The following is a 144,179-nucleotide window of genomic DNA, read 5'->3' on the forward strand; positions in this document are numbered from 1 at the left end:
TGAGAATGCAGGGGGAGACTTTTAGCAGAGATAATAAATCTCAAATTTATTAAACACTTCTGTTTTACTTGATCAAAAACATACATGGATATCCCATTAGCATGGTAGCGATTATTATGTATTTAACCAACAGTGCCTCCCTTACATAATCTGTGGACCACAGCATCAGTTAACATAACATAGGAGAGACATGTGCTTTACATGGTTCTCTCTGCAGAGAGAGGGAGACAGAGATGGGTGTGTCCAAATGCAAGTCATTACTGGGTTTTTAAATTAAAAGATGTGTGCAGGAATGTTAAATTCAAAACCTTGAAACTGTGATGTTTTTTTTAAAACACGATATTAATGTGATGCTTGGTACCTCTGCCAAAACTAGAGTAAAACAACTGTATTTCAGCCATTTTCGTTCTCCCAGACATAACAAAGAAATCCTCCCCAAGGTGTACAAAGATGATGTGAGGTGAATGATAATTTAGTGAATGTCTCCATCTGCTGCACACCAAGAGGAACTGCTGCATTATGTAACAGGCAGGTGCCAATATACTTGAAGGAAAAAAATAAGTGCTTGTGCACACTTTAATTGATCCACACATGCCCTTATTTTAATAATAATGGATTGCATTTATATAGCGCTTTTCAAGGCATCCAAAGCGCTTTACAATTCCACTATTCATTCACTCTCACATTCACACACTGGTGGAGGCAGCTACGGTTGTAGCCACAGCTGCCCTGGGGCAGACTGACAGAAGTGAGGCTGCCATATCGCGCCATCGGCCCCTCTGGCCAACACCAGTAGGGCAGAGTGTCTTGCCCAAGGACACAACGACCAGAACAGAGAGCCCAGGGATCAAGCCGGCGACCTTCTGGTTACAGATGCGCTTCCCAACCCCCTGAGCCACGGTCATCCTGTTTTACAGATGTAGAGAGCGATTTTCACAACTTCAGCTGTCTTTAGTTATTATGGCTATTTAGGATTCTGTCTAATCTAGTCTTCTTTTGCCTTTGAACATCAACTAGCTGTCTAATCAGAGGTTTACTTGTCTTTATCAGTTTGCAGTTGACCCCACATCTTTTACATTAGAACTTTCAATCACATGCTGTGGGACTGTTGCATGTAATGACTAACCAAGTGACAAGTGAAAAAAGGGAGCTGTGGGGCTCACTAAACTACCTTCAATAATTAGTTACTCCAAACGATGAAATGTGTCTGTTAGACTCCATTCCTAACAGACACATTTCAAAGACGTCCTGCCAGTAATTAATGCTTCCATTTTAAACATGACCTCTTTATCTCTGTTAGCACAGGCTTTCAAGGTGGCTGTAATTAAACCACTGCTTAAAAAATCCAGACTTAATCCAGCTGTCTTAGGTCATTATAGACTGATTTTTTTTTAACCTTTCTCTTATTTAATTCTTTTTTTAAAAAATTTGCAGAGGAATTTCCTGTTTGAAGAGTTTCAGTCAGGATTCAGAGATCATCATAACACAGAAACTGAACTAGTGAGAATTCCAAGAGTCAGCTCCGTGTTTGTCTTGTTTGACTCATGCATTCGATACAGCTGATCACAATATTTTAACTCTAGAATGCAGATTTCAGGTTGTGCATGTCTTCTCAAAGGTTGGTTACAGTTCCAGAGGCTTCTGTGCTGGAACCATTGATCCTTAATCAGCTCCAAATACTACAGAGTCATCACTCGCACCGAGTCTAATGACACTATTACCCCTATTCTCATCCAGCTTCATTGTTGCCCCATTCCTCAATGGATCCAGTATAAGATTTTGAATTTCACTTTTAAAGCTCACAGTGACTTGTTACCCCAATATTTTTCAGACCTCAGCCCTGCACTCAGTTTCAGCTGGTCTTCTAAGTGTTCCTTAATTCAAATTTAACACCATGGGTGCCAGAGCCTTTAGCTCTACTCGCCTCATCTCAGGGGCTATTAGCACTTCAGCATCATCAGCTAGACTCTTTGACACAATTCAAATACCAGTTTACACCCGTTTACATCTGCAAGTTAGCAATAATTATTATTATACTTTTTACACTGCGTATATTTTCATTGTTATGCAGATGATACCCAGCTATATTCATCTATAAAGCCAGACGGCACAAATTACCTAGTCAAATCATAGGCATGTGTTAAAAAGATAAAGGACTGGATGAACTCTAATGGATGAACTAATTTGCTGTTTTTCTACATTCAGACTAAAAGAAAGTAGAAACTGAGGTTATAGTACTTGACTCAGAAATATGCTGTCTCAGAGTGATGAGTCAAGGCTAGTTCATGCATTCAATACTTCTAAGCTGGACGATTGTAATACATTATCAGCGGGTGCAACGACAAGGATGAGAAAGAGAGATCATGTTTCCTCTGTATTGGATTCTCTTCACTGGCTCCCTGTTAAAGCTAGAATTGAATTTAACACTTGAACTTGTAGTATAAAGTGTCTCCAGGCAACTGTTGTTGTAATTTGGCGCTAAAGGAATAAACTTGAATTAAATCAAAATGAATTGAATTGAACTGAATGTCACTGTTACTTTCTGGAGACATAAGTTAGCATATTTAGAGACTGGAGATTGAAGTTGTCAGCCAACATTAGCAAATAGGTAGCAAGCCACACCCTTGAATATTATCTGTCAGATAAATATGTGTGTCAGATAAATTCATTAAAAACTGTTTTAAAATGCAACAAATTGTGAATACAGTTCAGAGATTCAATACAATAACTTAACTGAGGTGAGGCCGAGCACACGGTGATGGGCTAAAGCTCCTGTGTCAGCACACTTTCAAACTGGCCTAACATTAAGCTTCAACTCAAATGTAATCTGCTATTTGTTTATCCACTGAGACATTACTTACTAAAACAGATACTAAAGTATTTTTGTACCAGCTGGACCTCACAAAGCTATTTGAGCAACTGTAAGTGTTTTTGGTTTTAGCCATCAAACTTCCTGCTTGGTTACATGGTGACACTTTTGGCCTGTCAGTTGAGCTTGCTAATTTGGCATTTTCTTTGAAGGTGTTGTCAAGTAATAGTAGGACTGAAATGGATGCAGCATTTCACATGCTTCGTTTCTGTTACCGAGGTCCAGCACAGGGAGAAGAGGCTGAAGCAGGTCATCAACAAGGATGTCCTTGTGCACTGCTGCATTTATCTTTCCATCTACCCTGACTACTCTCTCAGTTCCTGCTGCCAAAAACCATCCCTATAGCATGACACTTCCACCACCATGCCCCACTGTAAGAAAAGGTATTCGCCAGGTGACGAGCAGTGCCTGTTTTTTTCCCCAAACATGATGATTCAGGTGGAAGAGTTCAATCTTTGTTTCATCAGACCAGACAATTGTGTTTCTCATGATCTGGTCCTTCAGGTGCCTTTTGCCAAATTCCAGGCAGGCTTGCTTTTAGGCTTCCATCTTGCCACTCTACCATACAGGCCTGAGTGCTGCAGAAATGGTTGTCCTTCAGGAAGGTTCTCCTCTCACCACAGAGCTCTTGTTTGTGTTAAATAAATAAAAAGGGGAATGGCTATGTGTTACTCTTCATCTGAGGTCAGAGTTATTTTAAATAATTAAATAATTTGAATCCGGCTGAACCTGATAAGGTCCAGATTTTTTTTTTTTTATCATGTCCTCAAAACCTTGGTGCTGAAAGAGAGTTTACTGTCTTTTTCAAATTACTATACCGAATTGTGTCCATAGATCCATACCTTCCCTTTTGCCTTACAACTGGCAATAGCACTTCTGGAGGAAATTTACAAAAAGCAGACTGAGCTTTTAGGCGTCAAACACAACACCGTTTTTCTTCTGTTCTAAAACAGCATGATCTGAATATTGCAAATCCATCAATGCGACTTTACATGCTATCGGAGAGCTACTTATCAGACTTGTCACAACCCACCCTGGAGGCAAAAAAGCTTTATGCAACTTTACTCACATATGCAGCATTGTGAAATCTGTAAACACATTTAACCTGGTGGTTCCCCTTCATGCCAGGCATCTGTTGTTTAGACTTTCTGCAAATACAGCAAATTAAGTTTATAATAGAGATATAATTAATTTGACAAAAATGGTCAGCATTTAGGGTTTTCAGTCAGGGGTTCAGTTATTCATGTTAGTGTATATGATTAGTGGTGGCTCCATAGTGTAGTGGTTCACATGCTCAGCTGGCAAGTAAAAAGGCTACTGCTCACCTCCTAGCAGGATAAACAAATCCCTGTTGGGGTTGCGTCAGGAAGGGCATCACAGCGTGTGTTGCTACCTGTTGTAGTGCTACTTTGTGACAAGGGAGAAGCTGAAAGTAGCTACAGTATTTACATGCTAACTATGAAAGGTAAACAACTCCTTTAACAGCTATTAGTGATTAAATATTTTGAAAATACGTCAATACGGGCCACATGTCAGACTCGTATAGCCAGTCTTGAATCAAAAATTCTAGCAAATATTAGAATAAGCAAATTAGTAAAAAGTATTCAACACACTGCAGTATAGGTAAAGCTTGGAGATTTAATATGGCAATTTTCACCACCAGATAGAATCAACATAAAGGATTCAATCCAGTTAAGTAAAATATATGCACCAGGACACTACAACATACACCTCTGATTCATCGGTCTCTTAAAATGTGTTGATCAGCGTCAGACAGACCACAGACACTTTATCAGTACAGCATAAAAAACGAAACAAAAAAAGGAATAAAGACAGACTGGGCAGCAGCACGTCAGGTTTTCCTTGTTGCATTTGTGAAACACATCCACATAAAGACAGGCCACCAGTCAACACATCTTCAAATAGAGACAATTACAAAACACCTTTTGTTTGTGGGTACAGTCCAGTAATCATACAGGCAGCATGTATGACACACATGGATTTTACTACAATATAGTATATGTACAGTAGCAGAGAGGGGATAGCTGGCAAAGTGTGAACTCTTGCTGTTGTTTCTCACTCTCCAGCTCGCGTCCTATTCACAGTTCTGCTCATGTGTTGATGAGCGCGAACAGACTTTTCTCCGTGCGAGTGAGACAGAAGGGGAACTGCTGCCATTTTCAGCACTAGAAACACATTGTGGAGGTTGCAGCATTTGTTAACGCTTGCTCCCGCGCCCAAGCGTATGCTGCTGTCACCGCAGACAAAATGGATTTTACGGCCAGTGTTTTCTTCTTTCATCCACAGTCCAAGTAGTTCAGATGGGGTTTTTTTTAACGATACCTCCTATTAAAACTGAGGAAGTATCAAGAGCCCCGGAATTTGCAATAACAGTACCTCACACAAAAAGAACACAACACCCACTTTTAGTTGTAAACTGCCACTAGGCACATTTTCAGATATTTGGAAAATGAAGAGACTTTGAAAAGCAAAACAATGAAACAAAAACAAAATGAAATCTTAATTTTTCTCTCGGTATTACAATGAAGTAGTGTTGGCAGTGGGAAACTATTCTCTAAAGGAATGTTTCAAGATATGGACTACACTTTATTTGGTTGCCATATCATCACGTTGCACCAAATCATCCCTAAAAAGTGCAAAGAGTCCCTGGTTGCTGTTATGGTTAAAACAGTCTGGTGATGAAGGATACAAACTGTACAACTGCAGTGTAGTTATAGACTCATTTGAAAATGCACACTAGATCATACATATTTAGTGTAAAAAGCATAAATGAGCCGGATAACACAGTTCCCAGTTTTCTTAAGTCGTGTAATGAGTTAAAAAGGAGCCACTACAGGCTGCAGTTAAACTACTGTCAAAGAACACACAGAGCTACAAAACAGAGATCTGCAGGAAATGCAAGGAAAATGGTGCGTTACATTTTGACTCACAAGTTCCTTTTTTCTTTCGTTTTAAATAAATCATAGAAAAATAGTAATAAAGAGTGTACAGGACACAATCGGTCATTGTCCTTTTTATTCCTAATGTAGCGTATCCGCGTTTATGCATATATGCACACGTGCACACACTATGTGGTTCAGAACTAGGTGACGTCTGACTCTTTTTAGAAAGTACCAAAACAGTCCTAAGCTCTTGGCTCCAGTCCTTTGGGAGTGGGTCCATCACCCTCCCTCCGTGGCTCAGCTTCCTCGCAAACGGTGTGACTCTCCACAGATCATCACTCATTCTCCCATAGGCCGCCCTCTGCCTCGTTCCTCATCCTCTCTCAGGTTATCTCTGTAGGCCTCCGGGGAGGTAAATAAACGAGTCCCTATGATCCCTCTTTCCCATTTGAGCTTTCTGGCGGTGCTGGTGGCTCCTCCGCCGTGGGTGACTGAGCCCCTCCCGGACCATCTGCACACAAAACTCAAAAATGACTTCTAAAGGCACAAATGTGGAACTTCTTTCCAAAGCTATTGTTCATAAATGACTGTGACAGTGCGTGCTTGGCATTTTTTGGTTTTGCTTTCATTTTAAGGCTGCTATTTTTTTCAGAAACCCCAATGCAGGCAAACAAAGTGTCTCTCTGCCACTGCTGGAGGAATTCCAAAAGATCCGAGTTCATGTGAGCAAACCTGTATTTTCATTTTTGGGGTCTGTAAGATGAATTGCAGGACCATGTTGTGTTATGTTAGATGCTAATTTGTTTTCTACACATGCAGCCAAAGATGCTCAGTGGCCCAAATTTGGCACTCCTGGTAGCTACACACTTTTAGCAATTGTGATGCATGACAGGGAAATGGGCAGCATTTCCCTAGTGTCATTCCTAGCCTAAAGCTCACCCATCTGCTACTAAATGGAGATGTATTTAGACAAGGACAACCTTTCCTAAATCTCAAAAACTTTGCCATAGCTTCAAGCCATAGATGAGCCACAGAAAGGCTTCCGGGGATCAAATATCTCAGTCAAGTTCACAAAAACATCTCTCAAAGTGTCCTTAATTTACATTATACTGTTTCTAAATAATCAAATATATTGCTTCACATGCTAAAGTACTAAGTTTAAAAAAAAAACCCACACATTTAAAAGGAAATATCACCTTTTAGGGATAGCTCAGCCAGTTTTAGAGGTAAGTCACCGGGGTTTACACCTGCTGGAGAGCCCAGGATATCAGGCAGGGCATTTCTCCTCCCTGAGCGCCCCGAGGAGGCAAAGTCCAGCACTGGCTCCACTTCGGTCATTTCAGGAACTCTTCAGGAAAAAAAGAAGGTACAATGTTACGATTTTACCCATGTATCATGTATCATACCTTATATCAGGGGTGTCAAACTCAAATACACAGTGGGCCAAAATTCAAAACTGGAACAAAGTCGCGGGCTAACGTTAATATTTATTGAAATATATTTATTCCTCCAGATATAAGAATGAATCTTTTCTTATGGACTAAAACACGTTTTGCTGAAAAACTGAATATGGAACAAGCAAAGCTTAATACTAAACAATATATATATTAGCTGTGTAATACCAGTAGGCCAGCTCTAATAGTAATTTGGTATGGCTTCACGGGCCAAATGTAATTAGGCTACGGACCAAATTTGGCCCACGGGCCAGAGTTTGACACCTATGCCTTATATGATTAGGTATGATACATGATTTTAACTCACCTGAGCAGTATTTCTGCTTTGTTCGTGAGTTACCTAAATCACAACAACAGTTGCCTCAAAGCGCTTTACATTGTGAGGTAAATACCCTACAAGAGATTCTATGAGAAAACCCTAACAATCAGATCAACGTATTATGAGCAAGCATTTGGCAAGAGTGGGAAGGAAAAACTCCTTTTTAACAAGAAGAAAGCTCAGGGAGAACCAGACTCAGGGAAGGGTAGTCATCTGCTTCAACCGGTGGAGGCAGAGGGGCATAGCTCTCTGTAAAATACATCTATAAGGTATAAAAGGACAAAAACCTGTGAATGTCAAATTGGCCTCTGAAACCTATAAATATAATCATTAAAAAATATTGAGAATGTCGATGTGACATGTTTAACATCTAAAAACAAAGCTTATATTTGGTTTGTGGTTCTAATTTTTTTACTTGTAACTTTTAGTTCCTTTTCTCATCTTGTTTTTCAGAGTTTGATATTACGGTAAATGGTCAACCATTTGCTTAGTTCGTTAGTTAGCTAGCAACGACCAAGAAGTTTGTTGAACAAATGAAGGGCTTTACATGCTGAGCAGGCTGCAACTGTTTTCAATGCAGTGTCATAGGAAGGCCTGAATATCACAGTCATTCAAGTTGTGTTTCCATCACTGCCTTGTCCCTTGCACACAGAGACTTCTGCAGATTCTCTGTTTGTTTGAATATTGTGACATTTTTAGCAGTTTCACGCTGAAAAACATTATTAAAATATTGGGCTGCTCGCCTCTCAATCTTTACTTCTGGAACACTCGACCTTTCTTTGATGCAAGCAGTTAGTTGTAACATGTTCCAACTCTGTTCCCTGTTACATTTTTTTGCGGTGTTGCTGGCACCAAATTTAAATTAGAATATATTTTTCAAAGAAAAAAGTCTTAGTACAACATATCAAATGTTTAAAAGCATGGATACAGATGTAAAATGGCATGCCATTTTTGAAGAGAGGACGTTCCAGGTCTTATTTTGTAACAATTCACTCAATCAGTTCACAGTGTGCTGTTTCTGTTTGGTGTGTACTGCATGGGGAAAAGCTGTGTGGGGTACATCTTTAATGATATAGCTAGCCTGCTAATCATCCCTATATCTACCCTAGTAGTTTTAATCCCAACACTTTTAAAAAGTTGACACTACATTTTATGTTATACATAGTCTAGCAGTGGATATTAATTTTGACATTTCTCAGAAAACAAAATGTACTTAATGTGATTTGAACATCCAGAGAAAAGATTCATCACTGAAAAGGAGGATGTGTCTGTCTGGTCTCATGGCAACCAGCAGCTGGGGAGTCAGCTCCAGGCTACACTGGTGACAGGCAGAATTACATCCCTTGTCTCACAGACTCGCAGCACACACACACACATACAGCGAGCCGTTGTTGCCATGGCAACAGTACAGAAAAAGCACCACTGGCAGGTAAACATATGACTGGAATCCATTCGCTCACTATCTCACTCTCTCTTCCCAGTCTCCCCCTTTTGTTGTGTTGCCTCCCTTTAAATAGCCATACCATTCTGTGGAGCAAAATCTCAGTTCCCATTGCTCTCTCTCAACAAAGGGCTGACGTGTGAGTTAATGCATATGTGCAGCTATAAACTCGCACACACACCATCCTCAAAAAGAGGGCCATAAGTTGACCATCTGTTAGCCTCGAGCACAGTTGAAGCCTTGCTACTGAGCTCATCTAAGCTTTAAATGTCTCCACAGAGAAAGGCACTTTGCTTCCAACATGTTTACATTATTGCATGCTGGCAGCTAAAACTGTGGCTGCAGGTAGGAATCATGGCTATGACTGAGATACTTTAAAACATGTACGTACCTTTGGTTTTAAAATATGTAGCATTTATCAAGCTCAATACATAATTCTGAAAAATCTACCTACGATTAACATAAATGTTTTATATATTTAATCAGTACAAATGTGTAATCACACTTTCCACAAAGCCTGTGTCCACCCTCCTCCATACCACACAGGATGTACACACAGCAGGTTGCTAATAATTCATGCAGCTTTGATTAATTGATGTCAAAATGCTGTTGCACAGTTACCATTACCAATACTCTGTCCGGGGCCCATTCAAACAATTCATTTTCATACTTTATTTATTTAGTTGATTGCATTTATTTCCAATTCAACTGTATGTTTGATTTTTTTTCTTCCTTTTATTTAATATGCCCAAAAAAATCCATTATTTTTCTCATTCTTAATAGTCAAACCTAAATATACAAAGTCAATAAAAATACAGCTGATCAGTGGGTAGACAATTACATCAAGGCTGGGTAGGATTCAAACAAATGCACAGGAAAACAAAATGTTGTATTTTGAGATCAACCTGAAAATACTACCAGAATTTAAGGACTTAGAGATATAAAAGAAAATAAGCTCTGACATGACAAAAATACTATATATATTTAAAATTCTTCACTGCACTTCTTCTAGGTCAGCAGTCGAAATAAAACAGCTTACTGGCCATGTCAACTTCCATCAGTTGTATCCGCCAATTGATGCAGCACTCAGATGGGACTGGATCTAGTTTTCTGCCACTGGTCACCTGTGTATATGATTGGATATCATGATATAAACCAAATCACTATTTCTGTCAAGCTTAAAGGTTCCTTTTTATTCCCAGGTGAAGATCAGGTTCCTTTTCATTGAAACATTATTTATATTCTGTCAGAAGGTGACCACGACAGACAGAACATTATGGAACTTCAAACAAATAACGAAAGAAATGCACAATGAAAAAATCATACCCAATTGTTGTTCACTTTTGCTCCTAGACAATAAATAAATAAAATAAGATTTAAAATAGAGAGAGCAGTGGACAGTGAGGCCTGACTACTATCTCTCTGCACTCTGTGTAGAGCTGCCTGAGAGAACTTTTTGTGGCCAGGGAGTTGGTAGCGAGGGCCAATTACTTTAATCAGCATCAGCTTCCTGGCAACACGTCTTTTAAAAACTAGGCTACAATATTACTGTCTCTTTGTTTCTAAGAAAAATTCTTGCATTGTTCAATGCATCGCACTGTACTGATAAACAGGCAACTGTACACTATGAGGATGCCACCGCTGCAGAGGGTGAAAACAATTTGTGGTGTAGCTGGCCTTTGTGGGAACAAGTATGTAGTGTATGCTATACTGAATTCCTCTGACTCTTCCTTTTAACAATGTCCTCGTCTTTTGCACTTTAACCTGTCATATTCAGAAACTCGACCACCCGAGTTTTCTGTTTTCATTTTGTCTTTGATGATGCTCACTCCCTTTCATGTGGTCTATCAAAACAAGGAAGTAATGGGATTTACTGACTTTATATTGACCCTATCCCATGTATCTCTAGTGAAGAAAGGTTATTGTGCACCACATATCTTTATTGCTTTAGTGTCTTGCCCTAGCTGTGTGTACGAAAACACTTTTCTCCACACCTAAGATATCAAAAGTAGTTATCTGAGTTACTGTTGGCTTCCTATCAGCTTGAAGAAGACTGACTATTCTCCTCTGACCTGTGATGTCAAACAAGATATTTTCACCTGCAGAAGCTCAGCTGACTGGGTAGCTTCTCTTTTTTGGAGCACTCTTTGTAAACCCTAAAGATTTCACCAGTTTCTGAAATACTCAGAGCAGCCCATGTGGCACAAACAACAATGCCACATTCAAAGTTACTTAAGTCACCTTGTTTCCCCAATTCTGATTCTTAATTTAAACGGCAGTCTACATGCCTCCATGTCATTAGCTGATTAGACTCAGTGTATATATAAAACAAACGTAAATATATAGAATGAAATATAATGACAGCTCTTTCGGAGTACTGAATACTGGGAGTCTGTGATCCACGTGCACATCTTCGACTTTTCATAATAATAGTACTTGATTAAACCGGAAAAGTGTATTTTTCTTAGAAAATGTTAAAAAAAAACAAAAAACACGGAAACTGGCTTCAGACAGAAGATGAAGCAGGTGGTATGTTCAGAAATTTTGCATCTGAAGGAAAAGAAGCAGAAGCCTGTTGACGATTACACAATAATCGGACGCACACTACTTCTAGTTGAGGTGTCAGATGTCAGACTATTCGTCCAAAGAGAGTAAAGGTTTTTTGTGTTTTCCCCCTTGAGGTCCCGTGCTGAGCTTTTACGGTAGCTGCCTTCACTTGCTGCTTCCTTATGGGTCTGTCTGTCTTCAGTTTTCTATTTAATAACTTAAAAAGGTCCTCTATTGGCTTTAGTTTAAAGTGCCTGACTTGACAATTGAAGCGTATCCAATTTCTTTGCTCTTGAGAAACTCTTGCGTTTGTAGTGTGCTTTGGGAAATTATCCATTTGCATCATTTGGTGAGTCTCAGCAGAGTACAGGTCTGTTCACTTCAGGATTCATCCTGCTACTTCTATCAGTCACATCATCAATAAACACTAGTGACCTGGTTCCACTGGCAGCCATGTGATAACACTGCCTCCACCTCTTTGATGATATCGCATGCTTCATATCACGAGCTGTTCCTTTCCTTCTGGAAACTTTTCCTTTCCCATCGTTCTGGTACAAATTAATCTTAGATGTTTAGTCTAATCCAGCCCTCTTGCTCTCGAGTGTAACCAGTGGTTTGCGCCTTGTTGTAAACCCTCTTCATTTCCATTTATGAAGGGACCTCGACACTGATACGCCTCCCTCCCTAATAATGTTCTTGACTTCTTTAGATGTTGTGAGGCTGTTTTTCTTAACCATGGAAATGTCATCATGCACTTTGTCTTTTGATGTTTTTCTAGACCCTATTGATGGTGAGCTGGCCCGTACATTGCTTTTTGTAAAGAATATACCAGATTGTGGATTTGGTCACTTCAAGGCTTTGCTCTCTCTGAAAGCTTTATCTTTGGTTTTGGTTTTTTCAACATAACTGTGGCCTTCTTCACTTAAACTGACAACACTTTGGGATTCAACACTAAAACTATAAAAACAACAAAACACATATTCAACATTTCTTGAATCAACTTCGGATGTTTGCTTCATTTCATAAAATAACACAGAAACCATCAGCTAGCCATGAAACTGCTTGTTAGTCAATTGTCCAATTATTTTCGAGGCTACAAATGGAGGAGTGTGCATTTAAAACAGAAAACTTTCTATATGTAATTTCCAAACAGTTGATGCAAAATTTCATCCGCTAGAGCAGAAAGTCTGAATTTGAATCACATATTGATTGATTTCAAGTCTGTTGTGGTGGTTTATAGAAGCAAAACTACAAAAATTCTGTCTTTGTCCAACAAATTACAGACCTAAGTGTAAAGCCGTCATATTTACCAGTTGGTTTTAAATATTAGATGATTATTTGGCACTCTTAATTACAGTGTTTTGTTGCAATATTAACTGAGACTCAACGTGCAAGTCAAAGGGGTCAACTGAACAACATCAGCTGTCCTCATGTTTCTCAAATCACTACCATTAAATTCAAATATAAATACAAAAAATGAGCCATCTGTGTTCACATGACCACGTCACACCTGCAACTTTAAGTGATTTCAAGTGAATTACTTTGTGGGTGCAGTACTAAATTTAGCCATTCAGTAAGTTTATACTGTAGGCGAATCCAGAATATTGTTCCAAATTTCACCTCCAGGGCCACGTGTCAAAGCTTCTCTTTGTTCAGCTTGGAGTCTAACAATAGGCGTTTGGGTCACGCAGTCGGACGGATAGCTTGTCTCTCTGTGAAGTTTCAGTCTGGCTCAGAGGCTTCTCAAGCTGAGAAACTGATTATCACTGAAAAGCTCAGCTTTGACTGTTAATCCTGCTAATTAAAACCAAACTTTGGCTCTTACACTGACTTGCTATAACAACTTTTCATTTAATACCAGGTGGTGGCCACAGTCAGTCACTGCTGATCTGACAGCTTTCCAGGATGATTCAGCTCTGGGGTTTTTACACTGTCAGACTGAAGTGGAAGCTGAGAGGTTAAGAAGTTGTTTAGCCAGATAAAATCACTGGCTTTCAGTGGCTTCACTGCTGAAATATCAGAATCAGTAATAGCTATTGTTATTCCGGTCCTAATTAGAACACATGGTAACTTTCATTGAGCTACTGGATTAAGCACTGAACAGGCAGTGACCCATCATGTGAACAGTTTAATTTTAGCTGATAATCCAACAACAGTTTAGATGGGATTATCTTGTCAAGTAAACTGACCTACATAAGGTATCTGTGCCAGCTCAGGCAGACACAGGAACAAGCTGCAGGTGAATTATGCAAAAGGTTTATGTTATACAAGTCTTTTCATAAAAAAAAAAAACAGAGGTTGAAGCTGGCTTACAATAAAAAAAAACTGAGGAAAGGTAAAGTCTATTTTCTCCTCTTCTTCTTTCAAACTCGTCATAGCTCTGCAATTACATAAAAACTCATTAATGTTGCAAATTGCTATCCAGGCTATTCCTAAACACAGCCACCGCTATTATTTTGTACCATATTATACACCATGTACTAAAGACATCCTGTCATGGGGCTACTGTGTAAATAATCATGCAGCTAAAATTATCCACTTACATTTGCCATGTGGGTATGTGCAAATGGAGTAAAAGCACTTTCACATGTCTGCTTCTCAAGCTTTAAAAGGGAAGGCTTTAAACAGCACTAAACACATTTGATGTTGGAGGTTAGTTTCGACAACAACAGCACAGGGCATTGTCTCCAACCAACCTCACAGGCTCTCGGTGCCAAGGAGAAAGGGTCTTTTCAGAAGAAGCCTTGTTGGCTTTTACAATGGCGCGCCTGCTATTCTCAATGGAAATGCAAGAGGAAGGAGGCTAAGCAAGAAAGCTCTCAGTCCTAACAGAAAGAAACCACGAGTAGCAAAAAGAAAGCAACGCTGAGAGCTCGATATCTTAGACTGTGCATCCACACAACTGATGTCAACATAATTTCCCTTCTGTCGTGTGGAGAAAATGCCAAACTTGAAAGTCGATCCAACAAACCTTTACCAACAAATCACAATATGATGCATGTGATTTACTGAAGCTTTTGGTAGCGTCTCTGCTAACATTTACAATATAAAATGCAACGAACAGACATGGTCCTGACTCTGATGACTCAGTATTTTTTCATTAATTAATATTATATTACGTTTTGGTTTAATCTGGTTATGTCTTTGACTAAGATTTCTAGTTTTTAGGTTTTGGTTCCCATGTTCTCTCTGTTTCCAAGTCAGTCATGTCTCTGTGTAAAGCCCGTGTCTCTGAATCTGTGTCGTGTTTCCTGTTTTACTGAAGGTTTGTGTCTTATGTCCTCCATGTCTCATCATGTTGATTCGGTTCAGCTGTGTCTCCCTCCTCTGTGCCATTTCCTTGTTTCCCTCTATATATATTTAGTGTGTGTTATCCTTTGTTCTTCATCGGTCCGTCTGCCTGTCATCCCCCGTGTTACCTCTGCTCTCAGTCAGCGGTTCAGGTTTTCTAGTTTGGTTTCTTGTTTCTTGTTTTCCCCAGTTTAGGTTTTGGATTAGTTTTCTCGGTTCCACATGTTTGTAGCAATGCTCAGCCATCAATAAAGGCTCGCCTTTTGTTATCCTTCACCACTGTCTGCGGTTGCCTACATTTGGGTCCACTTCTCTCGCGCGCGTGCGCCGCACAATTTGCCTCTGCAAATTGTGACACCAACTCAATATACTTTAGTTTGGTTCTAGAATTCCCTTTGCATTCATCTGGAATATCCAAAAAGATTTAATTTAAATAATTATGTTGTAAAATTTAGGGAGCAGAACTAAAGTCTGGCTCTAAACATATAGGTATATAATTAATTTTTTTAATTACTGTATGTTTAATTTTGTAATGTTTCACAACTTCAGAGTGTTTAGTGTTCAATTCATATCCGGTAAAAGACTAATAATGCATATTAATTTTAAAAGAAAACAGTTGGTACAAATCTCTCTTTTTTTTCATTAAATAGAACAGACACCATTTCTCTAAATGGAACCATATAAACCACCGAGGACAACATAACCTCATAACCACATAATCATTCCTCTGTGCAATGACTGAAGACACTCGAGGGGAACTAGAAATTGATTCTAAATAAGGACACTGTCCCCAAATTACATACATACATACAGCAACTGTAAAAACACTCCATTAAACGTTACTTAACTCAAAGCAATTCAAAGCCACCCAAAATTGAATTGACCATATTTAACCGGATGATGTCCATGAATGGAAATTATAGCCAGAGCTGTAAAATGGTTAACGATTGTGATGTGAAAATTATTCTCCAAGCTCATATCTAGCACACATATAGGTCTGGTTCCAATCTAAATGCTGGATGGTTAAGTAAGTTTATGTGACTAATAAGCTGTGAGAGCAATGCTTTCTATGACAGTTTCTCTCACTCCCTCTTATTACATGCAGGATAACAACTGCTGAAGAGATTTTATTGCACTTACGGTAACATAACGAATGAAAGTCCTGAATGCAGCTGATTAATTTAACACTGGTAACAGATGGTACTGAATATCTGCAGATACCTGGAGCAAGGGTGGCATTGACTCAGGAGGTAGAATGGGTTGCCAGTTATTCACAAGGTTGATTATTTGATCCATGGCTTCTTCAGACCATAAGACCAAGTGTCCTTGGCAGTTAGAAAAGCACTTATAAAAACAACGTATGAAGGCTTGAAAGTGGGTTGTATTAAAAAGCTCTTAAGTGTTTAATTACAGTAAAGAAGCACTATGCCCCCTTCCTGAATTCTTTCTCTTTATTTTGTTTGCCACTATAAATGTTTGCATGCTGACACAAACAAATGTCAGGCTACAAATTGGATAAAAGTCATTTTTTGAGACAAAATTATCATTATAGTCAAGATTTTCATAGTTTTATTGTATATTAAAGTATTTTGGTTCTGCAATGTTGCTCAGAGAAGTTAAAAAAACCAAAACAACACACTTTGGACTTTTGATTATACCAGTTGGAACATCAGCGATAACCAATGACATGTGCTGTTAACATAAAGGGCTAAGAACATGAAATTGGACTTACACATTGATAATCTGAGTGCAAAGGTTGTTAAAATGTTTTTCACATTCCTGATCGATGTGCATCCATATAGTGCTGTGTAAAAGTATTTGCCCCTATCCTGATTTCTTACTTTTTTTGCCTAAGGGAAATACTTTTTCACAACATTGCGGGTGCCAATCTAATTACTCGTTATCAAGAAAAGACGTCGGAGCTGGAAAACAATGGAATTGTCCTAACTAATAACTTACGTAGTCAGATAAAGACAGATATTCACATGAAGTGCTTCAAATTTGAGTTCAAGTAGATGGACTCCCTAAACTCACTTGATGATATTCTTCACTGCAAAATCCATTTAATCAACCGGCAAATTCAGTGTAGTAACTTTGCAAAGTCACATCCATCAAAGCATTCATCTCGCTAAACAAGAGACAATAATAGATTTCTCTTCCCCGTGCACAGCAATCTGGCCATGCCTGCTGCCTGAGGCTGACCTCTGCTCAGCTACAACACACTCTCATTCTCGCAGTGTGACAGGCAGACCTACTGCACACTCTACAGCTTCTTACCAAGTATAGCATATGAGCTGGCAATGATTAAATGTAACATTATAAGGCTGTTTTATCGCCATTTGCAGCAACATCAAGAGAAATATTTAATTACACATCAGCCAGCTGTCAGTACGGATGTTTTTCATAGTTACGTGCACCGCTACGCTGACTCTCATGCTCGCTCAGGAAGGAGGAACAGTAAAATATTAATCCTGAGCAGTTTTTAAGCAGTTTCCCTCAACAGACTGTGTCACCATACTAAATCCAACCCCTATATGTCCATCCCTCTTCTCCTATAGTCAGCGTATTAGTCAGTAAGACTGTGGGGGTTTAGGCTGGAAAACAGCCCGCCTGAAGAGGAGCTACAAAAGAAGTGATGTTTACACAGCCGGCACAGACACGAGAAGTTTTAGATGAATAAATAATGCCTGGGATTAAGTCCCTCGCTATTTTTAGTTCCTCATACCCTGTGATTAGACCCCGTTCTTCTCCTGACTTTTTTTTGAACTGTTATCCTAAAGCTTAACATGCTGTAGCTGCCATGGAAACTGCACCATTGTTATGAAGGCAGCTACAGTATATAGTGGAGGAGGGGAACCGAGGAGGAAACATTCAACTGCAGTTGTATGTTTGTTTTTTTCTGATAAAAATAAAAATGTGATTACATGACATGTAGTCTTAAGATTGAGACAATCAAAAGTGATGAAATATAAAGACGTGCAGTATTACGCAGTGCAAAACTATCAAGGTATACGAATAAATCACAACTAAGCAAAGCAATGATGGAAATAGCCCTCATCATCTCAGTCACATTAAACCAGGTGCACAGAAGGTCATGCATTTATGAGCGTAGACGAGGTGAAGCATGACACTGATATCAGCAGTTGGTTTTCAAAAAGCTACAATATTTATTTTTCTTCCTAAGCAGCAGCAGTGAAGAGAGAGACAGAGAGAGAAATGGAGGAAAAAGGGAGAGGTGAGACTGATCTAACGAGACACTGTGATCACAGCCTCCTTTCAGATCTCACAAACATCCCAGGCAAATCTTCCGTCTTTCCCGCTGATCCGAGCGCCCCGTCTTCTCACCAAGGCTTCCTGCTTTTATGTTTCACAAACCAGACGGAAAATTCACCAGCGTAGGCTTTTACTTTGTAGATAATTTGCTTTTTTTTGGGGGGGGGGGGTGAGCGTGTACATAAAAACCAGGATGACTTGGATGGTGCACAAAATCTCTTAAAAATGTTACAATCTGGGGGGTTTCTGGCTTCCAGAAACCCATCTTATCCCTTTATTCAAAAAAGAAAATGTACGAATGATTTACTAAACATAAATCACATTTAAGGCCCTATATTAATGGTAATTGTTATTTCAGAGGGTAATCTTTCTGAAGGTGAAGTGAAACAGTTCAAAGTGAAACAGTCAGCTTTGAATTTTTACACATGCCACAGATCTGTGCATTGTACTCTAGTCATGGTACAGATTTTGCAGTGTGCTTCTCTATTTTTAACCTTTCCAAAAGTGAAATAAGTAGATTACTTCGTTAAGTAGTAACCTAGTGTTACATTCAAGGCCAAGGAGTATTGTGTAACAGATCTGGCAGATGATTATGAATGCCGTCTTAAAGCCCTAGAGTCAAATTTTCAGTTGGAAAAGCTCTTTGTTTCTACATAGTACTGTTAGAAATACAACAAAATAAATCTGCTGCTGGCTCTTCACTGTATATTTTATAAGGCTACAGAAGTAGGGGGTCCACTGGGTCATCAAGGCTTACTTAGACTCTTTTCCCTAACATCATAATTTAGGAATTCCATATTTTCTGGTACTTGGAAAAGAATTCCATTATCACGTGTTTCAGGTGACACGAGAAAAGGCCCCTTTCCCACTGGGAGCCAGTGGGGATATGTTTAAGCTAACATGAGAGGCCCACCACTCTAACGACAGTTGGTTTACTGGTGCATCCTCAGTGTTAAATGAAACTCATCATTTAGAATTGTACAAAGCACACATGTGTTTGTTCGTTCTTTGTAATCACCTAAGCAGGATTATGATGAGTCTCAAGCCGATAAACTCAGCATGGACCAATATATCATCCAAATGTTGGATCGGTCATAAGAAACTTCATATGTGACATCAAAGACTGGAAAGTTGAGATGGCAGGATGAGAAAGGTGCATATCCTTCACGAGGAAAAACAAGGATTTCAGTATCCCAATCATTCAGCCCTAACAGAGTTTCAGAAAGTATCCACAACATAACAAGGATTTTTATATCATTCAGCTATACTGTTACTGGTAAAGTCCAAGTAGTACTTCACATCAAAGCCCTTTTAAGCAAACCGCCTTCTCTGTTATTAACCATGTTGAATGTGCACTGGCAACAAAAACAAGCCTTTCTATAAAACGAGGCCCATAAAATGGGCTCCACTTTGCCAAATATGAGACAGATTGAGCAGCTTTTCAGAAGGGTCAATCACAACAACAGAACACCCAGCTATTTACAGCAATTAGCGCACTTGACAGAAAGCTGTAGAGAATGGCTGGCAGGCAGTGCTGGCAAAAGCTTTGGGGATGATCTGAAGAACAGACTGTTTTGGGGGAAGTACGACTTTTGGACGTCACGTTCTAATTAAGAACTGATCTCGACTGTGCGTAAATAAGCTCCGCAATTTGATCCATTGGAAAGGTCAAATATTAGAAAATCACATTGTCAAACCCTACACAATGACCTATTTTTTGTATTTCACCATTCATTACCCAACTGTTGCTATTGATCTCTGTGGTGTTTCTAATTAGACTAAGTGAAGGTGAGAATGGATTGGTGGCTTCGGTGCATGATCTTTACTTGCCCTTTACAGGTCAACACACACATTATCTAACTTCTAAGTAGGAATTCTACTCAGGTTGTGAAAAGTGTTTCATCTTCTTGATTTCTTGTAACAGAAGAGGGAGATTGCTTTGTAATCGGAAGGTTGCTGGTTCGAGCCCCGGCTCGGACAGTCTCGGTCGTTGTGTCCTTGGGCAAGACACTTCACCCGTTGCCTACTGGTGGTGGTCAGAGGGCCCGGTGGTGCCAGTGTCCGGCAGCCTCGCCTCTGTCAGTGCGCCCCAGGGTGGCTGTGGCTACAACGTAGCTTGCCATCACCAGTGTGTGAATGTGTGGATGACTGGATGTGTAAAGCGCTTTGGGGTCCTTAGGGACTAGTAAAGCACTATACAAATACAGGCCATTTAATAATTCTGATGATGTCAGGGTTACTGTGCAACTTTTAATGAAAAGCCTTCATTGTAAATATTAATTTAAGGGTATCCGCATTTTGTATTTAGTGACAAATGTCAGGTTCAACACTGGAGCTTGACCCATACCATCAACTAAAAGTAAGGATGTCCCCATCTTTACTGCATTTTTCTGTATACATGGCTTACAAAATCACAATGCTTCCTTTAATGAACCACCAAATTTTCTTAAGTTATCAACCACTTAGACCTGAGGTCTCAAACTCGCAGCCCAGGACCACTAGCAGCCCACATCACCGCTACTTGTGGCCCATATATTGATGTAAAGACATATAAAGTAATTTGGCCCTTGACGTTACTTTCTCTGTTAGGGAGGATTTATTTGTTGTTGAGTTCAATGTTAAAATAAGTTCTTTAAAAAGAAAAAAATATTTAACATGAAGACAATATGAGCAGAGAGTACAAACATGTTGAGGGATTGGCTGTGTTAGTTCAGTGAGAGAGTTATTTGTAAAGAAAACTATTTTCACTGGGAGTCAAAAACTAATGGTTACCATTATGTCTGCATTTTATTTTTTAAATACAAACTAAATGATAGCAGAAGTGCTGTCACAAATTGGCCAGAAAGCGAGCGTCAATTTGTTTATTTGGTAGTTCAATGAAAGGCTTCAACATCGAAATGGATAATCGATTAATTAAATGAAAGACAGCTATAAAAAAAAGAAATAAAGAAAAAAGAAAACTAAACTTACAACTACACTAATATAGATGTCTTTGAACTTAATGTTACAACTTATAATACTTATCTTATTTGAGTTACGTCATTAAAAAAAACATTAATTTTAAGAGTTTGATCCAACTTCGAGAGGAGTCCTCCAGGAATAACATGGTAAAAAATAAACATGTAAAAACCCATGCAAACAGATTAACAAAGGAAACATACAGTACTGTGAAAAATATTCGCCCTTTCCTAATTTCTCACTTATTTCACAATCTAAAGAAACTTAACAGATGAGAGACAACGTTACTGTCATCCATCTATCTGGATTCAAAACAAAAGAAAACTACTTCCAAGGCTTCGGGACTTCAGCAAACAACACTGAGAACCATTATCCAAAACTGGAGAAAACTTAGCAGTGTTACCCCTCCTAAGGATGGCCAGCCTAGCAAAAACTACTCTAAGAGTGCATCAAGCACTCACCTAGGAGGTCACAAAAGAACCCAGAACAACATCTAAAAAACTACAAGCCTAGCTTTCTATTGGTTAAGGTGAGTGTTCATGACTCGACAATAAGGAAGAGACTGGGCAAAAAATGGCATCTACAATTTAGTTCCAAGACTAAAACTATTGATTAAGAAAAAGAATACAAACACATTTGCCAAAAAACCTTTTTGATGATCCCCAGGAATTCGGACAAAATATTCTCTGCATTGACACGACATTTCACAAACGAACATCACACCAACAGTCAAAGTCAAAGTAAACTTTATTGTCATCTCTGCTATATACAGTACAGTATATAGAGAGACGAGACAAATATGGTGGTGGTAGCGTGATGGTCAGGAGTTGCTTTGTTGCTTCAGGACCCGGACAACTTGCTATAACTGATGGAACCATGAGTTTTGCTCTCTTCCTAAAGGAGAATGTCTGGCCATGAGTTTCATGAGTTTTACACTTCAGATGACAATGATCTGAAACACACTTACAAGTCTACCTCTGATTTGGCCGTTCAACCACCTTTATTTTAGAGCCATTAAAAGTCCAGGCTCAAAAACTCAAGAAATATCCAATGTGGCTAAATTATATAAAATTCTGCAACTAAGTAAGTTGCAAGTTATCACAAATGTTTGACTACAGTTTCTTCTGCCCACAGTGGCACAATCAGTTATTAGTTTTAGAGGCCAATTACTTTTTACATAGGGCCAGGTAGGTTTGGAATCTAATGAAAACATATAAAAACTGTATTTTGTATTTATTCAAGTTATCCTTGTTAAAAAAAAAAATTAATATTTTTTTTTAAATCAGAAACAGAGCACATGCTTTTTTTCCCCACAGCAAACTAAGGTGCACATGGATCAGAAAGAATTAGAAAACATTTTAAACCTTTGGACTCAGATTAGGAATCTATGAGTTCTATTTCATGACCTTTGCCCTATATATTAACGATTCATCCGAATAACTAGCATACTCATGATACATGATAGGTTTTTGTTTATCATTTATAATCCCACTGGTGATATTAAGAGTCCAAAAAGCTATTTGCTAACTATTTTCTAAACAAGAGTCCAAAACCAATGTTGATACACAATAAATCTGAGAAATCTTGACAATAAAGAACATTTTGCATTAATAAATTGATTTTTATCCAAATTTTGGCATGATAATTATTATAGTATGTATACAGTCTTAAATTAGTAATATCCATTGCTACACAGCACATGCATGATGCAAGAAGGACAGTGCATACTGCTGTCATATCAATATATTGGCATAAAACCTGTTGTTTTGCAAAGTGCAACCAAGGCCATCATCCACCCTGAGGCATCCTCTGAAGAGAGTGTTGTGTCAGCAGCGATGTGGCACAGGCGGATGCAGCTACATGTGCTGCCCGGGCAATTGGGGCATTGGTCCACACAAACACACATGCGCACACAGAGCTGTCACCCTATGTCAGCAGAGGCATCTCACTTTTGTGTTGGGTTTGTTTGTGACTAAAGCTGCACTGACCTCCTAATTCTAACCTAACAGTGATAGAGGAGGATATTAGAGCCAATTCTATACTGAAGTTTAAACTTATCAGCAAAGAGCATTTTCCCAGCATTTCCTTTAGCTTCTCCTGACAAAAACAACAACAACTATATCTCAGTGACCAGACATGAAATAGGGCTAACATATAACCTGTTTACCTACATCAGGAATCCACAACATTGAAAAGTGCAAGGACGGATGTCATTGGCTGTATATGTGTTCTATAGTTTAAATAGAGGAACAATGGTCAGCATTTTCAAACCGTCTCTCCAGAAAAAAGCCCTCACAGCTAGAGCAGGGCGATATGACCAAAAATATTTATCACGATATGCATTTGAAAATTTGCGATAACGATATAACTGACGATATAATTGACACTAGACAAAATACTTTACAACTCCACAACTTTATTAGTGCAAAAAGAAAAACCCATCAATGTATTTTCACTTAAACAAGCAGCTGTTTTTATGTGCATTAAAGTTATATAAAAATTTAACAGTGCAAATACAAATTCCTTGCTGACAGTTTAACCAAAAGGCATTTCAAGTGGAAATTGGCCGACATATCCTCAGCATAACCACGTATAATATCCACAAAACTTAAAAAGAGGTTATACACACACACAACACGGTAATATTATGTTGAAGCACAGTATGTATCACTCCGCGAGGCTCCTGCCTACGATAGCTGTAATGCTCCGACACTCCATCAAGCGGTGCGGGTTCGTAGCTTAGTCGTACTAAAACAGTTGACAGATTTTCGAGCGCCGTGTACGACATAAAATTGTTTCGAGGTCAGTAAACACAACCAGAATTCATACATAAGTGCCTTATGTACGGGATTATAAGGGGCACTGTCGATTTTCAGAAAAATCAAAGGATTGAAAAACAAAGGCACTGCGCATGCGTGTTTTACCCATATTTTAATCGCGATATTTCATTTTCTTATTGTTGCCCAACATTATACCGGTGTTACCGTGAATGGTATGATATGGCCCAGCCCTACTCACAGCAAAAGAGAAAAATAACATCCATGGCACAGCTGCACATCTCCAGTTTTCAAAGTGCCAGAAATGAACAGATTAGAGCCTAATCTGACACCAGAAGGATGAGAGTGTGTGGATTTTTCTCTTTTTGAAAACAGCTATTAGCTACAAATAACAATATGAGGGAGGTGAGGGTGAACCACAATACCAAACAGTGTACTATAAAGCCCCACAAAGGCAAGGAGAGCAGCAGATTAAGAGAATAAAGTATTTTCATCATTAGTAAGGATACACTGATCAACAGTTCTGACTACAACAAAAAAGGGCAATCTAAGCAGCTGAATTTATTCAGTTCAATTCTGTGTCTGCAGCAGAGCAACATTTGTTGCTAACCCCTTGGCACCCCCCATTTGCAAGGGATAAATGTGTATTCCTAGAATGGTTGGCATCTGGTTGCTGGAACTTGGTCACATGATCGCAAAGAGTACTGCACCAAAAACCTCCTTATAATCATCTTGGTTGCTAGGAGATGGCAAATAACCACCAAGTGGTCATGAAAGCTGAAAATCTGCAATGATACCCAGGAACAATGTTTTGTGCTGCACCACAAACCTCTTTGTGATCTATTTTGCCTAGCACCTGAGCAAATTTCCTAGTTACCAAAGCAATCCCAAGCAGGACTTCCATACAGTACTATATAGCTTTGTAACCACTTTCACATAGTGACAACAAGCAACCTCCAGCAGTTGGCAGTTGCCAACTACCAATAACAATGGAAGTATTCAATAAAGACTCTCACATTGAAATAGTAGTAGTCTAAAAACCTTTTGAGTTCTTGAAGGTTCAATGAATATTTGTTCAAGAACATTAGTTGTATAATGGATGTCAAAGCTCTTCTCTTTCCCTTTGAGAATCGGGACAGATCACAAATCTACAGTGGGTTTAACTGTTAAAAATCAGAATGTTTTAATTGAACATTTAAGATTTTCTAATATTTCCACCTTGCTGCCATACGTAGATGCAAATGTGCCAAGTTGCCAGGTACAGCCACAGCGAGGCCTCCTCAACCAAACCCTTCTCAATGGTGCCCACTGAAACACTGAAACTGAAACATCTGAACCTTTCACTCTTTGACAGCCTCTTCATTTACCAATCAGCAGAATGAATTCGTCACATGGTTGATGTCTGACAAACTGTTTTGAGATGCTGTGCCCGTTTCTGGGGCAGTAAGCATCTCACGCTATAATTACAGAGAAAAACGAAGCAGCGGATTCTATTGTATGGTCTGATACACTGATAGGGTCATTGACCTGTGGATTTGATGGATGCCTTGGGAATTACAAAAAAGCCTTTGTCTCCATAGCAAACCATCCATCTCATCGACTGTTCCCTTCCCATCTAATCAGTATGGATAAGCTGGCAGCAGGAGAGATGACACTGATGAACCCCCGTCCTTTCCCATAGAGTCAGGCAGTGGCATGCTATGAAGTTTTGTTGCCACCCCACTGCCTTGCATCAGGCAGGGCTGCTGTGAAAACAGGCATGAAGAGGTTGAGGTCAGAACAGTCTAACACAACCCTCTGTTCCTATTATCATCTGCTGTCCTCTGCATCTCAGCAAAACATCCCTGCCATTTCATATGCCCTCCACAGCCAGGTGGGAAAAGAACAGACTGACATGTTTTAATGGCAGAAAGATAAAAGTAGCAGCAGCTAAATGGCAGCAAGCCATAGGTCACAGTAAAGGGCAACAGGCTTTACAGAAGTAGCGGCTTGGACTACACTCTTATAGGTCACTGGTCAATACATAGGAATAATGAATGACTTGCATTTTGCACAGAAAATTACTGCTTCCAACCTCAAATAGGCAAACCCCATAATCAATGGGAATTGCATTCAGCACCTGGTGGTAAAACTGTTAGCGACAGGCGACAGTTAGCTGTTGCCGTCTCTCTCTTGCAGCAGAGAGTCGAAATTCCAACTTTAAAAGTGGGCCCATCTTCATCAAAACTTCATCCATCTTCGAGCACAAATTTAAGGCAGACAGCAGATGTGTTCACACATCGCAGCTTCAAAACAACATGTGGTCCTTTACTTTCAGTCTTAAGCTATGAAATTGTAGAAGGGCCAGAGCATAAGTCTCACTGAAACATTCTGAGCATTCCCCTTTACGAATTTCTGATAGAGAGCAGAACTCGTGGTTCCATCAATTATGGCAAGTTGTCCAGGTCATGAAGCAGCAAAGTATCCCTAGATCACACTACCACCACCATGTTTAACTGTTGGTGTGATGTTATTTTTTATAAAATTCTTTGTTAGTTTCATGTCAGATGTAACAGAAAGCTTCCAAAAAATGAAACAGACCTCAACAGTCTGCAGAATATTTTCCCAAAATTCTTGGGGATCATCAAGGCGGATTTATTTTGGCAAATGTAAACCCTAATAGATTTGTAATCCTTTCCAAACTGAGGGGGGGGGTGCTATTGAATTTTTTTTTCCAAATTTAGTTTTTTCCATCTCCAAAACATAGGGTTGGGGTTATTGAATCTCAAAGGGCTAAAAGAAGTTAACAAAGTGCCTCCAGCAGGATAACTATCACTTGTCATGGCTGCCCTTCTCTGAGTCAAGTTCTGCTAGAGGTTTCTTCCTATTAAAAGGGAGGTTTTTCTTCCCGCCATTGCCAAAAGGTTTGTCATAAAGGAATGTCTGATTGTTGGTGTTTTCTCTTTAAGGTTGTAGGTTCTTTATCTTCCCATATAAAATGCTTTAAAGCAACTATATAAATAAAAATAGACTGAAATTGAAACAAGCTGATCATTTTCAAAATTAGATTCATCAGCTTTGTGGATACGGTCATTTCTAAATGCATTGATTTTTTTTGTCAAGATTTTGTCAGTTACTTATAACACTCTGAGCAGAGTTGATTTCTTTGCAAAGTGCTGCATAAATAAAGTCTGATTGATCATTAGCGTACTTAATATTCTGATGAACATGTCATTTGTGAGTGTGTATATGTGTTTTTTATCATAAACATTTTTATAACAATTATCATTTAAATGTATTTGTGGCTGGTGTGGTTTGTGGCTCAGCTGCAGGGAAGGAGTGGAGCAGCGGGCTCAGAATGTGGTGTCAGGGAAGGTTGGTTTTCGCAGCCGGCAAGCATCATCTAATCATGCCTTCCCTATTTCAGTAGCGGCCAGGCCGCAGAGGAGGAGAGAACTGCTGGAGCAAAGAGCCGGTGCAAAGTCGGAGCAGTGAGCACTGCAAAGTGTTGAAGCGCACAGTGAAAAGCCACAGAAACACTGTGAATATAATAAAAAGCAAAACGTGAGCTTCTGAGTCGCGTCGGGTCCTTTCGGTTACAGTATTGTTACTTACATATTAAAATATCTGTATAACCCAATAAGAAAACAATATCTCCAAAAAGTCAAAGAGCCATGATGTCATTACTCCATTATGGTATTGGTGTGTGTGTCTATCGTTATCATTCAGTTTTAATAATGCATCAGATTAGTTTAGTGGCTCCGTTGTTAGCTTTCTCCTGCTGTTTGCCATTTACAACCTCTGAGTTTCTTCTTCTTTACTGCAAGATGATAAATGCCACCACTATAAGTTATTAAATAGTGACTCTAGTGCAGGGGTGGGTAACTCCAGGCCTCGAGGGCCGGTGTCCCTGCAGGTTTTAGATGTGTCCTTGAACCAACACAGCTGATTTAAATGGCTAAATTAGGTCCTCAACATGTCCTGAAGTTCTCCAGAGGCCTGGTAACGAACTAATCATGTGATTCAGGTGTGTTGACCCAAGGTGAGATCTAAAACCTGCAGGACACCGGCCCTCGGGGCCTGGAATTGCCCACCCCTGCTCTAGTGGGTTAAATTGGTGGATGAACCTTTTAGAATAACAGCAATTTTTAATCTAACTTTTAATATCATAAAAGTATTGCAATACTTTAGCAGTATGGCTAAGTATGACATTTTCTCCCACCTCTAAAACAATCTGTGGTATTAGCAGCAGGACTACCTCGTTAGACTACCTAATTACATTTAAAAAAAAACTAAACACTAGAACTACCGACAATGGTGTATTTTAGCTGGATAAATGGCTTATAGCTAACCTCCATACTGTAAATTTGTTATGCGTAATCTATAATAAATTAGTCATTAAAGTTGCTGTTGAGAATCAATCTAAAGTGTGTTTTTAGTGCTCAAGTAGAAAATCGCTATATAAAAACCAGTCCATTTATCATATATTGTAAACTAATCCCTCCAATCTTTTTGCCAACGAAATGTTCAAGTTTTGAGAATTATTACAGAATTTTGCTCAACACAACACATCAGCTTTTAATATCTTTGGTCTAAAGATCATCAGTGTTGCTTAAACTTCGATACACGCTAGTTCTTACTCAGTCTTGGCTTTTAATGAGAGGAACTGTTAGATAAGAGCTGAAGATAAGCTGCTCAGCAATGTGGAGGCCACTGAAGATTAAACAGTTTTATAGGTAGAGCAGTCACCTGATTGCTGATAACATTGGCATGCTTGGTTCTTGTAAAAGATAAAATTATGCTGACTGGAACCGTTTTCAGGAGGTTACTGATAAAGGACTGAGCAACGAACCACATCTGGCACTTCTGGGACTGCGAAATCACAACGGGTGGGAGGAGAGCATGGTGTGATGCCATCATCTGTCGGCCATCATCAATGTTAAAACAAAGTGACGTGAAGACTGATTCTCAAGAAAGACCAGGATGCAGTACAATCCTTCCACTCCTGCATCGTATAATGCTTACACAAGTACATTTGAAAAGCTTCGAAACTTTTATGTTTTTGTATTTTACCAACATCAGAACTGGTATGATCACTGTTTAAGAAAGATTTGTTTTAATGTAACAAAATGGTCAATTCATTTAAAGCTAAATGTAAGCCAACAACATATGTTAAAAGCGACACCTCTTATGTAAGCAGCTTTACAAAGCTTTTGAACCTATTTTAGCTACTTGTTTTGGTTTCGCTGTTCATTTGTTTTGGTTTATTCGCACTGCTCTCATTGAGACCGTTTAGCAAAAAGTAGAGCCTGACTGATTTATTGGCAGTCCGATATTATTGGGTGATCTTAGCTATTTGGTGATCTATTGGCACCAGCATTCAACAAATTACCAGAGGGTATTCTGCAACTTTCTAGGTGGCAACACGTTTGGAATATCACAAGCACAATAACTATCTGCTCCGACCAGAGTTGGCAGAGCATGAACAAGAATAAAAGTTTCTTGTTTAGGCCAAGTTACTAGTAGCTCATAACCTAAGATAGATGCTGTTCATTACCCAGGCTTCTGTCATAAAATGGAACTCATTTGCCATTTTGGTTAAAGCCCAATGTATATAGGATTATATGTATATAGGAGTTTTAAGATCAATGTCAGTAACAATATTTGGTGATTTTAAAAATCCAAAATATTCTAATATATCAGCCAGGTTTTGTTTTTTTTGCTCTTTTAGACACACGAAGCATAAACAGATTTCCCTAACATTTGTTATGTGTACTATACTCTTTGACGCTCTCCATTTAGCTGGTTGTTGTGTTTATGTATGGGGTTGCAAACGTATGCTTTCCTAATACTGCTGAGTGCCCTCTGGTGGAAAACTGTACAACGTAAAATAATGTACAATGTTAAATTTTCCCTTATTAGCAAAAAGATCAGCAAATAGTTAACATCGGTCAATAATACTGGCCTACCAATAAAAATCAGATCGGCTCTATTTTTTGTTTTAAACCGAGAATTACGCAACTGTTACCCACTTCCAAATTCCTGGTATCATACTGGGAGTTGAATGAAACCTAAACAGCCCCACTAAGTAATGACAATATTCTTCAAATAGCTAGAAACACAACTTTAGATCAATGCTAATCTTGCTGAGGCAGTTGTTTGCCAACACTGCTGTGACTATACAGTATAAAAGGTTACAATAGGTATTTTTTTTTAAACATCAAAAGGATTCCTTTTGTAGAAGAACGAATAAGTTACAATAAACACGACCAAAACTCAAAAATAAATGAATAAAAAATAATAACAACATGGGCAGGGTTTGGTAATCTTTACAAAAGCGCTATTTTACAACAATTTCTGACATAAAAAACAAAAAGGTACGGAGCCTTGAGACATAATGGAGCGTTATAATACCTGCTTATTAAGCCATGTCTATTGTCTAAAAAAAAATTTAACTGCTGTAACAAATTTTCCGATGTTGGAATAAATAAAGTACATGCTGTCTAATTCAATTCAGTTTTATTTATACAGTGTCAAATGACAACAACAGTTGCCTCAAGGAGCTTTATACTCTAAGGTCTAATCTTATCTTAATGAAGTCGCCACCGCCTATTAAGTATAAATTAACCTATCGATATATGTTAATATTCTACCACATGTGACTATTCTGCAGTTGGCTGGTCTGGTTAGGAGGATTATTTAACACTTTATAAAATTATTAACTATAATCACTGCAATATTTGATTATTTTAAATACTAGAAAAACAGAACAACAGTGAAAAAGAAAAAATGTGTAGGCTCACATTGAAATAGAGTAACTAGAAAGCTCTGCGGGCCACTTTGAGCCTTACCTGTCCAAGAACAAATAAAATTAAAAGTATTCCATTTCATAACAAATAGCAGCCCAACAGCTTTGAATATAGTCAATTTTAATTTAATGAAGACAAACTATATATGTGTCTACATCCACTGCTATTGAGGTTCAGCAAAATCAAGAGTTTAATTTTCACATTCCTTTAGTGGTTTTTTCAAAAACAAAGGGAGCCACTGGTTTGAGACCCCATTGCCCACACAGCGTGATTGACAGGTATCACTGCATCACAGAGGCCAAAAAAAAAAAGCCCCACTGGTGCCAGCTACTGATCAGAACTGAGGCTGATTCTCAAACATGACCTCATGGTGATGTAATTAACACAGGGTGAAATCATAAATTGAAACCAAGTGCCTCGGAGCTAAAATGACTATGAAAAATAGGAAGGCTCTGCTAACACCCAGGCCGACCCCGGACTGCAATTTCTTTACCTGACATTGTACAACTATGATTCACTACAGAGCTCGTGCAAGACGATGCAACACAGAGAGGCAGGCAGACAGGGTTTTAAATCCTGAGCTGTTTTTGGGAACATGTTTAGCTTCACCAAAGCATAAAGACTGAGGCTTGTTCAAGGCCCTTTGCTCACTAGGGGGTCTGAAACTCATATGAATGTGAAATGACGGTGTGCTGAGGATAAGGACAAACATAGCAAGGCTATTAAGAGTTTAGTAGATTAAAGGGTTTAACAGTGTCACCTGTTAATATATAACAGGCAGGTATGAAGCATTATAAAAGATTAATTTTAGTGAAGGTTTAGAGTTTCCAGCCTCTTGTAGTGATGTTTGTGGTAGATTATGTATCTGTATCCTTATGAAAAAAAGGTCTCCTTTAAAATGAAACCAAAAGCCTGTTCTCCTGCGAACATTCATCCATGTTTTCAATCATTTTAAACGCAGCCTGAGAATTATCTCAACACTTCATGCCTGAAGGTCACAGTTTACCCACCTTTTAATAAAGCAGATAATCCAGCTACCATCAACCTCGCTGCTGGGAGCCTGTGGCATTTTTATGTGAACAGCTGATGCGCTCAGTGCTACCAGCTCATACGGAGTTGACAGGTAGGCTGCTGGAGTTGACACCTGTCAACGTTTACAATAAGGTGCTGTTCGGTTTGAACGAGCCTTCAGCTGGTGCCAGATGTGAGTGCTGCTGGCAGATAAGTCGATGCTCCTGTTGCTTTCTCTCTCTCTTTTTTAATCACTTTGGGTGCACATAATGGCTCCAGCATGCCACAATAATCCACCCGCCTTTAATCTATGGAACCAGCAGCTCTCCTGCAGTCTGCCTCGGAGGCACATGAGCAGGCAACAGTCTGCTGTCCTACCTGTAGAGCAGAACAAGTGTAGGTATATGTGCGCAACGACGAACACTCACCAACTGATTTCAGTGCGCTTCAGGCGAGGGGGGGCATAAGGGACCTCCAAGGAGTAAGAAGTTGGAATTAGCCGCCAGCCACCATCTTCCGCAGGGACGAAGAAGAGAATGTGCGCAGTGTCAAGGAGTCCGTCCGATACGACACACCACACCGCCTCATTCCAGATGACAGCGCCGGACCCGCGGCACGGTGGACTAAATGATGAGCGGTGACAGCACACGGACAGAGGAACGCTTCACTGCGCGCTCAGCAGCGGCAACAAGGAGGCGGGTCAAGACGCACGCGCTTAGGCCGGGAGATACAGGAAGAGAGGGTAACTCGGCCTTCAAAATAAGAGCAACAGCAAGCGTTAGGAAAAGTAGGCAAGATGACAGAAACAGAAAGATTCATTGAATATATGGATTAAAAAAAATAAAGCAGTACTTAGTTGTAATGTCAAGTCATTTTACAATGACAGCAAATCCGCTTTGTATTTAGTGGACGACAGTGACAGCCATAAAAAGTTAAAAACAAGCAGGAGGGATTTGGAAAGCTTGAAGAGTGTGACTAAATAAAATAGAAAATGTGAAAACAATCAATTAAAAATATGCAAATAGCATATAGATGATTTATTATTATTATTATTGATAACAACAACAACAACAACAACAACAACAATAATAATAATAACATAAGTTAAAGGGCAGACTTGTGCAGCTGAGTGTAAGGAGGTGCAAAGTGCAAACCAAAACACAAGTGTACAAGAATGGCAACCTTACATAATAATCTTTGTAAGCCTTTGGCTACTGTATCATTTTCTACTTACCAAATAGATATTGACCCTCTTCTCTTCCTTAATTTTTGAAAACCCTTCATGACAAAATTATTGCAGATGTTTAACAATCATGAAATCAATACAAACCAATTATCGTGATCAAAACAGATTCCACCTCTTAATATTATTGATTTTGCCTTCTGTAATCTGTTTTCTACAGTCATTGATCGGAATAGCTTTATTTTATTTTGAAGGTAATTTGCTACAATTTCCGTTGTTACTTTTCTTTTCTGGGCTTAGTCTTGTGGCTCAAAGGTTTGTACCATTGTTTTATGAGTGAGGGGTGCGCCTTTTTTATACGTTCAGATGATCAGAAGCAGTATCGCTTGTTTACATGCCCTTTGACTAAATCAGATAAGTCCACCATATGTCTTTAGTCCTAAATACCACAAATATTTCAATCCTTCCTACTGCAGAGATTGCAGTGAGACTGCAATATGCATGCCAAGGCTGTTTAAGGCTTCCACCTTAAAACATTAAGAGAAGAAGAGCGATGCTGTAATGGCAAAGCGCTTTCTGAGGTTGTTTTAGTCAACAGGCAATTTTACACTCTAAATACTTTGTTCAGTGGACCTCTTATTATCAAATGGCATCTAGAACAAGTCTAATGACAGGACATTATAGTCATGATTTTATGTATCAAAGGGTTTGATTTGAACATCTTTTTATCTGGTAGAGAAAGCAAGTGTGAAGAGGCGGAAAATAGATCCTTGCACCGTAACAAATTACTCACAGCTGAACACCTTCACCGCGTCCCTGAAGGTCAGACACACAAACAGATGGAGGTTTGCACCCTACTGCTTTAAACTCACCTTCAGTTTTTTTTTATTTACTTTTACTTTTTCTTTTTTTTTTATTTGTGCTGTAAGCTGTAATAAATCAAATAAACATGTATTTAACATTTCTTTACCACAAAGACATTAAATGTTAAGGCATTTAAAGGAACGCTATAAAATGATCACTAGAATTAAAATGTCAATAAAATGGATGACGACACAACACCCTATGGTTTTAGAGAACACTCATTAAAACAGATACGCTATACAACATAATAGGAAACATCCATCCATCCGCTTCCGCTTATCCTTTTCAGGGTTGCGGGGGGCGCTGGAGCCTATCCCAGCTGTCATAGGGCGAGAGGCAGGGTACACCCTGGACAGGTCGCCAGTCTGTCGCAGGGACAACACACAAGGACAGACAACCATTCACACTCACATTCACACCTATGGGCAATTTGTATTATCCAATTAACCTATCCCCACAAGATGCATGTCTTTGGACGGTGGGAGGAAGCCGGAGTACCCGGAGAGAACCCACGCAGACACGGGGAGAACATGCAAACTCCACACAGAAAGACCCCGGCCTGATGGTGGAATTGAACTCAGGACCTTCTTGCTGTGAGGCAACAGTGCTAACCACCGTGCCACCGTGCTGTTTTTCATATAATAAAATCATTGTTAATAATGTCTGTGAAGGTTCTCAGTCATCCAGGTCATCGTAGTCAAAGGAGCTTGCAAAGAAAAGCGTCTGGACTTCTTTAAGTTACTTGAAGACGTTTCACCTCTCATCCGAGAAGCTTCTTCAGTTCTAAGGTCAAATGGTGGAGAGTCCCAGATATAAACCTAGTGGGAGTATCCCCCCACAGAGGGACAAAAGGACCCCCTGATGATCCTCTAGTCGCCTGAGTCAAGGTGTGAAACTGGGCGTGGGTCCAAATCAGCCAGAGTTTCGGGTGTGTTCATTGTGAAACCTGGCCCCACCTAATCATGCGAATTCCTGAGGTCAGATGGCCCAGGATGTGAGTGGGCGTTAAGGCGTCTGGGAAGGGATCTCAAAACTGGATTATAGATGGCAGAGAGTTGGTGTCGTAAACCCCCGCCTCTGTTCAAAGATGGTCGCTCACAGTGGACATAGATGGCTTCTTTCACTCCTCTTTCAAACCATCTGTCCTCTCTGTCCAAAATGTGAACATTGGCATCCTCGAAAGAGTGTCCTTTATCCTTAAGATGCAGATGGACTGCTGAGTCTTGTCCTGTGGAGGTGGCTCTTCTGTGTTGTGCCATGCGCTTGTGAAGTGGCTGTTTGGTCTCTCCAATGTAGAGGTCTGAGCATTCCTCACTGCACTGTACAGCATACACCACATTGTTAAGTTTGTGTCTTGGCGTTTTGTCTTTCGGGTGAACCAGTTTCTGTCTGAGCGTGTTGCTGGGTCTGAATAATAATGATAATACTATTTAATATTGTCTTTCTGCTTTTTTAATGACTATTCTTTTTACTTGACCATAGTTCACTGAGAAATTTAGTAGGGAATTCTAAGAAAACATGATGTACGTTTCGGTTTAGGTGTTTGAAGGCCTGTAAAAGAAGGGCGTTTTCGCTATTGCGCATTAGCACATAATTGGCCACATTTCTGGAGGGACAACTCACGGATCCAATCACAATAGGTTTTGGATGGCCAACAGCCAAATATCTGATCATTAACAGTAACGCCCCAGAGAAAACTTTCAAGCGCGCAGTTTTACCCAATTTAGCCAAGCAGTGCCGGAAGTACAGTCGATTAGGCGTCAAAGTAAAACAGAGCAGCCACAGTTTTAACAGCAACAGAACGTTCCGCGGATTATTTGTATTTCATATGAGGGTGTAAACTAATGCAAACATGTATGATTAACTGAAATATTTGTGTTTTCAGTTATGGATTATCCCTGAATTGTGTACGTGCAGACAAAGAATTTTTCAATTTGAAAATCTCGTGCGGACGCCTGTCACTGTGTTCCGTGTAATTAACCTGACTCCATTGTTTTGCGTCAGTTTCTTCCTGAACTTTTCGAGCTTTGAGGACTTTTACCGAGACTTTTACGGAATTAAAACATCATGGGTGCTTGTTTGGCTCTGGGTTCACTCGGAAGTTGTGTAAGTATACATTTGCCGGTTGTCGTGTTGGCAAATGAAATACGTAGTAGTTTTTAAACGTCTTTATTTCTTTGTTTTTATCTAATTCTTTTGCCTTGCTTTACTAGGCAGGCCGACATTAGGCAAGGGAAATGACACAACTTCAAGTGAAACTGCTAAAATTAGATTCGTTTCCTTTAGCCTACTGACAAACTTAACACTACACATGTCCTGTGACATTTACTTTGATCTTATACTTTCTTTAATGTTCTAAAGAAATCAGTGCTGGATAGTTGGATTCGAGGGACGTCGGAATTATCAACTTTCTGAAGCGTTTTAGCAGATAAAGTGAGTAACTTGGTTTAGTGTTTTAGAGTGACGATGAATGGTGAGTTTAGACACGTGGAGAAAGGTTTGCGGCTACGACCCACATCATTTCAGTCAGTACATCAGTAGACGACGCAGCTAGCTGTCCAAGGTGGAGTTTCCGGAGTTTCCCCAGATATAAAGTCACGTGCCACATTAAAAAACAGCATCACTGTTTGTGCTGTCCATGTGCAAATGATGATCTAGTTTTTGAGACTTCTGACACAACATATTGTGATGAAAACCAACGTTTTTAATGACTTGTTCAAACTGAAATCAAACGTAAGTGAAGACGTCATTCAGTGGGAGCTGATTAGATTACCTCTCGGCAATTTGAAGATTGTGATCCGTGTTTCAAAGCATATACAAAACCTCCAAGACAACGTCATTTTGAGTTTTTCAAGCCCTACATTAACATTTTATCTGTTTATTTTAACTGCCATATTCAAATATCGGATCCAGGGTCGGTAGCTAACATTAAATCCTGTCACATGTTGGAACATTTAAAGTATGAAAGATGGTTCTGCAAGGAAAATGTAGCGAACGAATGTCCTAAAACAAAATCCAAGGTCGCAGCTTTTGAACTTTTGACTTTTTAACACACTCAGATGTCGTCACTTCCTCATCGCGGTGTCATCTAAAGTAACAGTGGTGTGTTTTGGGCGCAGGAATACGTTGTGATGGTGGGCCATAGATCAGGTCAACCAAAACCGAAACTTTTTTTCTCATTCTGATGACCACATTTGCCAAGAAGAGGAAATCGTTCATGCTGTTAAGGACAGAGTCTGAGATTTATTGCAGTTTCTAAGAGCTGGAAATGTGGAAATGACTACAGTGTGAAATATAGTGCAGTATTCTGATTTCAAGAAGCCAGACATTGCTTTTTCACTCTCTTTGTTAGTCCAGTCGTTGTACCTGTTTATTTAATGGGGAGTGGTTTTTTTTTTTTTGTTTTGCTTATCTTTTTGTTTGTTGACACAGTAACGCTGACCTAAAAATTATTAAGCATAAAAAGGCACCTTAGTCAGAGAGTTGAACCATTTTTGTGTCTACACATAACAGATACATTAGCAACGAAAACAACTGCCGATTCCTGGTGTTCCTGGATAAAAACAGAACACACTACCAGTCATGGATTGGCCTCCGCAGAGCTCAGACCTCAACATTAGTGAAGCAGCAGCAGTGGGATCATCCTGACAGGAAACAAAGTAAAAGGCTGGTAACATCCAAAGAAGAGCTTTCAATGACCTTCAGTAAGCCTGGAGAACTATTCCTGCAGATGAAGGAAATGACAAGAAAGCCTGCCTAAGAGTGATGAGGCTGTGTTAAAGAATGAAGGTGGTCATACCAAATACTGCCGTTCAAGCGGTTTCTCTCTAAATGTGGCACTAAATCCACCTTCTGGAAGAGATTCTAGGTGTGCTGAAGTTTGCCATTCACCTTTTCTCATGTTGTACAGTAAAACCAAAATATTTAATTAGCTGACATATGCATGGCAATCACAGCCGGTTTCTTCTGGCAGTCTTGGAGAAACTTCACGATTGGGTTTAATACATGTGTCCCTGACTTGGTCAGCTGTTCAGTTCATGCTGTTTGTTGCCAGCACTCTGTGGCACAGGCCCGGCTCAGCCGTAGAAACCGAATGCTTTTCAGCGCAGCTGCAGTGTTTACACCCTGGGCTCGTGTCCTCTGGAGCATGCTTATATTTAGTGAAGGATGGCTGCTCTCAGCTACAGTCTCCGCCTCGGTGCTTCATACACCTCTCAGCAGCAAGCGCGTGAATCATGCAGAAGTCCTGCGTGATCCGGTTTGCAGCGCCGGATCAGAAACGGACAGGAGGAGAGATTTGTTATGGTGGCATCTCTAATCACAGACTTGATTAGTACCACAGGAAGGAAAGAATGGCTTGTCATTGCTCTCCTGAAAACATGCAGAAGAAAGAGAAAGATGGTTGCCCCTGACAGCAGCAGCAGTATCTTTTTTTGTTGTTTTTGTTTCCCCCCCCCTCCCCTCCTAACCACAGTGTTTGCAAGCCATGCATGCATTATCCTGATTATCCTACACCCCCCGAGTCTTATCCCTGAGTTGCATAAAATATGAAGCTGTCCTGATATGTCTCTCTTTCGTCCTTCTCCAGGCATCCTGTTTGTGCGGCTCGGCCTCCTGCCTGCTGTCATCATGTTGCCCTTCCACATACAACTCCACCATCAGCCGGCTGGCCTTCTCCTTCCTGCTGCTGCTGGGCACGCTGGTGTCCATCATCATGATTCTGCCAGGCATGGAGGAAAATCTTAAAAAGGTTGAATGAGATTTAATGGCTATGAAAACAGTTTATTAACCGCTGTAATCCATCAACACAGATATTTCAAAGTGACCTAACTGGATGTTTGAATTGGGTTATTTTATCCCAGAGCTTCCTGATAAATCTAGATGAATCAGTTGTACCCCACCGTTGCCCTTTCACCCTTTAATTTCCTATTTGCGTTCACGTCAGATTCCAGGGTTCTGCGTCGGCGGTTCGCACATAATTGGCATAGAGAACAAGGTGAACTGTGACATCATCGTGGGCTACAAGTCTGTGTACCGCATGTGCTTTGCCATGGCCTGCTTCTTCTTCCTCTTCTCCATCATCATGATCCGAGTGCGCAGCAGCAAGGATCCCCGAGCAGCCATCCAGAACGGGTTAGTGCTGCAGCTTTGTTTTCTCTGCTCCACGTTGCCACAGCATGCTGCCCTCTGGTGGCCAAACGTGGACACTGCACCTTTTAAGAATGCATTTACACAAACACTGCTAAACCGGTTTGCTGTGTGTACATAGATGGAATAACATTGATTTTTTTTCCCTCAGTTTCTGGTTCTTCAAGTTTCTGGTGCTGGTTGGTATAACTGTGGGAGCGTTCTTCATTCCAGATGGAGACTTTAATACAGGTATGGTTTTAGCCACAGTGAGGACAGTTCTGATAAAATTCGAGCTTGAATCTTAATGCCCGTAGTTAAACTTTTTGAAATTCTGTGAAAATGGAAACTTAAAGTGGGGACTTATATTAGTATTCAGTTACATACCATTGTATTGTTTAGTGTATTAGCCCATAACTGATGTAGAGTATGACATTCAGTAGTATCTACATTTTTTTTTTTGATATGTCTAAAACTTGGTATGAACCCAGTAGTCTTGGCATAAATTTCCCACAATGCTATGCAGCATTGACAGATTCCTGGACAGCGACAGAGAAGAGAGCTGAGCTCTAACGTCAGTAACTCATAAAATTAAGTCTTTCAGTATAAAAGTTTTAGCTTTGTTGTGATAGATCTTTCAGAGTTGTTTATCAGTACAGGGCTTATCTCACATGAATTTGCATTACCATGGAAACGTGTCTTATCTGTTAGGCCTGATCAGATTTTAATGACGATGCTCCTGATCCAGATTCATGTTGTTGTAAACAAATGTCTGTAACACCACACAGAGAGCAAACTTGTGGAAACTTAACCGATCTCATTCTGTCTGCTACAAGTGTGGTATTACTTCGGCATGGTGGGCTCCTTCATCTTCATCATCATCCAGCTCATCCTACTGATTGACTTTGCCCATTCCTGGAACCAGTCCTGGCTCGAGAAGGCGGAGGAAGGAAACACCAAGTGCTGGTTTGCAGGTATAATACTACCAGATCTTCAAGTGATAGTTCTGTGGAGAAGCTGGAGTTTCCCAGATAAGGGATAGTACGGGATATTATGTAAGATTAGGCTATGTATATACTACATGTACTACTTTTTTTTCCTTAATCATTATATAGATAATTTATCTGCATAAAAGCCACTGAACTAACTTTGAGGTTGTGCTGTAAAAGTCTAGGATTTTGATCAAGAAGCTGGTACTTCAGTGAGTCAGTGTTACTATACGACCCAGCGATGTGTCACTTTAAAACGATTGTCTCTGATTCTGTTCTTGTGTTGTCCCCACAGCTCTCCTCTCCGTCACCTTCATCAACTACGCTTTGGCGTTTACAGCCGTTGTGCTCTTCTATATCTTTTACACCCAACTTGACGACTGCACAGAGCACAAAGTCTTCATCAGCCTCAACCTCATATTCTGCATCATTGTGTCCATTGTGTCCATTCTGCCCAAAGTCCAGGTGATGTAGAAACTTGAGGAGATAGACTTCTATAATTTACAGAAAAAGCTGCTGCCACATTAATGTGGTGGCCCTGAGAGGTCAGACGGATTGGAACTTAAGAAAAAACTTGTAAAACACGACGGCAGTGATTCTGGGGTCGCAATAACACCACGGACCAGCTGCAGAAATCACAGAAAGGATTGCACTGAGATACACTTAGAAGAAACTGAGGGTTCATCAGTGTTGTAGGGAGAAAAAGATGCAAGTTTTAAACACATGATTCATATAACACCGTAGATACATTTGCTATTAGCTGTTCACTGTTAGCTTGTCACTTCCACAGCTGTTCTGTCAAGTTACTGTCTCTCCAGAAACGTTGAACACAGAAACGCTGTTGTGTTTTGTAATTATTTTTTTGTAGCTTTTGCATCATTTTTTCTCTCTCTTTGCAGTGTGTTTTATTCAATTCAATTGTGTTTTGTGTGCTTTTGGAGCGCTTTTCTGTTTGCGGTGCATTTGACCTCTCAGGGCCACCGTATGTTAAAGCCCCGACAACTTCACTGGAGCATTGTCTGCCGCTCACTGTGCCGTAGCAAAGAAAGTGAGAAAGAAATCACTGAAAAGACTTTTCTCATGAGAAAAGATCAGTAATCAGGTGACTAATTCAGGCTATTACAGCTGTCCAGTGTAATGTTAAATTACATTTGTTTGAGTTCACTTCTAACTTCAGTTACTTGCACTTGATGTGATTTTATTTGATAATCAGGTTTGTGTTAATGATAAAAGGACTTTGTGGGCTGGTACTATGATGGTGCTTCACTCAAACTGCATTTCTACAAAAACAATATTCACTAACTGCTTTGTACACACTCACTCAGATGGATGTAGCAGGGGCAAGCTCAGTATCATGTCCAAAGACACAGACATGCAGACTGCAGGAGCAGGGCCACACCTTTGATTAACAGACGCTGCCTTCTTTTCTAACGTTTGGCTTTCTCCACGTCTCCACAGGAGGCACAGCCCACCTCAGGTCTGCTTCAGGCCTCCCTCATCTCCCTTTACACCATGTATGTCACCTGGTCAGCCATGACCAACAACCCCAGTAAGTCCAATAATTGAGCCACTGTATGGCTGCAGTGTATTCAAAGCTAAAGAAAACAAGTACACGTGTTTTTAGAGCTACATGCTGTTGTGGTCTTAATGGAGACAATTCTCATCGCTAACTGTTAGTGCTCACCCGACTTCCTGCTTTCCCACCTCAGACCGGAAGTGTAACCCCAGCCTGTTGAGCTTGGTCCAATCCAGCAGCCCAACTCCAGCACCAGGACCCACCTCAGCCCCCGGCACCACCCAGTGGTGGGATGCGCAAGGCATCGTGGGATTGATCATTTTCCTGTTCTGCACTCTTTACGCCAGGTATTTTACTGCTGCTGCTGGAAGAAAAGAAGTGTTTGATGTATTATCAAGCTCTGTCTGTCAGTGGGGTCATAAAATATCAAAAATGCTTCAGATTGAAGCAAATCAACATGGTTAAACACACGATTGTGTTGATTAAGCAGCGGAAGTGTAAAAAAGGAACCCTGCTGTTCATCCAAATGACTATACTGGATTGTTGTAGTACATAAATGCTACTAGCTTTTAAAAAAGGACAATAAAACATATATGGAAGCATAGAGGATGTTTAAGTTGTGCTGCTGTTGATAGAGATTTTCAAGCGAGGTCATTGAGTCAGTGCAGGAAGAGAGATGAGCAGTAGCAGTAAAGAGGATTCAGACTCTCAGAATGTAAAACTTTAAGTAAGTAAGTTTACCTGCAATCTGGACTAAAACTGATTAGTCAAGTACTCGCAGAGTGTTCATATTTACTTATCAGACAGGTTGAGTGTTGTAAGCCCCAACCACCAAATTTCAGAAAGTATCACCTCCATGAACAGAAAACTTTTACGGGGTTAAAAGTTCATGTGACAACTGAGAGAGAGACAACTGCAGGATACATTTCTTCTTCGGTAGATACAAAAAGACCCATCAAACATGCTGGTGAATAATGGAGTGGCCAAAAATATAATTATTTGTTTGCATGTGGCATTGAATTGTTGCTGTAAAAAATCTACTTTGTAATAAACACGCCACAAACTCCACACAGAGAAACGTAGAAAAAAAATACATAAGAAATCTAAATATTCACTTAGTTCAAAATGGAAACCAGTTCAAAACCAGTTCGTCTGCATCCACAATAAGAAGCTGCTGAAATTTGCTGCTGTCTGTGAAAAGTGAGTTTTTCATGCTGTTCCCCATCACAGCATCCGCTCATCCAACAATGCTCAAGTGAACAGACTGATGCAGACTGAGGAAGGTCAGGGTCTGACCGCCAGCGAAGAGGCCCCCGCGGAGGAGGACGGAGTCCGACGGGCTGTGGACAATGAGGAAGATGGAGTGACCTACAGCTACTCCTTCTTCCACTTCAGTCTCTTTCTGGCCTCGCTCTACATCATGATGACGCTCACAAACTGGTACAAGTAAGTATGTCCTGTTTGCTGCCACTACACCTTAAAGAGGTTCGCTTCTCTCCCAGTGCTGACTGTCTCTTGTGATTCTCTAGGCCTGACACTGACTACCACGCCATGCAGTCCAGCATGCCAGCCGTCTGGGTGAAGATCAGCTCCAGCTGGATCGGCTTGGGCCTCTATCTCTGGACTCTGGTGGCTCCGCTGGTGCTCCCTGACAGGGATTTCAGTTAAAAGCCGCCATCTGCACTTTTGCCATTTGTATCTTAAGTAAAGAAAGCTTTTGCTTAAACTTGTTCTGCTTGGATGTTGTACAGAAACAGAGCTTAAGAGCTTTAATCACATTCCAGTTTGTCACCTCAGGTAATTTTTCCTCATTCTCCACTGTTGCAAATATAATTGAAAGCACTATATGCCTTTTATAGGTCATTACCAAATGAATGCTGATTTCTATGGGGAATGGTGTTTCACTACATTTACATCATACTTTTTTTAATCATTGACTCTGTTTCAGTTTGATGGGAACATGTTTAGGTTTCTAAGATGTATTTGAGTTACCCTTTGTTTTTTTTCACACTTTTGTCCACTTCACATATTGTGCCCTTTAAATGTTTTGCACACATTTGATATCTGTAAAAAAATTTTGACATGTAGCTTTTACTCAATATAAGTAATAAAGCTGACATTCTTTTAAACCTGTATGCAGTAATATTACTGTCCTGCAGATGGTACTGTTCTCCCTTTAACTCCAGCATGATTAGCAACATTGTTTGATTTTAATTATTGCAAAGTCTATAAAGATGTGTTGTACTTTTATATATAGACTTTTTCAAATTTATTTATTAGGCTTCAAACACTTTATGCTGCCTGCTGAACTCTTGACTGGCAGACATTTCCAAATGCTTCACTGTTCGCTCTCCATTGATCACATGGTGCTGTGACGATGTTGTTCACTGTGTTCCTTCTATGCGGAATTCTCTTGTCTAGCACAAACACAACCATTTGGCAAGTAGTGGTGGGGGAATGTGCTTTTTCCCATCACAACATCAGCCTGAACAAGCTGCTTACACACAACTGGTTATTCAAGCTATCTTTTGGGGATGAGCAGCAAGTGACTGGCCTATAAAGTTTTGCCTGGAGACTGAACAGCATATTTTCTCTTCAATGTTCTCATGACATTTTTGAATATTTTTCCAACCACACAAAAATAAGATTTTCTTGCACTCTGGGTTACTCACCCCCCGGCTACATACACTCCCTGTCCTACCTCTCTCCTGACCTCTTCCCCACATACTGACAAGGTTTGGAACCAAAAATTTCAAATATGGATTCATCACGCCATAAGATCTGTTGCCACTGATTATCAATCCAGTTCTTATGAAAACAAATTTGTGCAAACTGCACCATTCTATAGCAGGTTAAGTTTTTAATAGTTACATAATACCAAAACACATGTAAACAACATTTATTTAGGGCAAAACAAATTGATATTTTAAACTCTTAGCATAATTTGTTAAAAAACAAACCAAAAAAAAAAAATCACAACATGACACAATAACATTAAGCCAGTGTTCCCATAAGGCTGACAGGTAACAGCTTTGTGGACATAGGTCACTAAACAGGTTAATTTGCTGCAATGACTGGTTATGGGAGTAATCTGGCGCTAGTACAGTTGCACACATTAAAAACCACAAAATGCAGAATTTCTGGTCAAAGTTGTGATTTTGTGAATTGACCCATATTGATGTGGGTGACTGCCACTGCATCCACAGCTCAGCTATGAGCAGCAGGTCAACCTAATGCTGTTATATAATGCAGAATGAGGCGCTGATCAGTTGCATAAGCCAGTTATAGGATCATGCTGTCATTGGGGACTCGCTGCTCTCCTCTCCCGGTAGTCCTTTGGTATTCTCAGCATTTCCCTAGGAGACCCTTCTCATCATCGTCATCACCATTGTCAACAGTGACTGCACCTCTAGTCTTTGGAGGGTTTGAAGAACCTGGCAACCCATGTGGAAATAAACAAAAAGTACCGCCCTGGAGCCCTGTGACATATTTTAATAGGCAGCCCCAGTAGTCTTCATTACACTCATGTAGGACTTTCATCACAGATCCAAGCATATGAGGACTAAACATCAAGATAAAGGAAGCCAAAATCCTGGAGTAAAAACATATTTAAAAGTTTCACATATTAAATTTCAGTATTCAAATCATCCATCCATTCGCTTCCGCTTATCCTTTTCAGGGTCGCGGGGGGCGCTGGAGCCTATCCCAGCTGTCATAGGGCGAGAGGCGGGGTACACCCTGGACAGGTCGCCAGTCTGCCGCAGGGCCAACACACAGGGACAGACAACCATTCGCACTCACTCGCACATTCACACCTAGTGGCAATTTGGATTATCCAATTAACCTATCCCCACAAGCTGCATGTCTTTGGACGGTGGGAGGAAGCCGGAGTACCCGGAGAGAACCCACGCAGACACGGGGAGAACATGCAAACTCCACACAGAAAGACCCCAGCCTGATGGTGGAATTGAACTCAGGACCTTCTTGCTGTGCGGCAACAGTGCTAACCACCGTGCCGCGCATTCAAATCAATAAAGTCAAATATGTTTTTGCATAATTAATGACTGCATCTCTCCTGCTAATGAGACTGCATTAAGAATGAGATCATTCTGCTGTCAACCCGTTTCAGCGATTCATTCTCTAAATCTTATTTTGTCATTTCACTATTTTGTTTTATTTTGCGCTGTAAATGCAGTGCGAGCCACTCAAAACGGAAAAAGTCCACATTCTTTGATTAAAGAAAACACAATGACGAATATAATATTCATGCCACAAATACAAATATATATATATATATATACAAATATATATATATATATATATATATATATATAAACTCTCACGCGTCAGGAAAGAAATTATGTAGTTTAACATGAACGTAGTTTGTTTGTCTAATGTTGTTGGGCTGTAACATTACTGTAAGGTGACGGGTCTCCTGGTAGCGCGCCTAGGTTTGTGTCTCGCGCTCCAGCGGTGGCATGACGTAGCCCTCAGTTAAGCTCGTCTTAATAATAAACACGCAAAGCGGAAATTAAGCGACTAGACCACCAGAATAACTGCACAGAAACGTCGGCACGTTCGGATTTTATTGCTGTTTATTAGCAAAACCTGTTTTACTGGTCCACGTATACTTCTTAATAAGTTACAAATGATTTTGTGTTGAGGTGACTGGTGTTGCCTTAATTTTTGCTTCACTTCAGAAATATTATTACTGAAGGCTATTGAAGCTGTTCCTGCTTTCTTGTGCTTGTTTGTTTGAAAAGCAATGGCCGGAAATACTTCATTTTTAATTTACCGGACATTGACAGCAATGATGCTAGCGCGATGGCAAATTACAGCGTACACTTTTGGGGGAATTCGCTTCGTCCCGCTACAACTACCGCATCTGGACTGGACTAATTACGTTAGCTGGTAACAACTACGCTTCTTCTCCGCCTGGTGTGACACAGAAAGCTTCTGTCCGAGTCCACAGGATAGGGAGCCGGAATTCGGCAGCTGGAGGTGTTACGATAAATTAGCATAAATACTATTATCTGATGCGCTGTATGAGGTGTTACTGAATTATGCTAGTAACAAGCTAGCTAGAATGGCATGTGGCGATTCCGGTTTTAAATGTGACATTTGGCTGTCATGAGTGAAGCTTTAACCTAAGCCCATTGATTTTGGTTTATTTATTTGTTTTCAAACAAACGTTAAAGCTATAGTTTGTAAATAAAATAAGCGACGATTTATTTTCGTCCCGTCAACGCCACAAGACTAATGGCATGGGTTTTTTTCGCTTTTAGTTTGAACGCAAATCTGGTCATTTCCTGTCTCCTCTCGGACAACCTCGGTTGACTTAACGCAGCTGGTGAAGCAGTGGACGCACCGCAGGGAAGTGAAGTTGAGCATCCTGCAGGTAATGTAAGCTCATATATGGTGTCAAGGGGGCGTTGTTTGAAATATTACTATTTGTTGTGCTATTTGTTGTGCTATTTTAGTGTATTTGTAGCATTGTACACGCCGTTGCTGAATAGTTGTAATCCAGCGTGTTTTTTCTAGTCGCTATTTGTTATGAATGGTAAAATAAAAATATAGTCAACATATGGTGACTAGCACGGGCAGAGCAGTCGGAGGACGCTTTCATGCGTTTGTAATATTTCCTGCTCGCACGATAGAAATGTACGGGGCTACCTGAGCTGCTGGTGGGCTTGCCCATTCCCAAAACTGGCTTCATTCATTGTCTGCGAGAGGGAGGAGGTGATGGTGGTGAGCTGCGGCAAGTCGGTCAGAAGTGAACATAAAGGGACAGGAAGTGCATTGATTTCAGCCTAAATAAACGCCTTGTGCCGTAGAATACGTGGGTAAAAGCAGCTGGGTGGTGTTAAAATTGTGTGTGACGTGAACAGTGCGGAGCTGTGGTTGAGAGAAAAAAAAAAACCACAGGAGGAGAAGTGTTTGGGATTTTTTTACGACGCCGTTTTATTTTGAAATCACGTGGATGGTGGGGGGTTTTTTCAGTAAACTTGACGCCGAACGTAGTAGCTCACCTTGGCTCTGTGTGTGGCATTATGTGGAAAAATTGGAGTGGTCTGCCTCTGCGTGTCCTGGGTGTTTTGCTAAATCTGTATTTCCTTCTTGTGACAGGGCTGCGGCTTGAAAACGCTGCTGTGCGAGTATTCAGTGCCTTAAATCGCAACAGCTATCTCCTTTCACCCAGTCACTCCGTTTAAAAGCCCCCAAACTTGCTGTTTTACACAGGTGTGAATCACTGCTCGTGGTTTGTTATTGATTAGTCAGTGTTTGAGTCGGCAGCGCGTGATGTTGCTCGGGGCTTCAGCAGCTCTTTGTAGCAAACTAGCCTCCATTCAAAAAAATCTGGCACTTCAATATTTATTAATTCTTCTGAAAGTGCGCATGCTCAAGAACACTGTTTCTTTCTCACTTTTTTGTGGTCAGTGTAGCATCCACCTACGAGCACTTTTATAACCATTTTTGTGTAGAAAGACAACCCTGTATGTTCAGGACCACCACCACCCCTCTCCCCCCATTTAAAAAAAAAAAATAAAATAAAATAATGATTTTCGTCATACCGTTGTGAGCAACATGGAGTAAAATGCGAGTTTTTCTGAACGGACTCACGCTACACGCAACGGGAAAAGGCAGCTACGCTGTCTGCATTACGCCTTCCCCTTGCTCGGACATTTCTGCATAACCTGCTTGGCAAAGAATCCAATATGACATCATGCGTGAGAAGAATCCCCCCCCCCCCTTCAAAAAAAGAAAAAAAAAACAAACAAAATCAAAGCACTGATAATGTTACATAATCACAACTGAGCTTAAATTGGTGGGCTTGATTTGTATGTCAGTGTGGTTGCCAAATGGATAAACTTTACTGTCCCTGTGTTGTATGTTTGGATTTCTGTAGCACCAGTTGCTAATTACTAGTTGAGATGAAAATGGTGTGTACCTACAAAAGGGCAAGATTTATCGTACTGCTCAGAGCTAAAAATGATCCTGGATTCCAGGGCATCTGGGGACAGCTGTGGCTGCTGACTTTGCTACAAAAACAACAGTGTTGTTAGTTAATCCTTCCAAGACAGCATTTCTGGAAGCAAACTGGAGCTTGGGAGTTCAGTATTATTTTTTTTTTTCTTTTTTCGGGGGGGGATAGTCACTGATGATCTAAATCCACTTGTTCCTTCAAACGTTTCATGTTATTTCCTTTTACTAAATGACTGCATTGGGGTTCAGTTTTTGGTTGTTTCCTTTTGTAACCTCATTGTAAACATGTATTTCTGCTCCTGCTGATGTGAAACATGTTTCTAGGAAATACTAATGGATCACAGTCATAAATTAATGCTCATCATGAGTCAAGCTGGGTAAAGCAGTTTGCTTCATAGTTTCGTTTTTACACGTCTCATATGGTCATGTCTCGCTTTGTAGTGAAAGGGTCAGATTTTTGGCATTCCCTGGAAAGGCTTCATGTTAAAGCCTTGGGGCTGTGACTGTGGTTGTTTATTATAATCTTCTCTTCCCCCTGTGCTTCACCTTGTGAAGGGTGCGCAGGGGACACAACAGTGCAGCACTGGGTCTTCCAGCAGTTTTCTGGTGTTCTCCGTGCCTGCATCAATCACTCACTCACTCCCAAGAGGAGCAGAGGCAGCTCCTGTCAGTTATAGGATAAATAAATGAAAGCACAGCTTAATATTTTTGAAGCATAAAGCTGTTTGTGTTGCTGTAAATATTAACTAAAGCCTCCTTTTGAAAGGATTCCCATTAATCTCATGTAGTTTAACGTGTGTCATGATCAGGGCTTAAAGTAGACTTTGGAACCTAAGATCCATGTTGTGCTGGAGCAGAGGAAAATGACTGAGTTCTGGTGTTCTTGTTTCATTTGTCGATTGTCCATTTAATAGCTGCACCTCTGACGTTTACTTCTCAAGCGACCAGCAGATGATTCATAAAGGTATCGCACAAATGATGGAAAAATAATTATTGTTTCATATCTGTTGCTTTGTTGTTCACATAATTATTTAGTTTTAGTTAATTTAGTCAATTCTGTTCAAGTGCAATCTTGAGTCAGTCCATATCTCCTTCCAATGAGCAAATTTTTTTTTGTAATATTTTTTTTTGTAATTTTTTTTTTTTTAAAAGGTGGCTTTAAGCAATTGTTCTCCTGGCTTTACAGAATTAGTATACTCCCAGTATCTCAATCTAACTATTTTCTGAGCAGCGTGTTGTTGTTTTGTTTTGGGGTTTTTTTGGTTTGTTTTTTTGCCTTCTTGTTTGTTAATTTATAAAGGGTTGAACATGTTTAGTGTATACACATAATGAACAATTTACGCACTTTGTTACTAGCAGCATTTTGGAAAAACACATGAAAATGACAAAGATAACAGTTTGGCATATCTTCGCATGGTGTCCAGTGTCTTCTTAAAAAAAATTGAGGAATCTGGACAAGTGCAGGACAAAAGAAGTAGCAGAAAGTACAGCAGTATCTAAAAATTGCGATTAAGAAATCAGAGAAAGTCCAGCAACGACCTGAGACACGCCCTGAGAAATGCATTTGTGCCTTCAGTTGACCCCTCTGTTCACCAAAGCTTATCAGAAATGGTCTACAAGGCACATTGTGGAACATTCAGTCATGGACTGGCCTCCTCAGAGCCCAGACCTCAACGTTACTGAAGCAGTGTCCTAGCAAACATTACCCGTTGAATAACTGTTAGTATTTCTATGTTTATTCATGGTTGGAAAACAGTTCCAAAATGAAACTTGAGTTCAGTGTTGCCTAGATGTTATTTGACTTTCTAGTAAGAGAAAATTTCTGTTCGCTAATTATTTTCTGCTATCTTTGTATTAATTAGAATAAAATGAAATGTGAAAAAAAAGTTTCTCAGTAGATTGAATTTAAAAAATAGAAAAGTAGTCTATAATGCTTTCATAAATGTGGAGGAGATCATTTTAAGAGTCTGTGTCAGCATACCACAAATTAAATACAATTTAAATGTAGCTAATACTAGTCTGTATGCTTTCTTCCTTTTTTTAACCTAATAACACAAAATCATATGTGATCAACTCCTGTAAATACAGTGTATAATAGATATGAATATGCTTAGAAATCGTAATGTCACATTTTTAAAAATTCAAATTTTCATGTCAGTAAACTCTGTTTTAAATTCTAATGGTTTAGGAGGTCATGCTCTTGGTAACACCCACATGCTCAGTAAGGATGCGGTAATCAATACTGCAAATCCTAATTTTGAATTTTGAACAGCTTTGACAAAAATCAATAGGAACACTTCAGATTAACAACAATTTCCAGAGAGCCCTGACGGTGCTCAGGACACCCGATAACTAGCTGAGAGCAGCACCTGTTGAAACTCAGCCTCAGTGTGTGTGTGTGTTTGTGTCAGTTCACCTCTCCCAGTTGTACAAAGTAGATTTTACTCTTGGTCTTGAATAAACCTTTGATTATGAATAATTCATTACCTTAATGTGTAATTCTCCTGCAGTGGCAACAAACAAACAAAAGAAAAGGGTGGAGTGCCCACTACGGGTCAGGGACGAGTTCCTGCCCCAAGTGGAGTTTAAGTATCTCAGAGTGTTTTTCACGAGTGACAGGAGAAGGGAGTGGGAGATCGACAGTCGGATTGGTGCTGCAGCTGTAGTGATGCGGACGCTGTACTGGTTTGTCGTGGTGAAGAGAGAGCTGAGTGTAAAAGCATTGTACCGGTCGATCTACGTCCCTACCCTCACCTATGGTCACGAGCTGTGGGTAGTGACTGAGATCGCAGAAATGGACTTCCTCCGAAGAGTGGCTAGCCTCTCCCTTACTGATGGGGTGATAAGTTCAGCCATCCGCAGGGCCCTCAGAGTAGAGTTGCTGCTCCTCCACATCGAAAGGAGCCAGTTTAGGTGGTTCGGACATCTGATAAGGATGGGTGAAGTGTTCCGGGCATGTCTCACCGGGAGGAGGCCTCGGGGCAGACCGAGGACACCCTGGAGAGATTATATCTCGCAGCTGGCCTGGGAACGCCTTGGTGTTCCTCCGGACAAGCTGGAGGGGGTGGCTGGTAAGAGGGAGGTCTGGGCTTCTCTGCTAAAACTGCTGCCACTTGCAACGCGGCCCCAGATAAGCGGAAGAAGATGGATGGATGGATTGGGGGGGGTAATTTCACTGGATTAATGATACAGCAACACAAACCCACAATCATTGTACACAACGACACAAACCCAGAAACGTATCTGAGAATCAGAGAAGCGCGTCAGCCTTGGATGGTGAGTTTGTCCCTGAAAAGGGAGTTGCTTTAATACCCTTCAACGCACAATACTTGATGATTTTCTTGCATATTTTGTAAAGTCAAAAGACTAAACTTTTTTTGGTTTTACCACTTAAAGCGAAAAAACCCCAAAGCAAAACACTTTTAGATCTCACCAGGCTATGAAGGCTTGTGAGGAGATACTAGCAAGTAGTGACGTGAGGCTCAAAAGTAATGACTCATGCATGTACATGCATTAAAGCATGTAAAAGGATGAGCGCATTTCTGAAAGAAATTAACAAATAATACTGCACATTGGGGTGGCACAGTGACCTGTTACCTCACAGCAAGAAAGGTTCACTGCTTGAATCCAGTTGTCTCTGGGTGCTCCAGCCTCTTCTCACAATCCAAAGACATTGAATTGTCAGTTTCTCTGTGTTAGCCCCGAGAAAGCCTTTCCAGAGTGTAAGCTTCCTTTTGCTTTATGAAAGCTGGAACAGTTCTACACACTCAGTTTTTTGTTTGTTTCTTTAGAGTGATTAAACTGAAATGAACCAGGATTATACAGTGGATTTCTTTCAAAGTCAAAAGACCTCATCTCACATTGGAAGATTTGCCATCATATATGATTTTAAAAAAAATTGTACACTCACATCACCATGAACTCAAAAATTATGTTGAACCTTTTTTTTCCTGAGAGTACAGGGGAAAAAAATGTTGGAAAAAAGTATAAAAAAAAAATATTGATTTAAAATACAGCCCTACATGGTTCATTGAAATATTACTGTATGTTTCAGCCCTGTTGATTCAGTTTTCATTTCCTAGAGATGATCTGCTGATAAATTCATTTTCTTGGATGCTCTGTTGCCTAAAGGTAGTGTGTGTGTGTGTGTGTGTGTGTGTGTGTGTGTGTGTTGTATATATATATATATATATATATATATATATATATATATATATATATATATATATATATATATATATATATATATATTTTTTTTTTTTTTTTTTATATTCTGGACCTCACAGAAGACAGAAGGGCCAGCGTGTCTAAAACAGCCATTAGAGAAGCATTGTGGGAAGTAGCTGTAGGTTCACTTATTATTGTCATATTATTAAGCGATGACAAGCAATGAAGTCGAAACACATGTTCAGGAACATTATTGTTGACTACAGCTGTAATGCAGTTTTATCCAGAACAACTTACCAAGCTCCTGATGTCTGCCAGTGTATCAAGCATAAACAAAACCATCATTATCACCATTATGTTGTAATTCCTGTTAGTTTGTAATGGATCCCTGTAGATTAGCATCACTCCTATCGGGCCTGATGTTCAAGCAGGAGCATAATGGCCTCACTGTGGCATTGATAGGCACTAAGCCCAAATAGCTTTCACTGGCTTTGCCACGGGAGAGGGAGAGAACATGTTGAGTGGAGCTCAAAAGGCAAGGCACCTGGTTCTTAACACGTACAGTAAACATTTATGCAGCATGCAGAGTCTCAGTGGGTGTTATGAAGTCCCACGTTGTGCTGCTATGTTATAAAATGGCATAGTTTTTGCTACGTCCTTTTCACAGGTTCCTCTGTTCAGCAAGGGCAGTGAAGCCAGCGAGGACAACATTGATATTCATGCTTCCTGTTCTTAAGGGAGTCACCAGTGAGCACCTTGTCACTCAGGTGCCAGTCACTAGTGTCCTTGGTAGCAGGTGAAGTGTTCCAGGTTAAGAAGTCAAAATGTATTTAAACAAGTGTAGAATTCTTCATCAGGCTGGACCTTTTTGAGTTTAAATGGAAATCTTTTTAAAAATAGTATGTTAATCATGTAAGCATTACATCTATTTGTCAGTAAGTTACACGACTGAAACTCTGACTCTCTTCCAGTGTTTCCTCGACTGGTTGGGGATGAGAGACACTCACCCCCAACCAGTCAAGGTAAATGGTGGCCTCTTGCTGAGGCTTTTTCTGCTGGAGGTTTCTTCCTGTTAAAAGCGAGTTTTTCCTTCCCACTGTTGCCAAAAGCTTGCTCGTTGGGGTTTTCTCTGTATTATTGTACGATCCTTACCTTACAATATTTAAGCGCTCTTTTGCTTGGTGCAAAATAACTAAATCATTGAATTAATATATGCCTTCTAAGCATTCATTAGGCTTTGTTTAAATTATTATTATTTTTTAATTATTATCATGAATTTGCTTTGGTGTACTTTGGTAAAACACTCAGTGATGATAGGTGTTTGAACTCATCTTAGAGTGTAACTGTTTAGGAGCAAAAGCCCACACATGGTCACTTGACAAGATCAGCCATACAAAAACCCTTGTTGAATTGAAAAAGTAGCAAAATGTTGGTTGGTATCAAACTGACTGGCGAGAAATAACCAGTGCTCCTTACATGTCCACAGAATTTTGCAGAGCTCTGAACAGCCTGTAAACCCATTCATATCTACTGGTTTTGCCAGTGATCTTAACTGGATGAGTGATTTTTGTTTATTCCAGTTTTCTGCAAGTGGGCTGTGCATTTTATTTATTTTTTTATTTTTTTTAAACTAACTTTTAAACTACCATGGAAAAGAAGGATTACATATTAAGGCTCACTTAAAAAATGCAGTCACAACTAATAAACAAATACCATGCAGATAGCAAAAGGACATTTGTTACTTGAGATGTAAACCAAGAAGATATTTTCTGGTAGAGTTTTTTGGTAATCAGAGTTGTGATTTGCGCAATTTCAAACTGGGCAGTAGCACTCTAAATAAAGATGACATCTGACATACCACTAGAGCTGGGAGTCCCCAGACACCCCACAATAATATGATATTGTGATATTTATTTATTATTTTTAAACATTTTGCTTCTTGCTGACTATTGCAGTAAAATATATTGCAATTTACTATCTTTTTTTGTAACTGCAAATTATGAAGTTTGAAACTTAACTTTTACCAAGACCTGTGTTATCCTGTGCAATAGGTTTATTTCAAATTTACTGCAAAATGAGCTTTTCAACTGTATCAAAACTGTTACTAAAACCTGCTGTAAATATTGATATAAGACCGAGTCAGTCTGTGATTGCATGTGGTGAAGTTGATAGTTATTGGCAGTCTGTTTAATGAACTCTCTCTCTGTTATATATACACACACACACACACACACACACACACACACACACACACACACACACACACACACACACACACACACACACACGTGTGTATATGTTGTGTCTACATAGACAGAATTTCACTTGCGTGATAGCGCCATTTGGTTGCTCTGAATTCACATTGTCAGCTGTGTCCATCATAGGGTGGTTTTTCGGTCGTGTTGATTTCATGTAAGTTATCTCAGTGCTACATGAGATGAGCTCTCTTTTCACAGTACTCCAAGACCATTTTAATTTATTTAATAAAATATCGATGTTTGGTGTCTCACCATCAATACAATATTGCCATTCAAACACTGCAGTACTATGCTGTATCGATTTTTTTTTCTCCCACCCTTACGCTGTGATTGTAGAAGTCTCAACCAACACCAAACACACCACTTATAAAGAAATGTATATATATTTTATATTTATACATTGCATCATACTATTACGTTTCAAGCTTTTTGTTGGTGGTTTTACACCGTTTTGTCGACTTAAATGATCACCAATGACTTGGTTTTAGTGTGTATTTTTAAGTAACAAGACTATAACTACTTGCTTCTGGCGAGCCACTGCAGTTCAAGTTTGAAATAGGAAACAGTCATTTCCTATCCTCTACACTGGCTACAGTATATAATGCTGAAATTGCACTGGAACAGATCGCTTCCCAATGTAATATATCATCAAACTCCTCGCGCCTGACAAATCCCTTTTTTTTTTCTTCTTTTTCTTAACTCTAAGCAACTACAGCAGTAATAAATAAGATTCTTCACGTATAAAGCTCATGTATGTATTATGTACATCCTACTTTAGGTCCAAGCACTGACGTGTGCAAGGATGTGTGTATACACACACACACACACACACACACACACACACACACACACACACACACACACACACACACACACGTATGTGTTGATGAGGGTGACAGTATTCTAGGTAGTCATGCAGTAGAAGACCCTCTGTTGGCCCTGATCATCAATCAGGACAAACAGGGCTTCCCCCAGCCACAGAGACGCTAGCTTGAATGTCAAAACTGCCATCAGCAAACAGATTTCCTCCCCACCAGCGGCCAGCCTAACACGACAGGAGTGGAAATTGACTCTCATCCTTGTTAATGAAAGGATACACTCACCCTGTGTGGGTGTGCGGGTATGGGTGTGGGGGTGTGTGCGTGTCTCTGCGTGTATACGCAGGGAAAACATGTTGGCAGAAAAGCGTGCAAGTGTGCTTTGTGAATGCCGTATGCTCGGGTGTTATGCATGCAGTGCGTGCGTGCGTGCGTGTGTGTGTGTGTATGGGAATTGGAGCATGTGTGCTCTCTGCGAGCTGTTAGGCCATCGGCCGAGCTGCAGCCCTCTTCTGGAGGGGGTTGGATGCCATCAGTGACCCCGGAGGCAAGCGTATGGGCCCAGCTTGGGTTTCTGTGAGGTGGAGAGAAACCTCTGGTTTCTGTGACCCCTGAGGAGAGAGCAGCCTGTGAGGCAGAAGGCCTGTCAGCTGCAGTTCTCATTCACAAATCACCTACACAGAGGGAGAGCACAAAATGTACCCACATTCACCTTTCTGGCAGTTTTTAATTCATCCATCAAGGTTATGTGTTCCTGTGTGCTGCAAGGAACCATACACACTATTGTGTGTAAGTTGTTTTTTGTTTTTTTTGTTTTTTTCCTTCAAGCAGCCTGCTTTACAAGAAATAAACAGATTAGTGTAATTGGGGCTTGCGAGTCTTTCTAAAGTTAGTCCCATTGCTACCATCTTGGAGTACAGGTGTAGACGGCTGCAGTTCTGCTCCACAGCCTCGGTGAGCTCAGTGCAGAGAAGTGGAACAGATTCCACCTGTTGCAGGTTGGTTAGAGTTGCCCTCCCACTCACAGCGGAATAGCAGAACAGAAGGAGCACCTTTCCCTGCTGCAATAGAGACTGTATTTTTTATTTATTTTTTTAAATGGATATATTTACCATGGCCTCCTAAACTGGCTTTCGGGCTCCATGTTTTGAAACCTAAACCTTAACATTTTGTCTGCCCTCATGGTGGGGTGGTGTTTTGTTGCTAAGGTGACCAGAGTGTGAAGTGCAAAGAGTGTTAATTGTATCAATGACCTATGCAATGCATAGACATGTATTCATGGTAGTTATTGCAAAAAATAAGTAAAAAGAGTTTCACTTGCCAGAACTGGATGACAAACTATTTGGATGGCCTGCATTTCACAGCAAGTATTTGTTAAATAATTCGATTAAATGATCTAAAAGGCAACAACAGCACAAACATTGAGGAAAGGTCCAGTTCAATTACTTAAATTAGTGATGGTGAGGCCAAGCAGACAGGGATTGGATACAGCTGACTGTGTATGTATATTTATTATTATTTAAAATGGCAGTGCCTCTAAACTTGTGCCTTAATTAGTAGCAGAATGCCAGTCAAGCATCAGTTGATAGTAGATATTCTGATGATAACTATAGATATATATATATATATTTTTTTGGAACGAGTGCAGAAAGGTAAAGACGTCCAGGAACACCACAGCAAGATACAAGAGTTGTCAGCAGTAGGGCTGTTCGATATAGCGATATATATCGGATGACGATATAAAAACGTCTATCGTTTCATTTTACGCTATCGTTTGTTTCGTGGTGTCGCAAAATAAACTGTTTACGGCAATATTGTTTTCATCGTTTTGATGGACACTGTAGTGGCTATATTAATTTCTTAAAGTTCTCTCTTTCTCTTATATTTAATATAACCACACTAAGGATGGACAAGCGCCTGTTTTTATGCGTTGTCAGTTAGCAACAACGACGGTAACAGCATCGCGTGTCCGCTTGTTTACGTTCCACATAAACCTTTCACAATAAAGCTCAAGATCCTGTTGAGACTTTTCAAAATAAACTGAATCACGTGAAAGAGCAGATTATTTACGGATGAGAAGCAAAAAAGAGCCGCCAGGTGCTAAAAAATAAACCTTAGACTCAAACGTTAGAACAGGCTTTTCCCCGCAGCACGCCGTGTAATAAATACTCACAAAGAAAACGGCGGGCGTTACAGCTTATGTCTAAAAATGTATAGTTTCATGCATCGGTTAAAACACTCGACTCCAGGTACATGACGCGCAGCTGGAAACACTTCACGCAAGTCGAGCTGCCCGAGATTCACAGAATTTACAGAAAATGTTAAATTTTTGTGATTTATATCGTTATCGGGACGATAGAATTCTTATATCGGGATATGAGATTTTGGTCATATTGCACAGCCCTAGTCAGCAGTATTTTTTTAATCTAATTCAATTTGTCTTATTGGTGTTTTTAAAGACTGCAGGATGGTCTGTTTTTACTTCTTTTTTTTTTTTAGTTAAGTGCGAGGGTGGTCATGCCACTGGCCTTCAGCATCAAGCCCACTGTGTTATATTTAAAAAAACAAAACAAAACCCCCCCACCTTTATCTAGTTGTTATGAGGGGGGACCAAAGAGACCAAAACCATTTTTGTGCCAGCCTGTAATACCCATTATCCAAATCAATACCCATTTTGGGTATTGATTTGCTTTTGGATGCAGCCTCAAGTGGCCATTTTAGGAACTGAAGTTTTTAGCACTTCCACTTTGGCTTAATTTTTCAGCTCTGGAGCTTGCGCATCATTCATCTTGTTTTTTCTTTCCTAGTTTCATCTGGCTACAAAATCAAATGGTTTCAAAATGACGTCACTGGTGTGAGATGTAATAACTTTTAAGTCCAATAGTCATTCTCTTATTTGTGTATCGGTCTTGTTCATGGGCCTGCAGGTAAGTCACAGCCATCAGAGCCTTTTCATTTAGAGAGGACCAAAACTGTAAAGTGTCAAAATTCACCACAACACCAAAACAGTGATGTGAAAGATGCTGAACTGCTTTATGAAGCTGAGGGTGGAGAGTAACTTTCTGTGGGTTTGTGACGTGTAATGCATTACACTGCCACCTGATTCATTAGTCGTTCAAAATTATTGATTCTAGCAGCCTTAAAGTGGATACATGCTGCATTGTGTGTGTGTGGTATTTAGGGTTGCATCACACTGTCTCCCTCTGCTCTGCATGCTCCTGTTGACATGTCATTGTTGTTAAAGGCTGTGATTTTCTGTGATCCCCATGGTAGTAGCTTCTGTGTTATGTCGCTTTAGTTGTGTCGGTGGCTTTGTTCCTCAGTACTACTCTTATATCTGATCGTGCAGCACTGGTAGATAGCATGGTTTCACACAGCTACTGCTGACTCAGCTGGTACCCACAGGTAGACCTCGAGATCGTTCGTGGCCACGTCCCAGTTATTGCTTTAATTCAGAAGTGTTTGTCAGTTGTTACTGCTGCCTACAGTAACAGCAGTTTCTCGCGCCACTCTGTGTGTTGACAGTATAGATTCCTGAACAAGCAGGCTCTTTGGCAGGTTGCCTCAGCCCTGTCTGTTGATTCACTGTTGGTGAAATAAGAGCACATATGGCTGCTCTCTCTCTGCATTACGTCACCTTGAGATCCAGGCAGATTGGTTTGCATTTACTGCCCAGCTTGAGGGGGGAAAAAAAACCTCATTGTATTGGGATTGGTTTGATCTGAGCTGTGCTTTCTCCAAAAATTGGCATGCTGTTTTTGAAATGAACTGCGCCTTAATGAGCTGGATGCACAAAAGGTCAGCAAATTATTTATTCACTTATTTATTTATTTAGACTTTAAATAAAAACAGGCTAGGATGTACTTTTGTGTTCCATATCCTGCTTAACCCAGCAGACAACCTAGCCAGATGCACCAGGCTCTACTGTGTTAGTATTGATCCATCTGAGTTATATCACATCGCACAGAGTTGCTGCCTGCTGCACGCATTCACTCCCCTGTGAAGACTTTGCACGCGGTTGTTATCAGCTATTCACTGGTTTCCATTAGTTTCCTGATTTAGCTCTTTTCATGCACTGATGCTCCGTGTGCTGTCACTGCTTTGGTACTCAGAATGATTTGGTTTGAAACATCTTTATGGCACCTATGCCTCGGCCACATTCACTTCTTTAAAAGCCAAGCTGCCCTTAATAGAATTTAATGTAGAAATCTATAACAAGATCTACTTTAACATTCAACAATCTTTTTTTTCGTAAATCAGTTTTGATAATCTTACAGTACTGAAAATGTGTAAAGTTCTTCTCTGACAAAATGTGTGACATTGAAGAAATACATGAAGAAATATCATCCCTGTATGGTGAATAGGGGTTTTTTTTTTTTCCTCTTCAAGAATTCAACGATCCAAATATGACCTTGCTTCATACATGTGTCAATATCTTTTAATTGGTTTTCCTTAATTGGTAAGGTGAAGAGATGGATCTGTGTCCATCATCTTTCTCATTCTAAAATGGTTTTCCACGTGACTGAAGGCAGTCAGAAAACTGTATAATGTTCATTTTAATGGGGGATTGTGCCATGTGGGGAGTTTTTCAGCACCATCAGAACTGTAATCCCTCCTGCTTTTCTCTCTTATCTATTATACATTAATATTTTAGCTGCTATGACTGTGAAACAGAATAAAAACTCTTAAATCTATTATTGTGAACCTTAAAATAGTCAACAGCCCCAACACCAAATTCTAAAAGTACTGTAGACTAATCACTACTATGAATGTATGGCAACCTTTCTGTCTTTAAGGCAGCAGAACAAATTCTGTCCACTGATGAACATGTTGGACTCGGCTAAGCACAAAATTAATCATTTATCACTGTAGAAAGTCTTTTTTGTGATATTTCCACATTTACAGCTGTAAGTAATTTTACATTTATTTTTATTAAAATACTTTTTCCTTCTATAAATCGTTTGGGGGAAAAAGTCTGATATAATTTTGCATTGCCCAATAGATATATTCAAATCATACATATTAAAAAAAAAAAATATGGAAGCCAATATGAATGTACCTTAAACCGACAGTGGGTGACTTCTCCGGTCAAATTCTACAAACGTGTATGGAAGATTTTCCCTTTCTTATAACCTCATTAAATTGTTAGACAAGTTTATGATGTTAATCATTAGTTTCAAGACTTCTTGAATGACATTACTCCATCAATCCTTTATATGCAGTCTATAGCAGAAGTAGTTTCTTTTATTTGCTTCATGATTTCCCCTATAATATTAACGTTCAGTATTAATTCTCTGTATTTTTCCATTTATTGTAGTTGCAACAACAGGGCTGCAACAACTCAAGTATTTTGAATAATTTTATTATTAAAAAAAAAAAATTTATCGACACAAAGTCTTTGCCTTGATGGTTCGTTTAATGCACGGCTCTGTAGTGCACCATGGAACCATGATCAGTGGTGAGTGTTTCACCCACATTTGTGACTAAAAACAGACCTGCAATACAAATGTTTTTAGGAGCAGCGTGTGGATAAAACGTTTGACCACATTAAGCCCAATTTTATAGAAAAAAAAACTGATAAAACAACAGGAGTAGTGATGATGATGCTGGCACAGTTTAATGTGGCATCCAAAACAGCAGCACTGTTCCTGTAACCGCCATCAAAACTTTACGGGGGGGAAGCTAGTGCATCCTTCATCAAAGCACCTGATCAACAAACTCCGATGTGAAGAAAAGAAAACTTTGTAGCTGCTCCATCCACCGCCGTTTGTTTTACACAGCGAAACATCTACAGTAAGGCTACATTAAAACATGCAGATTGACTGTTACCATAGTCTGACATCATGTTTAAATGATACAGCTTGCTGAAGGCTGACGGCAGCAGTCCTATTTTACATGGAAGTGAACAGCGGTGAGTCTAAATTTGGAGTTCAGGGGATTAAAAGTGAAATGATATAAAACAGTGTCTCAATTAAATATACATACATAGAGATATCTCTGTCTCAGACAGATAAAAGCATTTTTCACAAGGCAGTAAAAATGTACATGGGTCAGTAAAACTTTGAGCCACTGACCTCGGGTTTGGACATTGAGTTATTGTTAATTCATGTCTACATGATCATAACATCTTGTTTTCAGCAGCACAAAAACTTCACATCAAAGCACAGGGCAAACCTCAGAGTGCTGATATGTTTGCTTCTCTTTATTGCAGCCACCACATTCTCCCTGAAACGCTACAGACTCAAACTCATTCACTTACACACTTTAACACAGAGGAACACATGTACAAAACCTCAAAGCCTTCCAAGAAGACAGAATAATGTTAAGGGTTTTTTTTTTTTTTTATCCCTTAATTTAGATTGGGACATTGTCAGCTTTATTATCTTTCTCTAAAAGCAGTTGAGTTTTCTTGGCTGTGTGTTTGGGATCATCGTCTTGCTGAAACGTCCACCCTCATTTCACCTTCACCATCCTGGTAGATGGCATGACTTTTAATCACAAATGTCTTTGCACATTTTTACATTCATCCTTTCTTTACTTATATGAAATGTGCCAATGCCGTATGCTGGGGGAGGGAAAAAAAAAAAAAAAAAAAAAAAAAAAAAAAGGATCCCACACGACAAGGGCGTAGATTTGGTCTTGGCATTGGTGGGGACGGATGATTCAGCCACCGAACCCTGCCCTGTTTTTTTTTTTTTTTCCCCCCTGCGTCTTTGCTTCTTGATTTAAAAAAAAAAAAAAAAAAAAACCAGAGAAAAACACTTACATATGCTATTCTACATGCTTTTAAACCATTTAAAATTACAATTCATGGTTTTATGTAGAGATGGACCGATCCGATATTACGTATCGTATCGGTCCGATACTGACCTAAATTACTGGATCGGATATCGGAGAAAAATAAAAAATGTAATCCGATCCATTAAATATCACGAAAGCACCTCACAAAACTTGCAACACGCCGTAACTCACCTCAGAACGTTAGCACGTCGGAGCAGTATGCATCACGTGATAGAGCGGCTGTGGCATGCAGGACCTGTCGGTGGTCTGGATAGCATTTGGAGCTTCGCTAGCAACCCGGCATTTCATCTCCGACAAAGTTATCCCCGAGAGAAGTAAAGCAAGTGTGTAAGTCCATCTCTGAATGTTTGTAAAGCATTCCTGCGTTATGCTTAACAAGCGATATATGGAGCGACTGCCTCTTCTTGCTGCTACTTCAATCATGAAACTGCTTAATGATCAGCTGATCGGCTTTTCTGTCGCGAGTCAGTGTCTCTGGTTTGTTTTTGGCCCACTTTGCACCAGAAAGAGGAAACCAGTGGATAAACAACAGCAGCACGTTTAAGCTTGATAAGCTGTTAGAATTTATTTAATATTACTTTCTACTCAGGGATCTTTTTCTACGTAGCTGACGCTGGTAACTGTGCAGGGGCGGATCTAGCAAAGTTTAGCCAGGGGGGGCCGATAGGGCATTAACAGGGAAAAGGGGGCACAAAGACATACTTTTCTTTCTTATTCTCATTTAAAATGTCTAGCTTCTAATAAATAATTATCTGACACCCAAAGTTTTAATTTGATGTAAAATGAATAGAAGTCAATTACTGTATATAGTGACTATTAAGTCTAATACAGTATATATACCCTAGTAAGCTATAGTACTTTTTCCTTTGGGAAGGTACCATCTGTGCAGTCTGCAATTTTGTTGAAGAAAGATGTTGAATCTATTTAATATTTCTTGAAAAATAATTGATTTCTGTGCATTTTTTTCCCCCCACATTGCATCAAATTAAGGTTGATTACGTCGATTAAGCATCATGAGGTGGAGCGTGACGGGTGGTTCCCTATTTTTTATTTATTTATTTTTGTTGTTGCTGGGAGTTGGAACCCTATTAGTTAGGTTGCTTAATATTTACGCTAAGTACTCTTTAAAATACCAGAATAGGGAGGATGGTGTAGGTTTAAGTTTATTAGATTGATCAGTATTGCTGAACTATGAAATATTTTTTTGCATACAGGTATAACAGAATAGCTTTAGTGTAGTTGTTGTTTTAAACTTGAGTATGAACTTATACAAAATGCAGCAAGATATTTAAAAAAAACAGTTTTGTTGATTAAAAAACACTATATCGGCTTCATATCTGTATCGGCAGATATCCAAATTTATGATATCGTATCGGACATAAAAAAGTGGTATCGTGCCATCTCTAGTTTTGTGAATTATATAATGTTATATTACTATTAAACAAATGACTAAGTATTTTAGACTTTAGTTTACTTCAGTCATATTCCATATATATTAGGTATCATGTAAAAATAAAAATAGATTCAAATAGGTCATTACAATAAAAGAATATGACTTTAAGGACTTAACAACATTACTTCAGTTATACTACACCAATATAGCTTACACATTAGCACTAAGGGAACACTGAATGACCTGGTGGGTTTTGTCCATAAACTACTCATCTAAGATTACCACAAAGTAAAAGATCTCTCAGCAAAAATTATGCAACATTTTAGGCACATTATTGTCCCGGTCAACTTAGTGAGCTGGGATTTCTTATTCTAAACATGAACTATTACAGCAACAGACATGGACTACTGGTGCCCCACACTACAACCAATGCCCACTATGTGAAGGAGCCAAGCACATGCCTGCTCCTCTCATTAACTGAGATAAACTGCTGACATATTCGTTTTACATCTATACTGTCCAGTCTCTCCTGGTGGACATGGCAACACGTTATTCATAGTTACATACAATTTTAGACTGATGTGGGCCAACGCCTAAAACGATGTGTCCGGAGTTTGCTGTTCTCGTCGGCTCAGATATTTGAAGTTTACTCAGCTACATTCTCGCCTGAAAATATGTTAAACGTTTCTTTTGCGACCCAGAAAGCGTAATAAGAGCAATACTAAAACTAAGTAGCTGCAGTAGTAGTAGCCATTGTTGGAAACTGGAATTGGCTGAGCCAATCTGGGATATGGTTTTTCAATTTTGTTGCCCGGGTGGAAAAACGGGAGAAATTCGGGAGAATGGTGGCTCCGGGAGATTATCGGGAGGGGCACTGAAATTTGGGATTCTCCCGAAAAACTCGGGAGGGTTGGCATGTATGGCCTAGCATAGCCTGTAACGTTATTATGACGGACACATTTCATGAGTGAACTTGACTTTAAGTGACTTACAGGTTTCTTTGAAAAATACTTTCTTATATCCAGGTTCTTCCTTTTTTGCTGCCATCCTCCTCTCCTCCCTGCAGGCAGTGTTGCCAACTCCTCAGTAAGGAAAATCGCTATTGGCTGTCCTAAAAGTCGCTAGAAGTCGCCAAATGACGTCATCACGTAATTTGCATAATTTGTCATGCTAATGTAATTGTAACCTACGTTGTTGGAGAGAGAAATAACACCGTGGAAGAGACAGTAAAAAAAAACGTCCTAAATGCAGTTAGAATATATTTAGAACTACAAATTAAATTTATTTTAGCAATTATTGTTTTTTAATGTCAATTCCAACCCTGCTCCTTTATCCGGGCCTGGACCGGCAAAAGTGACCCGAAATTGGCACTCTGGTGGAGTTACTTTGTGTGTGAGAGTGTGTGTTTATAAGTAGTTTTAAACCTTGTGATCCACAAAACAGCATAACAGTAAAGGAAGAACTGACTGCGTTACAGTCAGTGCGGGAGCGGCGTTTGGACGCACAGGTGTGAACGTCTCCTGCCCCGATAAGCAGCTGGGGGAGGACTATAAGATAAGATAACCTTTATTAGCCCCACACGTGGGAAATTTGTTTTGTCACAGCAGGAAGTGGACAAAAGTTAAGCAAAAATTAGAATACAATAAGAATAAATACAGTACACAACTGTACAGAATAGAATAAAATACTATATACAGTAGAATAAAATATACAATAAGATAAAAATAGAATACAAATGCTATATACAACTGAGTAAAAATACAACGATGCCAGAAAGCCTCCGCTTGTGAGCGCTTTGGCACGGGTGAGGTGCCCACGGCAGCACCGCTGCTTGTTGAGAGTAAGAGCGATACGCGTTTTCACGTCAAAAAGTAGTCCTAAATAAGTCTCCAATAATACCAGGAAAAAGTCGCCAGATTTGTCTTTAGTCGCTTTTTAGGAAAAAAAAAGTCGCTAAGGGGGTCTGAAAACTCGCTAAATATAGCGACAAAGTCGCTAAGTTGGCAACACTGCCTGCAGGTCCTCGCAGCGCAGGATTGCCGCTGCTAAAACTAAACAGAGCTCCCTGAAAGGCACAGCCAATCACATTGGCCATATTTGTCACACGAGGACTCCAGTAGAGAAGTAATTTAACTCTTTCTGCACCGCTGGGTGAACGAGACGTTGACAGATCGTTTTTTTCTTTCTATCGGTTTTGTTTTTCTTTACTCGAAGAGATCAAATTATTGGTGGGGACAATTCAATAATCGCACGATATTGGTGGGGACATGTCCCTTCCGTCCATGCCAAATCTACGCCCTTGCCACACGATGATGTTCCCACCTCCAAACTTCATTGTTGGTATGGTGTTTATTGAACTCCAAAAAGTTCAGTTTTAGCCTTATCTCATCAGACTATATTCTCGCAGTATTTCACAGGCTTTTCTTGTCTAAATGTTTTCCAGCAATCTTTTTCATGCTTTTTTTTTTTCAGCAGTGGAGTCCTACGTGGTGAGTGTGCATATAGGACATGGCAGTTAAATTCATTATCATTTTCTTTGAAAAATTTTACCTGCTGATTCCAGGTCTTTCTGTAGCTCCACACAAGTGATCCTTGGTTCTTGGACAACTCTTGTGATAATTCTTTTCACTTCTCATTCTGAAATCTTGGAGAACCTGGTTGTGGCTCGTTTATGCTGAAATTATGTTCTTTACTTCTGGATTATGGCCCCAGCAGTAGTCACTGGAACCTTCGGTAGTTTAGAAGTTCTTCTGTAACCAATGCCATTAATATGTTTTGCACCAATAAGGTCTTGAGAGAGCTCATTGGGTTTAACCATCATGAAATCTGTCTTGTGTGACACCTTGGTAATGAGACACCTTTTTATAGTGACCAGTTGGAACTGAACCAGCCGATATTAATTTGCACTAAGTGGCAGGATTACTTTCTAATTACTGATCGTTTTCAGCTGGTGTCATGACTTTCCATGCCTTTTGCACCTCCCTTTCTTCATGTGGTCATGCTGTATAGTCACCTACAGTGTTTGCCATTATATTGGTAGGGAGTTTTTAAAAGGGCAGAGCTGGAAACCACAAATTCAAATATTTTCCTGATGTCATCATTTATATATAAAGTGTGCCCTGCAGGGGGTCGGTGTGGATTTCCTGCTAGAGGACTGACATTTTCTCTGTTGAATTTCTCACACGTAGGAGCGAAAACGAAACAATTCCTTTCATTCGGAAAATGCTCATAAATGGCTCAGCAGATAGAATGAATCCCACCTATTTATGTCCACATAAAAATGATTCACACAGTCTCATGAGATGTAAGCTACCTTATTTGACTGCAGGTGTAGCCATTAGGAGTATGCCTGTGTTATCAGAATCAATGAGGGTATGCAAATAGTGTCACAGTTTCAGTCAGCGACCAAACCAAAAGCCACATTCACACCCTGAAGCCAAAAACTCTCGCAGAAACAACCTAACTTAGATGTGGGGACAAATATAGCAGGCAGCTGGTCATTCTGCCTATAATTAGCATTTCCTCTCTCCATTTTCAGCTTGTTTTCTCATCACTTGCACAATGCCTCCCATTTTTTTGTGTCAAACTCCTTGTTCCTGATTTGGCTTGCTGCTGCTCTAAATATGATTTACTAACTTTTCTGTAAATGAGCCTTTTGTTCCTGGGCTTCTGCAAATATTAACACATTTTTAATAGAGAGTGTACCTTTTAGCTATATGATATACATTGAGGTTAATGAAGTTAACAGAGCAAAAAAAAAAGTTATTTGAATCCTTTCCTCTGCTGTTTTTAAAATCTAAGGCCACAAAGTACTGACTTTTATCAACCAGCACTGATGGCCAGGAAGGTGCTGCAGCATCAGAGTCTGACACAACTTCCAGCAGCCTGTAAGCAGTTTTTTTTCCCCTAGCTCTAAATAGGGCTTTGGTGGTGGCCCACCCATATAGATCAACAAACATAGCAGGATTGAACAGAACTGTTAAGGGAATTGTTCACACTGTGGTTGTCTGTGCCGCACATCTGTCAATGCAAATCAGCTTCCTATAGACTTTGACATGGATAATCAAGTAAAAGTAAAAAGTAAAACAAATATAACTTAACAATATTGTCCATATAAGCGTCAGTAAAAAAATGATTAAAAGATACTACAACAATTACTTCATGAAAATATCCCAAGAATTGTGACACACTGCAGGTCTCTGTCAGACAATTACATTAGAATATATAGTTTTTGATTCACAGGCTGGCAAGTTCAGAAGGTCACTAAAGTGTGTTTCCAATTATAATTGTCTTACTGTATGTGCGTGCTTTCTGTTGTCTGTGTTGGTACTTTGGAACAGCAGAAACCAATCCAGGCTTTCCACTAGTTTGACATTTGGGGGAAATTTGGCTTTGCTTTCTAGCTGAGAGTTGCATAACTGTAAAGCCCCCATTTCGATTCCAGCTCATGACCTCTGTTGCTTGCCATGCTTCTGTCCAGCTCCCCTTGTTTCCTCTGAATTTTCCATGGGAAATTGGAGAAAATGACAATAAATAATTGGGTAACAATACTGTGAATGCTTAATCAGCATTCACACTAATAACAAAGTCGGTATGATAAGGGGCGCATCTGAATTTCAACTTCCAATTTTGTGTAATATATTGGTATATTTGTATATTAGAGCTCTTTGTATTATTAGAGCTATTTTGTAATATTTTGTAGTATATTGTAATATTTTATATTGGTACTTTAACTTGTTCGTAACTGTCTTGAGCAACTGTGACCACATAATTGTCTCTGAGATTAATAAAGTATATTGTGGATCTGAAAATAGGAAATTGGAATGTCATGGTTACCATAGTACAGTGTTTCCCAACCACTGTGCTGCGGCACATAGGTGTGCTGTGAGAAATGATCAGGTGTGCCGTGGAATATTATCTGGTTCCTGATTAGTAGTCTAAGGCTACGTTCACACTGCAGGTCTTAATGCTCAATTCAGATTTTTTTTGATCAAATATGATTTTTTTGTCTGCTTGTTGACACTACAAATAAAATGTGACAGCAAACGCGCTCTAGTGTGAACCCTCAAAGCGGCCCGCATGCGCAAAAGAAGACGTCACACACAACGCGCTCCGTTTAGATCCAGACCAAACAGTATTGTTTGACTGATGGCCCTTAATATAAAGACTTGTTTTGGACTTTACGTTTCCCAATTTTGCTTTAAGTTATAAAGTTATTTTGTTATTTGCATATGGCCTAATAATTGTCCTTATTGCTGTTTTAGAGAGGAGCGGTGCTTCAAAGGATGGTTGCAGATTTCTGTCAGAGTCTGCAGATTATACGGTACAAATAAAATGTTCACGTTTCTCCAACGTTGTCTTCCCAACAGTTTCACTGGATGGCCAGGAAGCGTTCACAATGTCTTCTCCGGCGCTGATAAGTGGCGTCTGTCTTGTGTCAGTGACGTAAAAGATGGATTTAATGCGACATGACCGTTCAAACAGCAGTCGCTTTCTAAAACATCAGATATGTATCTGATTCAGTACCACATACGTAAGTGACCCAGATCAGATTTGAAAATATCGGATTTGTGCCATTCACACTGTCATACCATGATCGGATATGGGTCGCATAGGGTCAAAAAAGTCGTATTTGATGCGCTTTTGCCTGCAGTGTGAACGTAGCCTGAGCGACCACATGAGTAACGGGCAGAACAATTTCATTCTTCCACTAGAGGGCAGTACAACTACTTGCTCTAATGAAATGGGTTGCCAACTGCCAGTAAAACAGAAGAAGACAAAGAAGAAATTACATAATGGTCATGCTGTGAGTGAAACAATGCAGGGCGTGATAGCAATGGATAAATATCTAAAAAGAAAAAGTAGTCAATCTGACCTGGGTCCTGGAGAAAATCTGACTCAGATGAAAGCCCTAGCTTGAGTAGTGGTCAGAAGAAAGCAAAAAAGCCATACTGGGGACAAACTGAGCCAATTCCGCTAAACCTGGTGCGCGGGGGGAAATGATCAATATGCTTTTTGGGACACTTTTGTTTGGCGGTGTGCCGTGTGATTTTTCTAATGTGAAATATGTGCCGTGGCTCCAAAAAGTTAGGAAACACTGCCATAGGACATGTCACAAAAACCCTCTATCTTAGTTGTTGTGGTCTTCTTCTTTTGGCTGTTCCTGTGAAGGGTTAGTACAGTAGATGTTCTGCCTCCATCTGGGCCTTCACCAATCTGACATGGAGTTGTTCTGATCCACACATTGATTTGGCAAAAACTTTACGGTGTGTGCCCTTCTCGACAGAGCCTTCCCTGTTTATTTAGACTTGGGGCTTGCACAAGACATACACTGTTTTATAGCCTTTCATATGGCTGGGTTTTCTTTTAATGTTAGAGTTATACTAGAACATTAGCAAGAAGTATAAATCTATGAAAGGCGTTAAATTTAATAAAACGTGTCATGCTGAATGCTCAAATAAAAATAAAATGCTTGGCATATCAAAATGTATCATACGTGTGAAATTTGGATTGTGTATTACAGTCACGTTGCTTTGGTGAAAAGTGAAAATCTAAATTATTGCTCCTTAACCTCCTAAGACCCGAACGCTTTCATGGCATGCATTTTCAATTTCTCTTTGCTATTTGCCCTGATTGGGACCTGATGATTTTTTTTGTGTGTGTTGTTTTTTTTTTAACTTGATTTTTGTATAAGAGGAAATTTGTTTTAAATTTCGATAAAACAGTGGCAGTATCATGTCCGCGTAAGTGGATATCAGGCCCTTGTAGAGCAAAATTTAGTATTTTGGTCTAGACAACCCAAAATGTGATGTCCATATATGTGGACGCCAGGTCCTAGGAGGTTAAATACAGAAATGTTCCTCCTTGCTACATAAAGCCACATTTGTACACACATGGAATTAGTATGTTATTGGAACATTTGGAACTAGAGTCTAAATCAGCACCACCCACCACAGCTGAGCTCTGCACAACATCTGTCAACATGGACTGCTGTTGACGAGTCAGGTCATACGGTAACTGGAGCTCTTTTTGGAGCTCAGGTGACCATTTATCTCCATGGACTCTTTACACTGTGGCAGTCCAACTTAACCCATGTTGGTCACATGGCTATTTTCATTGGCCATTAGGGCAGGTTGAGGTTGAGAGGGGCATCTGTGTCCTCCTGCTTGGCGGGTGTATGGTGGGGGTTGGGTGGGGGGATCTCTGGTCTGTCTGTGGCTCACTGTCTTGTAATGGCTGGTAGACTGTACTGTCTGTACTCTAAGATCATACAGCTGTGCTTTACATCAAATATGAAGCACAATTTTAAATTGGCTGTGATGATGCTTTTAAGAGATCATTATGTACCACAAACTGACTCTGTAAAGACTACTCCATAGTGTGGCAGGCGTAGCAGTGACAGATTCTGCTTCCTGTGGTGTTTTAAGGCCATATGGGAAACCTTCGACTGCTGGGATTCTAAGGAGCACCCTGCCTGTGTTTTCTCTCTGGTGACAGGTGGCACAGTGCCTCAAAACTCCCTCTATGGCTCGGCAGGATGGAGCCAGAACTGACCCAAGCTTGGATGCTGCTACTGACAGTCTACCGCAACGCAACGAAAGTTAGACCAATATATGTTTTTGTCAATACTGGCCTTTTAGGTAAAATCGAATATTGATCAATGGTCATCACACTCATCCAATTTGAAGATTTACTTGACAAGTCCAAAACCAGCCATAATTGATATACTCCCTTATGTCTTATTTTGGGGAAAAGCTAAAACTCCAGCACAATATGCAAATAAGCCCTCCCCAAAAAACAAAACAAAACTGAAATCTTTTAAAGGCTTGTCACCAGTGTTGGTCAAGTTACTTGAAAAAAGTAATCAGTAACTAATTACCGATTACTTCCCCAAAAAAGTAATCCCGTTACTTTACTGATTACTTATTTTCAATAGTAATTAATTACTTAGTTACTTAGTTACTTTTTAAAAACACGATTTACAACCTGAATAGGTGATAAAGTGATAGATCTTTCAGCCCAATTCTACTTTTTCTGCATGATCTGTCATACAAAATGTAATCAAATGGAAAAGTCTCTTTTTAAAACTTGTTTTATCAGTTTTAATCTTTTAACTTTATGCATCAAGCAAAAATTTAATTATATGCAACATTCTCTGACTTGAATAAATTAGTTTAACATTTAAACCTATTTTCTGCACATTCCAGCACATAAAATATTTTTTTGTGTTTACACTCACTCTTTCAAATAGATGCAAGTAAAACACAGCAGAAAATAAATAAAGTCAAAGACTCAGCGGTCCTGTTGCTCTATTTTCACCTATAAAGCAGGAGTAGGGCAGGCGGAGGTTTACCCTGGTGCAGGTGTGCCGCGGCGGTCAGTGGAAGAATCCGCGAGTTTCTCTGTAAGTTTCCCATTACGTGGTAGCGCACTCGGTGCTTGCTTGGAAGTTTAGGGATTTTTTTCGCTGTAAAAAGAAGTTTTCTTCCCACGCACAACGGACACTAATGTTTTTGTCACTTTTTATGGAATCAAACTCAAAGTAAGGTCAGTACTTCCACGCTTTAAATGCTGCACGCTCATACTCTCTCCCGCACTCGATATATGATGCACTGTTGATCTGCACACAGCTGTTGCCACGAACGTCGCACTCGCTTACGTCACTGTCATGAGACATTCTCGCAAAAAAAATCACGGTTTTAGTAACGCAGTAACGCAGCGTTCCTACAGGAAAGTAATGGTAATCTAATTACCGTTTTTGCAATAGTAATCCCTTACTTTACTCGTTACCCGAAAAAGTAATTAGATTACAGTAACGCGTTACAAGTAACGCGATACTGCCCATCTCTGGTTGTCACATAAGAGGGCTCTAAGGAAAAAAATGCATCTTTTCTAAATATTTTGTACTCATAGCTTGACAATATAATTACAATAACAACAAAGTAGTGAACTATGTATTTACTCCTTTAATGGAAAAAGAAGTGTGTTGTGTTGATTCTGATCATGTAGTAAATATGATGAACTTGTGGTGTCTGACCCAAGATTCTTGAATAATTTCCCTAGACACCCACCTGGGGCCGCCACATTTAAAGAGCACAGCACTGGCTCCATCCTTTGAAGATAAAATGAATACATAAGCCTTTTCTGTAAAGCTTTGATAGGGGAAATGCTTGACCTGTTTTAAATGTAATCTTCCATAACCTGGGACTTTTACAATAAACCCGTTTAGCTGTAAATGGGGAAAAATGGCTCGGGTTTGTGGTAATACAGAAAATCAAAAAAATAACAGTACAAACAAAACTTTTTATTCTTCCTAAAATTACATATGACCATTTTGCAGACAAAATGGTGTCGAAACTGGAATTAGCCAGACGTATTCAAAACATTTGCATCTTCAAAAATAGCCCTTTTTTTCCTATTCAACCACTGCTAAATGTTAATGTATTGTTTAGCTCGAGGAACTAAAATGAATCCAGTGTTCAGTTTAGGGAAAGAAGGGCAGCATTGTGAAACCTTATCTTTTTATTTCCATCCTTTTCTCATCCTACATTCCTAACAGACAAAAAAAAATCCTGTTGAGGAAACGTGTTTGGAAGCATGATGTTCAAACTGTGACAAGGCCATGCAGATGAGCCCCAGCTGCACAGACGGAGACAACCCTGTGAAAGAGCTTGACACTGGCAGCTCTGTCACCTCCAGACAGTAGAGCAAGGGTCAATATTCGTCCTCTGATAATATGATAACAAACGCTGAAAGCAATAATCACCTGGATTTTCACCAGATTTGGGCCTCTGCAAACATTTTTCGTAAACAGCAAAGCTGAAGTAGCCAAAATGTCCTCAGTCGTACTGTGTGAAAGATTAATGTTCAGCATTTTGCATACGCTGCCATTTGCTCTGAACAACTGGGAACATCCAAAGTGTTCACTCTGCAGCTTGCAGTAAGTTATTCTCAATACAGAATCTTTGCTCTGGGTTACTTTGACAATATGCATAAACATGTATTAAATCCCATATTAGGTAAGCAATATAAAAAAATGTGCTTTATGTAACCCAACTTCAAATCTAGAACCAGCACGTAATCCTCAACTTTACCTCTGATGTAATGGGGCTTTCTTCCTGATCACTGCTATTAACCACTGAAGATATTAGGAATTGTTAAACTCATAGAAAATGCTTTGCGAAAATACATTTTTTCTTGGACTGGTACCAAGTTTCCATCCAAATCTAGAGTAAATTTTAATGATCTAATAGCTTGTGACCTTTAGCAGCAGTATCTTGAATTAGTTTTTCTTTTGGCTTGATGAGTCTCTCACATCATTGTGTATGAATTTGATCCCACTTTTCATCACGTTTCTCAATTTTTATTTTATTTTTTTTAGGTTTGCAGACATTGGTTGCACAGCCCTCTTAAGGTCCAGTCACAGCTATTCTGTTGTAGATTTGCTGGAGTGCTTGGGGTCATTGTTATATTGCGTGACCCAATTTGAGCCAAGCTTTAGCTGTCAGACAGACGGCCTCATATTTGACTCTTCGTGGTCATGGACTCTTCATGGAGTTCATGGTCAGTTCAATCAATGCAAGGCACTCATGTTCTGTTGCTGGAAAATAAAGCCAAATTCATTACCCCTCCATCAACTTGCTTGGCAGTTGGTGTGATGAATTTGTGCTGATTTGCTGTGTTTTGTTTTCACTCTGCAAGCCTCTCCTTGGTCTCTTCTGCCCAAAGGACAGGGTGTCTTGTGGTTTGTTCAGTTGTAGCTTTCCAAATCTAAGTTGTGCTGTTCTTTTTTTCTTTTCTTTTCTTTCTTCAGAAAGAGAAAGCCTTTCTCCTGGCAACCCTTCCAAACGAGCATTACTCCTACAGTCTGTTTCTAATAGTACTCTCATGGACTTTAACATTTAGCTTACTAACAGAGGCCTTTAGAGTTTCAGTTGCAGCTCTTGGATTTTGTTTGTGCAGTTTCTCTGAGCATTGCACAATGTGTCCTCTGTAAATTTGCTGGGACGTTTAGTCGAGGAAAGATTGTACCATATATATATCTCTGTAACATACATATATATATATATTACTGTTACAGACCAGCAAACTGCCATTTGCTCTTATAGAGGGGGTCACATGTGCTGATATTTAATAAATCAAATGTATTTGATTTGCATTGCCCTCTTACCCTCTTTATTTATTTATGGCAACAGTAAGGGTGTATGTAAAATAATCTTTTTTTCTCTGTGACTGTATCTAAAGAATGGGCATACCCCCCATGATTTCACCCACTGATTTAAGGTTAGGATGTCTTCATTTTCTTCTGTCAGACAATTACAGAAATTAATTCCAGAAAAATTACAATTAAATTTTTTGTTTTTAAAAGACATGAAATAAATGAAAAACACACGCTGCACACAGGCCTACTTGCTGCTCTCAGGCATACATGATTTCTTTCATAAGTTTCATTGACAAAGAAACAAATAACAGTTATGCTCACAGAAGGGGACCCTGTACCTTTTTCCAGAATTTATAAGCACTTACTCAGATGACAGCGCTTGGAAAAGGTCAGCTAAAGTCCTTTTATCCTTTTAATCCTTACGGTGAACAGTAGACTCTTGAAAAATAGTCCACTGAATAAAGCATGAAGTTCATTTCATAAATTTAAATTTTGATCATTCATAAAAGATGATTATTCAGGTTATGTTCACTGGCTGCTGAGTTTCCAATGAGCATGCGGTTTGTCAGATCCACTGATCGTTCGTTGCATGGGGGATTGTTTTGGGGTTATTTTAGCAGTGTGTGAGCTTTATTTTATTTTTTAACTTTGCAGTGATTTAGTCACTGACAAAACAACGTGTGTAATTAAGATTATTATTATTTATTTATTTTTGTTTATTTATTTTCAGAAAAAACCTTCCATTGGTTACTTTTAATTAATTTTTTCTTACATTTTTTTGGTCCATCCAAATTGAAAACAGTAAAAAGAAAAGAAAAGTAGTTTGTGGTTCTGTGCTCTGAGTTGCTGTGCTCTTGTATGTTAGGGTGAGATAATTAGGTTTCAGATAGTTGATTGGTAAGAATAAGATTGTCTGCTGGTAGCGTTTTGCCAGAAATGTCTGTATGCGAGCAGACACATCATCACATCATTTTCGAATCTGGAGCCCTGTTGTCACAAGGTTTCTCTGTGGCCTGGAGCAGGATGGACACCCTGGGCTCTCTTCCAATCCTCTCGGCTTCTCCTTTTTACGCCTGACCAGATGAGCAACTCACTGCCTGTCTGCATCCTACCGGCTGGTGCTCCCTCAATGCTCCTCCTATCTGTGAGCTTTCAGCCTGCTGGAAAAAAAGAGAAAAGAGGGAGGGGAAAAAATCAGTTCATGGGCAGAGGGGAAATGGCGGGGGGACCCATGGCATAAAAGAGTGATGTCACAGTTGCCCGGACCTATTTCAGCCTGACCCCTGGCAGGAGCACTGTGGACATTCTCCAGAGCCGCTCTTAAAACCTGGATCTGTGTGCGCTTTTCCCCTTGTATCTTTCCCATGTTTTCTCAAAATGCAGCATCAGTATATCTCTGTACCTGCGTTGGAAAAATGAGATCTGAATGGTGAACTTGTATTTTAAAAATTCTGAAGTAAGCCCCCTTCACCTCCCCTCTTAGTTCAATTAGGCAGGAGAGAGCACTCCCCCTGTCTTTTTTACCTCTCACCGCTTTGCCAGCTGTGCAGCAGAAACCGCTGCCAAAAGAAACACAAGCTTACGTCAACATCAATATAAGGAGCCACTGCTTCACACGAACCCAAAACAGAGACACCAGGACGTGGGAGGGGGGTGTATCAAAGAGGTGGAGAGGGACAGGGAGAGAGCGTGTCCCCTCCTTCTCATTCATAGACATAATATACTCAGCTACCTGTTTGTCAGCCCAGTGCACGTAGAGCGGAGACTCGATTACCTTTCTCTCTGCCTTCAGCGTAACTCTCATTCATCCTTTCTCTCTCTCTCTCCTCGTCTTCGTGTCTCTCTGCTCTCCCTGTTTCCAGTCATTCAGAATCGGAGGACAACACCACCTGCGACCAGGTAAAAAAAAAAAAAAAAAGAAAGAAAAAAGGGGGGTCCATTGATATCCTTTTTGTCATCTGCAGTGATCTTGATGTATGAGGCGTGTGACGTGATGTGGGAACTGTGGAGGGAGGGAGGAAGGGGGGGATTCTTCATTCATGTCTTTGTTATTGCAAAAGGCTGCTACATGAGTGAGGCAGCGAGAGGTGGAAAAGCACGAGAATCATTTGCGTCAGTGTGCTTGAATACATTTGAAGTCAGCCTAATGTTTTTTGGATTATTTTTTGCCCATTTTAACACATGCAGACAGCTTCTGTAGAGAGAGTGAGTGTGTGTGTGTGAATGAAGGAGAGAGTGCATGTAGCGAGTGGTCCGTGGGCTGTGTAGGTATTAAAGCTAGGAGTGAATGAGCTGCCTGTGTTGTGCATCCAGCCGCTTATGCTTGGCATGTCCTCCATGTGGACCTGTGGGAACATTTCCGAAGTGCACACACACACACACACACACACACACACACACACACACACACACACACACACACACACACAGGGAGAAAGGGAACACTGTGTATCCACTAAGGGCTCTCCCCTGTCCCTCCAGAGAGCACCGTTATCAGGCTGCTGATGAAGCTGCACTGTTGGGCTCGACAGCGTTGCTAGTGCTCAGCTGACAACATAGTGGATAACACAACAACAGAAGAATGCTTTTAGGGTCACACAAGTCCGAAGGGGTTCACATATCTATTGACTTTCATTAAGAAAGTGCTTAAAAATTGTTCTCCTCTCTATAGTAGGATGCTTTGAATGTCCCTGTTTGCATCTTTGAAGACAATAATATTTAAAGACTAATTGTCTGCAGTAGTGCAGCACTGGTAGTCAGAATGTAGGTTTTTTAGTTTAGAGAAAAAGCACCAATATTTTTTTTTTTATTTATTTTATTTATTTATTTATTTTTTGTGGTGAAATTGTCAACTGGTCTGTGGTTCTTTCGCATCCCAGTGTCTGGATTTGGCTTTGATTCTTCCTGAAAGAATGGAATATCGGTGTAGTACCAATTGAAAACTCCCAAACTATTGATTTTTTTCTTTCCTCTCTTGGTGTGCTCCTCTCAAAAAAACAGTAGCTTCTGGGAGGGAGGCACCTCGCCTGCCGCCTTCTCGCGCTCTCTCACACACACACTCTCTCTCTGTAGTCAGTGAGGATACTGGAAGATAAATTTAGCCCTCCAGCTCTCCTTCCATCTGCTACCACATGGTTTAGGGCCGTTACCATAGGAACCACCGCTGGGTGCCCATTAGTGCGAGAACGGGAAATTGACAATATTTTTTTTTAAAGCCATTTATACAATATTCTCTTTCTTTGTGTGGGTGAATGGACATGTCATTTAAATAGTTTAGTTTTTGTTCCCTTTTATTTTCTCTCATTTGGCTTGTTACGTTTCAGTATCTCGTGATTTTCAAGCAGTTTCTGCAGACTGTAACTGTTACTGTATGCACACTCAGCACTGCAACCATTTGATAAACTTGAGGAAAATTTCATATTGTGCCAGTGTAGGTTTGTCAGGTGTGCAGTGAAATAGCTTGTATTATATATCGCTGATATCACTGCCTTCTGAGAAAAGCTTTTTTCTTGTTTTTCTTTTTTTTGTCACTAAGCGTGGACTCAACAGCTTGAACGCATAACAGTGGAACAAAGCCATGGATTGTGTAAGATTTGAAAAGACCTACCATCTTCTTAGAAAGCATATCAGGCGTAACTTTAAATGATACACCACCCATTCTTATAACACAACGTTGGACCTCACAGGGAGAGTATAACAGAAAGTATTAAAATAAATATAGCATAAATGTTCTTGCTTGGCAAAAACCTGGCAGCTACATTACCTCCTGCACATTACCCATGTTTCCTGTTAGCAGAAGCTACTGGAACTTTGAGTATCAGAGGTTTGGTAAGTTTACTTCCCCAAGAAGAGTTTACTCAAGAATGCACTTTGGTTAACTGACACCCAATTTTTGATACAAATGTTGACATTCTTGTGTGTTGGTTCTGTATTTCTGTTTTATGATTATCTAAACTAGATGCTAATTAGCCATGTGCTCATGGACTTGCATGCTAGTTAGCCTGATTTGAGAGAACAGTGGTTAAATCGTATTTGATTATTAGTTTTAAAAATTTAATTCCGTTACCACATAACTCCTACCACCCCCCTTTAAAGGCCTAAGCATTGAGGAGTTTTCTGTTTTTAATATTATTTAGACACAAGCTACAGTCCTTAATGCCAATTATGATATATGCAGTGGTTGGAGACAGCAGCATGACTAAAATTATTACGACCGTGTGCAATTAATTTCCAGTCTTGTTGCACTTGAAAGACCAGGACCAGATACACGCCCACCTACAGTCAGTTGTTGTTTTCCAAAGGAAGTTTGGTGCCATAAAATGGCAGTAAGATGGAGCCTGTCTGCTCTCAGTCTGAGTGGGGGCAAGTTGGCATTCAGAGTGCAGCCAGAAATTCGGAAATTCTTTCACAAATAGGACTGCGATTTACCTGCAAAATCATACAGGTGCTCAGCAGTCCTACTTCTATATAGGAATGTAATCAGAATATGACCAGTTGTCAACCATTTAAGTGAAGATTCCTGTTACAAAGAGACACGTCACAGATGACTGATTGTCAACAAGTTGCAATCTATCTGCATTTAGAAATTAGATGACAATTATTTGCAAACCTTTCCAATCGGAAAGGGGCCATGGTTCTTTAAAGAGAGATTGCCTCCCATCAGGCACTGCAAGCAATTGCCTTGTGTTTCAAAGTGGTCTCCCAGAAGCTGAGGGTGTTGCATGCCCAAGTTCAGGAACCAGTTAGTAACTGTAACTACTTGCAATTAGTTGCCAAATAAAAAATAAAAAAAAATAAAAAATCTCAGTGCATTCATCAGACAAGCACCATTTGTTGTGAAATGGAAGGAGGTTGCCTTCTATTTTTAGTTTAGTGTGACTGGGCTGTTACCTAGCCCATGTAATTAATTTTTCAGACATTAAAAAGACCTGAAACAGTTACTAAAATACAAGAACTTTTGAAAATAATAAAAACAAACAACAACCAGATAAATGTTTGGGCTTAACATTGTTCTGTATTTTCACTAATGGAGGATAATAAAGGATAATGCTCCTTTAACCCCAAGCAATTCTAGGTCTAACAGCCCTTCAAGTAAAAATCCAGCTTTGCTTGCACTGAGCCTTGTGAAAGTTCATGCAGAGAGTAGATATGTGAGGTGAGGGGTGCAAGGAGAAATGTTTGGCTCGTTTGTGCATTGGCTGCACCCATGTTATGTGAGGTGTAAATGAACAGTTCATAGTTAACTTTGGAGCAAGTGAAAATGAGCCAATTTTTTTATTTTATTTTATTTTATTATTTGACTAGTTGTTAGTAGCAGTCATTGTCACCTTCATGCAGAGAATGCACATGCCCCAAACAACTCTCAGACAGACGTGTTAATTCGAGTTTTACAAACAAGAGTCTGCCTTCCCACTACAAGCTATAAGCCCTGGTAGAGACTACCTGATTGGCCTACATTTAACACTTACTAGGCTTATGGCAAGAGAGCTATGATCTCTATGGTCCTCTGCAAACTGCACAAATTCTATAACTCTCCTATACTATGCTTGTTTTGCTGGTAGTATAAAGTGATTGTTTTTTATTCATCCAGTATTGGCACGTATACTCTTCTCACAAGTTAAATCAAAGATGGTTGTCAACCTGTTATCAGTAATTTGGATAGTATCCAGCAGCTTTGCCGTCTTCCACCAGAATGTGGGTGTAGAAACCAGCTGGTCAGTGCGTGGGATGCCTTGTTTACTGTTTCAGCATGCTGGCATAAAGTAACACTGGGAATTTTCTTCAGTATCTCCACTGAGTCACCTTTTGTATGCACTCACAGCTCGCAGCCATCCGTCGCCTCCGTTTGGCTTGGCCCTTTTTAAAATATCTAAAATCATCAGTTAATCCGATGAAACAGGTAGAGTCCTTCACATGTCCTGCAATGTGGCAGCACTGTATGTTAGCACAGTCTGATGATCATCATTTTGCATTTGATAGTAGACGACACAACGTAACCTTCAAAAGCTGCAATTTCATTAACACCAAAGATGAAAAAGGTGCTTGTAAGACAGCAGTACGAGTGTGAAAGAGTACAAGTGATCACTAAGTCAATTTCATAATCAAACCATTAGGACATTATAGTTCCACAATCAAATGGATCAAGTGGCAGATTCTCTGGTTTTTTGTTGTTGGTCATTTCTTGTCTTGCAGCAGAAAGATCAGACCAGTTTTATGGGAGTGGGCAGTATGTGTAATGTGTTGTCTGACATAATGATATTCTGCAATCGTTAAGAAATAGGCAATCACTAAAGACCAAATCAAATGATGTTATTTGAATGTTCAAGTCACAGTTGGGTGCGCATACTGCTTCTCTCAGGGAATATTAACAGAATCATCACTTTTACTGCATGCTGATATATTTTACAACAAAACATTACATAAACCATTCTAATTTAAAACAGGCAGCAGCCGCGGGAAAGCGAAAGATGAATGTTATGACACATAGAGTGATTATGCAACACAAAACATAAATATTCCTATCTGGCAAACAGAGAGGCCAGAGGGTTATCTGTTTCTCAGTATTGAACTGTATGCACTATCCTATATAACGACTTGTTTGTTTTTGCAGATCTACATGTTGAGAAGACAAAGGAATTGTGCATTGAACTGAACCAGCTGAGCAACAGAGTCTGTGTGATTCATGATGGAATGCTTAATGCTTGGATGGCAGAGGACTTCCTCCACAGCACATGGCATATCACAACTGCATTCGTTGATGCTACTGTTTTACATTTGATGGCATCGTTCCTTTGTCAAGCAATAACAATTTGAGTAAAACAAGCAAAAAATTATGAAGTGAAGTCAAGTAAGGTGGATATTTTGATCAGATTTGCTCACCTTAAACCTCTTACCCAGTTAATGCTTTGGCTTTAACTCTGTAGCCTGGCTCAGGCAGACGCATCCTACGTGTCTACCTGAGGCTGTCCTTCCATTTTATGGAGGCCTTGCATAGTCGCCTGACCACTGGGGAGCAGTCCGGAGGTCAAGAACATTCTCAGAAGGAGTCTCCACAGCGAGGCCCTCAGCCCAAGTCTCCCCCCCAGCCCTGTCAACAACAGCAAACCGGCTCCCCAAAGCCCCATGGCACATTACAGCAGCCCAAACAATCCAGAAGGCAGAATCCAGAACGCAAACGTCTCAGACACCAGCGGCAGAGCATTGACTCAGATACAGCACCGGCGAATAAACAGGAGGCATCGACAGCAACGAAACCAACCACAGGTTTGAGTTTGACTCCAGAAATCCCACCTTCCTCAGCAGGCGACCCTGCCCAGTCTAAACCAGAAACCCAGGAAGGGACCCCAAAGCAGAAACGTGAGCGTAAGCCTCAGAGACCAGGGAAATATGTTTGCACTTACTGTGGCCGTGCATGTGCCAAGCCTAGTGTTTTACAGAAACACATTCGCTCCCACACGGGTGAAAGGCCCTATCCCTGTGCCCCATGCGGGTTCTCTTTTAAGACCAAGAGTAACCTATACAAACACCGTAAATCTCATACCCACCGGGTGAAGGCAGGCCTGGCACTTGGGGAGTCGAAATCGACAGCGGAGCAAGCCACAGAGTCGGACGAGGAAACGAGACAGCTATCATCAGCTTCTTCTGTTTCAGAAAGACAAGACAGTGGAGCCTCAATCAAGAGTGTTGAAACGGACATGGCCAAAGATTGCCCTGGAGGAAACAATTACTCCTATGCGGTGAAAAAAAGATTGGCCCTGCGCCTAAGCAGAGGAAAACACACTCCTCAAGACTCATCTGATGAAAAGGCGTCATCTTTAGCTTTAGGTAGTAGAGGTAGTACAGAATCTGGCTATTTTTCTCGCTCTGAAAGTACAGAGCAGTCACAGGACAGCCCCCCCAACACAAGTGCCAAAAGCTATGCTGAGATCATACTTGGTAAATATGGACGCTTTGGACACCTACAGAGGATGTCTCGTCATCAAAACCAGCATCCCTCTGGTGAGGAGGACAAAAGCATCTCATTCACGGTGCCCAAGAAACAGGTCATCGACCATATAACCAAACTTATCACCATCAACGAGGCAGTGGTGGATACCAGTAAAATTGACAGTGTAAAACCAAGGAGATTCTCACTCTCCAGAAAGAACAGTTCTGAGTCTCAGAAGAGTTCAACTGTGAAAGAACCGCTCATTCATAGCCCCAAGGTTGGCGATGTGGGCTATAAAAGCAGTGGCTCTATCACTATGGGAGTTCCATGTGAAAAATTTCATCACCCACCTTCAAATATGGAGCAGCCAGCTAGCCAAACGTCCACCACCCCGCTGGTGCGAAGTCATTCAATGCCACCTGAAGCCAGTTTATTTGAGACCACCAGTGGCGGCCAAAGCAAATGTCGCCTAAGTCAGTCCTTTGACGAACGACAGCCTTCACGTCGTTATGGGATGCTAAGACGACAGCCAGCAATTGAAATTCCACTTGGTACAGAACTTACAAAAGAGGAACACGAGGATTCTCTTTCATTTTACTCTGACAGCTTAACCACTGTGCCTGACTGTAAGCAAAGTCAACCACAGCCATATGAGTGTGAGGCCTGTGGCACAGGATGCAAAGATTGGGTAGGTTATAAAAAACACAAGCAGAGCCTGTGCCTATCACATCAACCCATCAATGAAGTGGTAATTAGGCAAATGGAGTGTTCACAAGTAAAGAACAGTGCAGTCAGGGCAGGCGTTTCAGTAATGCGCAAGAGAAGGAAAGAGGAGAGTTTTGAATTTGATGACCCCTCTTCTCCTTCTTTACCTTGTTCTTCCCTGTCTTCAGGCCAGTGCAAAGATGAAAGCAGTGCAGCTTATGAGGGCCAGAGGAAGCCTGCATTGCAAACTTGTTCAGTAATTCAGCATACTAGTTCCTTTGAAAAACAAGAATCCTTGAGTAATGAGAATCCAGGTGCAGAGGCAACAAAGCACTCTCCACCTCATGAAGATCATCAGCTGTTGCCTCAAAAACAACCTCAACAACATGTACCAAAACTAGCAGCCCGAAAGCTGGTGCGCCAACACAATGTGCAGGTTCCAGAGATCCTGGTGACAAAGGATCCCAACATGAGTACAGACACTTCAGCCGAACCTACCACCACAGCAAAACATCAAGAGAAACTAGATGAATTTCAGTGGCCGCAGAGAAGCCCCTCTCTGGCACAGCTCCCTATTGAAAAGCTTCCTCCAAAGAAGAAGCGGTTACGATTAGCTGAAGCTGCCCAGTCATCAGGAGAATCTAGTTTTGACTCTCTGTCCCTGCCCCGCAGCCCTAGTCAGGATAGTAGTGCATCATATGCATCCAGTCGCTCCACGTCCTTTGAAGAGTCAAACAGACAGGACATGGACGTTGCAACATCAACGCCACTAAGGAGATCAAGAGCTCTTCATATGCTGACGGTGCCGGGGGTGCATCAGCACAGAGAGATGAGGCGCTCAGCATCTGAACAGGCCCCTCACGACCCACAACAGAGTGTCCTCATGGCTGAGACCCGCAGTAAGTCTTTTGACTACAGCTCTCTGTCCCCTGAGCGCTCTGCAGTTGGGTGGAGAGAAAGAAGAAAATGTCTATTAATGAGACACACTGCTATCAGTGATCCAGATGAGGAGGAGGAGGAGTGTACGATCCTGAGCCGTGGTCCTGAATATCTCAACCCAAGCAGATCTTCTCAAGCAAAAAGCCCAACTTCTGTACACTGCAGCAGGCCCTCTTCTTCTTCTCTATCAGGGGACACTGTTTTACATAATCCAGTGGAATTGCAGTGCAAAGATATCTTTTCTCAGTGGAAACTTACTCAAAATATTCAGTTGATTGGGAGCACAGAACTGTCCCTTCCTCATGACCCATCTACAACTGTAAAAAAGGAGACCTATACAGAGCAGGCCCTTGCTCCTGCACCACAGCAATATCATACGCATGGACCATCAGGGGCTGCCAGAGCCCGCTATCTCCCCATGTCTACAGGGCTGAAACTAGAGATTCCTCCACAAGACGATGACTACTCAGTAAGTCACTCCCATGTTCGGCAGTCTGCCCCTAACATCAGTTCCAATCTAGAAATATTGAGGCCAGTCACGGATCCAGCAGTTGCAGTGCGCCTCCAAACAGACACACACACCCCTGCATGCGCCATATACACCACATTGTCTCAGTCCACCTCCCCTAGGCCCCAGGAGGCAGTTAGTACTGTCCCACAAAGTGCAGGTGTTTCAACAGCTGAACAAAGACCCCACAGGGACAGGAGTCCAGATCTTCAACTGTGGTCTGATGATAGCCTCAGGTTATCAGGCTCAGGGGGCAATAAACGGATGCTTTCCCCCTCAAACAGCATGGAGCTGCCTCCAGAGTCACAGCAGCAGCAGAAAAGAGTAAAAGAAGAAGAGGAGAGGGAGATGGGTTGTTCTGACAAAGCAACAGTTGAGACTTGCAAGCACAAGCTCAAACAGGAGTCATGTTTACCTGCTATTTGCTCTCCCGTCTCGCATGTTGGGCCTTCATTCCCCAGTCTGCTGTCCAGCACCTGTAACAGCTGGTGCTATTTAAACTACATTAAACCAAACCCTTCTGCTCTGGATGAACAGAAGCCCTCAGTGTATTCGTCGTGGTCTACTAGTGGCTATGACCCCAATCCACCTGGCCTCTCCAGCAAGACAGTTCTCTCTCTGCTTCACTGCAAGCAGAGGCTCAGTCCATCCATATATACACTATCCCCCATGTCAGTGCAGGCAGCAGAGTCAGTGGAGCAAGAGGACGACAAAAGACCCTCCTCCACAGAGGTAATTACAACACTGACCACTGATTACACCTGTCGGTAGACCTAATCATTACTATTGTAACAGAACTGAACGAAAAGAATCAAATAAAACTGATCAAAATGTAAGGACTGGTAGGTGATAAGAAGTAGAGCAGACACTGAGACACTCCATATAGGAGGCATAGAAAAGAGTGGGTTAGCTTTCCTTACCATTTTTGTTATAGAATCCAAAACGGGAAATGTCATTTAACGGGGTCAACATTTAAACTGTTGAAATGAAGCGTGTGTCTTAACACATGTAATAAAATACATCGTTCAATGAGAATTCCCAATTTTTGTCTCCCTGGGCATGCTGGAGCAGAGTTGGTGAATTTGCCCGTGTCTCTTTCGAGTGTAGGTCTGCAAAAAGCAGTCATGCTACAGAGACTACGAGGGAACAAAGAAAGGACATACATCAGTGGATGACAACAAGTCAAACAGAAAGGAGGAGAAGGAGGAAGAGAAGGAGGACGAGGCAGAGGAGGAAAAGATCCAGTCATGCTCCAGAAATGAAGTTCGGGTCTCTGAGAGAGGGTGAGTATGATCTCCTGATAATCGCAGCAGTATGTTAGCTAACCGTGTTGGGTTCTGGAATGTGATGTTATACATTACTCAGTACTTTTCTTAAAAGTAATGCACTACATTACATATTTACTTATCAAAGAAAGTAACTTGTAACTCATAATGTGCACGTTGTATTACTCTGTATCATGACCTCCAATGTATTGTCTCATATTTACCAGTTAATACTATAAACCTCAGGCTACAGTCCTACATACTGACACAAAGGCTTGTCCTAGTGAGAACACACGCCTGCGATTTTATTTATTTATTTATTTATTTATTTATTTATTTTTAACAATACACAAAGCTAAAAACGCAAAGCTGAATTATCACAGGGATTCTACTTTACAAACATGCACAGATAGAAATGGAGGCTGCTACGCTGCAAGCCTGACTGCTCATTACTGCCTTTGTTACCTGTTAAAGTTCAGGGTCTGGCTGCTGGTCTAAGGTTGGCATGCACTCAGCTTTGAATAATTCTAGGTTCTTTGCAAGCTCTGTGTTAGCAGCATAATACAGTTTTTTTTCACTTTACCAACGTACTCTTGTCCTTTTATGCAACAGAACTAACAGTAATGTCCATATCTCAAACCACTGAAGTTATAGACAGCGTCACCATTTTCCTCTTCTCTGCACAAAAACGAAAATCAGCTGATTGAAGCGCTAGTGTGTGGGAGGAAAAAGGCATGGTTCTTTGTTTGAGCCACATGTTGTGCAGATAACTCTTAAGGTTCTCTTTCATAGCATTCGTTTCGTGTCTCACTATGGGGGAACGCCTCCTGCGTGACCTCATCAGAAGCTCAAATACCATTACGCCAGCCCTTACAGGCTGGCTAGGTGATGCCCATGTCAGGAGGGGCTAGTGCCTCCCTATATAATAGGCTGACATAGCGTCAGATATCATTTAAAAACCTCTTCTTGCTTCTCACAGAAGCCTGTAGACAACTGTGCTATTGGGTGCTAAAGCTAAACTGTCCACAGATTCGAGTGAACAACTCGGTCGCTGGGCGCTTTGTTCCCAGCTTTTCAGTTGTCCACTAGCATACAAGCAGTAGCAATACTGTTCTGTAGCTAGTGCTGGTGCAATACTTTCACCAAGGGAAGTAGCAATATTTTCCGAAAGTAGCAACACTTTGCTAACAAAGGTACCTCTAGCTTCACCATCAGGTAGCAATACCCTTCGACGCTAGCAGTTTTACACATTAGGTAGCAATACCTGTAGAAAAGTAGCAACACTTTTCACCCCACGTTAGCGAGGAATAGCAATATTCTCCGCACTCAGTGTCGGTCTCGCTAACGTGCGCAACCATGGCTACGACGGCCAACGAAGTTGCAAAACTCTGTCCTGGCGGCAAGAAGATTTCTGCCTGGGATACACACCCCGTGTGTGTGGCATGCCTGGGTTTATCTCACGCTCAGGCTGCCTTGACACCCACACAAGACTGTATCCACCGCAAACTACTCCGCCGCAGGCTAGCTCGCCAGGCTAACCTGTCGGGTGGCGACCCTTTGCTGTGTGAGGCTGCTGCGGCGCAAGGAGAAATTGAGGTGCCCGATGATTTGGCCGCAACGCCAGGGGCGAGCTGGGTAGAGGCAGACCTTCAGCCCATCGCGACCGCTTTCCCGTCGCTGGAGGCAGACGGAGATCGTGAGTTTTTCCCCGATGTTGGAGTCACCTGGGGAGGAGATGCCAACGAGGACGGAGATGAGTCTGCTGACTCGGAGCCCCTGCTGTCTGACGACGAGGAGGAAGATTCCACCTCCTTGGCTAGCATCAGCTGGGCTGCAAAGCCCTCGGCTACTGGCGAGGTTGAAAAACTGACACCGCCGTCTCCCCTGGATCTCGACATGCAGGACATGTGCAAGCGCGCAGCTGCTAGGCTCAACATCCCGTGGCCCGCCGTACAAACAGAGGTTGTAAAGTCTCGTTTTGACGGAAAGAAATTGCCGAAGGCGAAAAAGACGGGGAAGCATGTGTTGCCTGTTTTCCCGGATCTACTCGATGAGATAGCGGTGACGTGGAAAGCAAAACCTTATAGCGAGAAACACCCCATCGTGGGGAGCTCCCTGCTGGATTGTGAGGGGATGGAGTCTATCGGCCTCCGCCAGATGCCGCAAGTGGAGCCGTTGGTAGCGAGCCATCTTCACCCGAAGAAGTCTCTGTCCTCATCGGCCCCATCTCCCCCCTCCAAAGCAGACCGCTTCCAGTCTAGCCTTACAGATAAGTGCTACAAGGCAGCGGCTCTGTTAGTAAGAGCCCACAACGCCTCCTCTATGCTAATGGCTTACCAAGCTGAGCTAGAAGAGGACATGACAACTAAACCAGATACCACAGTGTGAAAAGAAATCTGTGTTATAACTGACCACGTCCTCCGCCTCCACAAGGTAGCCATACAGGCTACTGGGAGAGCCATGGGCCTCATGGTTCTTCAGGAGCGAGCACGCTGGCTCAGGCTCACCAACCTGACGACCAAGGAGAAAGAGGAACTCCTCGACACCCCTGTCGTGCCTCAAGGTCTCTTCGGTGCGGCTGTTACATCCATGCAGAAGAGATGTGAGGAGAAAAAGAGAGACGATGAGGCTCTGAAACTCTGCCTGCTGAGGAGGGCCCAGCACGCCACCCCAGCGGCACCGCGCCAGTCATTCACGCAGGCAGCATCTCGCCCGGTCCCCGCTTTCAGGATTCCCAAAGTGCCTAAGACGCAGGCAGCCCCCCAGGCTGCCGGGGCCCATACGGGCGATCGTGGCTCAAGAGTTGGGAGTTCGCCTTGTAATCGGAAGGTTGCCGGTTCGAGCCCCGGCTTGGACAGTCTCGGTCGTTGTGTCCTTAGGCAAGACACTTCACCCGTTGCCTACTGGTGGTGGTCAGAGGGCCCGGTGGCGCCAGTGTCCGGCAGCCTCGCCTCTGTCAGTGCGCCCCAGGGTGGCTGTGGCTACAATGTAGCTTGCCATCACCAGTGTGTGAATGGGTGGATGACTGGATATGTAAAGCGCTTTGGGGTCCTTAGGGACTAGTAAAGCGCTATATAAATACAGGCCATTTACCATTTACCATAAGAATCCATGGACTCGGAAACAGTCTCCCCAAGCCAGACCTCAAGCGGCCCCTCCTCCTCTCCCCGCTGCCGCGATCGTGAGGAGGAAGAAGCGGCCAGCCTGACAGCCTCTCCTCTAGGTGGGAGCAAACCCAATTTCTCACCTTCATGGGCTGCCTCTCAGCTCCGTTCCAGAGCAAGTTCAACAGGACATGTTCCAAACAGAGTGCTTAACTCGGGCCGGTGTTCCTGTCACCGGACCCGCCAGAGGGAAAGAGCCAAAGTTCGCAGTGTTGTTTCACAAGCACCTCTTTCGTGCATTCTGTATTTAAAAAAAACCCGACACGCGCATCGAGGCAGTTTGCCGAGGGCGCTGTCGAGTGTTGGCAAACACATGAAAAAATCAAACGTGATGATGCAGATGAGCCCGTCACCTCGCTCGCCTGTGACAGAGGTGATGGGACACCGAAATGGCATATGTTTCGCGCTGCGACCACAAGGGGGCGCCAAAATGCCATCTTCGGTGGAGTGGCCAGTGAACCCTCTGTCTCTCCACATGAAGAGCACCTGCACTCAGTCAGCATGGGTGCTGAGGACATTGGAAAAGGGCTACAGGCTGCAATTCAACGTCGCTCCACCACATTTCAAAGAAATCGTTTACTCTCGTGCTCTGGGTGAGTCTGCCAGTTTTCTTCTGGAGGAAATTTCCACCTTGAGAGACAAAGGAGCTATAAGAGTTGTCCCTCCCGAGGAAATGCACAGCGGATTTTATTCAAGGTATTTCCTTGTGCCAAAGAAAGGGGGGAGGGGGATGAGAGCCATTCTGGATCTCCGTGCCCTGAACCGGCATTTAAGGACATACAAGTTCAGGATGTTGACGCACGCCTCGCTGCTACGGTTTGTACGAGCGGGCGACTGGTTCACATCAATTGACCTGAGGGATGCTTATTTCCACATCCCCATATATCCCCCACACCGAAAGTATCTGAGATTTGCTTTCCAGGGGATAGCATACGAGTTTGTAGTCCTGCCTTTTGGTCTCTCACTGAGCCCAAGGGTGTTTGTGAAATGCACCGAGGCAGCAGTGGCCCCGCTCAGGGAAAAGGGCATTCGGGTGGCCACATACATCGACGACTGGCTGGTGGCAGCCCCAACCCGCCAGGGAGCGACTTGTCACACAAATGCTCTCATACACCATCTGGAGAGTTTGGGTTTCCAGATAAACGTGGAAAAGAGCACATTGACGCCAACTCAATGCATTACTTTCATAGGGCTCAGCCTAGACTCCCTCCGGGTGAGGGCTTTTCTGTCCCCGGAGAGAACAGCGGCCATACGGTCATCCCTAGCACTGTTTCGCAGAGGCAACACAGTGACCCTCAAACAGTACCAGAGGCTGCTCGGTCTGATGGCTTCTTCTCTAGTGGCGATAACACTGGGACGCCTGCACATGAGAGGCTTTCAGTGCTGGGTGGGCTCGCGGGGACTGGACCCTCACCGAGACGGCCATCGTCGCGTGAGAGTCTCTGCAGACTGTTCGCTCGCTCTCCGCGAGTGGAAGAGGCCAGGTTTCTTGTCTCAGGGTGTTGCCATGGGGGCAGTTTCAGCCAGGAAGGTGATTTCCACAGATGCCTCTCTTTCAGGCTGGGGGGCCACCCATGAAGGCAGAACAGTGAATGGGGAATGGGGCCCTCACATGCGCTCCACCCACATAAACTGTCTGGAACTGCTGGCGGTTCACCCGTTGCTAAAACACTTTCTCCCTTGGCTGAGAGGTCATCATGTTTTAGTGAGGTCGGACAATTCCACCGTTGTGGCCTACATCAACAGACAGGGGGGTCTGGGGTCCCCCAAGTTACATACACTGGCACACAGACTGATAGTCTGGAGCAGTGTCCACCTGCTGTCACTGACAGCAACTCACGTGCCGGGAATCTTGAACTTTGGAGCAGATCTTCTCTCCAGGGGCAACCCACTGTATGGGGACTGGAAGCTTCACCCAGAGGTGGTGAAGCAGATCTGGCTGCAATCTCCACCATCAAGGTGTATTTGGCAGCAATTTCGGCCTGCCATATTGGTTTTGAGGGGAAGACTGTTGGCCAGCATCCCTTAATATGCCGTTTCATGAAGGGTGCACGGCGTAAATTGCCTACATCTAGGCCGTTGGCTCCATCGAGGGACCTTCCCACAGTATTAGCTGCGCTCTCCTGTTGCCCATTTTAACCCCTGGAACAGGTTGAGTTAAAATTTCTGTCCTTGAAGACGGCTCTATTAATTGCTTTAGCTTCTGCTAAACGTGTCGGAGAGATCCACGCTCTCTCAGTGCATCAGTCATGCATTCAGTTCTCCTCGGATAATACGAGGGTCAGTATGCAGCTCAACCCTGCCTTTGTCCCGAAGGTTATCGGCACATTTTCCCCTGTAGAACTGCCGGCCTTTTGCCCACCGCCTTTCTCCTCAGAGGAGCGACAGCGGCTGCATAACTTGTGTCCAGTCCGTGCTCTGCGCATTTACATGGACCGAACCCAGAGTGTCAGACAAAGTGACCAGCTGTTCGTGTCCTGGGCTAAACCACATATGGGAAAGCCTGTGTCTAAACAGCGCCTCTCCCATTGGATAGTAGGAGCAATTGCCCTGGCCTATACTAGCAGGGGCCTTCAGCCTCCTGCTGGCTTGCGTGCACATTGCACTAGAGGTCTGGCAACCTCATGGGCTCTCTTTAGAGGAGTTTCTATTCAAGAGGTGTGTGCAGCTGCATGCTGGACCTCACCTCATACATTTGCTAGGTTTTACAGGTTAGATGTGACGGCACCTAGCCTAGCGCATTCAGTCCTCAGTGCAGGTTCTTCCCGGGTGGGGGCTTCTCCCCTGTGAAGTGCTGTTGGGGACAGTTGTCTTCTTAACAGGCATGTCTGGCAATCCGGGAGTCAGTATTTCTCCCATAGTGAGACACGAAACGAATGCTATGAAAGAGAACTTAAGGTTATGTATAGAACCCCGGTTCTCTGAGTAGCATGAGTGAGTGTCTCACCAGACCGCCCTCCTTGCTATGGAAGCGAGGAAGAGGTGGGCTCGTTTTGAATGACATCTGACGCTATGTCAGCCTATTATATAGGGAGGCACTAGCCCCTCCTGACATAGGCGTCACCTAGCCAGCCTGTAAGGGCTGGCGTAATGGTATTTGAGCTTCTGATGAGGTCACGCAGGAGGCGTTCCCCCATAGTGAGACACTCACTCATGCTACTCAGAGAACCGGGGTTATATACATAACCTTAAGATTTTTGTAACACAAGTAAGATTATCCAGCACTGTTGGGTAATAATGATACATTGTTTTTATTTATATTACTTACAGCGCAGAAAGCATGTGTCACATTCTGTTCTGTGTTCTGGAAACTGTTGTCGTCCGTTACGTTGGACAGGCTAAGGGTTGGCTGTCTGCACCAGCAGAGTCCATCTGTTGAAGGCCTGAAGCCAGGAAACTACCTAGCTTCCTCTACTCCTGCAGAGATTCATTTACACCAGCCATCAGAGCCATTCACATAGAGCAGCAGTACATTGTTGGCTGTGTGTATTGGTGTAACACGGACATTGTGTACAGACATGGCATTAGTCATTAAAGAAAATCTGCTGTACAGACAGAATGGAAAATGGACAAATGCTATACAAAAAAAAGAGCTTGGGCCTGGGAATATGCTGAGGAAACGTGAAACAAAGGCTCTGAAAATGTTTTCATTTGCTGTTAGTTTGGAAACTGTTTCCTGTAGGTTTATGGGTATAATGCTTTTTTGTAAAAGCATTCCCAAAAACATAATAATATTAAGATGAGTCAAATATTGACTATATTTTGTTTTATTAACCCGCTGAGGTTCAAGTCCTCATTGGTGATAATCCTAACCCTATTTTGGAGGAGAGCAAAATGGGTATTTTGGTTAAAATGAGCTGAATATGTGTCTTTACATGTTTTGTTGTTTGAGGCATGTTGCTTCCATTATTTATTGATGTATTTGTTTTTTAATTGGGATAGTAGATAGTAGCAACCCTTTAGCCATTCTGAAAAATAATTTCTCAAAACAGCTTGCAGATTAACCCTGTGAGGTCTAACTCATTGGTGATGACCTCACCCTTAAAGTTAACCTTTACCCTAACTCTAGAAAATCGGAATATGATTTTTTTTTTTCTCCTGTATTTATATTGTTCTTTCAAGTCTTTGCAATAATGGAACAAAGAAATAATTCTTAAGATTACTCTAAAAGAGACTTATCAAAATGAGGGGGTAGGCTTATCGACAATTATTACTTAGACCAACAGCCCCCAACCTTTTTTTGCACCAGTTTATGTCCGACAATATTTTCATGGACTGGCCTTTAAGGTGTCGTGGATAAATACAACAAAATAAAACCAGTACCGGTACCAAAAGAAGATGTATTCATAACACACTGGGAAAGACCCAGGGAAACAGAGTTAACGATTAAAAAAATAACAATAAAAACCCTGAAAACCATAAATTTCACACCTGAGCCTCAACTCTCACGGACCGGTGCCGGTCTGTGGCCCAGGGATTGGGGACCGCTGACTTAGACCCCAGAATAACCTTGTAGCCCAGACTTGGCCTGTCAGACCTAGCAGAGGTTGGCCAGGCTATTTGGTTGAATGAGCTTATTATTTCTTAACCTGTAACCTAATGTTTGCCACTTGACTGACGTGCATCTTACTCATGGCAGGAAGACACATTTGATTAGCTGTCAGGGCATTTAATCAATCTTCCAACCTTCATTTTAAATACTGTTCTAAATCAGCGTGAAACACAGTATATTAAAGAATCATTTAAATGCAAGTAACCATAGTAAAAATAGCTGTGCTTAATGATGTGTAACAGATATGAACTACACACAGTAATTACTTAAAACTGAATAATAAGCTGTGATGTGAACACAGTGTTATCCTTTGGCAGGATTGGCACAAAGACAGTAAAACACCTCAAAGTGCCCCAATCCCAGCAAATCAGTGGAGGAACTACCTCCGATTTACCCAAATTTGGCAAGAGTCACTGTTCATGTTAAAAAGAAAAGAAAACAAGATGAGCAATGGCTAACACTCATTCTGAAACTAACATATCATTTGAACAGATGTAAGTAGGCACAGTCCGTTCTACTATTCTTATGTAGCACACACTCATCTCCTCAGATTCATTTGCAGGGAGGTTAAGCCAGACATGCTCAGTAATTTTGATACCTATCAGAAATAAACACTGCTGTGATGTGATAAGGGGAGTGCAGAGAGGTGCCATCTGTGTGTCTCTTTTTTGGTTCAGGAGTGTGTCTGCGAACAAATCCCTGTTGTGACTCATGTTGACGCTCATCGCAGCCTTCCTAAAAAGAGTGAGTCATCCTCACGCCCGCCCGCTTTCTGCTTTCTCCGTCTGCTCTGTCTGTCTGAGGAACATAAAGACACAACGGAGGCAGCAAGCTAGTGGGATGTTGCCATTTTTTCCTTTCTTTTTTTTTTGAAGTGGGGAAAGCCAAGGGCTCTAGGCTCAAATCTTGAGTGGGAACGGGTGTTACATGAAATTTATACCTGCCGAGTACAGTATAGAGGTACGAAGGCAAAGTGTTTCTCTTTCATTAACTTGGAAGTTTTCCGACACTGTAAAAGCAACCATTTATGATACCTGCTGAGTTTATCCAGCCACACAGCCTGTGGTGAAAATAGAAGAGAAAAACAGCCAATTATAACCAGAACCATTGTTTGTCATAGGAATGTGTTTTTATTTTCAGTGTTTTTTCACGTTTATTTGGAGCAGCTGCTGGTTTGGGCGAGGGTTTCCCTCCCTCTTGTGCCTGTTTTTATTGGCTGCGCTTTCAGCAAACCTCTGGACCTGAAGCCGCATCGAAGGCTCCCTCTTGTTTGGGCTTGGTGGTTGTGTTAGCTGTGAAGGGTGGGAGGCGGAGGGGGCTGGTTTTTGGCTTATGAAAGCTTCTCTGTTGAAGCTGAAGTAGGTGCCTCACTGAAGGAAGTCTAAGTGAAGTGGTGTGGACCCCAAGCCCAGCCGCCACAGTTTGAAATTCCCATGTTGTAAAGGCCAGCACCAGACATTACACTTACATTGGATAAATGCAGTCACTAACAGGTGCTGAAGGGCCCCCAGCCTGGCTGTCAGCTCCTGTTACATTCATATTGATTGCTGCTATCATCCTGAGCTGACTGACAAGGAAACACCCTGAGTACCAGACTGAAACCTCTTTCTCTCTCTTTACATTTGCAGATCAAATAAGAGGTATGATGACGCACATGGTGGAGTTGGAGAAAAGTGCCAGTGTGACGATACTACAGTAATCACCAAGGAATCACCATCATTTAACTACAGTTTCTGTGAAACCGCATTCAAAGCTACAGGTAATGACAGGCAATAAAATGTTTTTTCATTTTAAGTTTCTTGTATGTGTTCTCTGTGCATCAACAGTGAGCGGCTCTTTTTTATTTCCAGGGAGTCTTACTGAACACCTGATATCTAAGGGACATGGAAAGGAAACCTCCTGTTATCCAGGGAACACACATGAAGGTACAACTTGTTTTTGGCTAAAAATAAATGCAGTAATTGCTTGGTAAATTACATGCCCTGTGCTCCTTTTTCTCTTCTTTTTTGTCCTATGCTTACCACATTAGCATTATTAGCACTATTCTTACTGTGTTAAATGTCTGCTTCTAACTCCTTATTATGTACACATTTTATCAAATGTCAAACCTCTTTAGATAAATGGAACATGGAACAAGAGGCCAGGCCAGCATTTCGCCTTTAATTTAACATAGTGACCTGCTCTACAAATTCCTTCAAGATGCAGAATGCGATAAAAATGAATAGAAAAATCCCAAGATGAAAGTTTCTACTGCGTTTGAGTCATTTATGTTCATGCTAGTTTCTCTCAGAATCTCTCAGGCTATGGGTTTCTCCCTGTTGGGAGAATGGGTGGAGGGCTTAATTAGAGCAAGTATCGTAGCAGATGAGGGAAAGGTGGCATTGAGTTATTTAGATAAATGAAACTGAGTTTATTAAGATCTGCAAGACTGAGTTTTCAGTTCTAGAAAAGCTGATCAGAATAAGTTCAATCGACTATTTTTCACTTAGAGTTAAGCGTGTGTGTGATGAGTGAGTAATAAGTTACTGTTAATAGTAAGAGTTAAGTAATAGTAACTGTTTTACATGTTACTCAGAAAATGCATTGCAGCCTTTGAAGTCTTGAATGAATGTAAAGTTTTGTATGAAATTGAAATACCTAAGCTTTCATAAACTCTCTACATGTTGACATCTACATGTCAAATTTGAAATAATCTAAATAAAGTTCTTGATGTTTTGCCTTACTAATGTAAGAAAAATTTGAAAAAATTTAAATATAAAATTAATTTAAAATAAACCTTTTTTTCTGTCCTTAAAGTCTGCAAAATCTCATCATGTCAGCCAAATCAACAAAAAGGTCATCAGTGCTCTGGTGCTGGGAAAAGTGGAGATCAAGGAGATCCAAACACCAAGGACAAGTATGACGGGCATAACAAAGACAGCCGGTCCACAGCGGCTGAAGGCTCTGACACTAACAGAGAGAAGGTTCATCCAGCACATCAGCTGGGGGAGTCTGAAGGCAGCTCATCCTTTCCGATTACCTCCAGGGATTCCACCCAGAAAAGCTCAGCCAGTGCCAGAAGGGCGTTGTTTGCCCGCAGACGCCTCGACGCTTCAACGTTAGCATCCTCTGGAGGTCCTCATTCTCCAAGTAGTCAAATCCTGACTCCACAAATCGAGCTTTCTCCATCTCGCAACCCATCACCCAGGCCTTGCCAGTCCCCTGCTCCTCCTTCATCCCTCTCCCCATCCAGTTGTCATGTCTCCACCGCCTCACAGAGACCAATCTCCCCTGTTAGAGGCCTCTCTCCTATAATAGTGCAGTCTCAGGGGTCGCATTCCTATGGGTTTCTGGGCTCCCTGGCTGACACCTCTGCTCACTGTCAAGCCCATATTCATCCAAGGGAACAAGCATCTACGGCAAGGCTGGTGAGTGACTTCAAAACATTTTTTGAGTGTTCTTCATAACGATTTAATTTTTTTGTTTTTGTACACTTAAGTCAAAATTTTGCTGCGTGTATAATTACCACTGGCCAAAAGGTGGCTTTTCTTCAAACCGCGTCACTCACCTGTGACTTGATCCAACTCTATTAGTTTAGCCTAAGGTTTTTAAATAAATCAGGTTCCAGCTCACAAAGCCAATCTTGTGTGGTTCAGCTAAATTCCAGCAAGTCAACATTTAGAATAAATATAGATAGGCTGGTACATATGAGGTTATTTTAAAGTCACATTTATTGGGAAGGTAAGGAAAGGCAGCTCTCTTGTTTTATATCAGACAAAGCAACCATGCAGCTCCTAGCCCTAAAATAATGCAGGAGAGCTCCCAAATAGACACGTTTTCCCTGGGTAACCAGGGGAAAAAAGGAAAAGCAGGCCAATCACTAAATTCTGAAGATTGGAACCACATGTCAACAACAAAAATAGCGTGGGTGAGTATCTCGGCTCACCCTAATTAAAAACTGATAAGCAAAAAGTATACACCAAACATGTTATGGTGAAACTTCACCACATACCCCTCACACTAATGTGGGTCCCAGAGGAGCAGGTACTGATTCACATTCACGACAGAGTGACCTCTTGTGTTTGCATATACACGGATCAGATATAACTTCATGACAAACCTGCCTAATATTGTGTTGGTCCCCATTTGGCTGCCCAAAAAGCCCTGACCTGTTGAGGCATGGATCCTTTAAGTCTTGTAAGTTGTGAGGTGTGGTCTTCATGATTCGGTCTTATTTGTCCAGCACATCCCAGAGATGCTCAATTGGATTGAGAACTGGGGAATTTGGAGGCCAAATCAACACCTTAAAGTCATTAAACCATTCCTGAACCACTGTTGCTTTGTGGCAGGGCACAATATCCTGCTGAAAGAGGCCACAGCCATCAGGGAACACAGCTTCCATGAAAGCGTGTACGTGATTTTCAACAGTGCTTAGGTAGATGGTATGTACAAAGTAACATCCTCATGGATGGCAGGGACCCATGGTTTCCCAGCAAAGCATTGCCCAAAGCATCACACTCCCACTGGCTTGCCTTCTTCCCATTGTACATCCTGGTTACCAGGTGTTTCCCAGGGTAAAAGCAATGTAAAAGAAAATGTGATTCACCAGACCAGGACACTTTATTCCATTGTTCCATGGTCCAATTCTGATGCTCATGTGCCCATTGTTGGCACTTTTGTTGGTGGACAGGGGTCAGCATGGTCCCCCTGACTGGTCTGTGTCTATGCAGCCCCATACACAACAAACTGTGATGCTCGGTTCTGACACTTTTCTATCAGAACCAGCGTCAACTTTTTCAGCAGTTTGAGCTACAGTAGCTCGTCTGTTCGATTGTACCTACTGTACCTGTAAATGTTTTTTTAATAACCACACTGACAAGGAGACACTACACAGCAGTACAGCACTTGTGCAAGCACGCTTCAAGTAGACTTCAACTGGACTCGAAAAAGTCTAACAGTAATGTTTCCTAAGCTTTCCATGTTGGAAAATGGGACATTTCAAACAAGGAGGAAAAAAATATCCATCCATCCATTCGTCTATTTTCTTCCACTTATCTGTGGCCAGGTTGCGGGGGCAGCAGCATAAGCAGAGAAGTCCAGACCTCCCTCTCCCCGTACTCCAGCCACAGCACCAACCTTTCTGTTGATCTCGCACTCCCCTCTCCCCTAACTCATAAACAAGACCCCAAGATATTTAAATTCCTCCACTTCAGGCATTCCCTGACCCGGAGTGGGCACTCCATCCTTTTTCACTTGAGGACCTTAACCTGAAAGTTGGAGGTGCTGATTCTCATTCCTGCCGCTTCACATTTGGCTGTGATCCACTCCAGGGCGAGTTGGAGGCCACCACCTGATGAAGCCAAGAGAACCACATTATCTGCAAAAAGCAGAGACGAGATACTGAGGCCACACAAGTGGAAGCCTTCCATCACTATGCCTAGAAATCCTGTCCGTAAAAATTATGAACAGAATCGGTGACAAAGGGCAGCCCTGGTGGAGTCCAACGGTCAACCTTACTGGACCAACCCTTGAATATCCTCAGGAGGCTAAAGAGCTGGTCTAGTGTTCCACAACTGGCATGAAAGTGGCAGGTTCCTCCTGAATCAGCTAATGGACGGACCCTGGTATAGATTTTCCAGTCCAGAGTATCCAGAACATATGGCCACAGATCTGATGATACGATCACAATCATCATCGACCTGCAGCCTGCGATGTCCTGGTGCCACTTGCACTCATGGACACCCTTATTTTGGAACATGGAGTTTGTTATGGATGAACTGTGGTTTGCGCAGAAGTCCAGTAACAGAGCACCATTCGGGTTCAGATCTGGCAGGCTGTTCCTCCCAATCTCGCGCTTCCGGGTCTCACTGTTGTTGCCCACATGAGCGTTCCCAGTAAGACGAGAAAGTCCCCAGGTGGAGCACCCTCAAGAAGTCAGGGACTCCAGGAAGGCCAGGTACTCTGAACTGTCGTTCAGTGAATAGACATAGACGACAGTGAGGACCCGTTCCCCGACCCAGGGAACAAACCCTTTCATCCACCAGGGAAGAACTCCACCATACTGGCAACAAGCCGAGAGGATACTAAGATACCCATCCCAGTCTCTCACCAAGGGCAACTCCAGACTGAGACATAGTACAACTCCTCTCCAGGAGACTGGTTCAAGATCCCAAGCTGTACATTAAGCTGAGTCCGACTCAATGCACAGACTCAACCTCACGTCGAGTCTCACGTTCAGGCTCCTTCCCCACCAGAGAAATTATGTTCTATGTCTCAATCTCTAGTCTCGGCAGCCATGGATCGGTCCACCAGGGTCACCACCCATGGCTGCTGCCCAGCACACACTGTACCCAACCCCTACGGCGCCTCCTGCATTCTGGGCCTACAAGAGGGTGGGCCAAGGTCCCTTTTTCAGGCCGTGCCCGGCCGAGTCCCATGGACTAAGGCCTGACCACCAGGCGCTCGCCTTTGGGCACCTTCCCAGGCCTTGCTTCAGTACAGGGACCTGCTAACTCTATCCCATGCAGGGTCAACTGTTCCCTGGATCTTCAGCTCATAGGGGTTTTTTAATCACTCTGTCTGGTCCCTCAGGACAAATTTGCCATGGGAGACCCTAACAGGGGGCAAAAGCCCCCCCACAACATAGGCCACGGGATGCACAAACCCTTTCACTCTCTGACAGCGGCGATATTTAGTCTGCCATGATTCTTTTCATTATTTATTATTCCACTTTAGAGCAGAACTAGTATTTGTGTCCAAAAGCTGGGACACTGTAAAAATCAGTTTGAGGGGGAAAAAAAGGTGGGGGGGACCTCTATGCAGTGATTTGCAAATCATTTAATCGTAATTTCAACTCTATATCCTATAGATGGCCATATCAAAATGAAACAGATATTTTTATAGCTTTTTAAAAAAGATATCTTGTCAAAATACAGAAAATGAACTGAGACAGAAACAGTTTCTAAACACTGAGAAAGTAGTGGTAAAATTGCCCTTGCCCCAGCTTTTTCAAAGGGAGACTTGCATACGGTGGCCATGAGAGGTCAAACACACCGCAACGCCAGCAAATAGCAAAAGCTTGTGTTGGGTTTAAGTTGACTTATATCCCTGACTCCCAGATGCACGGCCACCAGCTAATTTGACATTTAAAAGAAATTGAATGTTTAATATTCTTGCCTATTTTTGCTTGACTTTTAAAATTGTCTGTATTGTTGATAACTAACTCAGAGCACCTCTGCAGAACTCAGCTTTTAAAACTTTCTCAGCATCAGAGCTAAGGTTATCATTGTTTCATTGCTATTGATTTACATCATCGACAGATCATTAAGACTGTACTTTGTGCACCTTTAAGCCCAGCCAACTGGCATTATGTCTGCTCTTAACTGTTCATTGTAGGTGAATTTACCACCAGCAGAGCCACTGAAATTTCAGTTTGTTTTTGTTGTAGTGTGTAGATGAGGTTGGTCTGACCCACATCCCCTCGCATTCCATGCGTCCTCGTGGAGCCCACAACCTCCTGAGTCACCTTCCTCTGCACTCGCAGCAGCCAAGCAGAGCCCCAAACATGCTGATTCCAATTGGGGGGATTCACATGATTCCGCCCAGGTCCCCCCTGCAAATGTACAGCTTCCTGAGCAGCACGACTGCTAACACCTCAGGGGCATCCATGAAACTGAGCGAGGCTCCAAAGGGAAGGCTCGCTCTGCCACATCGCCAGGACGTTCTTAAAGAGATGCCGCTGAGCAGCCAAGCCAGCCTACCGAACCCTGAGGCGACAGGACAAATGCCTGCAGGTGTCCTACCCAACAAAAAGAATCAAGGATCCTTCACCATCCAGCAGCCGTCGAGTCCCAGAACAGAGACGAGACACCTGGAGGTGAGCGCAGATGCACCTGTTAGAGAAAGATGTGTTTACCCTGAGAACTCTCAAGGCCAAAAAAAGACTCCTTCCTCCCAGACACAACTCTGATAGGAGGCAGAGTCTGAAGGGACAGTGCAAAAAGACTAAGACCAGCCTGTGGCCAGAAATCACCACACGCTTGTTTTGAGTCTGACGACAAAACGCAAAAGCACTTGAGCACCGCTTCTGAATGACGCTGTTATGTAATTATATTATTAATATATATGGACACTATGTTAGATATGCAGTATGTTTTGTAAATCTTTTTTACCCTTCTTTGATGTCATTGGTGTTTATTTATTTCTGTGCTAATATGCAAATTCTGTACTATATGCAAAAGCAGCTGGAATGAAAATAGACAAAGTTTAAATCAGTTTCCCTATTAACCCTGTTGACAGCTAATATACTATTGCTGTGTTTATGTACTGTATTACCAAAATGGATATAAAAAGGTATCGCAAATATTTATTCACCCAACCAGTATTTTGAAGTGCAATTTTATGTCAAGATTGTGATTTAATATGTCATTCTTAAAAGCTGTGATTATTATTATTATTATCATTATTATAATAATTATTATTATTAGTCTGATTTTTGTTGTTATTGTTGTTAATTTTGTTTTTAAAGAAGCAAGCTCACGATTAGCTCCTTCTCTGAAATGTCCAGGAAAAGAAGTTTCAGATCCTTTTCGAGTGCACTGACAAATGAGTTGATATCCAGTGGAGACCTGTTTCACGTACACGGTAGCTACGGTGCAGTTTTCTTTCATAAATAGATACATGTATTGTTGTGTTGTTGCTTTTTCTACATAATACAATCACTGTCATTTTCATGTTTACCATTAAACTTCTCATTTTTACAGATTTCTATTAAAACTTTTGAAAGTGTCTCGTTTTTTATTTATTTTCATTTCAGTTATTTAAGTTTAATAAATCCTGTTGATGTATGGAAATTAATTAAAATCAGTGGGATCCTGAAAGAGGTGCAAGATGCCAAAATTACAAAAAAATAGTGATCCAAACAAAATACAATGGAGTTAAGTTTAATTTATAGGGAATACATTTTTGTTTATGACATGTAAGAGGCTCAGCAAGACTGGTTCTTTCTTGAAATAATGTCAGTAACATTAATTAGCTGCTATGAGGTAAGTCAAGCTTCTGTTTCCCAAATATTTCATGGGACATTATCAACTCTGACATCTTGCCCATCTTGATCTCTTTAAAAACATTTAATTTTTTTTCGTTTATACCGAGTTTACTTGTTTGTGAGGTGTTTCATCGTATATAAAAAAATGAAAATAAAAAAAGTAGGTATGCTGTATGCTGTGGGTTTTTACCCCACAGCTGGGCAAGCAGGCATTCAAGACTGTGAATGTGATAACTCAATACATCGGTGCATCGACGAAAATTCTCAGATGAGTGTGAATCCCATGACCGGAAAATCAAGGCCAGAGGTCAAGCCCCCTGAAAATCTTGTGAATGCAATAAATGGAGTGATGTTACCTAGGATTTTCAAATTTATACCATAGGCACATCTATTAGGCGCTAAAGGGCAGCACTGGCCACCGCCAGTATGTTCATGCAGTTACCATAAACCTTCACCAAACCTTTACCAAACACCTTCTATTTTCTATCTGTTAACAAAGTGGCTGATTAATCATTTTACTACCACAGCGCTGTTTGCTTGCTGGGAGCCTGACGAAATGATGACTTCTCCGTGGATGTCAGTGCGGGCTCTGTATAAGGACAATGGGTTTCTACTGTAGCTTAGTAAAAAGGAAATACAGTCAAAATTAAAAAAAAAAAAAAATGTAGCAGGCAACTCATCTGAAGAGCTTGTTTTCACCAATGGAAGTTGCTATGATTGTTCTAAGTAATTCTTGCAATCCAACAAATGGATCTTAAAAGACTCATTTTTAAGAAAATTGTGTGCTTTAAACAAAACCACGTCTTGGGGTCACTAAAACTAAAGTTTTTTTAAAAAAAAACAGCTACAAGTAGGTGTTAAAAAGTGCTTTTGATCATAGAAATGAAAGACTGAACAATAGTATGTACTAAAAACAGTAACTAAATAGTAAAATGGAACTGCTTTCACAAAGTATTTTGTTTTGCGCTGTAACACTGAAACAAAAATTTCCCCTGACAAATACCACCCCTAGTATAAAAATTAAAAAAGCTAAAAGTAAAACCAAAACAAAGAAAAACATTTCCAAACATTAAAAACTGAAATGTGCAAAACTCTGGTAACTAACAGAAACTAAACTTAGTTTAAAAAAAAAAAAATCAAAGTAGAAATAAAAACTAATTAGAAGGGTTTTGTTTGTTTGTTTTTTAAACTATAATCTTGCCAAAATAGTCTGTGGATTGATTTTAAAAATGTTGCTGTTGATATTTTCCAAATGTAATTTTTGAGTTGCTGTGAATGTAAAGTTACATTTGATTTCCACTTTGCTGTAGTGGAACACATTTAAACACGTCAGCATGTTTAAATGTTTCAAATACGTAAGTTAAACGATAAAGGAGATACAATAGTCTGTAAGAATCAAGTGCATTTTTCCTGGACTGAGCGCACTCCATGCTGATGATTATGGCACCATCCTGTGGATATTTCATAGCATAGCAAATTCCATCTCATGGAATCAAAATATTCATTTCACCCCCTCTCTGCTGTCTGCTCGGCTCGGGCAGCTCTTTGTTCTTAGGTACTGAATGTTACTCTTGTCACCACTGGGTGGCAGAAGAACTCAAATTAAAGCCTACTGTTATTCTCCGCTAGAAGAAATGACATCATCCACTAAAGGTAATGGAGCACATACAGAAACCAAAGTCAGACCAGTTGGGGGGATTTTATTGTATATTTTCACAGGTAATATGGAGACAGTGACAAAAAAATAATGAAGTGAAAAAAATCCCCACATGACAAATTTGGGAAAAAAGGAAAGTTTTAATGTAGCACTATAATTGTCTGCGTTTGTGTTTTATCAGCAATCTACAGATAAGTTTCTCAGTAAAGGAAGAAGTTTCAGGGAAAGGGCAGCCAGACACATCCCCAAAGCTTTAACTCATCTACCTGTGAAGAGGCGTGCATTTATTTACTTAGAGTATAAAACAAACGTTAACGTAATTACCCAATTTTATGACGATAGTTCCTAATAGGAACGTTGTGATATGTTTCGTTAGAAAATGAGCTGCAAACAATAACCCAAAACGGGGAAACCTGTCTGAGGGCAAAGTAAAACAAACAGAACTGAATGGAGATTCCTGAAAACTGGAAGCCGGGTCGGGTCGGGTGTTAATGCAGGGTGGGTTTGTTTGCATATCATCTTGTTACCACAGTAATAATTATGGAATTATGTTCAAAGTATGCAGGCCAAAAATGACGATTTTATGAAAGCAAACACACAAAAGACAGGAAAAGGTCAACAATAAAAACATGTGTAGATAGTTTCACTTCAGAGAACATCCTGGAAGTTGTTATTTCTAATGGCATCATTTTTTAATTTTTTCATATCTCCCATGTGATCCATTTGTGTTAATGATATAAAGCTCAGAGTTTACAAATAATATGAATGTAATGAGTCAGATCAAGTTCATACACATGTTAAAGGTTTATGGCAGAGTAAATAGAGTTCAACCTTTTATTCTGAGAAAGGCTTTCTCGCATTTAATTCATTTATGAATCACAATTCTGTTTTGTGGTTCTGTTCTGGACGTAAAACCTTTTTTGACAAAGCTTATCGTTGAGGTTAGACTGGGTGACACTGAAGCATCCATTAGCCATGCTGCTATCATCTCCACGTGCTGGGGGTTTCCCATGATGCATGTTTCTTTTCTATTCACCTGTTTTCTCTTTTCTTGTTTTCATGCATCACTCTTACATTTAATCTTTATTAATTAATAAACGCCCTCCCATAATATGTCTTGTGCTACCCCCACCTCCTCAACCAGTTGTGACAGATGACTGCCCTGACCCTGGTTCTGCTGGAGGTTCCTTTTAATTTAATTTGATTGAATTCCAGAAGGCTACACTATAATGTTTTGGAATGATTGTTAGTCAAATTAATTAAGTAACTTTAAGAAAAAAAATTGTGTTTATTGTCCCAATGTATTGCAAACCCCATGAGTCACTCTTCCCAAAGAAATGCCGCTTGGTAGATGTTTTATCATTTCCAAACTGTTCTATGCAAACCTGGAAAAGGTTGTCTCGAAATCTCAGCAGTTTCTGAAATAGCCAGACCAGACCAGCTGGTACCTATAACCATGCTGCATTCAGAGCAACTTTGCATGTTCATCTAGCCAAAAACAGAAAAAATAATGAAAATGTTATTGCAGAATAAGTAAATGAAAAAAAGCTTATTTTATTTTGTGTAAACTGTAAGTCAATATTATTAATTATATAAAACTAAACGTTACAACATTTTAAATAACAAAGTTAAAGTTAGCCAGTTATGCTACAAAGAAGAAACTGTGATGTAGCCATTACATTAAGCTAACTGACTTAAAGTTTTAATTTAGCTATCATTTTAACCATTTGATGTTGTATTAAATTGTGTTTCTATATATACATCATACATGTCAACTATTTGTAATAACGGAGCATAAATTATTATTTTAAATGTTACAGTTATTTTAGCTGTTTATTAACAAAGTTTTACTTCTTTTATTTGTCTCTGTCTTTATCTCTTCTTTTTTGTTTTGTTTTTATCATTTTCACCCATTTATCTGCTATTTCACTAATTTGCCGTTACATTTACTGTAGCTCATTGTCTAAACTTTTTTTCCCTTCCTGGTTCCATGTGCGACTCATTCTTTTTCAATGATTGACCTTAATGAAGCAGACAGGTGTGCCAGGCACTCTCACGACGTGATGAATAGAGGCGACAGGAGAGGCCTAATAACAAGTAGGCTGCCGACAGTTAGTGTACTTTCGGTCTGTATTTGGCATGCTGGTAATGATACTGCTATCATTCTTCACCTCACTCGCATCAGGGTCCTGTCTGAGTGAGTCAGTGCATTTCTGTACTTAAAATCAGTTAGGTGCCAAGTCCATTTCCTGTCTTCTTTTCTGTTTTTTTTAAGCAATAAGGAACAAGGATAAGGTGTCTGCATTTTTCTCTGATGAGGCATTGCATTCCTGATGTACATCAGAGATGTAGTACTATACAAACTTAACTTGGTAATGGAATGAAAGCTTAGCTAGCAGGACAATACCTTTCAGGATAAACATTTAGATAAACTAGTTATTTTTATAGCGTTGTGAAGAAGTCAAACTAAATATAGAAAATTCTGGATGAAAGTATAAGTTTACTGAATCCGCTGTTCAAAAGTGACTTAAAGGAAAAATGTTCCAATACATAAAGATCTATGAAAAATACTTCTGAAAAGCAAAAAGGCAAAAATGCTGAGCCTTTTTAGTTTGAACAATCTCTCCATGCCTGCGTGGGTCCTCTCCACAGTTCAAAGACATGCAGTCAGTGGGGTTAGGTCATTCAGCCCCTGAAGTGGATGGATATATTTACCTGTGTTTGACCTATCAGAATATTTTGACTAAGGTGTTGCCCGGATGTTTGCAGCAACGCCAACAACACAAATAGAAACTTCTGGGCAAAGGAAAACAAACTGACTTTCGCAGTACAACGTGCCTTGGCTGGGCACCCTTTTTTAGTAAGTTTAGAAAATCCCATGAGCTGGTTGTTTTTGTCAACTATGTTAACAAAATATAAATCAAATGTAAAATCCATGAAACAATAGTCAAAGCATATGTCTGTCTTTGTGTCCTTTTGGTCCTCCAGCTTTCTTCCACAGTCCAAAGACATGCTGGTGATCCTAAACTATGCACAGGTGTGGAACTGAGTGTGTCTGTTTCACTGTAATCTTTTCTTGGACTTGTGACGTGTCCACTGTGACCCTGTGATTTGTATAAGTGGAGCAAAGTGGATGAAGGAGAATTACTATCTTCTGGGTTATTCCATTTCGTTTAGTGTCTAATATCATAATGTGTGTGTACAAGGCAAAGCTTCAAAGCCCAAAGGAAGCTTTTAGCTTTTTAGCTAAAATAAATAGCAGAGACGCTGTTCTGACTCCAGTCTTTTCTTCAGTCGCTTGTCTACGAAGACTGAGCTGCTGCCTCGCAGTCTGCCAGTTTCATTTTCTCAGTAGAGTTGCTTCTTCTAAGTCTCGACTCTAAAAGTTCTCAGCAGCTAGCACATCAAACCAAACCTTCTGTTTTAGGGTGAGCATGAAAGGAAATGCAGCTACACTAAACAGCAGGAGTGGGCAATGAATTTTCCAAAGGGGCCACATGACAAACTGGGACTGCTGTAGAAAGCTGCCCCACTAAGCCTGTAAACAAATAAAATCAATATTAGGCACAACTGAGGCTTCCAAAGTAGTCCAGGTTTCTTGGGAAAATTAATTGGCCATTATTTATTTTGACATACAGTATGGCAAAATGAATGAACCATGATGTTCTGTAGCTTTCTACAGGAAATCCTGATGTTTTTCTCCGATGCAGAAGATAAATCGGCACGCTGTGGCAGATATTTCATATCGTGATGTCTTATTTTCCAATTGTGTAATGGCCCCGGTGTACGCATTTTTACAAATGCGTCCTGAAGGTGATGACTTGCATGCTATTGTGTCACAATCCGTATGATCAACCTCAACCCCAGGAAAATTCTGCAATTATGGCGCCGCTGTTTGTTTGCCATTACAACAACATACATTCCTCAGCAGCAGTTGGAAGTGCTGAACAGATAAGGGCACTTTTTTTTTACCCGAGACTGGCACGTCTGGGAAAAGCAACAGAGGAAGGACACAGTGGCGAAGGGGAAATTAGGGAAAGTGGACACTTTCACATTGAGCCCATTCCACTGAATTACGGGACAATTTTGCTCTAAAGGAGTTTTTTTTTCTTTCTCCACTGTAACAAAGAGTTGGTCACATGCCAGGCATTTTTGCATTGTGACATCCTTTTGGCATTTCCCCTTCTTTTAAACTGTGACAACACGCAAATCTGCAACCTTCAGCTGTGTTTTTTCCCCCCTCTTGCTTCTGTAAGCGTCTTCTTCTTTCGTCTAGATTTCCGTTGGAGCTGTGATGTTAAATTCCACAACATCTGCAATATTTTTCCAGCCTTCATCACCTAAACAACTGTACTTCTTCCTGTTTTTCAATACGGCTTGCTCTACGTCAGCCACATTCAATTCCATTTATGGTAAACAGCCTATGAAAATGATGCGCCCGCTAACACTCTTTAACTTTTAGAGATTGATTAACGACTGTTCCTACATGGAACACACTGCTGCTGAATTATTATTATTTGATTTACTAATGAAGGATACAATATCCATATAAGATTTTAGTGACAAAATGAAGTATTTAATCCTCTGGTCAAATACTTCATGATCTTCAGGTTAGCAAACATCTCTGCAGGGATTTTCTCCAAGTCCTTAAGGTTTCTCAACTGTCGCCTGAATATACAGAACTTCAGATCTTTGTATGAGGTTCTTATATTATGAGGCATATTTTTAAAACACGAGACATGATATCTAACCTTTACAAAATCTCTCCTGTTGTCCGAGTTTTGTAATGAAGCCAAGTACAAATGACGGTGGAACAGCCACACCCCTAAAACTCTGACCTAATTTCATCTCCGGCGCTGCGTCCTTGGTTTGCATCATATAGGAAAGGAGGCGCAAACTGTAAGTTGCAGTGGAGGATGGAGGTGCGTCATAATTAACCTTCGCAAAATACAGGGTGGGCCATTTATATGGATACACCGTAATAACATGGGAATGGTTGGTGATATTAAAGTCCTGTTTGTGGCACATTAGTATATGTGAGGGGGCAAACTCCTCAAGATGGGTGGTGACCATGGTGGCCATTTAGAAGTCGGCCATCTTGGATACAACTTTTGTTTTTTCAATAGGAAGAGGGCCATGTGACACATCAAACTTATTGGTAATGTCACAAGAAAAACAATGGTGTGCTTGGTTTCAACCTAACTTTATTCTTTCATGAGTTATTTACAAGTTACCAAACATTTCCATTTTATTACGGTGTATCCATATAAATGGCCCACCCTGTAGTTTTCTGTACCAAAAGAAACACAATCACCACCCAACATATAAGTGAGATACTGTAATGAAACACTTTCCCCCTAAAAACATGAAGCTTGTGATTTGATTCTGTTGTCCCATTAAATGGAGCAGCACAGATCACTTCACTGCGGTTTCAGCATTGTTTGCTCTTTTTTGTGGTTGGATGTTTTTGTGTGTTTTTTATGACATAATTTGATTTGGTCTATTTGCTCAGAATGGAAAAACAACAGGGAAAAGTTAAGTACAGAGACGGAGAGCTACATGTCGTGTGTCACAGCCTTGATGCTGCCGGCTTTTGTTTCGTCCCTTTTAGAAACGATCCTCTCTGACATGAACCGTGCTGATATCATCCTGTCTGTCCTCACGGTCACCTGTGCTCAGTGTGCTCATTTTCCACGTGTGAGGACACGGGTTTATTATGGTACTGACTTCACTGCAGTGAATATATTATTTGATTTTATAACCATTGTGTTAGGCTTTTGAGAAAATGATAAAAATGATAAAAAGCTCACACCAAATGAAATAATCCTGAAACATAACATTTATTTGTCCTCGACACACTTTTCCTCCACTGCTGACTTACCTTCTTTATTTTCCTCCCCTATCTGCTCCATCTGTCCCCACACCTCTGTGCCGACACATGCACACCTGTCTCTGCTTTACAGAGGTGGAGCTTCCTCCAGATTTCATCTTCCTGTCAGCAAACCTGGAAATTATCATGTAGTCACTCGCCTGCAAACCTGTGTCACAGTTACTTATGGCAGGGGCTGAAAGATTTTTTCCACCCATTCAGTGGAAGTGTTGCTCCAGTTCCAGTGAGTTGTTTATTCTTTGTGTTAGCACGTTGTGTGGATTTAACTTTACTCTTCTGTTGTGCTAACTACCTGTGGAGATATCTGTGGAGGAAACTGGACTTGGACTAGCTCTCTGGGGAAAAAGCCCCACAAACACTATCGGTACATTTTCAATCTGAACTTTGTTATAAGACTGCTCAACTTTGATCTCAGCATCCTGTGTCTGAGTCCAGATCCTGGTACAAACAGGAGTTTGCAGTGTTTCTGCAATAGATGAAGACCTGGCAGTCTGTCTCAGGTATTATATTAATGTAGTTGTTGGATTATACAACATAAAAAAGTTTGTCTCATCATCTTTAACTCCTTATTTAGGGGCATTTGTAGCTTGTTTTCCGACAGGTGGACCAAGAGTCACTTGAGTGGGGATAGGGATGGGACTAGTGAATGTGGAGCATGAAAAATATCAAAAGATTCAGGAAACTTTTGAACTATAGAGCAAACCAGACCAGCTGGAAATGGCTGAACATTTAGAATTATGGAAGTTTAATTTGGAATGCAAAGCTTCAGAGAGGTGAGTGTTTTAGCAAACTGGTGCAATATTAAATTACATGGATTGAATGATAACCTCCTTTCTTCCCAAACATGGCTCCTGCACGGCAAAGATAAGATTTTGTGGTAATGAAGCTAACAAAATGCTGTGCGGTTACAATCATGTTTTGTTTGTTTGTTTGTTTGTTTGTTTGTTTTTTAATGTACTTACTGGCAAAAGCATCATGCACTCGACTAACCGACTCTATCTGAAGGGTCTCATTCCAAGTTAATCGCATTCCCTCTCTCCCACCGAGCAGTCCAGTCTGATCACATACTGCCGGTACATCTTTCTAAACATGAAGGACAGAATCCATTCTATAGGTAATAAGAGGGAAAAATACCCGAGGGTCTCTGCATGACGTGCTTTTACATCACCGCGTGGGCGGCCAGGATGCGGTCAAGCTTGAGATGTGTGTATCACTGGACCTGCAGTGTACGCACGGTGGCGTGTGCGTGGGTTGCAGACAGCTGATGTGGCAGGCGTCTGTGTATCGAGGGTCAGCGTTTGCTGCGCACAGAGGTATCGATGCTGTGCGGCGGTACGGTGTGCCATGTGCTCGCTTTCCTGACAGCTCTCCGTGATCCTTTCAGGCGCACATCAGCCGCGGCACACGCAAACCAACCGCTGCCTACATCTGTATCTACACCCAACAACCCACATCCTCATACTCTTTGTTCTTATATATGTTGACACAAAAAGTCTGAATGAAACACACACCTGCTTGTCGCGTCTTAATCTCACTCTCAATTGAGATTAAGACAGAACAACTGTTTATCTTAATCTCAGCCGAATTCTCACGTAGGCTACTAAAAATCCACCCTGTGCACCGTGCTGGGTACAGCTCACTCCTGCTTTGTCCTGCTGTCGTTTGGGTGCTATTTATTATTCTGAGTCTGACGCGTAAAACACTCAAATGTTCACTTTTGGTTGAATTTCAGTGCATCTGCAGACACTGTGGAAAACAGTCTCTGTGTCTCCAGCCGAGCAGGAATGACAAAGGGAAACGTGGATTACTCAGAACTTCCTTACATGTTTTTCCTGCTGTTGTTGCGACTGTGAAGGACCATGCAGGAATGTGAACATGTTTTCTAAGATCAGAGTTGGCGGGGGTGCAGGTGGAGCCTAAGTGAGAAAGACGAGTGGAGGAGTGGCCACGGGGTATAAGTAGATGTTGGCTGGGGCTTGGAGCATAAAGCACCTGCTGCTGCTCTTCAGCCTCTAAACACAGGACCTGTGCGCACACATCTGGGTCAGCAACTTTACTCACACTCAATGAGAATGATGGCTTCTTTCACATGCAAGATACTGACTTTGTTCATCATCTGTGTGGCTCTGCAAGAAGGTGAGAAACTGTTTCTTCAATTTTCTTTTAAAATATTATGGCAACTTTTGTAGATCTGATGGCAAAGTACAATAAATGAATTACAACAGCTCCTCACTCACTATATTATCAGTTTATTCTAGAATTGAGGGATATGTAAATGACATGTTAGGAGTTAAGTTTTGAAGTTGACTAAAATAAGAAAAAGAGTCTTTGACCCTCTTTGAGTTAGTCACCAGAGAAAGTGTAAATACAGTGCTGTATTTGCTGTTTTCAGTCAACCACAGCAGACTTTCCTTTAATAAGCAACCACTCCTTTGACTCAAGTGTAATCGCTTCCTAACCACTGCACTTCTAGAGAACATGTGGGATTGTTTGACTTTGACATGATGTATAATAATGATAAACATGCCCTAATAACAATCACCACTGCATTTTTTACCTTGTTGGAGTGTGTTTTGTCTATATTTACATGTGATAATCACTAACCACAATGCAAGATTTGGTTGGAGGATTTAAAAAAAAACAACATATTTGTGCTTTGCTAGGTTGTGGACTCCCCTTATCAGAGCAGCCTGCTCAGGCTCCACATCGGCACCATATCAGGACCAAGCGCTGCTCCTGTAACAACTGGGACGATAAAGAATGCATCTACTTCTGCCACCTTGATATCATCTGGGTAAACACACCAAGGTGAGGCTGCAGAATACTTCAGTGAGCTACATTTGTTAGCATCATAAACCCTTACCCCAACCCAAGGGGAAGAACTCAGGTTCTGCTTTTTAACCTAATCCAAGATGCCTTCATTAAATGATATCATTTTTCATTTACAGTAAACTCCTTCCTTACGGCCTTGGTAGTTCCCTGTCTCGCCGTCGCCGGTCAACAGACCGTTGTGAATGCCTCAGTGCAGCCGATAAAACCTGCCATGGTTTCTGCCATAAAAGGTGAAAACTCCTTCCTTTCTAGCTTTTCTTCCTCCTTCTACCTACACCTGAAGCAAAGCTGGCATTTCCCCTCACGTACCCTCATTTGCCTCCTAGATTGTATCAAAGTAGCTTATGTGTCTCCTTTCAGTCTGTATCAGATCTTTGTGATGAGCCTGAAAATATGTCGATGGGGAGGGTGAGTCACAGAGAAATGATAGTGGCAGTGCAATATGAGGGTAGCAGTCGTAGCAATAAGAAAGGCCCGCATACCTGCTGAAGGCCTTGAAAGAAATCACAAAGGTTTATTAGCAGGGCTGCTATTTTTGGAAAGTTTACATTTCTGCTTTTGTGCAAGGGAATGATTGACGTCCTTTGAGATGTTTTGGCCATGTAAGCACCAGTATGAATTTGTCACCTCTGCTAGATGTTATCCGCAGAGGTATTTTGTAAGCCGCACCCTGCATTCTTAAGGCATCTGAAATATATTGGTTTTAAATCCCAGGGAAGAGCAAGGATAATCCTGAACTAACTGTGCTTCAAATACTATATAACTTCCCAGTTTGTAAAGTTCCAATTTCCTTCCTTGTTTTGATGTCGATTGTCCATCTTTCCACAGCTCAGAGGATCTCAGGACTCATGTCGCAGACCCCCTTGTTGAATCTGGAAGCATGAAAAGCAACAAATTACTGGTGCATCTTTAAGGTAAATGAAGACTTAATTCAAGGATCAAGTTGTAAAGTTGGGTTTCTCCATTTCTGAGATACATGAAACATGTCTAACCTGGTTTCTTTGGTTTTTCCCACAGAGATATTATCAAGACTAACACAGCAAAGGCTAAAGAAGTTTCATCTGTTCTGGAGTCAGCAAATTAAAGAGTAGAACAGGGAGGTAGAGCGCTGAAGGAAAAGCAGGAGCTGGTCAGCCTGCAAGGACTAAAAACTCCTGCCTTCAATTCAAGCACACAGCTTTCAAAATGTGTCATGGAAAGGTGGAAGAACGGAAGACAGAACGAACAGTGGACCAAGCATTCGATCAACAGTGCAGCAAAGACTGGCAGCTCCCCAAGACAGTCCTGCAGCAAGAACCGGAGCTGCTGGGTGGAGGAGGAAAGTCATTGCTCATAGACTAGAAGACAGTGACGTGAAGAAAGCTTACGATTACCAACTTTCGACCAGAAATTTGATTGTGAATGTCTGTATGAACAATTTGAAATCTACAACTCGCCTACAGAAGAACATGGGATAGTTATTCCACAATCATATCAGCTCCATGTTTAGTTTTTCAGATGGCACTGAAATGATTTGTTTTTGTGTACTTCTTTGATTTGGTTCAATATTCCTCTGTATCAGAGCTGGAATCTGCTGTCCTGCTTAGGGCATAGCTTTTTTTTAAATGATTAGGGAGTACTTGAAAATGGCAGCTTCTTCACTTTCAGCGCACATTGCCGCTGTGAAATGAAGGTCATATCTTTGGGATTTATCTAAGAAACAATTAGCTTTATACGAGGTCCATTGTCAGCTCCTCCGCACACACATATGCAGTACACATTGTGTTTGCATAACAGCAGCAGCACAGCAGATCTATTGTCTTGGCTCAAGTATTTACTGCATAGGTCCTATTTAATCTTTTGATTGAAGATAAGCCAGGAGATTTCAATGATGTGCAGCTTGCCAAAAAAAAAAAAAAATGCAGCCATTGTTTTTCTCCTGTGACAAATGTTCCCCCAACTTATCTGCAATTAGCAAGCAAGAAACTACAAGTCTTAAGTCAATGCACTTGCAAACAGTGCGCTAACACCTCTGGTCTCTATTCTTTTCTGTGCAATAAAGCCATTCACTCTATCTGCTCGGTCTGAATCCACAGGAAGTGGCGGACGCGTGGAGCCTCAGAAAGCATTTATCCTCAAATATCTCACTGCTGTTTATGGTGAAAAGTTGACCAGCTTTAGGTTTCATGCTGATATGAAAATGATAGCAATAATTCTAAATAGAAAACTTTATTTATTTTCTAATTTATTCAAGGATGTATTTATATTTCTATGATGTGCTGAATTTTGTATGAGAAAATAAAACTGCATCAAAGTATTTTTATGAAGAATCTTGCTTCATTTTTATGTCTTTCCTGATCAACTTTCAACTGTAAATAACCCGTTTCAAACTAAAACCCAGTTGTCTGTAGAGTTTGGCCACTCTCTCTCTTACACAAGCATGAAAACATTGCGATGTTGAAAATATCCTCACAAGTTCATGTTTGGTTCATGATCAGTTTTGCTTTTAGCAGCTCTGGGAAGAAAAATGGTCATGAACCAGTTCCATGAACATTAAGTAGGTACTCACTGTTCTGTTTACTTAAAATAATCCCGTTGTTTATGTCAGTTTAGTCACATAAAGGTGATGTGCAGGGTTTGGTTGTTCTAAATCAGATGACTGAAGACTTAAACAAAAGGATGAGATAGTTGTTTAAGCTTTTCAGAGATTGGATGTTTTTTTTAAGGCCTAATGTTGTCATGGGCTCCTGCAGACAGAGTGCAGTGAGTAAATGTGCTGATTAAAGACCTGCAAACTTAACCAGATACACCATATAGACAAAAGTACTGAGTCACCTACACATTGCACCTAAAGGAGCTGCTTTAAACCCATTTGATGAAGCTCCCAGTGCACAGTTTTTGTGCTGATGTGAATGAAAGAAGAAATTTGGACTGTACCATGTAAAGTTGATGGTGGAAAATGTAGGAGGGAAGACATATCTCAAACTGTCTTGTTGTTGTCACGGTCAGGCTGGCAGACCGTGGGGATATGGGGGAAAGAGGACCCAAAACGCATGGTTCTGCGATGCAAACAGTGCACTTTATTTACAGTGAAGGCTGTAAACACAATAACTCCCCGTTGCCCCCCTGAATCCCGTGTGCTTGTGCTCCCCGCTGTTGTGTTCTCGCACACCCTGTGCGTGCTGCCGTTCTGGTCCACTCTTCCACCTGGGGGGAAAACCACAAAAACAGCCATCAACACCAACCCCGGCGGGCATACACGAACTGCACCATTGTACGCTGACACACACTAACTTGGGTAGACAACTCAATGATCCCACGCCGGTGGGAGCTCCAACACTCTCCCAAGTAGCTCCCCCGACGAGCCCTGATCACCAACAGGTATGTGGCAGGAACTTCAGGTGTGGCCACACCCATCAGGCCTGCATGTGGCTGTTCTCCATCCTCCAGCCACACATGTACACACCCACACCCACACCCTGCCTATACATATAATGAGTGGAACACAGACTAACACAGCATTGTGCAGAAAGACACACACATCACCAAAATTCAGATACAACAGATACAACTGAATTCAGAAAGTTCTTTTCAACGACTAATTCTTTCATAAATGTTTTTAAAAGCAGACTGATTTTGTACCTGTGGCAGTGGGACTGAAAACAGCCATTGCCACTGGTGTAGAACTTCCACAAGAGTTTTTCCCCCAATACATTTGTCTACCTATTCTAGTAAATTCAGATATAACAATATAAGGCTGATGATTGAGTCCTATAATCTTCGGTGTTAATGGAAAATATAAACAAATTTCATAGATTTTCAGCTGGTTAACAGCTTCCCCCTTCTCACCTGGACGAGTGGGTGACCCACATGCCAAACGCATGTCCTTCCCCCAACTCTCTCCCTGTTTTACTGTCCACTCCTTTCACTGTTCTGTCAAATAAAAAGTTTGAAAATGCCCACAGCTTCACCCGAGGAACAGAAGAGAAGTTTCCAGCACAACTTCATCTACTCCCAAGGACAGAGAAAACTCTGGAGAGGAGAAAATTATAGCAAAACTGGTTTGGTTGAAAAACAGAAGATGCAGAAGATAATTGGTGAGGTGCAGAGGTGCTCGCAGGTGGATTATGTTGCAGCACCCTTGAAAAAAGCTTGACAAGCTGGTTTCAGTCTCCTGACTTCAGGTGTCAATCTGAATATTTTTACCACACAGTTTGCAACTTGACATTCTAGTTATGGTGTTTCCTGTATACTGGTTATATACTGGTTATATTTTACCAGATCCACTTCCAGCCATTAGATAACAAACTATAAATGGACTTGTACTGCTTAGATAGAACTTTTTTATTCTGACTGAGCACTCAAAGTGCTTTTTACTGCAAGCCTCATTCACCCAGCCACACACATTCGTACAGCTCTTTTTCTTTTCTCAGCATGGTTGCATTGGGGTTCAGTTATTTAGTTCAAGGACGTGCTGACTGCTGGAGTTTAGCATTGAACCCTGACTTCCTCCTGTTTACTTCGGGAGCCACAGCCTCCCAAACTGTCTGTGCCTATTTAGTTCTAATCTGGTTTCATTGCAGCACATGAAATTGTTTTTTTTTAAAAGTCAGTGCATTTGTAGGTGTACATAGTTAGAAATCCAGTTTTTGATACTGTCAGCATAACTTTTAAGGTAGGCCACTGTTTCATGCTTGTCCCACTTCTGTTCTGAAGACCCCTCAGAGGGGACATATCGCCCTGACGACTTAGCAAAGGTATTTCAGCCCAAATCCACAATCAGGAGTGGACAACTTCCAGAGGGCTACAACAATGATATACACAGTTTGCCCCATCATAGCAACTGTACAGTGACTGATAGGTTGTTTTTTTTTTTATCAGCGTATGGCTGCTTTGTCTGACAGGTGGCCAAAATGCTATTTATGGGGAATAGCTTTTTCACACGAAAACGTTTAAGTTTCTCATTTGTGACACGGACCAACAGCTTCACGGTATGCGGCGTCTGTGTGAATTCAGTAGATCAACTAATAAATCCCCCTGACAGCTATTTAGGAAGCAACAGATTTCAGTGAAGTGACATATGTACTAATCAGTTAGGAACCATGCTTAGATTTTGGGGCCTTTATCCTATTTTTTATGCTTTGGCACCAAGTTACTTACTCACTGGTCTGTATAAAGTCATGTTGCAACTCTTGATTGGTCTATAAAAAGGCAGTGTGAACATTAACCAAAGCAGAACCACAGACCAGATCCTAGTGTGTCAACAATACTCAAGGGTGTAGCCACATTTTCATCTTCCTTCTAGTTTGGCAGCAACCACTATGATGTGCAGGTGCAAATATTTTGTGGATGACACAGAAAGTCATATAGTCACATTTCCAGTGATCTAAAGTTTTATCATTTGTCCAGGTAACCTTATTTTGTTCTTATAGTTTTCATAAATTAAATGTTGAGTGTTGAAAAGGTCAGTATAAAACATAAACATGACTGGGAGAGAAACCTGACTTTAGTCTTTTGAATTTGAGAAAAGCGCCTTTCTGAAAGTAGGGAGTGAAGCTCTTTGTAGAACCCACCCATATGTTTAAAGCTTCAGTAGCTGACAGCAGACCCTAAACCTATCCCAGCCTTCACTTCACTTGATGTGTCTAGCTGCGACTGTGCTTAACAATTAACCACAAAGCAGGCCCGCAGTCAGCCTGATGAGGGCCAGAGCAAAATAAAGAGAAGCATGTGGTTACAGCACACAGGATTTCTTTTGTCCACAGCGCAATGTGTGGTGGTTATCTCGCTGTGGTAGGGAATCTGTGCTCCCGTTGCGCCATAAACTGATGTTTTGTTAAGATAAACTACTCCCCGAGAGAGACGTGAGCTCAGAAATTGTTTATTAAAGAGGATGCTCGTGACTTTATGTTCTGTATTATCTGCAGGACGTCCTGAGATACAGGTCAAGTGTTTAAGCAATGACACGGTAACAATAGGTGAGGAACTGGCTCTGTTCAGAATCAATCACACAATAACGTGATGTGGTTTTTCTTGTTTGCGTAGCGTGCAACAAAACGGCATCACATCCGTGGTTGTGTAGGAGCGGAAGAATCTCAAGACTGGAAAACAAACAAGGCCATTAAGTATTAATATGAACCTGTGCCTCAATTTCTACCGGGTACTTATTTTCTGACGTCACCGAGAACTCATAGACCCCCCCCCGGTGTGCTACAAAGTGTTAATAGCTGACTAAGAGTGCGGAATGAAAACAGGAAGCTTTTTCTGCATTCTTCCCAAATTCCTTTAACACAAGAGCGAACCAGGAGAGGAAAAGAAACAAAGGAAAACAGGAGCACGCTTGTTGTTTGTCTAGGGAACTGATATGGGCTGGATGTGGGGATTGAGATTGTAACCTTAATCACTCTGTTGCCATAACACTAAATGCTTTGCTTTGTTTTATTCAATGCAGCCTGTTTTTTGGTTTTTTTTGTTATTGTTTTTTTGTTGCTTGATCCAACATGCTGGCTGGTGGTAAATTATGATTGTGTGACTCAGGTCCCAGGTCTCTTTCCTCTTGTTATTGCATACACACTTATCAAATTAGCACTTAGCAGTTAAATATAGTCGTTTGGGGAGTGTAAACAAGTTTCAGAAATCACTAGATGATGCTTCATTCTAACATATCTATACATTAACTCATTCCAGCACTTTAGCATTGCAAAAGTCAGGGGCATAATTTCCAGGGAGGTTAGGGGGGCTATGACCCCCCCCCAATAAAATGATGAATTATCTTGCATAAATAGGCTGTTGATTTTCTTCACTCATTTCAGGTATTACCAGAAAAATGCGTGTTTAATCATCTGGGAATTTACCCAGATTTATTTATTTATTTAGACAGAGATCTTGACAATGTTCAGCACAAAGTTACGCCGATGGCAAAAGTGATAATAATGGCTGAATAAAGATGCACTGTAATTTAGCTTTGAGATAATGCTAACATGCTGATGTTCAGTCAACATGTCTACTGTGTTTAACTTTTTGTCTCCTGGATAACTGGTTAAGAGAGAGGTAAGGAGGGAGGATAGATGGATGGAGTCCAACTTTGCCAGCTTTGCAACGTAAGTGATAAGAATCTGAACTGATAATGGTTCTGGATAAAAACTTACTGGAAAACAACCTTATGGTTCTGTGGAACCCCAAGAGTTTCGTCCTCTGTGGATCATAAATATCTGTACACCAGTTTATCCACAAGGTGCTGAGATATTATATGAAAGATAAGTGGTAGATCGACCAACTGACATTCATTATCTATGGAGCCCTGCTGTTATGTAACTAGATAACAAAGGCAATGATGAATAAAATGTTAAATATTATTTAAACCTCAATAACTGTTTTAATTGTCGTTCAATATAACCAAGTTCAAATGTAGCAAAAGTGCAAAAAGGATGAACTTGAAGATCTTTGCTAATAATTAATGTTCCCTAAAATATGTGCCAAACAAAAAACTGTGTGCAATTCTTTAGTGAAATTGTAAAAATGTGATAATAACACATTGACTGGTAAGAAATAATGTTGCAGCAAACAGTGAAGCAAATGATAATAATAATAAATTCTAAAAATGCATCATGTCATTACCTGTACACTAAAACTCTTTGCAACATTGACTTCTTTTATGTGTTCTCACATGTTGCACAGTTTCAGTCCAAACGGCCTTTGATTACAGTGAAAGCCTGCGCTGGTACATTCCTCCTCTTCCTGGGTTTGTTTGCAGGGACCCGAGCAGCCTGAGGGACAGACTGGGGACAGTCTGGCCTATCTGCACCACCGGTCCAAACTGGCCTGCGGGTACCAAAACATGAAAACAGCCGGGACCAGCAGAAAGGAAGCAGGTTTGCTCAAGGAGGGGAGAAGAAGTTTCGCAGCATACATAGGCAACTTTCCATTAGCTCACAGTAAAGAGGATAAACAGTTACATGGCTGTTTTGAATAGCAGGCATTCCTGGATACTTCCTCGCGAGGTTCTAAGGTTAGCCTCACTGAGCAGAAACAGTATAATTACTCAAAGACAAAAAGTGTTTAATCGTATACAGTATAGTGGCCAATGTTTCCTTTGGGAAATGAGCTGTCAGTAATTTTTCTTCCAGTAATGGCTCCAGACCTCCAGACATTCCTCCATCTGCTGCATCACAGACGGGAGGCATCTTTATTTCTTAATACAACCATCATGGCATGTCTGTACCGGGTGCCATTCTTAGAATGATCTAGATTGTCATCGTATCTTCTTCTGTGTCTGAATACACGTACGCCGTATCTGGTGTACGTGTACGGGGGATCTGTGTGTCACATTGCAACAGTATAAACAATCTGTGCAGTTCTGTAAACAGCCACTGTCCCCTGTGAGACGCCACTGAATGAAATCTTAATTTGGTATTGAGACACCTGACAATGTCCATATACTATCTCAGCAGGCATATTTACAGGTGAATACGTGATGGAGAGGAGCAGAGCGGTGCCACCGAGTGCACATGAGATATGGTAACGTGCACGTGCAATAGGAAGGGCGGGCAAGCTTAAAAAGTATAGAAAGATGATAGGAGGAGGTGTGTATGCTATCTAGAGTCACAGCTGTGTTTTGGAAGACTGTGTACCAGCATGTAGACAGGCGTGTTCTACTGAATGGGTCTCTGTGTCATGCTTAATTAGGCGAGAAGCTTTGTGATGCTTAACTGTAGCCATACAGAAAACAGTCAAAACATAAACTACATTGGTTTACTAAATCCCAGAAATATGCTATAAAACTTTTTGTAACTCAGTGTTTCATCATTTCATCAAAATTGTCTTTTTCAGTCTAAGTTGGCTTGAGGTTCCCCAACCTTACAATAACACAGTGCATCATGATCAGTACAGGCCCCCTCCTCAGTTCTTAAATCATCATTTTCTTTTTATTTAAATGAGTCCCTCGGCTTTCCACTTACACCACTATTCCAATTCTCTGTAAATATTACACACAGCTAAATGTAGATTGTTATTCATGTACATTTGGGTATCAGCACCCTATGTAGGGTGACCAACTGTCCTCTTTTTTTGCACTTGTTGACTTGTAAAAGCCTATATGACATTTTTTTTATTTCACCATTCATTAACTGCACAGAGAAGGCATAGCTTAAATTGTCACGGCTGGGGCAGCAGTCGTGTGGTGGAGTGAATGAGGACCCAAGTTGCAGACAGCAGTGGAGATGCGAGTGAGGTTTATTTGTAGTGCTCAATAAGAAAAGGCGAGGGCAGAACTAAGCATAAACCTAAACTGGGGAAACTAATAATAACAAAACATGAAACCATAACTCACAAAGTCACACGCGGGGAAAACATACGGAGGTACGCAGGGGATGAAGAGCTGGGAATGGAGTTCAGAGTGTGGAGCAGAGAGACATAGAGATGACCAAAAGACGCAGGATAACACAGCTGGGTCCTATTTGTTTCCTTTAGATTTTTCCTTTTAGTTATTTTTTATCATATGAATTTGAACTATACCCTGAGTATCCCAGCAGCCTCTCTATCTTCTGTTTTCAATGATGTCATCATCAGCCTCAACTGACTTAACTTTATTGAAACCACTTGAAACAGACTGAAATCCTATGAAACAGTAAATACCCGTGAAGGATCTATGTATAAAATTCATGTCAATGAATTGCGTGGTGTTGATGGACATTGTTGTGTCACAAAAAAAGGCAGAGGTAGGTTTCAGTGACAGCTGGGAAAAAAGAAATGGAAGCAGAGCTCTGTTGGAGAGTTGAGAGAAGACAGTGTTGGGAAGCCTGGAGAGACGGAGGGGGATGACATGTCAAGGATACAGCTGAATTTAAACCAAGCATGCCACACGTGCCTGGGGTCGGGCATGCTTCTCAGCCACAATTTGTTTTTGAAGGTGAATGTTAAAAATTTATGAATAAAATTCTGTCTGGTTTTCTTCTTTTTCTTCTCCTTCTTTGTGTTTTGCAGCAGTGTTGAAAATGTTAAGATTTTCTGTCATGTGGGCCAAGAACAGGGCTGCCTGAATGAAATGAATATCAACGACCTAAGCTGAACACCCACTCCATGCAAGACTGAATGTGTGCGAGTTTTAGAAAGCCATCACAGCTCCCACTAATTTGAAGCTTCCCCAGCTTTTGTGATAAAGTCAGTGAGGGTATATAAAAAAAAAAGTCCAAACGCTATTACTTTCTTTGAAGGACTATTGAGATTCATTTCAAGATCACAATGGTCACAATTTCTAAGGGCTTTATTTTTTACACTCTCTTCTTCCTAACAGTGATGAAACTTTACTGCCAACACAAGACTAGCTGCAAGCCTGCTAGGACTGAATTAATGTGTAGAGGCTCAGTTAATGTTTAATATTCCACAAGTGACATTTTGCATTTGTTTCAGGCATTCAAAACAATGGGACACTGCATGATTCATGTGCTGGTCACTGTTACTATCATCCACGCGTATAATCTCCAAAAAAGGAAAGGAGGACCTGCCGATGTGGATGTGAATGTCACACGTTAAGAATTTCAAGCATCATTCCTCAATTGTGTTAAAGTCCTTCCTCAGTTATTCCAGCCATTGTGCTGGTCATAAATCTTCTGTTAGAAGGAGACAGAGCAAACCTTTAATCAATATAATGCAGTGTGTCTGTCCATTAATCCAGATGAAATAAGCAGCAGCCAAGCCTACACCTGCAGGACTTTGATGTTGATTCAGACCTCCTCTAAGAACGCCCTGTGTGTGTGTGTGTGTGTGTGTGTGTGTGTGTGTGTGTGTGTGTGTGTGTGTGTGTGTGTGTGTGTGGGTGTGTGTCTGTGTGTGTGTTTGTGTGTGTCTGCCCCGTCATTTTATTTCCTTGTAGTTTTCTATAAATGTGCTGCTTGTCTTAAGTACACTAACTCATTTTTTGTTTGAAGGTCAAAAAGCAGGCAGGCAAAAAAAAAAAAAGGTGCTGGTCTTTGATGGTTTCACAAGAATTCTTTTAGACCAAGATAGATTGTTTTGCATATTGATTCATGCCACTTCACTGGCACTATCTGTCATTCTTTTTCTGTGTTTGCCGTAGCTGTTTTTAACTGACGGCAACAGAACTATCTGTGAGAAATCACGTGAAAGGTGATGAGTTACTCCAGGTAGCAGCTGCTCACTGCTGCCTGGTGAAGATATAAGTAGCTTTGAAAATGGCAGTGTCATAAATTTTTTTAAATTTTTTTTTGTAATGCAGAGGGTGTTTATAGCATTTGAAAAAGTTACTTTAACAGGGGAACTATTTTCACGTGTTCATATTTGGTGGATTTAAATATTTGGTGGTAGTGCTGTCGTTTCCAACCTACAACAAACCCTCCTTTAAAAAAACAAAGTAATAAAAAATAATAATTAAAAAAAAAGTAACAATAAAAGAGGCAAGACGTGTGATAGTTGTGTAAATTGCAGAGCTGTCAATCAGGGCACTGCCGTTAAGGGATTAATATCATCTTTATTTTATTTTTCAACTGATGTTTGATGTGAGTTACCCAGGAAAACTAACTGGTTAAGTTTGGAAATAGGTGGTGGTTGGACTCAACACTTCCCCATTCAAAGCTGCACTTTGAAAAATATGTCCGCTGTCTCATGTTTCACAGACAGACAGGCTGCAGAATGTGAGACTGGGCAGTGCTGGGTCTGTTTTGATGATGTGCCATACGGGAACTGTGCTGTCTTCATTCCTGTTCACCTGGTACACTTCAGACTTTCAGTACAACTCTTGATCATTGCACCTACAAAAATACTCAGTGAATGGATGGGAGGAGGAGAATCATTTTGTAGCACTGTCAGGAGGAAGATTATAGTTATGTGACCCGTGTCTATCCTGGGACAGTAGGCTGAACTAGAAGATCAACACAGAGACTGTGGACAGGAAAATGTTAAGCAGGCTTTCAGATGTGTCGCACATTGTTTTCTATCAGTCTGTTGTAGTGAGCATCTGCTGGGAAGCAGCACTGACACCAAGGTCATGTGATGGAGAGGAGGTGACTGAACAAACTGTTCAGCTGCCTCCCTCTTCCCGCTCCACCACAACCACCCACACATGCAGGACCTTGGAGTAGGGGTATGTCACCAGGGTGCAGAGGAGGCTACCACCCCCCCCTGTCCCCTTCTGGCTGCCTCTGCCTCAATTTTATCCCACAACTTAGACATTCACATTACTCACTCTCATTACACATACATATAGGATCTTGGGGGTGGGCACGATACACGGAATCCAAAGTACCATCAGGGTGTACACCCCACCCCTGGCGTCGTTGCCCACCTCTCAATGTTAAATACACGTAGACATTGAGGGCTAGCAGGAGGGACCATGCGCTTACCTGCTGCTCTCTGGCAGGTAGCTCCATGCCCTCCTGGGTTTTAAATGCACCTTAGAACACACATGCATCAACACTACAATGAGCGGGTGGAGGGAGGTTTGGAGTCTTCTCTCACCCCCATTCTCTGCGACCTGCTGGAGCGGGGGGGCTAGGAGGAGGAGTTGGCCGTCCGACTGCGGTCTGGAGTGTGGGGCCTCCCTGCTGCTGTGGAGTCGGGGCGGTCTGCCTCTCCCCACCGCAGGGAAAAGGGTAACACCACCTGGGTCTGGGTGCAGTTCCCCCCTCCAGGGGCAAGGGTACCTAGACCCGGTTTGTAGAGTATGCTTGGGGAGTGTGATTGTGTGTACAGCGTCTCTTTATGTCTGTCTCCACGTTGGTTGAGTGTGGAGTAAGTGCATATGAGAGCATGAGGGTGGGAATGGATGTTTGTATACGTGTGTGCCTGTATTTCTGTGTCTATATGTCAGGTCGGGTATCAGACACCACCTCTCTGGGGACATCTCAGGCCCTCCATGGTATGGAGACCTATCTCCCCCTACCACCACTTCCCCTGCCAGTGGCGGACTCCCTCAGACATCGGTGCGTTGGTGGTTCTTTGTGTCCGGGGGTGGGTGTCCAGGTACACACCGGCTCACTCCTTGGCGGCCGCTTATCGGGGCCTGGAGCCTGGGGCTCGCTTGGGCCACTTCGGAGGTGGGGTGCCCCCAGCCTCTCGGCCTGGGGCTCGGTCACTCAGGCACGGCTGGCTGCCGGCGGAGCTCACGGGCGCGTCACTGCAACTCCCCCTGGCTTCTGCTCCGCGGCTGCTGAGTGAGCCCTCATCTGGGACTCTCCTCAGCTCTTACTGGGACAGTGGCGCGGCTGCCCCTCTGTTGGTCTTCCTTGGTCTCTTGTGTTCTGGGGGCCTCTGGATGTCTGGAGTTTTGATCTCCTCCATACCTGCTTCATGCCCTGGAGGACGGGGCTGCGGCCCCCCCACACCCTCTAGCAGATCATTACATGAAGGAACCTTTTGAAAAAACAAGCGCGTCCATGCTCACAGGTGTACACACGGGTGATCACACCCACAAACTACACCCTTTTTGGCTTCTACCTCAAAGCACACTGTGTTATGTTGATCTTATGTGCTGCACAATAATGTTTAATATTTAGTATTTACTGTCATATTCCCATATATCATTGTGGTGTTGTTTATTCTATTACTCTTGTTCTCTTCTGCTTGTTTTCTTTTTTCTTTCTCAGCAGGTGATCCAGGTGATCGATAGATGCATTTTTTTTCTTTTTTTTTTCTGCTCATTCTGTTGGTTTTTGTCTTTTGCCCTTCTCCCCCGTCCCTCTTCTCAGCTGTTTCTCTTTCCCTCTTTCTTTCTCCCCTTCTTTCCCCCAGTCAAGTCTGTCCCGTATTCAGTAAGTGAAAATAAAATAAACAATAAAAGGTGAATCAAATGGACCATTACGGCAAGGCTGGGATGGTCAATTTGGTAAAGTAAATCCGTTGGGCATCTTTCTTTGCCTTTAGACAATAATTCTGATGGCAAAAGAGCCAAACGGGACAGGCAAAAAAAACAACAAAAAAAACAAAACAAAAAAAAACAAACTGTTCTCCATTATTGGTAATCATCACCTTCTCCAACACTTACTGGACAGGAATTAAGTGTTCTTTAACAGAGTGGTTCAGCTTTACTGATGGATCGAAGATAGATTTAAAAAAGGGGATAAAAGGAATTTAAAAAAGCATTTCTTATTCTTATACTTTTAATTGGTTAGCTAAGTAAGAAATAATAGGCACCAAATGAAGTGCTACAGGAAATTAATGAAATGGCTAATGGTTTTTGTAAAAACAATAAAATGAGATAGATAGATAGTAGGGGTGCAACGATACGGAAAATTCACGGTTCGGTTCGGTTCGATACTTTGGTGTCACGGTTCGATATTTTTTCGATACAAAAAAAAATGTTCATGCCTTTTTAATTTGTCATTTATTAAATTTTCACGGCACATTCCACACCACATCTCTGTGCGTTCATCATTTGTTTGAAGCCAGCTCACCTCCTGCAACTACTTTTCCGAGAATACGTGCTTCTTTTGTGGTTCGGACTCCTTCTGACATTTCTTTGGAGGTGGAGGAACACCAAAGTAATTGCTTAAAGGAGCTTGCTTCTTCGACATCTTTAAGAGTTCTAAACAAATGTCTGTCCTCCTCCTGAAAATCTTATGTACGCAAACACGCGTTGCAACTTCTTATCTTGTGCGCGTTTTTTATTTTGACAGCGAATGTGCACCTGCGGACCACTTATGTGCAGCCCTGGTTATATAGCTCGTCATATTGCAGCCACAGAAATTATTTTGTCCATGAAACCATAAAGCTGCACTTTCTTTTTGCCTTATAGTCTGATTTGTCATAACTTCTCCGTTTTGTGGTAAGCTTTTCTTTGGCTGTCACTTCTTCACCCTGACCTGTCTTATTTGGCTCAGCAGAACTAAAATATATATCCTGCTGCTTTTACACACGCACTCACATAACGGTCAGCGATTCTCTGCGCGATCAACCTCTCACATGTTTAAACTTGCTGCGGGAGATTTCACTTGTCATGTTTGCATAGTAAGCTAACGATTGATAAGACGATGTCAGAGGAATTGGTGCACAAATTATCATCACTCACAGATCAGTGCTGTCGCTCTCTATACACAGTTCGCACAATTGCAAAGTGAAAGCACAAAACAAGCGCAAATTCAAACGCGATTTCAATATGTCACATATTGACAGTGGCTCATCGATGCCAATGACATAATTACCCAGCTACATTTCCGAAAGAATGCAAAAGCATTGACATATATTTTTCCTTCCTACAATAGCCCGACGGGCAGGGCAGAGATAGATTTTGGTAGCCCGACTGGAAAAATCGCTAGCCCCGGGACGTCGGGCTAGCGATATTGCGAGCCCTGTATCTGATTGAGGAATCACTCATCTTTGGAAAAGAGAGTTTATTACAGAGAAATGGCTCTTTCCAAAATAAAAGCTATACTATCCGCTTCTTCTGGGCTATATTCTCAGCAGCATATTAAACATATCAGGTCCCCATAAGGAGAATCATGTGCTAACGGCTGTCTAAATGACTCGGGAAAAGTTTGTAGCATGCGTGCTTGTTGTTTTTGTCTGCTTCCACTTGTCTTTGCACTAGGATGATGTCGGCGTAAATGTGCAGTCATATTCGTTGTGTTCCCACTAGTGCTGTCAGCGTAAATCTCATTGAAATGACGTTAACGCCACAACATGGCAAATCTCCGTTAACGAGCTACCGCAGATCGCCCCGTGCATGGGGCTGGACGGCCAACACGTTAACGAGCTAACTGCACTAACGCACTAGTTCCCACCCATGTAATTGAGCATTGCGTGGCACATCCAACATACTGTTTTACTTTAGTCCATGACGCGCTTACCTTCAGGGTCATACGTCACATGAAAACCAAAATAGTTCCAAACGCCAGATCTGAATGAGGATGGGGGAGGTTCAATTTGCCATGTTGCAAGGAGAGCTTAACTTCTGTCTCGCTAGCTTGCCCTGCGCTCAGTGAATCTGGGTTCGACTACTCCGCCTAGGCTGCACTGTCGAGCACAGATCCACTGAGCGCTCAACACGGACAGCATCATCAGAAGGAAAGTTGATAAAATAAATTAAAAATGTTGTATTGTTCGATACGTATGCGTACCGAACCGAAAGCACTGTATCGAACGGTTCAATATCGATACGAGTATCGTTGCACCCCTAATAGATAGATAGATAGATAGATAGATAGATATGTATATTATATATAGTTGGAAGGGAGTTTCCTGCAGGGCCATGCAGAGATGTTGGAAGTGACAGGTTCACAAAGTTAAAAAGAGGCACATAGAGCCAGGCTGAAGAGCAACAACCCAGATTCATCAAGAATCTAATATCTAATAGCTCTGCACCACCCAGCCAGCAAAAACTACGCTTCCTCTTTGCGAGCTTGTTCCCGGCTCATAACCAGCTGTCAAGGGCGAGCATTGGTTAATGCTCATCATGTGACTGATGCAAGCCAGATCCTTTAATTTAGCAAAAATTTTATTGTTGAGGGACAAAGAAAAGAGACAAGGGCTCAAGGCCTTTCTGCACCTGCCTGGTTCCATTGAATTGTATTATTGACTGCATATTTTGCTGTGAATGAGAATTTAGACTCATTTCCCTTCCCCAGTGTCCCAGTAAACCAATACCAAGCCAGCATGTACAGCAGCACTTCTGTCTACTGGTTCACCTGAATGGAATGCAGCCATCATTAGTGTAGTAGGTCCACCGCAGCTTTGCTATCACATCTGTCCACTATGATATCACAGAAAATTGAAGAAAATTACAAAGTAAAACCAATTTCCTTTTTGCATATGTGGTTCATGATCACAAGAAGAAGCTGTTGTGACACTTTAGTACACTTTAAACAGCTGCATTTTTGTATGAGAATGTTACCCCAGGTAAAACGGTCAGTGTTTTTGATGGTACTTCTGGGAACAGTTTCATATCAATGCACTTAACCAAAAAGATAACATGATGAGAAGAGGGTGTGACATAAGGTACATTCCACGAGTTTTGCTTTCACTTCAAACTAGTCAGTGCAAGTCTTTTTCTAAGCTTGTTTTTAAGGATAACATGGGAAAAAAGGCAGTAAACCTGTTGTGTTGAATTGGTATTTCTACAAAACGAAACTGCAAGAGCAGATAAATGAAGGAAGGATCTGAACAGGAAATCTGTTAAATTTTTACTCATTAGGGTTGAGGGCAGTCTTTGAGGTTCTGAGGTCAGCGGTCTTTGGTGGCTTTCATTCCCATCATCAATAAGGACCAGTGACCCAGTTCCACTGGCAGCCATAAGTGCCCCTGCCACCATGTTTGACAAGTAGCGCTGTTCCTTATTCATGCTATTCCTGTCATTTTGTTAAGGTAAACCTAGGTTTGTCTGCCTGAAGAATCATGTTTCAGATTTGGCAGCTTGTTGTAGTTTAGTTTTTGATGTTATCTATCGGGGTATTTCTAAGAGATAAACATTTTTTACAAAGAGGTGGATATTAATCAAAATCTAACAAGGTTATTATAGTAAACTAAAACTAAACTGAATTTGAAAAAACAAAATAATTACATTAAAAACTATAGACTTAAAATAAACTAAAATAATTTTTTAACTTAGGAATTTAACTAAAATATAATACAAATATAGAGGAAATATTACTTTTGGTATTGATAAGTTTGCTGAAAATCTTGCCTGATGAGGCATTGATGAGCATGTTTATTGAGACTGGATGTCTGCAGCGCTCTGAGTCAGCTGTTTTCAAGATCCTTTTGTTGAAGGACATACTGATTTTCCAATATCATGCCTCTCAGATATGCCTTCCATTCGCAATAATAAAAGATAATAACAAAAAATATCATTTAAAAAAAGTGTTCAAAAGAAGTTTAGGAATTTAAGTATCTCGGGGTCTTGTTCAGGAGTGAAGGGAGCAGGAGATCGACAGACGGATTGTGGACGCTGTACCGGTCTGTTGTGGTGAAGAGAGAGCTGAGTGTAAAAGTGAAGCTCTCAATTTATCGGTCGATCGACGCCCCTACCCTCACCTATGGTCACGAGCTGTGGGTAGTGACCGAAAGAACGAGATCGCGAATACAAGCGGCGGAAATGGGCTTCCTCTGAAGGGTGGCTGGCCTCTCCCTTAGAGATAGGGTGAGAAGTTTGGCGATTCGGGAGGGGCTCAGAGTAGAGCCGCTGCTCCTCCACATCGAAAGGAGCCAGTTGGGTGGTTCGGGCATCTGACAAGGATGCCCCCTGGGCGCCTCCTGGGCGAAGTTTTCCGGGCATGTCCCACTGGGAGGAGGCCCTGGGGCAGATCCAGGACACGCTGGAGAGATTATATCTCTCGGCTGGCCTGGGAACACCTTGGTGTTCCCCTGGATAAGCTGGAGGAGGTGGCTGGAGGAGGTCTGCTTGGGCTGCTGCCCCCGCGACCTGGCCCCGGATAAGCAGAAGGAAATGGATGGATGGATGTTCAAAAGACACACTGTAGAACAGAGCCAGAGATTATTAATAACTAATGATTGAATTAAATGATGAACAGAGTGGTGTTTAAACATATAGAGAGTGAAAAGAGGTGAGTGAAGAAGAAACGCCCAGTCCATCATGGGAAGCCCCGACAACCTTGGCCTATTGCAGAATAACTGGAGGGTTTAGGATCACATGATCCAGTCCTAACAATACGTTTTACCAAAAAGGAAAGTTTTCAATCTAATCTTAAAAGCAGAGTGTCTGTGATTTGAATCCAAAGTGGGAGCTGGTTCCACAGGAGAGGGACCTGAAAGCTGAAGGCTCTCGTGTTGTTGTTGGGCACTCAGACTCTGCCCCTGTGTTGCTGAGGCATAACCAGTCACCTGGTGGATGTTTTTAAGTTTATGCATTGTCTGCAAAAATGTGGAAATAAAAGAACAATAATGCTAACAATCAAATCCATAATGTATCGTATTTGTTAAGAATTTTGTCTCTTTTTGGCAAATGTTTTGCCGTTTAGGATTTAAATAGTATTTTTGGACAGAGGTGACTTTTTTGAAGACACACTGAATGTTGCGTGGCGTGCATACCGCATCAATCGCAGCATCATGTATCTCATCAGTCATGTGCTTTCCTCCTTCATTTTTTCCTGCTTCTTAAGTTGTTGCTAGTCAAGTTGATCATTCATGAGTGTTTGAAATATCAGTTTTTCCTGTGGTTTGCAACATAAATTAATATGTCAGTTTTTCAATTCATAAAGTCATTGTTACACCTTCAGATTGTTGTTAAAACCAAGCCAAACTTTGGCCAGTAACTTTTAATAAGCTAGCCTGAATCAGAGGGCGCTCCAGTACCATTGCCTCACAGCAAAATGTTCCTGGGTTTAAAACCTCATGATATTTTGTGTTTGCAGTTTGCACGTTCTTCCTGTACCTGCGTAGATTTCCGCAAGAATGTGTGGTTCTCTCTTTCTCTGTGATAGCACTGTAATGGCCTGGCTGCCTGTCCAAGGCTAACCTCACATTTCACCTTATGTAAGTTAGGATAGGCTCCAGCTGCTATTCATTGTTTTGGATCAAGATTGAAGTTAAAGCAATTTGAAGGACAAATTGTGATCTTATGCCAGCAGCCACCAGAAGGCCCATCTCAGTCTGTCCCACAGCCTCACACTCTGTGTTCATCTTGAAGCTAACACACTGTGGCACACTCACAGAATGGGGTCAGTTTACATGGCAATGACACCCATTTGTTCTGTTTATTCAAACTATAATAAAAACAGCTAAGCAGCTAATCTTCAAAAAATTAACAGTGTTTTCGGGAGGACTTTTATCGTAATACAGCTAAAGTCTCAGAATTTCCTCTTTCATTTTAGCAAGTTTCATTCGTTTCTCTAAATTTTTCTTCTTTGGAGAAAGTACAATTTTTCCACGTTAATCATGTAGCCAATTTAAAAATATTTCCGGTAAAACTATTACAATAACATTGTGCTCAAAGGAATGTGAATTCCGATGGGTACATTCCATCTCAGTCCTAGACACTAGCATCAGTGAGCATACCATGAGGGAACCTGATTTAGTGTCCCACTGACAATGTTTATGCTCTTATAAACAGTAGAGACACTGGCCTGAACTTGGATCTTATCAAGCGGCACGCTCACAAATTCCATAACTTCAGACACCTTTGTTTTATTTTTTTAAACTAAATATATCTGACATTCTGCAGATGTTTGGGTAACTAATTATAGTGGCAGGAATCTCCCTTTAAAACAAACACAACTGTTACAAACACCCCTTTTTTTTATCAAGTTTCCATGGTGCTTCAGCTCTGGGTGCGCTTAGGTTTATCAGCGGGGACGCCCAGAATGATGGGCTTTATTTGTGAAGACAGGAGAGGGTGGTAGTAGGAAGGGTGGATTCTGTGATGTACAACACAACAACCCTATCACAGTTTGAGGTACGATCACAACACAAAGTCGTTTGTGTGAAACAGAATCTTTGTTAAACATTTGTTTCAAGACCACAAACACTTAATTCTTGTATTTTTTGGGGAGTTGTTTCTGAATGCGGTCAACAAACAACAAGAAGTTATTGTCTTTGACTTAAAGAGACATATGTTAGCTGTGCAGGCAGCTGATAGAGATGCTAATGAAAGCGTGCTGAACAGGTAGGACCTCATACAGGACTGGAAAATGGAGACACTTTCACTGGAAAATATTAGGCACCATATTAGGGTATCCAGTTCTATTTTATACATCTATGCCAAAAAAACAAACAAACCCACCAATATAAAATCCAACAATTGAATAGTCTATTAAATCTGACATGTGGAGTGGCAGCATGCATTGTCTTAAAAGCTTCAGTGTCACGGCGAGGTAATCTATTTGGTGTTGCTGAGGCAGTTGGAAAAGGGAAGTGCTGTGTGATTGAGGATGATTGCCTACTACAGAAGAGGATTTTTTTCTCAGAAAAAAAAAAGACATCCTCACATATTTCTTCTTCCAGAGGCTCTAATCCTCTTCTGGAGCCTACAGCACCGACTGTTCTTAAAAACAATGAACTGTGCAGCTTCTAACAGTCATGTTTTTCTTGGACAAGTCCATCAGTGTCTGATATCTCAAGTAACACGACTGTGTATCTGTGTGATCATAAGGTTTTCCGTGTATTTCTTCTTTATATATTCTTATATAATTCAATGTTTGGCTTCTTAGAATGGATGCTGTGTCTTCCTGTTGTCTGTTTGCTCCCAGTTTTGGAAAATGACGTGCAATCGAAAGGTTCTGTGTCTGTGTCTATAAAGAGCAGAAACTGCACTTCGTTTAAACTTGGCTTGCTGCTCCCAGCACTCCTGAAATACCTGGAATGCTTCCTAGAAGTTCCATTTTGTAAAGCACGTTAAGCACTTGCAGCACATAAATCACAAGACTTCAAACAAAGGATAGTTTGCTTTCTACGTGAGGGTGTTATTTTTAAGCTTTTGTTGTACTTTTGGTTTTGACACTTCATTTCTCTGACTGTTTGGTTAGGTTATTACAATGTGACTACTTGGGAAGGGTTAGGATAGCTCATGGTTTAGGATGAAATGTCCCCTTTCAAAAGGCAAATTTCTTCCATCAAAAGTATTTCACTTTCATTTTCATTTCACACATTTTGCTCACTGCCATGTGCCAGCAGCAACTGGCAGAGAACATTTGGCTCGGCTGTCATGCTTACAATCAGGAAATAGAAAGTTTTCACAGCATTCTGTGCAGTCGGGTGTAAAAATATGTACACCCTTACTGCTTCCACAAGAGGTAAGAGGCTAAGTAGCAGCAAGTTGTTGCTAATCAAACTCAGCTGATGAACTGATCATCAGTAAATGTGACAAATCTCTGTAAAACTAGAAGTTCAGGCAATTTGCTGCTATTCAAGTGTGCAAATTGTACCAGGAGTGGACATCCCAGCAAATTCACCCCAGGGTCAGATAGTTGCTAAAACGTCAACAGCCACATCTCAGACTCTATAGACCTCAGTGAGCATCTTAAATGCTAAAGTTCGAAGCCTCGTCAAAGTCCAGAGCTCATTCCAAAATGCTTTTACAGGACTTTAAGATAACTGTGCATAAACCACAGACAACACTGTAAAGAAAAGTGAAACAAAATTCTTGCACAATGATGAAAGAGACAAAGTCATATAGAAAACAATTACTTCATGTTATTGCCGCTAAAGGTGGTTCTAAAGGTACTGAATGCTTGTGGTGATACTGAATCCTTCACTATATCTTATACACTGTCTCTTACTACAGTGTAACTATTTATAACAGTTGTAGCAGATTTAGCCTGGACTGGAAATCACTACAGTTGATCTTACACTACAGTTGTTTATCTTACACCTCCCATAAACCTAGACAGGGACAAGAAGAGGGAAGATAATGAGTCACTGAATACCTGGTCAGTTCTAAGAACATGCTGTCACTCCCTGATGCGAACTTCATCAAGTCTACGTTAATGTTATGACTAGACTGAGCTACAGTAATGCCCAAAATAAATAATGTTGCGGTGGCACACTAACCCTTATGTCTAGCCATCATAAAGTGTGCCATTGCTGCGTCTTGTGCCTCTAAGTTCATGAACAGATGATGTGTCATGACCAACAACCTTTTCATTTTTGTTTTAAGCTTATCCATATAAAGGGCTTCTGTAGCTTTCTTAACCTTTTTTACAAGCTGAACTTTAGGTAAATAGACTGCTATTTATAGAGTCTGGTATTTAAAAACACTTCCAGAGCATTCAAAGTTCATTCTCTGGACTTTAGTCTGTTTGTCTATTAATACAAGACCTTTCCAATCAAAAGAAAGTCAATTCATCTACACACCCATGGATATTGTTGGTAGGCAGCCAGCTCTGTCTCCTAAACGTTTTTGCATTACATGATTTAATCAGTTGCTAGTTACTTTTTGTGAAATCATGTCAATATAAAGTTTAATAAAATACATCTTCCGAGAGCAAAACTCACGGAAACCAGATTTAATACTTTGTTTCTATTCTCTCAAGTGATATTTTTTAACCTGATGCTAAAGTTTTAAGTGCCAGATATTATATACCTGAATAACAAATTTATCCCCACTTTTCCTAATTTCTTTCTCTTTTTTGTTTTTTTTGGATGCACTGCTTATATTTTAATAAAACTAACACATGTCTTTCTCTGCTTGGGCGTATTATTTTTGCGGGGTGTAATCCTTTTGATAAAAGTGAGCCAGCCAACAAGCTGTGGCTAAAAAGGTTTTTTTATTTTTTATTTATATGGCACTTTTCACAGCCAAGAGACTCAAAGTGCTTTACGTGCAAACGTGGAATTAAATGAAACGAAAACAAACAAACAGTGGAAATAATCGACAGGAGAAAAACCACTAAGAATCCTGTGATTTAAAGAAAATATAGAAATCAGAAGAGACCAATCAAAGAATCTAAAAGGTGCAGATCAAATCTCATGGCCTCCAAAACATGACCTGACAAAGTTAGTGATGGTCAACCTGGATCAACACACCTGAATGAAATGATGAGTTCATTACCAGGCATCTGGAGAACTTCAAGACATGTTGAGGAGGTAACTTAGCCATTTGAATCAGCTGTGTTGGATCAGGACACATCTAAAACCTGCAGGACACTGGCCCTCGAGGCCTGGAGTTTGACACCGGTGCTTTGGTGGATCAACACACTATATATCAGGGGTTTCCAACTCCAGTCCTTGAGAGCTACTGCACTGCAGCTTTTAGATGCATCCTTGTTCCGACACACCTGAATCAAATGAATGGCTTGTTACCAGGCCTTTGCCAAACTTGATGGCATGCTGAAGAGGTAATTCAATCATTTGATTCAGCTGTGTTGAAATAGGGACGCATCTAAAAGCTGCAGGACAGTAGCTCTTGAGGACTGGAGTTGGACACCCCTGCTATAGATTATTGCTTTTCCACTCTTATGAGGTTTTAAATAACCACACTGTTGCTTTTTTAGTGTTTAACCATGTGGACACTAACACCAAGAGTTTATTGTAGTCTAAATTTAGAATGCAGTCAGTTGTTTTTACAGACCCCATAATGAGCTTGCAGTAACTGACAGGGAAATGGTGCTCTGTGTAATTGCAGTTCATCAAGGGCTGATGTTGTAAAGGTGCTTACTGAGGTTCATAACTGTGAGTCATGCATAATCTGTTTTTCAGCATTGGTTTGCATTGCTGGCTTATCTAATGTTTGAGTGAAACTGTGACACTGAACAGTGTAATCAGCCTCTGTGTCCACAAAGATGGCCTTATTGTTTTCCTGTGTGTTTCCTGCTGGGCTACATAAGGAAAGCGTAGGCAGGTCTATTATCATGTTTAACCTCTGCTCCCTGATACAACCCAAACAAGTTTCATTTCCCCTTTTTTCCCTCTTAGGACTATTTAAGTCCACTCTATTTAAGCAAGCCAAAAAATGACCAGACAAATTTATAGTAAAGATATTATTGGATATCTAATCTTTTTAAAATAGGCTTTATTTAACTTCACTTTTATCATGAACAGTAAGACATAGACACATTTTGTCCATCAAAGAGCTTCTACATTTGATAAACCAGTCTCAGTGGAGGACAGAAGAAAAAAGGGGTTTTATCAGACATCTATAAATCTGCAGTATTCAGAAAGCTGACAGGTAGGTGAGTGAGCTTTTCCCTCTCATTTGTCAGGGGAAGTTATGGTGGGTTTGTTCAAATTTGTCACAGGAAATGAACATTTAAAAAGAAGCACAATAGCTGAAATAAAATCCTGCTGTCTAATAATAGATTCGAAGACATGGGTGTAACTAATCAAACAGTATGCATTGTGCAGGTTCTATTCACCATGTAAAACAGTCAGACTATCTAGCATATTTATAGTTCATCTTTTCAGGGTTCAAAGAAGCTGGTTTCCTCTGTTTGTTTGCTGGTTCTAAGTATAATATAAGGGAGGTCCATGCAAGATCACAACGTTGATTGGAAAATGATTCTTTCGGGACAAAATGTACACAAGAATGGATATTATGCAACATGAAAGTCGATCCACCTTGTGGAAAAACACTCCCGTGATGTGACAGATTATCACGTTAGCGCTTCAGCTGAGTGTGTGCCAATAGCTAGTGTTACAGAGCAAACTTTCTCAATTCCAGATCAAAGTGGTACACCTCTATAGCAGGTTTTGACATTGGTGGTTCTACAGTTACACAATAACTGTGGAAAAAAATGACTGGGTTTAGGTTTTATTTATATCATTTAAATGTAAGTAGGGTGTGCTGTAATGACCCAGAGGGGAGAAATCACTTGGAGTAGGGACAGTTTTCCAACAGAGCGTGCAAAGACACTTCTGTGAATGCTAAGATTTATGTAAGTTACATTAGCAGTGTTAGTGCTTTTGTGCTCATATGGTGTGGTGTGTGCACAAGTTCTGGAATTACAATTATAAAACCACACAAACTGTCATAATACTGTAAAAAAAAAAAAAAACCACTAACTCACCAATAACATTCCACATCTCCCACAGTGTAACAGTAGGTTCTGTTGTGCTTCGACATTTTTGTTTAGATACATTTTCTCCATTTACAAACTTTTAAAGTCTGATTTTTCTTTTGCAGTTTTTAAATATTTTACGTTACATATAAATGATTACTTGATATTTTATTTAAATTTCTGCTTATTTCACTGTCTTTCAGTCACTTTATTTTATATTTTATTTTATATAACATTCTAGTTATCTAAACTACTTAATAAATAGTCCAGTTTTTCTATCATAGGACTAAGTTTAAAAAAGGAAACATTTATATTCCCACACACTATTCCATCTGAACAGTAACCAGGCACAACCCTGCTTAGTTTCTGAGATCAGGCTATAGATATAGATATAAAACATGGATGTAAAAATGAAGCCAATGTGAAAGCACTTAAAAACTTGCGTTATATCTGAAGGCCACCAGATGGCAATAGCTGCAGTTGCAAAAAGACCAGGCCTGGAAAAATTAAGTCTGTTTTGTAAAATCTTGGTCATTTTTGGTAATTTCACTTTCTAAATGAAGAATTTTCTGTAGTTTCAAATCACACTATTTGACAAACTGGCTGCCAATCACGTCATTTGCCAATGAGGGTGCAGTTTCACAGAAAGACCCGCCCACTCAGTCTTTTCCGTCAATAAGGAAACATTTAATTTATGAAAACTATAAGAACAAAATAAGGTTACCTGGACAAATGATAAAAAAAATTAGATCACTGGAAATGTGACTATATGACTTTCTGTGTCATCCACAAAACATTTGCACCTGAAGCAGTATAGTGGTTGCTGCCAAACTAGAAGGAAGATGAAAATGTGGCTACACCCTTGAGTATTGTTGACACACTAGGTGAAATGTGGGTTTCACTTGTGTGGGCTAGTTGATCTGGTCTGTGGTTCTGCTTTGGTTAATGTTCACACTGCCTTCTTATAGACCAATCAAGAGTTGCAACATGACTTTATACAGACCAGTGAGTAAGTAACTTGGTGCCAAAGCATAAAAAATAGGATAAAGGCCCCAGAATCTAAGAATGGTTCCTAACTGATTAGTATATATGTCACTTCACTGAAATCCATTGCTTCCTAAATAGCTGTCAGGGGGATTTATTAGTTCAACTATATATAGGCAAAATCTAGAAGGTGATGTCACTGTAATTACATTCATCTTTTATATTATTTATTTATCAGGCAAGATTGATATGCCGTGCAACCCTTAGCTCTGTAAGGTTGTGATGCACTGGCGACCTGTCCAGTGTGTGCGCATTGTCCTTTGCTGTAAGGCATCGTAACTTAGTATTAATTAATGTAACAATTCTCAAATTTGAGATAAATACATTATATCTAATTAAATCCTATTAGAAAAAGGGAAAAAGAAGACCAAGAGTACCTCAGTTGAAGGGATGAGAGTAACCAACCTCAGAATTAGTACACCGAGCTAGAGTTCATGTAGCAGATGCATTTCAGTGCGTCTGGACCAGACAGTGTCAAAAACATAATTTTAGTCCATTACATATAATGAACGTGTCATAAATACATTTCAACACTTAAATATAATTACATGTTTTGGTTTTTCAATCATTTAGGATATATAAACTGTATGTATATGTTTGTTCATTTATTCCTGTCATAGACATACTGTCAAGCAAAGGTAATAATAATAAATGGATGGCTTTTTGAATTTTGTGATTGTGAGAATGACACCAATACAAATGAAAGGCTATGTGAGTACGGTCTAAAACAAATAATGTGCACAGATATCCGTGGTTATGTTGTATTTAGGATAAAATTAGTTGCTTTAAGTTTCACGCTAAAGCACATTGCATGCTTTCAGTAAGTTGCTGTCAACAGCAAAGTCCTATGCTTCCTCTTTCCCTTGAATCTTAACATCCCAGAACTTAAAAATAACAGCGTGACTATAAATACTGACAGACGTTGAGCAGTGACCCAGCAAAAACACTTTGGGATCAAAACTTAAAAGTGTGCTATAATTAAATGCAATAGGACGGTTGGGAGGGTCTGTCTGGTGCACTGAGACGAGAATGGGTCCATGCAAAGGTCACTGGAGGGCTTGCTTTTGTCTGAGTTTTCCTTCAAAACCAGCAACTCCTCACACAGCGAGCTGTTCAGCAGAGTAATAAAAAAAAGAGAAAAACAGCTTCAGACTGGGAATGTCTGCAGCTCTTATTCTCACAGCAGGCAGCAACACTGTGTGCGGTGTTTACTTCCTAACAACAGGAAAACAAAGGGCACATACATTTTATCAGATACATGAAGTGAACTGTTTCACTATCAGCTTTGGCATCATTGCCTTGTTCTTGGATGACTCTAATATTTACAAGAGAGAAAACAGTCATTTCCTCCAGAATGAGGGAAATATTTCTTTTCTGCTTGTTTAAGAAAGCTTTTGTGTGTAAAGTGAAGAATATCCAACTCTGTTCTGGAATTAGATAAGTGAGTTTTTCAGTATTTTTCCTTCCTCTTTTTTGGCATTAGAAACAAATTTATATATATGTATTTTTTTAATATAAGTTAAGCAGTAATTTCATATAAGTAACAGTGCTTTTAGCAGGTCAGTAGGGGGCAGACAATATTTGCCACTGGTGTGTTGTCTATAGTCAAATGAAATACACTTTGTGTTGTGTAGTTCAGCAAATGACCAGAAGAGATCACAGTCTTCAAACTTTTCACTCCTGCACCTTCTGGCGAACATCAGCTCCTGCTCGTGTTCACACAGCAGGTCTGTGAGCAGACCTTTTTTTTTTTTTTTTTTTTAATGGACTGTTCATTTCTTTAAAGTGATCTTTCAATTTCTCAAAATCATAAGTAACTGTTTCATTCCTATAGCGAACTTTGTTGGAAACTTAGGAATAATATTCTATGTTCAAATCATCACATTTTTTGGATAATGAGATCCACTGATACAGATTTCTTTTGGATGATGTTGTTGATTTGACCTTGTGATACAGGAATAAATAAAGGATCTCCAGAGTGACACAGCAATACTCTAACAGGAGGCATGCAGGTTGTCAAGCAGGACGAGGAAGACCTGGTGGTCACGGGAATATCAGGGGTCATCACTGAAGATCAGATTTGTTCCATGAGTCCACCACATCTGTGAAATACAGTGACATTACAAGTAGTACCATGATGAAACGCACATACGGTACTACAATATTTAATGGTTGTAGTACCAGCTGTAAAACTGGACAACTAAAAGCTATTGTTACCTTTTGTGTAGGTGATCTAAAGAACTGTCTCAGTGATTCTGTAAGTGTTCCTTAAAAATACGACTACAAAATGCAATTTTAGAACAATGAACAGGTTTTGTGTCTAGACTTTTGAAAAATGACATCCAGTTCTAAAACTAGAGTCAGAGTGGTTGTAGAAGTGTAAAAAGAGATTTAAAAGAGCTGAGAGAGTTTACTTGCCTGAGCTCTTCAGACCGGGAATCCCACAGTTATTGCCCTTGAGTGCAACTATAACCTTTAGTGATCAGATAGTCTTTGGAAACACTAACAAGGCCTTGCTGGAAAATCTCCTGTGGGGATCAGGCTCATATGGAGAAGCCTAACTGTGTAGGGCTTTAAAAACAAGCAATAAAATCTTACAGTTGGTTCTAAAACTAACAGATAGCCAGTCATGAGCTAATATGACTGATGTAACTTCATCATAATGCGCATGACAGCTCAAGTCCTCATAATACAGCTGAATCTTTTACTACATGTTATGAGCCTGGCAGGAGAATATTGAATTAATTGTAGCATGCGATGACTGAAGACTGATGTCAGAGTAAAGAGAATTACAGTAGTCAAATCCACAAGAAATAAAAGCTGGAATAAGACAAGAATGAGTGGATTTTACATATCTGTCTGAGGTGAATGACCCAATTTCAGATACCAGCATATCAAAAGAGAGGTAGAAGTTAAAGGTTATGCCTTGCAAACCTCTTTTGAGACTTTTTTTGTAATTTGAGACCTGGACAACAGGAAAAATCAATAGAAGAGGGTGTATCATCCCTCACTTTTAGAATCCTACAGCTTTAGAAAACTGTTGCACATCTTTTGCTAAATAAGACCAGTCCTCTATGATATGGCTTCATTTGGGTTTCTTTTTTAGAAGCTTTGGGATACCTATTTATATCAATGAATGACATCGGGAGCAAGTCAGGGTTCAGTACCTTGCCTAAAGATACGTTGGCATACAGACTGGAGCAGCCAGGGATTGAAGCGCCAGCCTTCTAATTAGTGGATGCATCGCTCTACCTCCTGAGCCCCTTGCATAACACATAACTACACATTTTATAACAAAATATATAGAAACAGTCTGCATGTGTGACTGTACGGTATGTATTTCTGTGTGAGCTCAATTACTCTCTGTGAAAAAACAGAGATAAATATCACATTTCTAACATCACTTCATGTTACCTTACATATCTCTTCATAAAGTCCTCTACAAGCTAACAACACACCTACGCACATCATCATTTACATGTTCACACTATTGCTTACCCGCACACATCACATATGGATGGACCTTAACTGACCTCCACCACTCTTACTTTACAGGTAACACTCCCTCTCTCTCTCAAACTCAGGGTCTTGGCTCACTACACACCAGGGAGGAAAATCCTGGCATCTATGCACACAGGAAACACACAGTCAGAATCAAGAGATGTCAGAGTCAGCGCAAAGCACACAGGAAAGCAAGTGCCAAGGTTTAACCGAGTAGTTTAACAACCCAGTGAAGAATGAGCCTGCTTCATGGGATAATCAAGAACAGGTGGTTGACTGTCACAGGTGTGTTTGGCCAGAGGAAGCGACCCACGATAAGTCCCATCCATGAACACAAACCCCAACAAATGGGCACAGAAAGAGAAAGAGGAGAAAGAGAAAACCAAGGAAGAGAGACAGAAAGAAAACAAACCTGGAGCAGAGAGCATGGGAGCACCGTGGGACCATGACAGTCAACAAGCTAAAAAATGCTGTTTTGATAAATGAAATAAAAATATGTTGTTAAACAATCAAAAAGACTTCTTCTGATTGTGGAGTTTTTTTAATGCACTTTTTCAAATGAAATATGCATGATACTGATATGCAGATTTGGTTCCTAAAAGATCAAAGGGCAGAGTCTATTCTATTCATCATTTTACTGAATAATGTGTGTCTTATGAGAATTATAGATCAGCTGAAGGCTGATCTACAAGGGAGCTTTTAGAACAACCTGATAATACTGAATAATAATAATACAGCCTAGAAGTTTTTTTTTATTTTTATTTTTATTTTTTTACAAAAAAACATAAAAAGTAATACTAAAAAGTTAAAGATAGTTTTTTGTTGTTGTTTTTTTTTTTTTTTTTTTTTTAGCATTGGTGGTCATCCAGACCTTTATGTCTTTAACTTAAGTGCAACTAATTGGT

The 144,179-nt window shown here is 40.9% G+C and overlaps 3 protein-coding genes across 9 annotated transcripts; 2 read left to right on the forward strand and 1 right to left on the reverse strand.

The window, feature by feature from the left end:
- Window positions 1–3,289: 3,289 nt before the first annotated feature.
- On the reverse strand, window positions 3,290–32,311 carry pkib (protein kinase (cAMP-dependent, catalytic) inhibitor beta). The gene is made up of 3 exons (XM_040021150.1): window positions 32,060–32,311; window positions 6,969–7,120; window positions 3,290–6,283 (listed from the first exon to the last, which is right to left on the reverse strand). The coding sequence occupies exons 2-3, from the start codon at window positions 7,108–7,110 to the stop codon at window positions 6,201–6,203; spliced, it is 225 nt and encodes a 74-aa protein (XP_039877084.1). The 5' UTR covers window positions 7,111–7,120; window positions 32,060–32,311; the 3' UTR covers window positions 3,290–6,200.
- A 3,330-nt stretch (window positions 32,312–35,641) lies between these two features.
- serinc2 (serine incorporator 2) lies at window positions 35,642–43,443 on the forward strand. The gene is made up of 10 exons (XM_040021154.1): window positions 35,642–35,784; window positions 38,267–38,428; window positions 38,624–38,811; window positions 38,978–39,057; window positions 39,642–39,779; window positions 40,090–40,259; window positions 41,253–41,343; window positions 41,504–41,657; window positions 42,541–42,756; window positions 42,840–43,443. The coding sequence occupies exons 1-10, from the start codon at window positions 35,746–35,748 to the stop codon at window positions 42,976–42,978; spliced, it is 1,377 nt and encodes a 458-aa protein (XP_039877088.1). The 5' UTR covers window positions 35,642–35,745; the 3' UTR covers window positions 42,979–43,443.
- Window positions 43,444–45,971: 2,528 nt separating this feature from the next.
- On the forward strand, window positions 45,972–103,805 carry hivep3a (HIVEP zinc finger 3a). 7 transcript variants are annotated; one of them, XM_040020337.1, is made up of 8 exons: window positions 45,972–46,708; window positions 76,755–76,791; window positions 81,503–85,703; window positions 86,079–86,254; window positions 95,581–95,711; window positions 95,803–95,877; window positions 96,749–97,359; window positions 101,379–103,805. In XM_040020337.1, exons 3-8 carry the CDS (start codon window positions 81,870–81,872, stop codon window positions 101,898–101,900), a joined length of 5,349 nt encoding a protein of 1,782 aa, XP_039876271.1. In that variant the 5' UTR covers window positions 45,972–46,708; window positions 76,755–76,791; window positions 81,503–81,869; the 3' UTR covers window positions 101,901–103,805. The 7 variants fall into 7 exon arrangements, with proteins under 7 accessions (XP_039876271.1, XP_039876269.1, XP_039876270.1 ...); XM_040020335.1 differs by having other exon boundaries at window positions 45,972–46,311; window positions 46,596–46,708; window positions 76,755–85,703; XM_040020336.1 differs by having other exon boundaries at window positions 45,972–46,221; window positions 46,596–46,708; window positions 76,755–85,703.
- Window positions 103,806–144,179: the final 40,374 nt, after the last annotated feature.

The sequence above is a fragment of the Simochromis diagramma genome, unplaced genomic scaffold (assembly GCF_900408965.1).
Source record: "Simochromis diagramma unplaced genomic scaffold, fSimDia1.1 OVJJ01000753.1, whole genome shotgun sequence".
In the NCBI taxonomy this organism is placed as follows: Eukaryota; Metazoa; Chordata; class Actinopteri; order Cichliformes; family Cichlidae; genus Simochromis; species Simochromis diagramma.

Bases quoted from the DNA above. Each gene is read 5' to 3' on its own strand.
- serinc2 (XM_040021154.1), top strand. From the start codon at position 35,746: ATGGGTGCTTGTTTGGCTCTGGGTTCACTCGGAAGTTGT. The intron at 38,812-38,977 runs GTTAGTGCTGCA...TTTTTCCCTCAG, and splicing joins CGAGCAGCCATCCAGAACGG to TTTCTGGTTCTTCAAGTTTC. The intron at 40,260-41,252 runs GTGATGTAGAAA...ACGTCTCCACAG, and splicing joins CCATTCTGCCCAAAGTCCAG to GAGGCACAGCCCACCTCAGG.
- hivep3a (XM_040020334.1), top strand. From the start codon at position 81,870: ATGGAGGCCTTGCATAGTCGCCTGACCACTGGGGAGCAGTCCGGAGGT. The intron at 85,704-86,078 runs GTAATTACAACA...TTTCGAGTGTAG, and splicing joins AAAGACCCTCCTCCACAGAG to GTCTGCAAAAAGCAGTCATG. The intron at 86,255-95,580 runs GTGAGTATGATC...TTACATTTGCAG, and splicing joins GTTCGGGTCTCTGAGAGAGG to ATCAAATAAGAGGTATGATG.
- pkib (XM_040021150.1), bottom strand. From the start codon at position 7,110: ATGACCGAAGTGGAGCCAGTGCTGGACTTTGCCTCCTCGGGGCGCTCA. The intron at 6,284-6,968 runs GTGATATTTCCT...TTTTGTGTGCAG, and splicing joins GGCTGAGCTATCCCTAAAAG to ATGGTCCGGGAGGGGCTCAG.